General features: G+C 49.2%; 5 protein-coding genes and 1 non-coding gene across 15 annotated transcripts; 4 read left to right on the top strand and 2 right to left on the bottom strand.

Moving 5' to 3' along the window:
* The first annotated feature begins 11,530 nt into the window (after window positions 1-11,530).
* On the top strand, window positions 11,531-35,776 carry GNL2 (G protein nucleolar 2). Its single transcript, XM_028513143.2, has 16 exons — window positions 11,531-11,722; window positions 13,368-13,452; window positions 14,775-14,869; window positions 16,623-16,762; window positions 19,468-19,652; window positions 21,593-21,659; window positions 22,508-22,666; window positions 23,205-23,318; window positions 26,936-27,064; window positions 28,015-28,119; window positions 28,896-29,054; window positions 29,262-29,375; window positions 33,080-33,537; window positions 33,904-33,986; window positions 34,859-34,944; window positions 35,577-35,776. The coding sequence occupies exons 1-16, from the start codon at window positions 11,659-11,661 to the stop codon at window positions 35,733-35,735; spliced, it is 2,202 nt and encodes a 733-aa protein (XP_028368944.1). The 5' UTR covers window positions 11,531-11,658; the 3' UTR covers window positions 35,736-35,776.
* On the bottom strand, window positions 35,744-44,006 carry DNALI1 (dynein axonemal light intermediate chain 1). 2 transcript variants are annotated; one of them, XM_028513144.2, is made up of 6 exons: window positions 43,859-44,006; window positions 43,193-43,338; window positions 41,306-41,475; window positions 40,119-40,297; window positions 39,620-39,784; window positions 35,744-37,478 (listed from the first exon to the last, which is right to left on the bottom strand). In XM_028513144.2, exons 1-6 carry the CDS (start codon window positions 43,997-43,999, stop codon window positions 37,443-37,445), a joined length of 837 nt encoding a protein of 278 aa, XP_028368945.2. In that variant the 5' UTR covers window positions 44,000-44,006; the 3' UTR covers window positions 35,744-37,442. The 2 variants fall into 2 exon arrangements, with proteins under 2 accessions (XP_028368945.2, XP_035881686.1); XM_036025793.1 differs by lacking the exon at window positions 39,620-39,784 and having other exon boundaries at window positions 37,346-37,478.
* Window positions 44,007-45,269: 1,263 nt separating this feature from the next.
* On the top strand, window positions 45,270-51,388 carry SNIP1 (Smad nuclear interacting protein 1). Its single transcript, XM_028513268.2, has 4 exons — window positions 45,270-45,586; window positions 46,876-46,975; window positions 47,734-48,335; window positions 49,959-51,388. The coding sequence occupies exons 1-4, from the start codon at window positions 45,363-45,365 to the stop codon at window positions 50,221-50,223; spliced, it is 1,191 nt and encodes a 396-aa protein (XP_028369069.1). The 5' UTR covers window positions 45,270-45,362; the 3' UTR covers window positions 50,224-51,388.
* Window positions 51,389-58,419: 7,031 nt separating this feature from the next.
* MEAF6 (MYST/Esa1 associated factor 6) lies at window positions 58,420-82,223 on the top strand. 9 transcript variants are annotated; one of them, XR_004903144.1, is made up of 9 exons: window positions 58,438-58,588; window positions 59,687-59,802; window positions 62,728-62,815; window positions 62,968-63,013; window positions 75,546-75,792; window positions 79,323-79,352; window positions 79,458-79,515; window positions 80,137-80,170; window positions 80,676-82,223. XR_004903144.1 is itself a non-coding variant. In XM_028513830.2 (8 exons), the coding sequence occupies exons 1-8, from the start codon at window positions 58,499-58,501 to the stop codon at window positions 80,682-80,684; spliced, it is 606 nt and encodes a 201-aa protein (XP_028369631.1). In that variant the 5' UTR covers window positions 58,423-58,498; the 3' UTR covers window positions 80,685-82,223. The 9 variants fall into 9 exon arrangements, 4 of the variants coding, with proteins under 4 accessions (XP_028369632.1, XP_028369631.1, XP_035881682.1 ...); XM_028513830.2 differs by lacking the exon at window positions 79,458-79,515 and having other exon boundaries at window positions 58,423-58,588; window positions 75,600-75,792; XR_004903146.1 differs by lacking the exon at window positions 79,323-79,352 and having other exon boundaries at window positions 75,600-75,792.
* On the top strand, window positions 68,549-68,652 carry LOC114498247. Its single transcript, XR_003684691.1, has one exon. It is a non-coding gene; the product is annotated as a U6 spliceosomal RNA (small nuclear RNA).
* Window positions 82,224-90,209: 7,986 nt separating the features above from the next.
* Window positions 90,210-99,768, bottom strand: ZC3H12A (zinc finger CCCH-type containing 12A). Its single transcript, XM_028513890.2, has 6 exons — window positions 99,618-99,768; window positions 98,348-98,811; window positions 93,938-94,077; window positions 92,685-92,919; window positions 91,968-92,074; window positions 90,210-91,804 (listed from the first exon to the last, which is right to left on the bottom strand). Exons 2-6 carry the CDS (start codon window positions 98,734-98,736, stop codon window positions 90,924-90,926), a joined length of 1,752 nt encoding a protein of 583 aa, XP_028369691.1. The 5' UTR covers window positions 98,737-98,811; window positions 99,618-99,768; the 3' UTR covers window positions 90,210-90,923.
* Between the last annotated feature and the right edge of the window lie 32,776 nt (window positions 99,769-132,544).

Here is a 132,544-nt window from a genome sequence, read left to right as displayed (position 1 = left end):
TTTAAATCTTTTTAAAAAGATTTTATTTATTTATTTTTAGAGAGGGAAGGGAGGGAGGGAGGAGAGAGAGAGAGAGGGGTCAATGTGCGGTTGCTGGGTGTTATGGCCTGCAACCCAGGCTTGTACCCTGTCGGGGAATCGAACCTGCGACACTTTGGTTCACAGCCCGCGCTCAATCCACTGAGCTACGCCAGTGAGGGTGAAATAAAATCTTCTTTAAAAACAGAATAAGAATATTTTTTGAGCAAGAGTTGCGGTGTGGGTTTCAAGATGGCGGAGAGTTACCCACTCACAGCCCTAGAAGCAGCCCACCTGAGGCCGGAGACCATAAGGATGGATCAGAAGTCATGCATGATTTTCAGAGTGAGTGGGGGTGCTAGAGAGAGGGAATCATGTCACAGTTCCTGCCCTGGCTGGGTAACTCAGTTGGTTAGAGCATCATCCCGATATGCCAAGGTTGCAGGTTTGATTCCCAGTCAGAGCACATACGAGAAGGAACCAGTGAATGTGTAAATAGGTGAAACAACAAATTGACGTTTCTCTTTCTCTCTCTCCCTTCCCCACCGCCTCTCTAAAATCAATCAATAAAAAAATTAAAAAAAAAATATTCCTAACGCTGTTCCCAAGGTTTAGGCAACAGCAGCACATGGTTTGTTTGCGACTGTTATCTGCCCATGTGTTCTTTCAGAAAATGTTAGCTTTTTCCTCTGCAGGGCCACAGACTCGTCCAGATTAACACACTTCTGACCACTTCGCCTGGTGCCAGCTCGGCATGTTTTAGACCAAGTCTCCGGAGAAAGTGTTTGTTTTCCATTTCAGTGTTCTGGGTGATCGGGTTGTGTTTCCTGGGTCTGTTTTCCTTTAAGTGTGTTCCCCCACTCTGGTTTGTTTGGTTTGGTTTGGTTCAGCAAGACTAGGAGGGAATTTAGGAAAAGGGTCAGCTTCCTGGGCCCTGAGTCAGGCCCCGGACACAGAGCCGCTGATCTAGGTGCTGGCTTCTTTGCCCCTGACCCTTCCAGTGGCGGGCCAGACTTGACCAAAGCCGAGAACGGGCGGAAACCTTGCTGAAAGGTGGGAGAGAAGGAAGAGAAGACAGAGAGGATGGGTTCCATTTTGAAGGGTTAAGTGTATTCGTCGGGAACAGCCCAGAGGCCTGTCCGGCTGGGGAGAGAGAGCAGAACAAAAGCCTAGTGTGGGGAGGAGAGGAGGTCTGGAGATCAGATGCCTCAGGGGCTGCCGAGACCGAGCATACCAGAGCCGGGCGCACCTGTTTGGGGTAGTCAACCTCCTGGCTCTCCTGAGAGAGAGCCGACACAGAGCAAAGAATAAACAGGCTTTGGCTGGAGGCTTCGTTGCGGCTCCTTCAGCACCACAGAGACTCGGATGAGCGGCCGACGAAGGAGGTGGTGGGACAGCTGCTAACGCGGGCCCCCTTTGTCTGGCACCTCCAGCCTGCCAGGTGGGTGGTGGGGAGGAGAAGAGACCCAAGTCAGTGGCTGGAGAAGGTGGCTTGGGTCCTACCCTAGAGCCTTCCAGAACTTAAGTAGGAAATTGCGAAACAGGGCTACATTTTAAAAGAGAAAGTATGTGAAATATGGTTCCTCCCTCGCCTGTCCGCTCTCCCGGAGCTTGGTGCGGGGAGGTGGGTGAGATGGGTTCCTGGCTGGACTCAGGCTGGCGTGAGCAAGAGGGCAGAGCCAGGCCCCCAAAGGTCCCTCAAGCCATGCCGCAGCAGCCGTCAGCCTTTGGTTATTGATTATTGTTAATGGGATGTACTTTTTCCATCTGGTGAGCATCAGCCTAGCCCATGGATAAAGCGGGCTCCTTCCTCTGGCTGAGTTTTGTCTCCTGAAAGGGCTGGCTTCTGAGGGCTCCCTCTGCAACCCAATATGTACCATGGGCTGCTGATTAAATACTTGGAATGTCTTCAGGTCGAGCCAGGCCCGTCCATAAAATGGGAGGCATTTTGGCAGTTCCAAGGCCCCTGGCACCCAGTCTTGGCACTGGACCGTCTGTCTTCTTCAAGGAGCTGCGGCGGGCCTCCCGCCAGCATGCTTCCCTGGGAAACATCGAAGTGAGTTAAAGTCAACAATGAGTTCATCTCCAAAAGGAATAAGCCGGCAGCCTTCGGGGCAGAGAAATGGGAGGAGGGGGGAATAGGGAATTGGGGGCAGTGGAGGGGGTTAAGTGATGCTGGAACAGCCAGACCAGGTCCAAAGCCTGTCAAACAAGCTGGCAGCTCAAGGAACAAAGAAAAGTGCTTTCCCAGGCCAGCCCTGGAACGCTCACTTGGCAAAGTTGGTGACAACGAGGGTGTCACAATCCCAGGGACCATGGGAAGCATCCTCCCAAGGATTGGCAGCTGTAGCAAAACATTGACAAGGCAAGAGACTGGGGCAGTTGGGTTGGTGCATCGATGAGCTCTGGTTCTGCTGGCCCCTGGCTTGCCTGCTGGACATGTATGTGAGGATGGCCACCTGGGCAGGTGAACTTCACTGTCTCATTTTCAAGGTTCAAAGAGGGAGGACTCAGGTGTCAAGGCCAAGCGAAGAGTAGGCTCATGATCGCAGAACCCAGCATTTTAATCCGAGCATCTTGATCATTAGATTTATCTCTGAGGGCTTTGCATGTGGATAGCTGTTCCTGATTGGAGCCAGAGTCTCACTCCTGTGCCCTTTACTGCCTGGAGCACCTCCTAAAGGGCATCAGAGGGCTCTCAACTCACTGCATCTGACGCCCTGGGGGCTGAGGCACTGGCAGCAGAGCAAAGCCCAAGTGAGCCGCACTCTGGGGCCGGCCCGCACACCAGGTGGAGGGAGGGAACCAGCACCTTCTCACTTTGGACGGAAGAGCCTGATGATGGCCCAGCAGCTGCTTGGTGCCAGCTGAGATACACGTACCCCATCTGGTCCAGACTCTGCATCTGCCCCGGGGGCGGGGAGACTGGCAACAACTGCTTCGAATATACACTTGGCCTTTCTGCCAGGGGCAGGACCATTACCGATAGACTGTGTTTGATTTCTCTCAAGCCCTCACATCCACCCTCACGGGCATTTTATTGGATGAGGTATTTGACTACCCTGCAAAGTTACAGTTCTTTTCCCACCTCCAGACCAACGAAATGTCCACAGACGCTGCATCTTGGTTTCTCACAAACACGTTCTCGTCGCATTCCCACGGTTTTACCCTTTTCCTGTCCGCCCCTTCCACCCATTTTTTTTTGTTGTTCAACCTGCTTCACCCTCCTGGTCCTTCTGATTCCTCTCCATGCCGGCCAACTTCGGCATTTCCACTCCACTCAAGAGAACTTCCTCACCTCCCCCACCACCATCCTTTGTCTTCCTGTCTGATGTGCGACCCCACATTCTTAATGACCACGCCTTGCCAGGTCCATATTCCCCCTGTGTATCTGACTAATTGCATTCATCTTTTGTTATTATAGGCCAAGGGTTTGTTGAATGAATGAAAAAATGTGAATGACTGGAAAAGACCCACAGGAATGAGTTTATTCCCATATGATTCCTGGAGATCATAGTTACTGATAGTGCCTATTCCTTTTTCCTCCTGGGAGGTAAAACAAGGCCAGCCTCAAAGTTCATTAGGGCAGTAGATCAAAAGCAACTTGACTTTGATCTTTCTGTCATGGGTTCAAAGTGTGGGTTATGACCACCCAGCTTTCCAGAATCATCCCCTGCCACTCCCACCCCTCCTCCCATCTACTCTTCTACCTGGAACTGCTCGATGGTGCCCACTATACATGAATTTCCAAATTTCAGTGACTTCGTACAGGCTGTTTCCTCCCCCTGATACTCGTAGTTCATACCCAGATCAAATTGTTATGTGAAGGGGCGTGCCTCTCTGGCGGTTGCTCCCTGCTCTGTGTTCCTAGGGACAGTGCACTTGCATTACAGCTAAGTCTCTGCCCCCAGCCCGATGCCCGCTCCTGACACCAGGGACTGCGGGAGTCATCATTGTGTTCCCTGTCCTTCCCAAGTCTCGAGAAGCTGTGTCTGCCTTGGAGCCATCACTTACTATACCAATGACAAACATATTGCACTTACACTGTGAAGCCATTTACTGTCATTGCCTCACTTCTGAATTCTCAACCTGAGAGGTGGATACTGTTACTATGCCCACTTTACAAAAGAGTACACTGAGGCACAAAGAAGTGAAGGGCTGTGACCCAGGGCACACAGCTAACAAATGGTGGAGCCAGGATCTGCACTCAGCCAGTTTCTCTGCCGCACTACTGCCTCACTGTGTGGAATGTTGCATTTTGCATGTCCTTCCCCCACCTGCATGCGGTGATGCCCAGCCTGTCCAGTTTCACTTGTTTATTGGGAAGAAAAGGGGGGCCAGGGATGGAGCACATGTGCTCACAAATAATGATTCATGGGCATCCAGGAGGCCCTGCCTCTTCACCCCAGCCCCTCCCCAACACCCATCGCCCATGAAGCTGCTCGGAACGACCTCACCAGGGCACGGCTGCCAGCATGTGGTGCCAGTGTCAGGCCTTCGAGCCACCAGGAGTACCATGGGACAAGCCAGAAGCTGTCCACCCTGGGTGCAGCTCCTGAACACTCCAATGCGCCAGAACCATGCCGAGCGAAGCCAAGAGTGTCTTTTCTACCTGTGTCATGCTTTGCCTCCATGTCACCAAAGCCTGTCTCACAAAGACTCTGAACCAAGGAGCTCCTTGGGTTTCCGCCTGAAGCCCCCTTTCTCTTTGGGCTCAGAAAGAAATCCAGGGGACTTCTTTGGGCCAGGGGACTGACAGACCAGTGATGCTCCTCCCTGGCCCCTTTTTCTTCTCTTCCAAGTCTCCCTGTATCTCTTCCCCATGAAATTTCAAATTTGGCAGAGCGCCCCCTGCCGGTCCACTGACGTAGCATCAACTGCACTCAGATGTGTGTAGTGGACCCCTGGCTTGAATCCCCAGAGCACAAAAAAATTAAAGAACTGTACCTCCACACTGGGACAGGCAGCATTCACTCTCAGGGACAATGGCAACTAGAGGGTCTGCTGATAGCTAACATGCCTATTCTGTGCGCAGAACACACACCAGAGCCCTAGGGCAGAGTTGTGAGCAAGCTTTTCCTGTAAGGGGCCAGGTAGGAAATATTCCAGGCTTTGCAGGGCAGCTACTCATCTCTGCCACTGTAGTTCAAAAGCAGCCACAGACCATCTGTAAACAAATGGCGTGACTGTGTTCCAATAAAACTTTATGTATAAACACAGAAATTTGTATTTCATAGCATCTTCACATGTCATAAACTATTCTTATTTTAAAAGCATAGAGACCGGCCCTCTATGGTTTGGCTCAGTGGATTGAGTGCTGGCCTATGAACCAAAAGGTCACCGGTTCGATTCCCAGTCAGGGCACATGCCTGGGTTGTGGGCCAGGTCCTCAGTCAGGGGCATGCCAGATCCAACTGATGGATATACCTCTCACACATCGATGTTTCTCTCCCTCTCTTTTTCCCCTCTTCCCCTCTCTTTAAAAATAAATAAATATTAAAAAAAAAAACAAAGACCATTCTAAGCTCACAGGCCACACAAAAACAGATAGCTGGTATTTCATGTTTTGGGGGGGCCTTTTGTTTGACTACCACTGCCCTTGGAGGTAAACGACTTGGTTTGTGTCTGGTGCATGGGGAGGTGGGGGAGGGGAGAGCGCAGCACAACCTGAGTCCCCAGGTCCTGGGCACTGTGGCCAGGCATCCTGGGGGATATGCCCCGCCCTGGGCTGGAAGCAAAACTGACATCTCTAAAGTTGCTCAAATAGATGTTGAAAGCCCCTAGAAGATTCCTCCAACCTGGTTACACTGAGTTGGAAGAATTGCTTTACTTGTCTTTTGTCCTTTTCTTCCCCAAGATTTTATTTCTTTTTACAGAGAGGGTAAGGGAGGGAGAGAGGGACACTTCAAGACGTGCAGATCAGTTGCCTCTTGCACACACTTATTGGGGGACCTGGCCCACAACCCAGGCAAGGACCCTGACTGGGAATCGAACCAGCAAGTTTTTGGTTCACAGGCCAGCGCTCAGTCCACTGAGCCACACCCCCCAGGCCTGACTTGTCTTTTTCTAATCAAGGCTCTAGAGACGCACATGTAGGTTTTGACCACTTCTTCCCCTGCTGCTTGAGAAGGTATTCGTTCTACACTTCGGCCACACCTCAGTCTGAGTCTCTACTTGGGAAATAAGATTTTGTTCTCAGGCTAGACTAGACCGGACAACAGAGCAAGGACACAGGAGGCCAAGGAACACCTCAGTGTCTTGCTGGGCAGAAGCTGCGTCTCGGGCAAGACTGACCTGCTGACAGGCAGAGGTCCCCCTGACACACCGGTTTGGGGAGTTGACTTTTCAGGTTCTTTAACATGACATTATTCTCCTGGAGACAACCCACGGGACCTGGTTAACATTTTAGAAAGTGTTTTCCTAGGGAAAAAGGGGGGTAGGCAGGAGACAAGGGGGTAAAGAATTACACAAAGGTTTAGTCTAACGGCTTAAAGATCAAAAGGATCATTGGACAGATAGGTATCAAGTGTAATAGGAAACATACTGATCCCGGGGAGATGGCTTAATACAGCCCCCAGCCACCTCGGGGCTTAAACAGTTACCTACGATTTGGAATTATACTTTAAATTCCCACATCGGTGTGTGTTCTGGATCCATTTCTCGGAATGCAGCCAGCAATCTTGAGTTATCTAAACCAGGCTGAAAATTAGAGGCCGTTAATAGCATCTCATAAAATGGCTTCTCAGGTTTTCTTACGGGGAATATGCTGAGGACCAGGGGGATTCAATGACAGGAAGGAGCAAAAACGCTGCTAGTTATTTTTCCACAGCTTAATCTAGAGATCTTTTTGAAGAGCTCCTTACCCAGCAATGCAATGAATGCCAAGACCAATACAGACTAAGTTTCTCCCACTTAAAAGTGGTGACCAGATACACCATCCCTAAAGAGAAGTTTCTTGGGGTTCCCAGAGGTAAGTCTCTCAGCCACTTTTCAGAGCCATCCAGTCCACCAGTTTGCTGCATCCTCGTCCCCAAACTTCCCAGGCATCCTGGATGGAAAACGGAAGGCCACTTGGCCTGCCAAGCTTCCATGGAAGGCACCTTACTTTTCTTACATTCCTTTGCAAACTTTTGAGGCTGTATGACCAAGGATTCTCTTCTTTCGTTTTCTACAAACAAAACACAACCACCAAACCCTGAAAGCCTATTCCAAGTGCTTCCCTGTTCTTCTTGGGTCCCAGAGCCTCTAACTGGGGGCTATAACTCTTCCACATTGAGCAGTAGCCATGCCAGGGGCCAACTCCTGGCCCCAGCCGGCAGGGGGCGGGTCTTCGTGGACTTGCCGGAGCCGAGACCCAGGAGGCTGACTAGAGAAGCCTCTGCTCTCAGTTCAACCAGGAAGGAAAAACCAACAAGCTGGCACTAATTAAGAGCTAATGGCCTTACAATGGAGCATTGCCAAAGGATAACGACCCTCCAGCTGCAGCATAAATATCAAGGCATTTGGGGCAGAGCCAAGACATGTATTTTCAGAGTGCGTCAGACGCTGCTGCTGCAGCCGCCCCGGCCCGGCCCTGCTGAGGAAACGAGAGGGGTTAAGATAGGTGGGACAGGAGCTGGGTCTTACTAGGGCTGCCTTCTGGTTGCTGGTCGGAAAGCCTCAGGGAGACTTTTAGGAAAGACTTTGCTTTTCAGATCTCACACTTGTGTGTATGCAAGAAGCATGTGAGGAGCTCCTTCAAATGTATGTTCTCTGGACCCCACTTTCAGAGGGTCTGATTTCAGGAGCTCTGGGGTGAAGCCCAGGAGTCCACCTTTTTAACCAGTTTTCCCAAGTGATTCTGATGCTGGTGGTCCCCAGGCCTCACTTTGAGAAATGCGACTTCTGAGGCTGCTGCTCCTTGCCCATTAGATCCTAATAAAAAAGTTTTTACAGAATGATGAAGCAGGTGAGGTCAAGATCTTCTGCTTCCTGTGGAAACGCCAGCCCGTTCTTTCCTATCAGATCATGGCAGGAGGTGGTTTCAGAGAAGTGGCGTTTGCAGGCAGTTTCTGCTGGGGTCTTCCCATTCATACCGGCCTGCGGTTCCTGGGAGCAGGAGTCCAGGGAATGAGGTGCTAACCATGAGTCTGGAGGAAGGGAGAAGGCAGCCCATCTGTACCATGTCTACAATGCTTTCATGTGCCGTACTTCCTATAATCACACAGCTATCTTTCAGGGTGGTTACTGTGTCTGTTTGAAAGCTGGAGCAGTTATAGGTGTGTCTTGCCTCCTCTGGTTACGACGACATCAAGAAGGGGAGTGAAAAAATAGTGTATCTCAGTTGCGGTAAGCAGGGCAGGCAAAGCAAACCAATACCGTTCGCTCAGCCCACCTCGATCAAGCTTTACTTTGGCTGGTAGAACTGAGGTTGGTTGTCAGGATCAGCAAAAACCGTTGTAAAAAGGATTGATGGATCAGGTTATAAAAATAGATGGAAAGTTTATATGATAAACGCAGCTGAGTATGAGAACAGGAGAGAAACAACCCACCATATCATCTGGGAAAATGAAACTCCTTGGCAAGACTTCACAACAGCTTGATTCAAAATTTCATAATGAAATTATGTCTCTGATCAAAGTCTGAATGAGCTCATGGGCTGATTTTTGCCATTCGTGTTTATTCTGGTCTGAACCAAACTGAGGCATCAGAAACGCATTATCCTGGTCTTTGCTCTGGGAGTGGGCTGTTGCACCTTCGTTTGGGGGACCACAGAGACAGTGTGAGGCGGAGGGGGATGTCTTTGGATCCTCACCAGCCATGGAGTTGTTTCTGATCAGCTCTCCAAGACTCCCTGGGACCCCAGGTCAGGGTCAGGCCTTTGTAGCTAAATTGCATTCAAGCTCCTGATACTTGCCCTGGGGGCAACGAAAGTGAGTCTTGAGAGAGAGAAGGTATTTCCCCTGCTCTTGCCTAGGACATGGCCTTCTTTTGTTCTAGAAAGAATGTTTCTGGGTTTGTTTGTTTCAGACTCAGAGAAATAAAGACTCAATCATTCCTTCCACAATTACAGTACCTCTTTTTATACTAAATTGTTTGTTTTTACGGATTGAGCTTCATCACCGGCTGCAATCCACCTTCCTCCTGCCTAACCACCTCTTCTCTGGCCTATCCTGAAACCACAGTGCTGGGCATTTCCTGGCAACTTGAAATACAAAAAAAAAAAAAAAATGCAGGAGGGATTTTTGGTTGAGACACTGGGATCTGGAGACTTCATATTGACTAGTAGAAACAGAAACTGTTCCGTCTTACCCCCTCAGGGCGAGAGACACTCCCTTCTGCTATTAACTGTCCCTTTGCAGTTCACAGGTTGGAGTTTCTAATCCCTCGTGTGGCATTACTTGAGTGAGGGACTTAAGGAGGTAATTAGATTTAGATGAGGTCAGGACGGGATTCATTCCCTGATGAGAAGAGGAAGAGACTGGAGCCTTCCCTGTCTCTCCCGCCTGTGAGGGCGCAGGGAGCAGACAGCTGTCTGCAAGCCCGGAAGAGAGTTCTCACCAGGAACCCAACCAGACTGGCACCCTGACGTGGGGCTTTCTAGACTCCAGAACTGTCGAAAATAAACGTCTGTTGTTTCAGCCACCCAGTCTATGTGATACGTTCTTCCAGCAGGATAAGCTAAAACACCATCTATTTGTTCCTTCCTTTGGTGAATAGTTCCTGAGTCCTTACTAAGTTTCAAGAGCTGTTCCAAATCTTGGAGATACCACAGTGAAGAAACGTATAAGGTCCCTGCTTTCAAGAAGCTTACATTCTAGTTTTGGGGAAGCAGCAGATAAACTTGTAAAAAACGTAATTTCAGCTACTAATAAATGCCATGAAATGAATACAACGGAATACTGTAACAGAATAACTGCAGAAGGGTGGAAGGTGGCTGATGTAGAAAGCTTAGTGTTAAGAAAATTTAACCAAGTACATTTGAAGTTCTAATTTACTTTTTTTAATATAGTCTTTTTTTAAAAAAGATTTTATTTATTTATTTTTAGAGAGGGAAGGGAGGGAGATAGAGAGAGAGAGAGAAACATTAATGTGTGGTTGTTGGGGGTCATGGCCTGCAACCCAGGCATGTACCCTGACTGGGAATCGAACCTGCAACACTTCTAATTTACTTCTTAAGTTATGAATCAGGCAGTATCCCATCTAGCAACTGGAAGGGCACTCCAAGGATTTGTACAAAATGGAAGGTTGTTTTTTTAAATCTTTGCCTGATACGTTTATTGATTTTAGGGAAAGAGGAAGGGAGAGGGAGAGAGAGAGCAACATCCCTGTGAGAGACAAACATCGATGAGTTGTCTCCCGTGTATCCTGTATGCACCCTGACGCTCTAGGGATCAAATCAAACCAGCAACCTAGGTATGTGCCTTGATGGAGGCAGCAGGGCCTGCAGGCTATGAAACCTGTGACCTTTTTGTGTATGGGATGATGCTCGGTTGCAAACCGAGTAACCTGGCCAGGGCCCAAATAGAAGGTGTTTATAGGCAGAAAGAGAATGGAACTAAGAAATTAAAAGAGCAAATTATTTCGGGCCAGGGTCCAGTTATGCAGATTACGTCACTAGTGTTGATCAAGACACTCTAGACTCATTGATTTAAAATCCCATTCCTGAGAGAGGCTGAAACTACAGTTAGGTCAGTTCTTAAGTTCTGGTTTGGTGATGCAGCTTAGCAAAAGTGATTCCATTTTGACCTTAAAACAAACAAACAAACAAAAAAACCAGAAAGACCTCTTCCAGCAGGAAGGATTGCCAGATAAATTACAGGATGCCTACGTACATTTGGATTTAAGACAATGAATTTCTTTTAATATAAGTATATCCAAAATACTGCAAGGAGCATACTTATCCTAAAAACTATTCATTGTTTATCTGAAATTCACATTTAACTGTGCATATTTTTATTTGCCAAACCCTGCAACCCTACTACCAGTAGGTGACATTTGAGCTGAGAACTGAACCACCAGGAGAAATTCAGGAAGAGGGAACATCCCGTGTAAATGTCAGAATAACCAGATGGAGGGAGGTACTGATGAAGTCAGATAAACAGGCAAAGGCCAGATCACGCAGAATTCTGCAGGGATGATAAGGAATTTGAAGTTCTGTCCGTCTCTCTTATCTACTTACCATTGGAGTTTTAAGAGGAAGGTGACAAAATCCGATTGATATCTGGCTTCTGTGTGGTCAATCACTTTTAGGACAAATTCAGATAATTAAACTTGAGCTTATGCCATTGACCTAGGACGAGGCTTCTTTGTTTGGGGGTGGACACTACTAGCAGCTCTGAGCCCTTCCTAGGGTAGCTAGGCGGTTGCTACGGAGGGGCAGCTTGGCGGTTGCTAGGGAGAGAGAGGGGCGCGGCCTTGGGGCGGGGCCCCGTCCGAGTAGCCCGGGCGGGGGTGGGGCCAGAGGTGCGGCGGCGCGCTCCGCGCGTTCCCAGGAAGTCGCGCGGGGAAAAAGACGGGACGCGAGCGGAAGTGACGTGACCCTTCCACACGTGGTCTAGCGTAGTTCACGCGGGTCAGTTCGGCAGGGTTTGGGAAGTTACGAGCTCGTTTACCTGCAGTAGGCCGAAACTAGCACTCGGTCATCGACCCGTCGGCAAGATGGTGAAGCCCAAGTTCAAAGGACGGAGTACCATCAACCCGTCTAAGGCCAGCACAAACCCCGGTTGGTCCCGGCCGCGGGGCGCGCGGAGGGTGGAGCTTGGAGGATGCTGGGGGGGAGGGCTCCGAGGAGACAGAGGGGGCGGGGGGGGGGGGATACCTTGGTGGCGTTGCTTGGAATGACTTTGAGCTGAGTGGCTACTGGGGGATAAGAAGGTGGTTTTTACTTTCGGAGGCACAGTGGAGAGCTGACATCTTGCACACCTGTCAGGGTGTGTGTCAGGCCCCAGGTCTAAAGTCAGGAAAGGGAACGCTCAGGCCTGGCAGCCGTGGGACAACTCCAGATGTGAGATGAAGACACCGGGAAGCTCGCATTTGGAAGGGCAGTTAAACTTGACCTCTTTTCGTGTACCAGTGTGGATCAGGTGTTGAAGCCCCTCCCCCAGTACATTTCAGTCTTAAAAGATTCCACCTTTCCAGCTCAAGGAATTTCCAGAAGTAAATTAGATAAAGTCAGACTAAAAATGGTATAGGCCAACCTGGCTGGCCTTTTCTACTTGACCACATTTGCCTGTCACCTCTTCTTGGACCACTGAAATGAGAAAGGGATTGCAGATTTGGCTGTTAGTCTCACCCCATGTAGGAAAGCTCAGAGGAAACCCTACAGATGAATACATGAGGATGTTTTGGGAGATGGCATTTGAGTCTGGATGAGGGTCCACCTATATAGGATGAACAAGAGAGACTTTGGGAGACCCTCTTTCATTCAGATGTAGTTAATTAGACTTTGTTTCCATATATGATTTAAAGTTTTTGATGACTTTGGTTCATGTTGAATGTTTTCTCCAGATTGTTGATAAATTATTCAGTTTGTGTATCCTGACCCAGAAAGGCCCTAAGAGGTCATGATGTTACAGGTGACACTGAGCCAAACCAGGGGAAGTGGTTTGTTAGAATTGGTACAGTTAATGAGCAGTAGGGCACCAGTCCTGTGGTTTTTAGCCTGTTTCCTAGTACATCATGTCAAGAGTAGACAGGTGATTTGAAGGGACCCTGAAATGAGAAATGAGGTTATTACCATGGTTTGTCTTTCTGAGACGTGAAGCAAGAATTACTAGCTGTTGCTCAGACTGAAATCAAATATTGGAAAGCGAGGAAACTGGTACATTAGGAGTACGTATCAAAATCATAGTCTCCATGGCACCTCGTATGTAGCAGACACTCGATTTTTGTTAAACTGAGACCCAGAGGTAGGTATCTTAGAAGTTAAAAGCTTTTGTTCAGGTTGTGGCTTTGCCATTTAGTACCTGTGTGACCTCAGACAAGGTATCTGACCACTGTGTGCATCAGTTTCTTAGCCGGAAGAAGGGGGATAATGTGTCCATTTTTACAGGATTATTGTATGGATTACACCAGACAGTGCCTGTGATGTGGATAGCACAGTGCCATAATTAATGCTTAAAAATATTAGCCAAGATCATTGTCAAGTACAATCCTATTGAGGATCAAAGATGAGATCAGCTTTGTCATACCATTGTAACTTCCAGGGATAATAACTTTGTTGGGGCAACACGTGGAGAAAGTAGAGATTTTGCAGCCAGGTGTCAGCCCGCCTACTCTGAGGGAACTAATTGGTGTGTGTAACGCAATGTTCATACTTAGACTTACTGATTCGAAAAGAGTGTGCAGCCTACTTCTGTGTTTCCTAGATCGAGTACAGGGAGCTGGAGGCCAGAACATGAGGGACCGGGCCACGATTCGGCGCCTGAATATGTACAGGCAGAAGGAGCGCAGGTGAGCATCCGGCAGTGTCGTTCTTCCCTTTCCCTCCATGTCCCGGATTTGTTGCTGAGACCCATTTGGTAGTCCCACCCCCGCTTTCCCCAAATAGGAGTAGTGTGTTTCAGTTTTTAAAATCCTCATCCTAGGATACAGTTACAGATTTGAGAGGGAGGGAGATGGAGAGAGAAACATCGTTTGGTTGCCTCCCTTATGCACCTTTTGGTGCACAGGACTCCATACGCTCCGACCACCTGGGCCAGTCAGGGCAGGAGTAGCGTGTTTTCAGATATTTTTAAATGGGTGTTGTTGGGATAAGTTGTGATGTTTTGGTTCAAGGTGAGGATAGTGGAAGGTGACATTGCGATTGTCTAACAAGACAGTTAGACGTCTTGTTCCTCAGCCTCCATGAGTAGCATATTAAATCTCCAGTGAAATCTGTCAGATAGAAATCTGGTTTTTAACAAAGCATATAGGACTGTAGGCATGAAAGCAGCCAGAAACTTGTTTGTTTGTTTTTTAAGGTTTTATTTAATTATTTTTGGAGAGAGGGGAAGGAAGGGAGAAAGAGAGGGAGAGAAACATCAATGTATGGTTGCCTCTCAGGTGGTCCCCACTGGGACCTGGCCCACAACTCAGGCATGTGCCCTGACTGGGAATCGAACCAGTGACCCCTTGGTTCACAGCACTGAGCCACACCAGCCAGGGCAGAAAACTTGGTTTTTAGTGCCGAACTGTAGATCACAACATTGTGGCACTTGAAAATTCATCACAACTCTGAGTTCTGCTGAGGCAGCCTCTACCACAGGGACTTGCTGAGTGTGGCATTTTGCTTGCTGGTCTTAATTTGTTTGATAATTAGATTCTTCATCCATTCCAAAAGATGTCTGTAAAATACAAATGTCAGTGAACTTAATCTGCCTTAGTCACCTACTCTGTAGTTTGTTTTAGACTTTTGAGTTCCAGCATAAATCACCCTCTACTTAAAATTCATTTAAAGCAGCCTTTAAATAATTACCCAAAAAACCCAAGTATGTGGAGTTTTTTTTTTTTTAAGCAAGAAGCAGTAAACAGATTTTAAAACATTGGCATTATTTGTTATTCATCTAGCAGAAATCATTACGTGCTCTGTTGCAAGAGGTTAAATGGCTTTTGGACAATCTGTTTCAAATGTAGAAGTGCTTTTTGTTTACTGAAAGCTGTGTTTCATGATCATTTAAAACCAAAACAGAAAAAATGGAAAAGGTCCTTTTGATGGAAAGGGTATTCTGTAAACCAAACTGCGCTGTTGCCTTTCTTCCGTCCTCAACCAAAATCTGTTAATTTCCCCAATTCAGGAACAGCCGTGGTAAAGTGGTTAAGCCTCTGCAGTATCAATCAACGGTGGCTTCTGGCACAGTGGCGAGAGTGGAGCCAAATATTAAATGGTTTGGTGAGTATTGTGCTCTGTGACTTTTGCTCTGCAAGATGTGCAGTGTGTGGAAAAGGATAGGACGTTCAGGTGTCTAACAGGTAGGAGTGTTCAAGAATTACCTGAGGAAGGAATGAGATCAGAAGTACCCGTGGAGGGAAAACAGAAAAGTAGAGGTGGTAGATTTCGTAATTAACTTCTTTTTGAAAAGAGCTATTATTGTTAGTTGCAAGGGATCCTCTTAAACAGGTAAGACCACCCTTAATGACCAGCATTCATAGACCTTAAAACTCTCGTTTCATCATTTCTTGTAACCTGGAGAGTTCCCGTTTGGAGATGGCTTGCAGGTGTGTGTGGGCTCGTGCCTGAAGAGGGAGTGCATTGGCCTGAAGTGCCTCTGAAGTGGGTTGCATTTGACCTGAGTGACAGCGCAAGGATCCCATTGTTGGCCCTCCCCAGCGCTTCCTTTGGAAAGTCCACCTTCCTTTCCATATGGGCTGTTGGGCCTTCCCTTAGCCACTGCTAGATGTGGGGGGCATGTCAGGTGTTGGACCCCTTTGTTTGTCTGGCCTTTGACCTCTCTGCTTAGGGGCACGTGGCAGCTACCTTTGACTATCTCTTACATCTTTCGATGGGATGCTCCCTAGGAAACTGCAACACAGAAAAACATCAAAGAAAACTCCATAGGGAGGCCTTCAGTGTGTTCGCCCGGTACTGCCTGATCCCCTAGATTCTGCCATTTCTGTGACCTTGGGCACATTATTAAGTCTGTCTGCTCACCAGTTTCCTCATCTCTGAAGGGAAGATAAAGATAATACCTATCTCATGGAACTGTTGTGTAACTAAGTGAGTGAACCCATACAAAGTGCTGACTGGAGTGCTTAGCCAATAACAGTGAGTACAAGAGAGGCGTTGCCACTGCCGTTGTCGGCATCTCTGCTGCCACGGTCTCCAGCATCTGAGTTGTGTTTGTGCTGCAGCACGCTGCCTGATGGGACATCCTCTTCGCGATCTCTCGTTTTCCAGGTGTTTTCTCTCCAGCTAGTGTCGTACACCTTGACTTGTCCCCTTACCTGGATTTCTTGGTTCCTTTGATAGTCCCTTCAAATCCTTGTATCCCTAAAAGCAGCAGCTGACTTTTAGGTCCTGTGCTTTGGGATTCTCTGTGTATAACAACTGATCAGTTGTGATTGGCTTTACATTTCTTTTCCACGTCTAACAGGAAGTAGGACATTCGTCAAATCTGAGTTCCATTCAGTGATGTTTATTTTTTCAGTTTCATCCAGTCAGGAAGTTGGGCTTGGGAAACCGTGGAAGAACCCCTGTGTGTCTGGGCTGGTGGGTGAGTTCCCAGTGTAGTCAGTACAGGAGAGGCAGTTTTTCTTGTTTTTGTCCCTCCGCCCCTTTAAGTTTGAAAGTGGCTTCATGGATGGATGGATCAGGTGGTGGGTGAGCAAGGGTAATTTAAACATTTGTCTTTAGAGAGAGGGGAAGGGAGGGAGAAAGAGGGAGAGAAACATCTATGTGAGAGATAAATCAATCAGTTGCCTCTTGCGTGCTGCTAACCAGGGACCTGGCCTGCAACCCAGGCATGTGTCCTGACTGGGAATCAAACCGGCGACCTCTTGGTTCACAGGTCTGCACTCAAGCCACTGAGCCATGCCGGCCAGGGCAGCTCGGGTAATTTAAAATCTTACCTTTCACAGTGTCATTGGGAAAATGGATGTGGAAGCAAAAAGGAGTTATTAAATGGCAACATTCTTTTGTAAAACAGGAAACACACGTGTGATTAAGCAGTCATCATTACAAAAATTTCAAGAGGAAATGGATACAGTTATGAAGGACCCATACAAAGTTGTTATGAAGCAAAGCAAGTTACCCATGTCTCTTCTCCACGATCAAATCCGGCCTCACGTAAGACAGAGACATCCCTGACAGTGGGGTTTCATTAGCAAACGCCTTGCAGGTCCTCTCTATGGTACTTGCCTCTCGTTTTCCCGCAGAGGATAGTGGCATTAATGCAGCACTGATGAGCCTTCCAAGACTCCTCTCTTCACCTTTGTTGGGGGGGGGGGGGGGTCTCCCCTTTTGTATGAACTGCATTCTGTTAGCGAGGTTCGGTAGTATGCTGACCAAAGCGCCGGCTTAGGAGTAAGACCCGGATTTTAATCTTTGCCCTGCCCCTTTCTCTGGCCTTCTTCCATTCCCCCCAGCTTTCACTTCCCCAGCTGTAGAGTCGAGATAACCCATCTCCTCACGTGGCTGGGTGCAGATGAAATGTTGGTAAAACTCTTGGCACATAGTGAGCACACAGCCCCCGCCCCCAGTCAGAGCTGAGCAGATAGATCATAGCTATTACTAATACTGTTTTTAATTTTTTTTTTGGTAGGCAAACTTGTTTAACAGTAATTCCATAAAACTTTGTAGAATTAGGATTGGTTTGGTAGGAGGGAGGCCTTTGGTGGTGCGTGCTTGCAGCTTCTGTGAGACCCTCGGAGATTGTTCTTTCGAGCCAGAGGAAAGGGTGCTGGTCAGATCGGTTATTAATCACTGCAGTTCAAAGTACAGTAAGGACTGAATCTGGCTTGAGTAGAATGAGTTTCGCACAGAACTGAAAAAATGGCCTAATGTTTTCCTGCACGTTTTTACTTGCATTGAATAATAATTCCCAGAAACGGAGCCAGTGCATAAGCTCCAGTTCCAGTATAAGGAGGAGAAGAAACATTGACATGCATACATGGATTAACAGTTCAAAGAAAAGTGTTTACTTGCAAAACAAAATAAAAACCAAGGCCTGGTTATTGCCTCAGGTTTTATCAATTATGCTTTGTTTCATGACAGACTGGAAGAATGGCACCTATTAGTGGAATGACTGTTTTCTTTCAGAGAAACACATGAGTGTAATTCATGAACCACAGACAAGTTGCTCATTTCCCTTGTTCTCTTTGTCTCCTCTCCCTGAAGCCATCTTTCAACAAACTATTGAATCCTGTTTATGAGAAGAACAGAGAGGTTCTATTAGGGATTTATTGATTTGTTGCCTGTTCCAGTTCCCTGTTTCCAAAACCCAGTGCCTGATGCTCTGATGTGTAGAATGAGGGCTCTGCGGCTGCAGCGTTAGCTTGCACTTGGTTGCAGAGAGGTGCTCAGAGTAGCTGATGAGTTTGCTGCTTTGGCCTCGAGAAACCTTACCTATTTTATTCTAGCATGATAACCTACTAATTAAAAAATCTAATTTGGAGGATTGCTTCAGAGTGGGGTCAAATCAGATAAAGTTTTAACTTTTGCACGTTCAGTTAAATGTACATTATAATTATATTTCTATAGCAGCACATTAAAAACACTAGCTTATTTTGTATGTGTGCTTCATGAGGTATTGCACATTACTGCATTTTACTTGCTAACGTATAGATTTATATACACAAATCCATGGGTACTGTACCTTAGGTTATTTAGAAGGTTTTCAAGGATAATTGTAATCATAATTTGACATTAGAAGCTAGTCCCGTGTAAACACATCTGTGCTTGGGAATGTTCCTTTGTTGGAAGGTAGCAAGTGAAGCCGAACTAAGAGATGGGTTAAGGATTTGAGAAAATGGTAACAGCTTAAGGGTCTTTAGGAGTTGGAGGGGGATCTGTGCAGAAGCCACTGGGCTCTTCCATGATCCGTGTTTAGTAGCTGGTGCTTACAGAGGAGCTCGTGCAGAGGGGCAGAGAGTGGTTTTTTGTTTTATATATATATATTTTTTTATTATTATTATTATTTATTTATTTATTTTACTTTTTTTTTTTTTTTTTTTTTTTTTGAGGATATTCTCTGCCGGCTGTTAACTTTCTGTTACGTGATAGATCCTAACTCAAACTTTGACTTTTATCTGGTTTCAAAAATTCCTATGCCCATAACTCCTTTACAGTCACATCTAGTTCTAGTTAGTATCAAGTTCCTTTTATCACATCTAACCTATTATTTTGGACTTTTGCTAGATGTTTTTCATCTGAAGACATTCCATGTGCATTTAATAAAAACATTACCTAAATTAGGGAAAATGTTATCTGAAACTAAAATGTATCTTACAAAACAAGCAATTCCTTTTAGCCGTGAAAGAAATGAACTTCCAAGAAAAAGTTGGCATTTACAGTTGGTTTAAAAAAAGACACAAATTTGGGTATGATTGTCCTTGACAAAAATCTGTGAATTTGACAAATTTTATGCATTTATTGGAAAGCCCTCCCCCCCAAGGAAAAACTGGGCAGAAAAGATAAGTTTTCAGCATTGTAGCCTTAATTAAATTTGACTGAAATTTATGATATAAAGTAGAGTTTGTGGCAACTATTCACATTTGTTTTGACTATTTGTATTACTTTTATATTTCTCCAAAGAAGCTTACAGAACTTCAGGATATAGGAACGAGTGCTTTTGTTATTTATTTATTTATTTATTTATTTATTTTTGCTGTTTACATAAGCGTTTCTGGTTTGAAGTCAGGATGCATCCATGTAAGTTTTCATGTGGCTTGGGCTTTGGAAGAATAAAAGAAAGCCTTTCCTAGGTGGGTTTGTAATTTTTTTTGCATTTTCTCAGTCTTTCCGTAGTTTTACCAGTAATTCTTTCTCTTTAGAACTCAAAGGTGCACATTCTTGATACCGAAAGCTTCGAAACTACATTTGGCCCCAAATCTCAGAGGAAGCGACCAAATTTATTTGCAAGTGACATGCAGTCTCTTGTAGAAAATGCAGAAATGTCTACCGAGAGCTATGACCAGGACAAGGACCGTGACTTGGTGACTGAAGACACAGGTGTGAGGTATAGTCTGCAGTTTGCGCGGGTCTTGTCGTTGCTCTCCTGCAGCGTTTTCTCTGCACTTGTGTTGCCCACGTGAAGCTCAGCGATTTAACTCCGAGGTGGAGAGTTGTCCCCTTCCCTTAGAGCAGAAAAATCAGTGAAATGGGGGCCAGGCTGAATAATTTAAGGTGACTCGTTTACTGTAGGTCTCTTTCTTTCTTCATCCCCAAAGTAAAAATAAATAACATTTTCTTCTTCATTGCAAGGGCAGTATATTCTGTCTTGGGCAAATTAGGAAATAGAGTTAAAGTTGAAATGCAACAAAAAATAAGAACTCGTAATCCCAACCCACGCCAAGCACTGTATAGGTGAGGACCAACGAGGGGTTCGAGGGTGGCCTTTGAGGCTTCCGTGACCCTTTGAAGATGTGTGTGTGTGTGTGTGTGTGTGTGTGCGCGTGCACAGCTATTGGGATTTTGTTGTGTTCAGTGTTTGGAGGAGGAGGGTGGGGACAAAGGGCGCATACATTCATCATATTCTCCAAGAAGGTTAAGGATCAGTCACCAATATGTATATTATTCTAAATCTGTCTTACGCTTCATTTTTATTTACAAATATAATACCTTAAGACTATTTTAACTTGCCTTTTTTTTTTTAAGATTTTATTTTCATACCTTTTTCTAAATGTATTAACAGTAACACAATATCTAATGTCAGAGCAGTGTTTTGTTATGGCCAGTTCCCTCCTGGACATCTACACTGTTTATAATTTTCCCTGTGGCAGACACGGGTAGCGTAAGCCACCAGTGTGACCAAACCTTTCTCATCCCTAATTATCACCCAGAGATAAACTCTCGGGGTGAGGGGGAGGGGCTCGCCACATCAGAGACTTTACCTGCATTGGGAGCAGCTGTACCTTACCCTCCATTTCCGGGGTTGCTGGTTCAGTTTTCCCGGGCAGCTCCGGCCAGTCCCTGTACTTTCTTTCGTGTCTCCTGAGTGCCTTGGCGCAGAGCCACTGTCCCTCGACTACAGCGAGGCCCCCCCCCCCCCCCCCCCCCGGCGCCGCCATCAGCCCACGTCGTGCTCTGGGCCTCCCAGAGGGGATGTCAGGCTGTTGGGGGGCCTCCAGCCAGAGAGGCAGCTGGGTCACTTACTCTTAGATTACTTGGGCTTTTCAGTTGGCTCTGAGTCGAAGTTTTTCTTCCTCCGAAAGGAACGGTAGGTAACGGGGGAAACAAAACTATTTTTGTTTCAGAGATACTGGCTAAATGTCTTTGAGGCTTGTAGTAGATTCTCAACCTGGTCAGAAAACACACCTTCCATGGGAGCAGCAGGGCATCGGCGATGGTTCAAGTCCCGCCAGTTACTTTCCGTAGCTCTCTGGCCTGTTGCCTCATCGCACTTGCCTTTTCAAAAACAAATTTTGCTATGGTAAAATACACATACCATAAAATTTACCATTTTACCCTTTTTAAAGCATACAATTCGGTGGCATTAAGTACGTTCATGTGGTCAGGAAACCATCACCACATTCCATCCCGAGCTGGAAGTCTGCGCCATTAAACAGCAGCGCCCCCGCTCCCTCCCCACGGCCTGGCAGCGCCATGCATTCCGCCTCCTGCCTCTCCCGGGCTCAGCGGCTGTTACAAGCAGCACCTCATGTGAGGGCGGCCATGCAGGGGTTGGGTAATGTCTCAGGGTCACCTGTGTTGTGGCACTAATCAGAGCTTGACTCTTCTTTATTAGTGAATAGCGGGCACTTTTTTTTTTTTTTACCAATTCATCTGTTTGTGGGCATTTGGATAGAGTCACTTTTAAAATTAAGCTTGTTTTTGGTCCATCTGCAACTAGGTTTGATCCCCTTTTGCTTTGGTAGATGGTTGGCCCTCCCCTAAAACGTCTCCCAAGTCTGAGTAGACGGTGCCTCCACTGCTCACTGTGGGTGCTTTCTTCTTCAGAAACGAAGCCCAGGAGGAGATATATAAAAAGGGACAATCCAGACGAATATGGGGTGAGCTCTACAAGGTAAGGCTTTCAGTTCTTCGGCTTCCACCGTCTTCCTCCAGAAAACGGGCCCTGATACGTTGGAGCTCTGTCAGAGAAGTGCAGGCTCTGCTGCCCACTCCCTCCTCCCCCACAGAGAAACCAGGGTCGGGGGCTGGGGGCGTGCCCCCTCGCACTCTGCGACTGCATCTTTTACTCCTCGCGAGATAGTGACAGCGGCCTTCGTACAGGCGGCAGTCTTGGGGTCGCGTGCTAACATGATGATCCTGTTCAGGTTTACCATCCGTGGTTGGAGCTGCATGAGAATTGTCAGGTTACTCAGGGCAGGCCTTTCGTTTCATAGAGAGAACCCGAGTCTAGAAAGGCCGACGCCCTCACCCAGCTGGTTAGTCCTCGTGCGTCCTGAGTGCCGGCCCCGCGCTCGTCGGCTGGCTGAGGTTCGTAACCACGCGCTGCTGAAACTCTCAGTAACGGAACTGCGAGCTTAGCTGCGTGATTAAACAGCAGCACAGGAGGAAACTGGTGCCATGAAAGCAAACCGAATTTCTTAGTTTTTGGTAAAATACACAAAACCTGTAACAGGAGGAACTTTTAGAAGTCTTCAGAAGTAAGTGATTCCATTCAGTAGCAAGTGGTCCTGACATGAGGTGAGTTTCACCTAAGCTAGTTTTCCAATCCGACAGGTTTCAGGGATGATAAAAAGTTTCTAATTCTGACCCCTGGGCACGGAGACTGTCTGCCTCCCGCTCTCATACGCCTGCCATGAGGCTGTCGCTGTTGTTTCACTGTCTCGGGTCCCGTTAAACACCAGCCCTCGCTCGTGTCCCCCGAGTCCGTCACAGACCGTTTCTGCCTCTCTGCACTTGCAGGTGATAGACTCGTCAGACGTCGTTGTCCAAGTCCTCGACGCCCGAGACCCGGTGGGCACCCGCTCCCCTCACATTGAGGCCTACTTGAAAAAGGAAAAGCCCTGGAAACACCTCATTTTTGTCCTTAACAAATGCGACCTAGTTCCAACCTGGGCGACAGTAAGTACAGCTGCTAATGCAGAACAGACTCGCAAGGCCATGCCACTCCTGTGAGCTTTGAGTGCCCGCAAGTTAATTAGTTTCATGGCTCTAGGCCTTGGGACATGAGTTAAAGCATTGCGCTCTTGCGAGTGCAGTCACTGAAATGTTCTCATTGGAAACACAGCTGAAATGTGCTTCACCGACTGGGCAGCGTTTGTCCCCTGCTGGTGGGGAACCAGGCAGCTTCGGCGCCCACAGGATGACCTGTGCCCCTTGGAGGGAGGCCGCTGCCACAGCCCCTGGCCTGTTCCACATCATGTTACACTAATCATGTTACATTAATGAAGGCATTGGGGGAATATTGTTTTGTATTTGGAAGACAAAAGACAAAGCATTAACTGTCATACTTGAAAAAAAGTTTCAAAGAATTATAGCTAACATTTTCCGTAGACAGCTGTATTTTTGAAGCACAATCCTGTAACACAGGCTCTGATTCTTCCTGTATTGTAAATAAACAAATTACAATTTACCAGTGTCTTTTCTTTTCCCTCTTTAGAAACGATGGGTTGCTGTCCTCTCCCAGGATTATCCAACACTCGCTTTCCATGCAAGCCTTACGAACCCTTTCGGCAAAGGAGCGTTTATTCAGCTTCTGCGGCAGTTTGGAAAGGTATTCAAACCTGGTCTGTTTCTCCAGTTGTGTAGCTGTGGGTTTACATAACTAATTTCTCATGCCAGTATGTCAGAGAGCTACAAACCCCACTTCCCACACCTCAATAGGAGAAACGTGTTCTACAGATGTAAAAACCTATAGAATCCCAGGATTGTAAGGGATTCGGAGATATCTTCTAGGTCAGCCTTGACTCCGATCCCTGACCAACATTGCTGCCTTTCCGCCATATCCCCAGCATCTCATGGCCCTACTGCTCCTTTATGACTGACGCCCCCCCCCGTACACACTCTGTTTCCTGCCCTGGGCTTTTGAGGTCTCTCCGTACCCCGCCACCCCCCACCCCCCGCCCTCGGGCTGGCAGATTCTGTCCCCCCTGCCCAACTCCAGCTTCAGACCCTGTCAGCTGTCAGTTCCTCCCGGAAACCAGATCGCCCGAGCAGATGTTCTCAAAGCCCCGAGTTCTGCACCTGTAACTTCATGCATTTCATTAGTTCTACCTGGCTAGTAACAAAAGACCCATATTCCCTGTCTCACCCTTCCCAGCTTCCCAGGGGCAAACAGTTGCCACTTTTAGCTGTTTACTTCTGTTATTTTCTTCCTTATTTTTAATACATGCTTATGAGTTTATTTCTTAATTCCCTCCCTGTCCTGTTCCCTGCTCCTCCAGTCTCCCCATGTTACTTTTATTCCTACGGATGGAAAATGGGGGTCAGGTTTCTTACAACCACCCTCCCTCCACACATCCTTCCTTCCCTCTGTTCTCCCTGTATCGTCACGTGTTTGGTTAAATTCAGTGTTTACATCATTGTGGCCGTAAAACATCAGTTGCAGCTGAACCACACAGTGCTGTGATTCTAATTGCTTTCTAATAAAACCTTCTGTTTTCCCTGGTGTTAATTTGCTCCATTTTATTTGTCACTAATGGCCCACCAAATCCCCTAGTGGAATGGGACATTCCAGAATGTGCCGGCGCCTCCCTTCCGCTGGGCCCGGCTGCTCCCAGGCCAGCTGCAGGGTCTTCCTCCCGGCACTCCCCCCACCATCGTCCAGAGAATTCTCGAGGCTGTGTTCCGTTGGATCCCTGGTTCATTTGGGTTTCTTTTCTTTTTTTGGAATTACTCCCTTTTGATGGAAATATATTTTTTGAAAGCTTCCTGAGAAGGAGTGAGGACATTTTTTGAGACCTTGCATTCTGGAATATCTTTTTTTTTTTAGATTTTATTTATTTATTTTTAGAGAGGGAAGGGAGGGAGATAGAGCAACATCAGTGTGCGGTTGCTGGGGGTCACGGCCTGCAACCCAGGCATGTACCCTGACTGGGAATCAAACCTGTGACACTTTTGGTTCACAGCCCGTGCTCAATCCACTGAGCTACGCCAGCCAGGGCTGCATTCTGGAATATCTTTACCGCATGCCATTTCTCCTCAGAGTGTTGAGGGCATTGTCTTCTGCTATTTCTGTTGAGAAATCAGAGGCCATTGTGGCTCCTAATCCTCTGTGGCTGGGATCTTTGAAATTCCTGTTCTAAAATTTCGTAGCAATGTGCTTTAAGATGGGTCTTTTATAATTCAGCGGGCTAGACACTGGATGGGACTTTCGGTCTCATATTGCCCTGTGCTGTGTTGTTTCTTGGAAATTCCTCCCTCCCCACGGGTGTTCCTTGTTGAGGAATTCGGTTTTACCTCCTGGCTTAATTCTCAAGGGTTTTTTTACCTTTTTTAAAAATATTAAAAAATTTTTTTTTATTTCAGCAGTACATTCATGACATTTTGCTGTTTTCTAGGCAGTTTCTTGATCATCTAGCTGTTTCATTGCAAAATTTATTTTGTCTCTCACTTTTGATTTTTAATTCTTGAGAGCTCTTACTTAACTCTGAATTGCTCTGCCCCCGTTTACAGCCGCCTCTTTCTCTCAGGTGGAATGTCATCTCAGGATGACAGCGGGGGGTTGAAGCCTCCTCTCCCTGCGTTGACTGTGTTCTCCCCGTTTCTTTGTGTGTGTTTGTCTTTTCTCCCAAACCCGAGTGTGGTGCACACTGCACACGGGGTCATTGTGTCCATGGTGTGCAGTCATTGTACCCACATGCAATGTGCGCCCTTGTTTTTCCCTCAAAATTTGGGCAAAAAGGTGTACAGTATATACAGCAAAATATGGTTCATTTAAGAGCCACTAAAAAAAAAAGCTGATAGTCTTATTGGGGGTTATTGAATGGTAGACTTTATTGTAGGGGGATTGGATAGACACCCAGTATTTTTCTGAAGGACACCCCAGATGTCAGTGTCTGTAGGTCTTCACCCATGGGCCTGTGAGTTTGACCAGAGAGAAGTTTTCCAGTCTCCAGCTCAGGGGTGGATAGATCGCCCTGGTGGGAGTTCTGGAAACTCGGAGCAAGGGCCCGAGGGTCTCACTGTTCCATATTTAGGCTTTCATTAATCACTTCGCTTTTAGCCACTATTAACTCTAAATCTAGGGTTCCTTTCAGGTTTGAAAAGTAGAGATCTTTTCAGAAATGCATGGTTTCAAAACAGTCATTATCTCTGAAGGCTCAGGGCTGGATAGATTGTGTGTCTGAGATAACGGGGGGCGGGGGCAGGGTGGAGAATTGGCTGTTTCTACACACTTTCCACTGGTCTCCTGAAATTCTGTCCAGCCTTAGAGCTATCTATATTGCTGAGATCTTTTGTGATTCATTGACACTATTTTTGCTGGATTTTCCATTTTTCTTTTTTAGCCACTAAGGTTTTCATGTTTAAAGATTTATTTATTTAGAGGGGAAGGGAGGGAGAAAGAGAGGGAGAGAAATATTAGTGTAAGAGAGAAACATCGATTGCTTACCTTCACAACCCAGGCATGTGATGTGCCCTGACTGGGAATTGAACTGGCAGCCTTTTAGTTCACAGGCCAGTGCTTAATCCGCTGAGCCACACCAACCAGGGCAGATACTACTTTTTAACTGCTAGAGTTTTGTTACTATCACATGTTAGTTTTTATTGGCTCTTCTCCAGCTCATTCTTTGGTTTTATGTGTTTGGTTCTGTGGGTTTACATGTGTTCATTCCCAGTGCTGCCATTCTAGTAGAGTTTGGGGCAGGAGCGAGGCAGATGGGGATGTTCACTCCACCGTCTTTAATCACAAGTCCCCATCCACTTGCGGACCCTCTCCCGGAGCTCGGCCTCCTCCACTTCTTTGCGGCAATGAGAATGCAAAGTGTGTTGTGCAGAGAGGGAAGGAGGGCGAGGGTGTGGGATTGACAGTTGCAGCATCTGCTAAGGTCCTCTTCCCTAAAGACATTTTATCAGTGGTTGGTGTTCTTCTAAATTGATGACTAACAAACTGTTTCTTCCTTTGTTTCTTGACCTACATATTTTCAACCTTAAAACATTCGAGAATAATTTCACATGGAGGACTGAGGAAATGACTCACCTCTGACTTATTAATAAGTACATGTGTCCAGCTGGCTCAGGCGACATAGGTGATGTGCGTCTATGCTTTAAATCAAGTTCTAGTGACCGTTTTGCACTGCGTCCTTTATATCATCGAAGTAATACAGCCTGTTTGTCCAAAGGCATTTTCTTGACCGCGTGTATGTAGTGTGTGTTCTTTTCTGTGAACAGTTGCACACCGACAAGAAACAGATCAGCGTGGGGTTCATCGGCTATCCGAACGTTGGCAAGAGCTCCGTGATAAACACCCTGCGCTCCAAGAAGGTCTGCAGCGTGGCCCCCATTGCAGGGGAAACAAAGGTGCGTCTGGTTTGAGGGCTCGTGCCCACTTCCGAGTATTTGATTTTTATGGAGGGTGATTATTTAGGAAGGGGCGATTTCTGTCAGCTTCTCCTTTCTTTTTTTTTTTTTTTTTTTTTTAAGATTTTACTTATTTTTAGAGAGGGGGGAAGGGAAGGAGAAAGAAGGGAGAGAAACATCGATATGTGAGAGATGTATCAGTCAGTTGCCTCTCGCTCATCCCCAACTGGGGACCTGGCCTGCAACCCAGGCATGTGCCCTGACTGGGAATCAAACCAGCGGCCTTTCGCGTCGTGGGCTGGCACTCTGTCCACAGAGCTACACCAGCCAGGACTCTGTCGGCCTCTCTTGAATGAAGACTGCCATTGGAGGGTTAGTCCCAGCATAATGGTTTGGAATGTACCAGAGTGGTTTCTGCCCATTTTGATAAGCCCAAGAGTACTTTGTAAGCCACTGTGTGGCTTTGGCATGATTTGGTAAGTGCCATTCATAGTTAAGTCTGTTTCAAATTGTCACTGCAGCCTTTGCTTTCATCAGCAAAGCTAACTTAAGAATATCTGATGGGTCAAGAAAGAAATTTCAACATTGGGGCAGATTCTGGCAGTTGAGGGTCATACCCTCAACACAGAATATCTGGGGAGCCAAACAGCATTAAGCTCCCAAGAGCACTTTCAGAAATCGGGAGAAGGCTCACTGGGTACTACCGCACAGCACTGGCTGGGGTCCTGCGTCTGCATCATCTTTAGACTCCTGGCTGGGGGGAACTGGAGTTTATCCTTAGTGAAGCGCCGTGTGCGTGGGGCAGGTGGAGGAGAGGCTTCGTAGCTTCACACCTCAGCAGGTGCTTCTCTCTGACTCCTCCCGCCGCCTTTTCTGCCGTGAGCACCGGGGGTTTGCGGAATTAGATTCTGAGTGTTTGACCCAAAGTCTGTGGCTCTTCCCTGTCTCAGGTCTGGCAGTACATCACCCTGATGCGGCGGATATTCCTCATCGACTGTCCGGGGGTGGTGTACCCCTCCGAGGACTCGGAGACCGACATTGTGCTGAAAGGAGTCGTGAGTGCCCTGGTCCCCGCGGGCTCTCGGTGTGCCTTCCGGGGGAAGCGTTCCGTGGGGACACCGGAGCCCTTCGCTTTCCACTCCTTCCAGGGACAGCTCGCGGCCCGCCTGTCTGAGCGAGCTTTAGGGATGGGGCACTGAGCAGGGGCCTCTTCGTTCCCCGCAGCCTGTCTGGGCAGTCGGTGGGACCCCGGGCGGATCTGGTCACTGTCACCCCACAGAAGAGTTGGTCGTGTACACGCAGGACCCAAGGGGAAGCAGGGCCTGTTTATGTTGAGTGACAATTCATCTTCGTGGGTTTATGGGTTGAGTCGCTTTGGAACTCAGTCGTTTCCTCACTTGTTTCTGAATATGACCGAAAACTTTCAACTGGTCCCACTCAACCGTAACCAGTGCTGCTGGTTTTATACATCCTGTGCGCATTCCTCCCCTCCCATTCCCTCGTGTCCTGGGATTGGCAGGCTTTTAACCATTTCTGCCAGGGAGTAGTAGCACGAAGCGTTCCGGGTTGGAACTGCTTGCGGAAGCCACTCAGTTAGTTTGTGGTGAATGGGGATTAGGGGTGAGTCCTGGGCGCCGCGGCTGCAGCCGGCTCCCAGTGGCGCTCCTTCCAGCCGACCACATCCATCCCCCTCGGAAACGGGCCCTGCCAGGCCCCGCCGCTGTGTGGTTTTGAAGTCTTTTTTTTTTTAGGTGTTGTTACAAACAACACTGAGAACTTCCCTGCTTCCATAGTAAGGTTTGTAAGCAAGAGCTTTCCTGTTAACGTCCAGGTTCAGGTTGAAAAAATTAAGAGTCCTGAAGACCACATTGGTGCTGTACTCGAACGAGCAAAACCAGAATACATCAGCAAGACATACAAGATTGATTCTTGGGAGAATGCCGAGGACTTTCTTGAGAAGCTAGCATTCCGGACTGGGAAGTTACTGAAGGTGAGCCAGGGGCGTGGGACTGAGGACTGGGTTGTCCCGCAGCGCGTGGGGACGTGCCCGGGCCGGAGCTTGTCCGTGGCGTGGGTAGTGTGGAACCCGACAGCGAGTCGGTGGTGACGAACAGCTGGGAGAGCTGCCGGGCCTCCAAACTGGGGGGTGGTTTTGCTCCCTGAATTTAACTGGGAGTCTCTCTCTGTGATGTTCCAGGGCGGCGAGCCCGACTTGCAGACTGTGGGCAAGATGGTTCTCAACGACTGGCAGAGGGGCCGCATCCCTTTCTTCGTCAAGCCGCCCAATGCAGAGCCCCCTGCAGCCCCCCAGGTAAGGACGGGCGGACCCACCTGTTGGAGAGCATGGTTACCAAGCTAGTGCGGGGTCTCGATTACCCCGTGTGGGGAAGGTAGTTCTGCTGCAGCGTCTCTCGGTCCGGAGTGCCATCACCATGCCCTCGTGGGCGGGGGGCATTTGGAGACCAGAGAGGAGATGTGTGACAGAAGACCAATTTTAAATACCCGTCTTTAGGGCCTTGAAAAAAGAAAGCTCGTTAAATATAAGTGCTTTTCTGGTACTTGTGTCTTTTCTTACGCTTGAGGAACAGGCATTTGCAAGATTCATTTCTTGAACAGGCATTTGTGGGACCCAGCCATGCCCAGGCACAGGGGATGAGGGAATAAGTGGCATAGCCCTTGCCGTGAAGCAGCTCCAGTCAGGTGGGAAAGGACAGTGGCACAGGCCACACTCAGGAAGAGAAGCCTTAGATTTGGGGCCTCGGGGCTGGATGGAGACACTTTCCTCCTGCTGCATTTCCAAGTCTACCTTGGCTGTGGACTTCTGTGGGCTCCAGCTTTAGCACCTTTGTTTTCTCTTTATAGGGTCATTCTCAGAGCTCGGCGAACTCTCTTGAAGAGGGGACTTTGAGTTTCGCTTCCATGCTGAGCTTGGGAGTCCACGGAGCTCTGGTTTCCTCCTACCTGAGCTCATTCCTAGAGTTTCCGTTGTCAGCTAGAAACTTCTGGTTGAATATTTTCTCCAGTATTTTATTTTATTTTTTAAAAGATTTTATTTTTAGAGAAAGGGAAAGGGAGGGAGAAAGAGAGAGAGAAACATCAGTGTGCGCTTGCCTCTCGTGCGCCCCCAACTGGGGACCTGGCCCGCAACCCAGTCTTGTGCCCTGACTGGGAATCGAAGCAGTGACCATTTGGTTTGCAGGCCAGCACTCAGTCCACTGAGCCACACCAGTGAGGGTTTTCTCCAGTATTTTAAAATCAACATACCTGAAAATGATGTTAATCAACTTTCTCCCACTAGTCCTAACAAACAAAACAAACCAAACAAAATAATTTCTCTCCCATCTTTGCACATTAAGTTGTTTATTCATTGATTCATTCATTCAGCAAAAAGGTGTTGCCTGTGTCCTGTGTGCCAGGCACTCCTCTGGGTACTAGAGGGGCTGCATTGAGAAGCAGACGAGGCCCGGGCCTCCTGCACATTATGTGCATGCACATATGACACTTGCATATGGATATCCGGGGTGGGCAACGGTAGGTGTACCGTTGTGATGACGTTCTTTTGAGTTAACAAAGCTATCGTAATAACATGACCTGCATGTCTTTTTCCATACCAACAGCTGTAAACCTACTTTTGCCTACCCCATATATGCCAGTGGAGAAGTGTGTGTTTTTTTCTGGTACCAAATACATTTTGTTCTTCCATATGAATTCCGCAGTTCTCTGACACTAACTCCCAGAGGCGGACCCCACAGGGTAAGGTCTCAGTCCCACATGACTGCTCCCACTGCAGATCCCAGCTGCAGGCGTGGTTCTCAGGCTGTCCTGCACTTCTGCCCAGCCGACTACAGATCTGAGGGTCCCCGGCCGGACTGGTGTGGCTCAGTTGGTTGGGCGTCATAATGCAAAGCGGAGGGTCTCCGGTTTGATTCCTTGTCTGGGCACATGCCTGGGTTGTGGGTTCAGTGCCCTGTTGGGGCATGTAGGAGCAGCGACCAATTCATACTTCTCACATCAATGTTTCTCTCCCTCTCTTTGTGCCTCCTTTCCTGTGTCTGAATAAGTAAATGGTTCCCAGGTCTGTAATTTGCTAAAACAACTCAATGGAACTCAGAAAAAGTGCTTTACTTATGACTACCCGTCGTCATAAAGCATACAACCCAGGAAGAGCCAAGTGAAAGAGAGGCATGGGACAAGAAATGGGGTGGGGGTGGCACAGGGTTTCATGCTGTTCCCCGGGCACGCTGCCCTCCTGGCACACCAGTATGCCCACCAGCCCAGAAGCTCCCATGCCCTGTTCTTCAGGAGGTTGAGGGAGGTTTCATCACATTGACGTAGTTGATCTAATCATTGGCCCTTGGTCGTTGAGTTTGATCTCCAGCCCCCTAATCAGTTGCTTGGGCTTCCTGGTGAGCAGCCGTCATGCCAAGGAGTCCCTGCCATGACATGGCATCTTCGTAGCATAAACTCTGGTGCGGGGGAAAGGAGCTTTTATTTTTATTTTTTGAACATTTTATTTTTGAGAGGGGAAGGGAGGGAGAAAGAAGGAAAAAAACATCAGTGTGTGGTTGCTTTTCGCACACCCCCTACTGGGGGCCTGGCCCGCAACCCAGGCACGTGCCCTGACTGGGACTTGAACCAGCAACCCTTTGATTCACAGGCCGGCACTCAACCACTGAGCCACACCAGTCTGGGCCCGAAAGGAGCTTTTATGAGCAACAAAAGAAACCCTTGTCTTTACTCAGAAATTTCCAAGGATTTTTGCCAGGACCTAGCTAGGGTCAAAGACCAAATAGGTATTTTTATTATGTAAAACATACACACCTGTCAGAAGTATTGATTGCAGTGAGGAGAACTGACCCCAGGTGAGGGGTCTGTGGTAGACAGGAGTGCTTGTGTACGTGTGGTGATCTGAGGCGATGGCGTCTTAGCGGAGACTGTGTTGATGTGAGGCAGGCGCTATATGGATGTCTTAGGAGGAGAACATTCTGGGCTCGGGGAGCAGAGCACCCAGAGCACCTGAGGGAGAAGAAGGCTTGATGTGTTCACAGTCCTGACGGAAGTCGTGGGGCTGGGACATGTTGGGCAAGGGGGCGGGGTGGGAAAGCCACAGACGTCCGGAATCAGGGAGCCACGGGGTCAGAGGGAGTCCATCCCTGCTGTCTGTGATCCTACGTGGAAGCAGTGGAGTACCGTGAATCCTTCATATCCCGTCACTAAGTTTAGATAATTAGTTCCTCCCACTCTGTGAGTCTTGTCTTTTGTGTGTGTGTGTGGTGATGGTGGTAGATACTGCCTTGAGATTCCAAAAGCTGGGAAAAAATCATGTTGCTAGAAAAATGTACACAAATGTGTATATACATTTTATATGTAGTTCCCTGAATTTCATGGATTCCTGATTTATTTAGCACTTTTTTTAAATCATTAAGTTCTGTGAATTTCATTTGCAAGACTAAAATGCTACATCTGTGAAGCATCAGTATAAAGTCTGGCACGTACTTGTCTTTGCACCATTACATAAAAGACAATAGTCATTTCCATGTTTTTGCTGCTTCTGAACTCACACCCTTCCTTCTAGATGTCTCCCCAGGGCTGCTCCTCAGTACTTGACACTTTCTAAACTAAGAAAACTGTTTTCCTTATGTAGATGTGGGTGTGAATCTTGAATGTATTTACTCCACAGCCCCCATCCTTACAATCCTCAGGACGGTGTAGCGAATCTTACCTGTCTCAGTAAATCGGTGACTGGTTACAGTGATTAAATACTCGTGGTGGTTTCCTCCTTTGGAACCGCAGGCGTAGTCCGTTTGATCTTTATTGCTGGCTGTGTTCTGGGTTTAATGCACATTGGCTTACAACAGATTAGTGATGTGACTCCAGTGTGGGTGTTTTCAGTACTCCCCCTAGTCCTGAGAAGAGGATTGCCTCACTTGAGAGCAAGGTATAAATTCAGAAATTCAGCTTTTATTTTCTGATTCCATTTCTCTCCCCCACCCCCACCCCTTTGGGCCTGAACAGACTGCACCCTCGCCATCTTTGGAAGCTGCCACAGAAACAACCCAGAACCACCCAGAGGAGGAAAGCACAGAAGCCATCGGTGAAGAGTTGGACTCCGTCACCGAGAAGAAGGAAGGAGGGGAGAGCAGTCACTGTGACACCAGCTCAGAGATGCAGCAGATCCTCGCGCGGGTTCGGCAGAACTTCGGCAAAATCAACGTCGTGCCTGAGTTTTCGGGGGATGACCTGGTTCCCCTGGAGATGTCAGATGTCGACGATGAGCTTGAGAGCTCTTCTGCGGAGGAGGAGGAGGAGCAGGGGCAGCGGGGTGACAGTGAGGAAGAGCATTCCCCGGAGGAGTCCCAGGAAGAGCACGTGGAGCATGACACCAAGGCAGTAATTAAGGCCCTGGATGAAAAGATCGCCAAATATCAGAAGTTCTTAAACAAAGCCAAAGCGAAAAAGTTTTCGGCAGTCAGGTATTGCGTTTATCTCCTCGTGAATTGCACTTTGCTCCTTTCTTTCCAGGAAACTTGCCGTATCGGCGTGATACATTTACTGGGGCAGCGGAGAGGTAGGGGCCTGGGGGTATTGCCCACATTTTTAAAAAGTGATGTTATATTTTAAAACATTCAGCTCCGTAAAACATGAGAAGCTTCATTGTTGTCTTTTAGAAATGCCCAGAGAGCTGCAAAAACCGCTGGGTGACGCCTTCTCCCAGCGGAGGTGGCTGTGTGAAGAAGAGTGGGCCATCTTTTGTCTGCCAGGCTGTCCTCAGTCCGCACGCGACCTGGGCAGTGGAGGGGAGTGTGGGATGGCTTCGTGACGTCACTTCTCTGTTTCAGGATATCCAAGGGACTAAGTGAAAAGATTTTTGCAAAATCTGAAGAGCAGAGGAGAACAGCTGAAGAAGATGTGGAAGATGCAGGTAGAGTTAAATTATTAAATCATTTAGATGTGATTTGCATCTTTGGGAAATTCAAGCTGACTTTCCAAATTATCTTGCACTGTCATTATCCACACAGTTATTTACACCCAGCAGATTTCTGAGGTTCCACAATCCATTTACTATACAAATTGGATTATCCACTTTTTTTTTTTTTTTAGAGTCTCTTTCCCAAATGATGTAACTGGCAATTTTGGGAAGGGGCCAAGTATCTTATGGACTTGAAGTTCCTTGGAACATTTTTTTTTTTTAACATTTTATTTATTTATTTATTTTTAGAGAGGGAAGGGAGGGAGAAAGAGAGAGAGAAACATCAATGTGCGGTTGCTGGGGGCTGTGGCCTACAACCCAGGCATGTGCCCTGACTGGGAATCAAACCTGTGATGCTTTGGTTCGCAGCCCACGCTCAATCCACTGAGCTACACCAGCCAGGGCTGATTATCCACTTTTTATTCTGCACATTTCTTAGGATTAAATTGGTAATTCAGGAAACTTCCTCTTAAACAGGGTGCATTGTTGATCTTATAATTTAAGATCTTCAGGCAGATTTTATCTTTTGCAGTGGGCTGGTGGTTCGTGCATTTATTTATTTATTTTTACTCCATTGGACTAACAGCTTTTAAATCAAGGAGGTGTTTTCAGGACGCAGCTGCCTGCACTGCCGTGGCCCAGGGGACCCCCCGGCCTGGCACCCTTCCAGCTCTGCTTCACTGTGTGCTTTGCTCGCCGGGTTCCATGCTCTCTGGCCTTCTTCCTTCTTCTAGCACATCCCACTCATTCCCACTTTAGGACTCTTAGACACATTTTGAATAAAAAATTCCTGTTTGTTTTCTGTGTGTGTTCAATGTCTCTAGCGCCTGCCAAAAAGGGAAAGAAGAGGAAGGCACACAGGGAAGAGGAGCGCTCGAATAAAGCTCGCAAGACGCTTACATCTAAGGAAGTACGTGCTTTTGGCCTTCAGTATCATCGGGTGTGGAGAGGAGAGAGGAGGAGCCCCGTCCTTAAGCTGCGCTCTTTCTGAAACTTGTGGTCTAGCGCTGAGTTCAAGGGACCCAGTAGAGGGCAGTTACATAGGGTCAGGAGTTGACCCAGTGGAGAAAGGTCTTGAGTTTGTGTCTTATGGTTTAGGGGGTCCTGATCACTGTCCTCAAATGTGGCCTGTCAGGTGGAAGAGTTGTTTGGTTTTATGTGGCCCCAAGGAGATGACAGGCGAGGAGCAGAGCTGCTCCTAGGCAGGCAGATCGCTGCTCCCTGGAACGCTGGTGTTGTAACTGGGCTCTCAGAGCTACAGTGGGCCGACTGCAGAGGGGAAGAGCTTGTCATTGCAAGTGTTCGGCCCCTGGCCAGGGGACTGCACGTCAGGAGTGCGGTAGAAAGGGTCCAGGCCTTGGACGAGGGCTCGGCCAGCCGAGTCTGGAACACGGCGTTGTCACGAACCACCGTGGGAGGTGAGCCCTCCCTCAGGGTCCGCACCGACTGCTCCCTGTGGTTGGGGGAGCACAGGAGTGGGGCTCAGAAGTGGGGACCTGCTTGGTGATTTTTAGAGTTTGAACAGCTCGCCTTTTTTTACAGCGGAGGCGAGCAGAACGGCAGCAAAAATCCAAAAAAGTTGGTGTCCGCTACTATGAAACACACAACGTGAAGAACAGGAACAGGAACAAGAAGAAGACCAGTGACTCGGAGGGACAGACACACAAACACAAAAAATGCAAGCATAAGCAGTGGCAGTAACATTTTAAAGGCTGTTTATTAAATTATACAAAAATATGCCATTAGAAACTGCGTTCATTTTCTTCCTGCCCGGTTGGCATTTCTGAGGCCACAGTGCCTTTGTTTCGAGGCCAACAGCTGAAACCATTCACCGGTGCCAGTGAGGGCACAGCGTCCCCGCCCCTCGGGTTTCCCCAGTGGGGTCCGTTGGCGCCTCGAGCCTGGAATCGGCCTCCTGGTTCCTCCAGAGTGAAACCCTGCCACGTAAATGTCTGACAGAAGCGGGGATGAGTAAAATGGAGAGTGCGGTAGTATTTCTTTTGTACTGGCATTAGCAGTGTTTGGATGGAACAGTAAAAAGAACACAGTGTCATGGATGTAATGTATGTGGCCTAGGCTTTAAAATACAAAGAAAAAAAAAGCGACAGCAGTTTCTGTTGTCCCTCGTTGTGCCTGGTAGGTGGATCCAGTCGGGACATGCGTGCCCCACTGTGCAGGGGTCCTGGCAGGAGTCCATCTCCGACCAGCATTCTTGAGCAGACAGGTCCCAGGGAGTCTTAGAATTCCTCGGGACCTGGGATGAGGGTGGAGGCTGTGACTTCAAGTTTGCGAGTGGGGCGCAGCTGCAGGACCGCCGCTCTTCAGGGAGCCTCCGAGCCCCAACCCGCAGGCCGCGGCTCTGCTGCGGACAGCCCCTCTTCACACCTCTCGGGGCCACACTGAGCACTGGAGAAGCACTCCCACTGGAGAGGGAACGTTCATTCCTTAGGTGGGTTGCTTGGGAAATGTGAAGGATGTCAGTCCCGCGGCCTGCTGCCCTAGCCCACCCTGGTCTGTCCTGAATTAAAGATTTGTGTCACTCACGGAGTCTTCTAGGTCTACAAAGTCAGCCGAGACCCAAGCCTCCAAACTTTAACTTAAGAAGAACAGTAAAATGCAGTTGCCTGCAGCCCGTCGCCTGGTCATTAACAATCAGAGCTGCATGTGAGGTTTGGGCACCTCTCCCGTCATTAGACGTAGCTAGTTAGAGGGGTGTTGGCCAAGGGTTCAGTGTCCTGTAGACTGAAACGAACAAACTGGTGCTGGGGGAGGAGCTGAGGTACAAGCAGCTGCCACTGGACACTGGGACTTGTCGCACTTTCCAGGAAACATTTACTTAAAAGCCACGGGTTTGCTGCCGTTGCCCCCTTGCCTGGGCTGTCTGAAATGGGAGGAAGGGGTCAGATGGTCCAGTGCAAACCCCATCCTCCAAAGTGAGTTACTAGCACTGAGCTAGAGCAGGGCTGATGAAAAGCCGTCAGAGAAGGGAACGACTGAGGCCAGAGGAGCCCAAATTAATGTACAGAGTGAAGTGTGGGCCAGAAATGGGGGGACAGGAGCAACTGCATTCGGCCAGAAGTGTTAGTATGGGCTGGTGAGCAAGCAGTTGCTTCACCTGAGAGGGATGCAGCAGAAGGGGGTGGATTCTGAGGTTTACTATTTGAGCCGGCAGATCCCAAGGCTGGCCACGTACGGAGACCATCCAGCCTGCACCACCTTCCACTGCCCGGCCAGGAGCCTGGCTGCCAGACCGAGGTGTTTCCTGACACTGGGGCAGTGACGTGACTTCCGACAAGGACATAGATGGTGATCGGGGGAGGGTATGGCATGTTCCTTCAGGAAACCAGCTTTTTATTACAAAGGTCTTAGGATGGGGTAGTAGCGCTTGTGAGACCCATATGGAAATTATCACTTCTTTGGTGCAATAATGCCTTCCAGTTGGGCCTGAAAAACAAAAACAAACTCCATTAATATTTGAAACTTGCAGCCTAACACAAATAGCTGAGAGGTGATAAAAGTCTCTGGGAAGGATTATCCCATTGCTGCCACTCCAAGCTATTTTTTCCCTTCATTCCCAACTCCATATTTTCTAGATTAGCTGGTTTCTGACTTGGCACAGAGTCGTGCTACATGAGGAGAAACCAGAGCTGTCCTGGTTTCCATACAATAACGGCTCGGCGCATAACACAAAGCATTGAAAAGGAAATTGAATAAAAGTTGTTGAAATAGTGGTTTCTCATGGCTCAGATTTCAGACCTAAGTATGTCTGTGGAGTTGAACTTTGGGATCCTGGGAGCTCTGTGCTGGGACAAGAGGTTTGGGAAACAGCAAATTTTCAGCCACTAAGACAACTTGACACCCAATTAGAGAAAATTGCTACCAGTGAGGAAGGAGCTGTCCGTCTTGTACGTAAAGCCGAAGACACTTGGGAGTTGTTTGCTCTGCTCCTCTGGCAGCCAGTAACACAGTTCACTACCACGGTATGTGGACAGATCTGTAAGTAGGTCTATCCCGGGGACTGCAAGCACTTTTATTTGCAGAGCAGTTCTGAGCCAATACAAATAACTCACTTCTAAAGAGTCCTTCACTCTGGGGATTACAAGGTTGCTTGTAAATGTGAGAAAGATGCCAAGGTATTCCGCTTTGCTCTTGCTGCCAGTGCCCTGCTACGGGAGGAACCGGGCTTATGATAAAGGGATGCAGCAGATAAGGGGGGAGGCTTCAGAGGCTGCTAAGTAAACAGATGCACATCTGGCGGTGAATGTTTCTAGCTTTTCTTTGTTTTTGTTAAGCTCAGCATCGAGAAAATCTCTCATCCCGCACTAGCTGTTAACACACGCCCTTTATCTCAAGTGCTTCTCTTTCTTGGTCTGTAGTGCCAACAAGCCTGCCAATCGCCTGAATGTAAGCTTCTATGAGACCAGGGAGGAGAGGGAGAAAAGTCCAGGGGCCCTTTCCAGCCAGGACCATGGGAGGCAGCCACAAAACATTGATAGACCATACATGTATCCAGAACAGTGATTCTCAAACTTGAGCAAACGTTGGAATCACCTGGAGACCTTATTAGGCCAGACTGTTAGACCCCCCACCCAGAAATTTCTGATTCAGTAGATCTGGGGCAGGGCCAGTCAGCTGCATTCCTAACAGTTGCCAGGTGATGAGGATGATGCGGGTCTGGACCCCAACCTTTGAGAACCTCTGGACCAGACAGCCTGGAGGGCTAGAGGCCTGGCCCCTGCCCAGCCCTTTCCCCCCCACCGCCTTCCTTGCCTTTCCTTCAGCTTGGCTGGATCAAAGTATACACCCACAAGAGGGCTTTCAGGAAAAACACCTACAACCCAGCTCCTCTGAGCACACAGCCAGGGAAGGTCCCTGATTTTAAAAGGTTCTCTCTCCAAGGGCCTTTGCTGCCCGCCCCAATGCAGTGCCTGGGGGGGGGGGGGGGGGTTGACTGCAGGAGGGCCAGCACTCCCGTGCTGCAGAGCTCCCGCCACTCTAGTTGGGCTCCCGATCACCAGCTGCCGAGGGAAGAGAAGTTCCTTGTCTTGTCATAGCCCCCTCTCCCAAGGATGAGCAGCTTTTTTTCCAAGGGGGGAAAACCTCCACTGGCAAGCCAGGCTGAGGCATCATGGGGCTTCGGAGTTGAGAATAGAGCCCCCCTCCAGAACCAGATGGAAGGAGAAGCTGGGTAATGAACCTTCCTCTCCCACCCACCTTGAAAGTCAGCTTCCTTTACCCCTGGGCAGTGCAGGTGGGCAAGTATTTAAACTTGCAAGGGTGTCAAACTCATTTTCACTGGGGGCCACATCAGCCCCAAAGTTGCCTTCAAAGGGCTGAATGTCACTTTAGGACTGTATCAATGTAACTACTCTTTAACAGTTAAGTGAGAGCTCAGCACTGCCGCTGGGTAGAAACAAGGTGCCGGGCTGGATAAAACAAGGTGGAGAGCTGGATTCAGCCCGCGGGCCTTGTGTTTGCCACCTGTGATTTAAAGTCACCCGGAGGAAGAGGAACCCGATGGGTGGCCTGTGTGCCTGGGAGGGCAGGTGGGCCAGCGCCTCCACCTGAGCTCGCGTGATGATTACCTTCAGCTGCTGATTCGTGCGCTTCAGGAACTGAATCTCCTCGTTGTGCTTCTTCTCCTCCACCTGCCTCCTCTCGCTCTCCCTCTTCTCCGTGGCCTCACATTTTGCCTTCTGCTCATTCACTTGTCTCTCCAAGTCTCTCTTTTCCGCTTCTAATTCTGCAATCTAAGGGCAGAAACCCTAGTCATGCCGGGATGTTACCAACGGGATGGGGTGGCTTGAACGCCTGGGTGGAGGGGACCTGGAACACAGCTGCCCAACCCGACATTGCCAGGATCTGCACTGCCACCCAGTGGGAGGTCAGTGCCTGGCATGCACGTCCAAGAGGAAGGAGACAACCCTGCCATGACCAGACTGGTGCTGACACTCTGACCCAAGGGTCCTCACTCAGGTGATGGAGAGCACCCTAGGGGCCAGAATTCAGGGCCAGAATGACAACCATGTGGGCCTGAGACAGAGGAGTCAGAGAGGGCCAAAGGCTCGTGTAAACCCCACTCACTTTCCTCTCCATGTCTGACTTCCCCTGTTCAGCCTGAAGCGCCTTCCTCATGCCAAACGCCACGCTGCTCTCATACAGGGTCTGGTAGGCAGCGATGGTCATGCGGATCTCGTCCCGGACTCGCAGCAGCAGCAGCCCCCTCTCCGCACAGTTGATGGTCACCTGACGAATCAGCTCATCTTCCGGCGCGCGCGCACACACAGGGGGGTCAGAAAAGGCCGGGAGAGAGAATGCACCACGTCTGCTGCAAACCACACTTCCTACTGGGAAGGGTGCTAGGGTGTGTCCCCCTCACTTGGAGACAGATCTCAGGGAGGGGCCCTCAGTGGTCCCAGGGGCCTAGCCTTGCAGCCATGGCTCTGAACCTGGCACTTGGGAGTAGAGGCAGTTGGCCAGCCCGGGGCAGAGGGAGACGGGAGCCCCAGGTTTGTTTGCAGCACGAGGCTCCTGTCCTCCATCCTCAGCCAAGAACTGGATACTGTTCAAAGAAATCTGACTTTTCAATTTGAAAATGGTGGCTGCTTTAAAGCAGCTGGGAAATCCTATGTGTCTCCTTGGCTGGACTGCTTTGGGGCTGAACAGCCCCATCTAGAGCTTGCCCGCCCATCTCCTCCGTGAATGCTGACCTGGAAGGCAAACACAATCACGCTCAGACCACAGTGTTCCCAGGGCTTGGGGGCAGTTTGCATGTCAGAGCCCACGTGGGACGTGCCCCTGGGCTGGAGGACAGCCACTGTACACCAGCACTCGAGGAGCGAGAGCTGGAGTCCCTGTGTCTGTCAGCTAACAGCACATCACCCTGAGACAGTTTCTGACCAAGGGCTGAATGTTGATGGGTAGATATAAATACGGAACATACATTTTTCTGATTAAAAAACCGACACATGCTTATTACTGGAATCTTGGAAAAAACAAAGATTTAAAAGGAATGTTCTCGTTTACTGCAAGCATCTGCTAAGGGGTGAGGAACCAGGTTGCCAGGCTGACCTGCAACAAACAGGAGAGGCAGGGCTGGGAGGAGGAAGAGGATGCATTTAGCAGACTCCAGGTGAGACAGGTGCGGGGAGACAGATGATTCCAGATGGGGTGGGCTTCAGCTCAAGCATCCTCAGAGCTTGGGGCTGTGCTGAAGGGGAAGAGAAAGAGGCAGCAGAGTGTACTGCCGCCCCACCCGGCAGGCCACTCACCGAAACACTGCGAGTAGAGCTCCCTGCGGACAGGGCAGATGCCAGTCTCCCTGGCCTGCCGCTGCTGCAGCTTCAGGTCCAGCTGCTCCTGGAGGTGCACCACATCCATCCTGGTGCTGGGGGTGCTGGACACCTGCTGGATCCATAGCTGCGTGTCTTCCACCCACTCCCTGCGGCACAGACACAGCCAGGCTGAGCAAAACCCATTACCAGAGAGAGTGGGGGCTCAGGACGTGAGTAGAGATGGCCCTTTGAGCTCTCTCCTGAGCAGGAGGGAGGGGCAGCTCAGTCCCCAACCCACCAGAATCCTCTATGCTCCCTCTTCCTTGGGGAGTGTGCAGCTCCAAAGTCACACCCATTGAGCTGCCTCCTCACGACCCCTGTCTTGGGGCAGGGCAACCTCTGCTTTCCTATGACCCTCTGGGAAATCGTCACCCATGTTCCGATCTTTCCCTCCTAATGTGTTCAGGACAAATTTATGGTTGTTGCTTGATCTGAACAGAAGGCCCAGTGGGAACTGCCCACTGACTTGTGGGGCGGGAGACACAGGGCACCAGAAACCTTGTGCCAGTCAGAAAGAGACAAATGTGTGAGTTGGGGGGTGGGGAGGCTCTTGAAGGTGTGTAGGCCCTCAGAGCAAACCTTGTGTCAGGGGAATGGCCATGATCTGGAATCATGGGGAGGGAGCCTAAGGGCAGACACAGCCTGGGGGGGAGGACTTTCATGCATTGGTGGGAGGTAATCAACAGAAAAATCACTCCCCCCTGTCTTTGATGTCCATCTCCAGTCGAAAAGGCATGTCAGGCAGTGGTAAGGGGGCTACAGAAGAGAGAAGCAGGGCAAGGGGATCATGAAGGGAGAAAGAAGGTGCTCTTTTCCAAGGATTCTCAAGGCCCCCTTGAGGGCATGGCATTTAAGCAAGACCTGCGTGAAGAAAAGAAGGGAACCAGGTGGGTATCGGGGGAGGAGCATCCTTGGCAGTAAGAACAGCAGCTGTCCAAGCCCTGAGGTGAAAAGAATGAGGTGTTTCAGAAACAGCAAGCAGAGTGAATAAGAAAGAGAATAACAGGGGATAAGATCACGGGGATATTAGGGCCAGATCATGCCAGGTCTTCCAGATCGCTGTATGGACTTGGGATTTTCATCTGGGTAAGATAGGAAGTCATTAGAGTTTCTGGCAGAAGCTGGTGTGACCTGACTTATGGTTTTGGGGGCTGTGTGGAGGAGAAAAGATTGTCAGGGCAAAGAGTGGGAGCCAGGTTTTCAGGTGGGAGGCCACTGAAGGAGTACAGGTGCCAGACAGGGACTAGGAACGAGATGGTGGAAGCAGAGGCGGTGAACGTGGTCAGATCTGGGATGTAATTTGCAGGTGGGGACAACAGAAATTGGTCAAGGCTAGAACGTGTGGTGTGAAATGCCAAAAAGGATGAAAAGTGGCCTGCACCCCTAGTAGAAAGAGAAGACTGGGGATAAGCAGGTTGGTGAAAGGAAGAAACATCTGTGAGTTAGTTTGGACATGTTGAGTTTGAGATGTCTATTAGCCTCTTCATGAAAGTAATGAGGAAGTAGTGGAATGTATGGGAGTTTAGGGGAGAGGACAGGGCTGGAAATATACACATGGGAGCCATCAGCCTACAGATGGTATTTAAAGCTGTAAGCCTTGGTGAGAGGACTCTGGACACAAGGGTGGACAGAGGACAAGGGAGATCCACCTTCCCGGGACCCAGCCATCTGTAAGTTCCAGGAGCACTGAGGTGCTGGGAGGAAGGAAATCCCAGGCAGCATCAGAGGCAGTATGCCTCTCTCCATGTTCCCGAGTTCTGGGATGCAAAAGTCTGGGCCTTCTTGTCACTACACCTGCTTTGCCTTTTTTTTTTTTTTTTTTACCTTGGGGGTAGGATGGCATTCAAGATTTCTTCTGCCTGCTTTGTAGGGTCTGGGACACTAGCAGTTGAGGGAAGCTTGCTCTTTGGTGGCTGTGGGACTGGACCTGAGGGTCCAGGTTGCTGAGGGCTGATTTTCAATGGCCGAGCCTGCGAAGAGGGGGTAAATCAGGGCAGGAGGTGACCAGACACTAAGCTCCACACATCCTGGCCATTGCTCCAGGTCTCCCACACACCCCTCCCTTATTCCCAGCTCACTTTCCCCACCTGTCTTCTCAGCAGAAGACAGAGCTAAAGGAGGCCACGAAGGGTCTCTGGTCCCACCCCAAACCAATGATTGTGGCAACCTGAACCGATGTTTTTGGCCCAGGTGCTCAGGCCTGTACTTTCAGTACCAGATCTATTCTTGGACGCGGCTGCCGTGAAAAACAGTTGAGCCGCATTCATCTCCCAGTGATTCCCTGCCCCGTCCTAAATCTGCCCTCTAGAGTCGCCCAACAGTTGGGCTTCTTGTTTGTACTTCTCTCCCATCTTCCTTTCCACATCCTAGTTCCCTCTGTTCCCATTTGCTTCAGCCTCCATCCCTCGGGACTCTGCATCCTCAGCGCAGGCATTTGTCTTTCCCCATTGGGGCTTCTGGGCTCCTTTGTCCCCTGTGACCCGTCCTTACTTTGGGACTCCGTTTCTCCGTGTTCCGGCTCACCAGCACCGGGGTGTCATACTTGAGCAGAGAGTCCGAGGGGGGGATCATGGCGACGGCGAGTAGCTCAGCAGCAGCCCCTCCAGGCAGGGCCCTGTTTACCGTCACCATGGAAACCGCTGGGCCTCGGGTCCTGGGCGGGGCCAGCAGCACTGGATTTTATTTTCGCGCAGCTTTGGGGAGAAGTTCTTCAGCGTTTAGTTTGTCATGCTTCCTGCTCACCAGGTCGCTCCTGTACTGTTGGAAGAAGGGAGGACGGGTTGAGCCCATGAGACGCGCCTAGCTCGCGATTTTAATGAGGTGGCAGATCACCTTCTCAGACCCCCGATTCTGTAATCTGCAAAGTGGGAGTCATAGAGGGAGTTCCCAGGTTTTAAAAAGCATTTGTTTTTAATCAAATGGATAAGTGACAAAGTAACAGAAAATTCAAGAATACGGGGGAACCTAGGCTGGATAGCTCAGTTGGTTAGAGCGTGGTTCCCATAGGCCACGGTGGCAGGTTCCATCTGGTCAGGGCACATACAAGAATCAACCAGTGAATGTATAAATAAGTGGAATAACAAATTGATGTTTCTCTCTCTCTCAAAAAATAATCAATAAATATTTTTTAAATAAAGGGGGAGTACTAAGGATTTGCCCATGATAGACCATCTATGATTGCATTTCCTTCTTTCATTCCTTTGAATATCCCAACGTAAATGTAAGCCCAATTTGAGTGCAATTTTGTATTCTGCTTCTTCCTTTAATGTCAGGTTTTGTGGGTTTTTTCGTCGTATAGAGTTTGTAGGTAGCACTGCGAATGACTATATAACATCCATCGATTGCCTAAACAAGTAACTGCTGGGCATTTACCGTATTTTGCCATGTATAATACCCTCCTGTGTATAATGCATACCCACGTTTTTGGCCCAAATTTTCAGAGGAAAAAATCTTTCACTTTAATTTTTAAGTTCAGTTATTTATTTATTTATTTATTTATTTATATTTAGATACGTTTTTTGTATTATAAAGGAATTTTAATATTTATTTTTGAATATATTATAGTACAAGAAATTTCATGCCACAAATAATTACAAAATACAAGAACAGATACAAAGTATTTCAGGTACTACCCACGTGTAATGCACATCCATGTTTTTCCCTCGAAAATGTGGGCAAAAAGGTGTGCGTTATACAGGGCAAAGTACCGTAGACTGTCTCGGTGTTTGGGAATTACTAATGACGTAGCAATAGCCTTGAGCACAGCTGCTTTGCAGAGTTCACTTTTGAAACTTAAAACTCCCGCCACCCGAGCAGCGCCACTACGACCCCGCCCATAACAGAGTCGTAGTCACGTGTCTAGCCTCTGCATCGCGAGGCTTTCTGGGAGAGCGAGCAACCCAGAAGCGGAAGTCCAGGGGCCTAACACGTCATTTCCTTTCTACGAGAGGAGCGCAACGGTTGTGTTTTTCCTTTGCTCCGTGGCTGTATCAGCATGAAGGAGGTGAAGAGCGAGCGGGAGCGGGGGAGCCGGAGAAGGCACCGGGACGAGGACATAGTGGCCACGGCGGCGGTGGTGGTTAAGCAAGAGCGCCTCAGCCCGGAGGCCTCGCCCCCGGTTCACCGCCGCCCGGACTGCTCCCGCAGTAGCGCGTCCCCGCCAGCCGGCGAGCCAGGCCGCCCTAGTCACCGCGGGACCCGAGCCCGAGGACACAGTCGGTAAGTGGGAAGCAGCCGGGGTGAACCTTCAGCCCGGCTCATTGAGAAAGGAGGGCAAGGCTAGCTTTGGAAACACACCTTGAATGCCGAACGCGGCGGCTTGGACTGCATCCTAAGGCGGTGGGAAGTGGTGCTTGTGTTATTGTTAACCTGTCACTGGCGTTGTAGATGGGCGTTAGTGGACAGGATCCCGCTCATTCATCTCTGTGTGCCTACCACTTCAAGGGGTAAGGCCCGGCGGATAGCACTGATCATTCAAATGGAAATGAAAGGTTTTTCCCCATCTGCCTGCAAAACGAGGGCGGGCGTTGTCCTTCCAATGATCTGCCCCAAAAGGTTTCCACATGGAGGGCCTAGGACATCTACCTGACAGAACTAGGAAAAAAAATCGTCTCTTGCTAGACTCGTTCATTTATTCATTCAGCATAGCTTTGATGAGTACCCATTATGTGCTCAAGACTGCCCCAGGCACTGGGGCCAAAGGGGTGAGCGAGATAGATGGTCATTACCCTCTCAAATTGGTGTCCCCTAGACCTGAGAAAATAACTAGCAAATAAGGGAAGTAGTTTCCGTTAGTAACAAGCGTTAGGGGTAGGTTAAAGCAGTAATGGGATAGAGATTGGCGGGAAGTGGGAGACCTCTGTGAAAAGGTGCCCTGGGAGCTGAGGCCTGAAGGATAAGACAAATCCAGCCTTGTAAGGGTCTAGGCAGGGGAAACGACACAGACAAAGAACCTGGAGTGGAATTAATTGTGGTTGTTTTAGAAATAGAAAAAAATCCAGTGTGGTGATCAAGGATGGTGGCTGGAGTGAGGTGGAGAGGGAGGAGACAGAGTGAGCAGATAAAGCTAGAGGCCTTGCTGATGGATTTAACCCCTTTGCTAATGGATTTAACGTGATTGTGGGGGAGGGGTGTGGAGGGCTGTTGGTGGTGAGGCCAAATAGAAGAGAGGATGACTTTTAGTGTTTTTCTTAGCTTGAGAACAGGGGAGATGGTGGTGCCACTTACTGAGATGACAAAGGCTGTGAGAAGAAAGGTTTTGGTGGGTTGAGAAAAGAGGGTTCTGTTACCTTAAGTAGGAGAAGGTTTGGTAGGCAGCTGTGTCTGTAGGTCTGGAACGTAGGGGAGCCCTTAGGCCAAGAAGATGCAGCTTCCCGCTCCTATAGTGTGAAAAGCAGAGACCTTCACAAATGTGGTATTTGTGTGGTAGATAGGCCTGACATTTCAAGGTAATTACACAGGGGAAGGGAAATGGAAGTAAAATCCTGTTTATACCATTCTCTTCACAGGTCCCCAGCCAAAAAGAAAAAGTCCTCAGGGAGAAGAAGCAAGTCTCCTCGGAGTAACAGAAGCCGAAGTCCTCACCATTCAACAGTCAAAGTGAAGCAGGTAGGCGGGTTAGGTTTGATGTTGGGTCCAGACCCAGAGCCCGTTACCATCACAGCTGAAGTGTTGTGGTGTGTTCACCTGTCCCTACAATGGGCTGTTCTTAAAACTGGATAGGCTTTTCTCCTGCTTGTTTTGCTAAATGAAACTTTTTATTTTGAGATAATTGTCGATTCACCTGCAGGTGTAAAAATAATACGGGTATATACACCTTACCCTGTCTCTCCCAATGGTGACATCTGTATAGTTGAGATATAAAACGCTTCCGTCGCCACAAGGGTCCCTCGAGTTGTCCTTTTATAGTCACATTCCTCCCGCCCTCACCCCTGGCAACTGCTAATCTGTTCTGCATTTCTATAATTTTGTCACTTCAGAACATAAATTTCTTAAATGTGTTTCTAGGTAATGAATAATGTTATTCTTGAATTGAGATATTTTAAAATTACTATTACATTTTCATTTTGGCACAAGAGAAAGCTAGCTTTTTCTTTTTACATATTTATTTTGTATATGACTAGTTAATTCTCTTTGTTAGTTCTCTTTTCTGTATATGATCCCCTTTAGGTGTGCCTGCAGGTACTCTTGTTTCTAGGGCTCTGAACACGGGCTTGCACCGTGAGAGCCGTGGTGCGGCAGTGGCATGGGACACACAGTCAGCGGGACCTCGCACAGAAACATAACCATCGCAGATGACTTTTCGAATGCAGCTTGTTCATAGATTGTGGATTGCCTTGAATTGACCGAATCTGTTCAAATTTCAGGAACGTGAGGATCATCCCCCCCGGAGAGACCGGGAGGATCGGCAGCACCGGGAAGCGTCAGGACAGGAGCACAGGCGATCTAGGAACAGTGACCGAGACAGGCACAGGGGCCACTCCCACCAGAGGAGAACCTCTGGCGAGAGACCCGGGAGTGGGCAGGCTCAGGGACGGGATCGAGACCTCCAGAACCTGCAGGCTCAGGAAGCGGAGCGGGAGTTTTATAATGCCCGACGGCGGGAGCACCGTCAGAAGAATGAAGTTAGTGCCAGCGGTAATGAGTCTCAGGAGTTGCCTCCTCCACCTGCTGGCAAAAACAAAGACAAAGAGGTGCCCGTTAAGGAAAAGCCGAGCTTTGAACTTTCTGGGGCACTTCTAGAGGACACCAACACCTACCGGGGTGTAGTCATTAAATATAGCGAGCCCCCTGAAGCACGTATCCCTAAAAAACGGTGGCGTCTCTACCCCTTTAAAAATGATGAGGTTCTTCCAGTCATGTACATCCACCGACAGAGTGCTTACCTCCTGGGGCGACACCGTCGTATTGCGGACATTCCGATTGATCATCCCTCTTGTTCAAAGCAGCATGCGGTTTTTCAGTACCGGTAAGTACATTTGCAGAAAGGAACTTAAGTGTGAGCAGGTGCTAGTCTCAGTTAGTTAGGGTTACTAAAATTTGGGCTTTTTTTTTTTTTCTAATCTTCACCTGAGGACATTTTTTCATTGCTTTTAGAAAGGAAAGGAGATATAGAAACCTCAATGAGAGAGAGAAGCATTGATTGATTACCTCCTGTAGACACCTGGACTGGGGGTTGAACCCGTAGCCTAGGTATGTGCCCTGACTGGGAATTAAACCTACAACCTTTGTGTTATGGACAAAGCTCCAACCAACTGAGCCACATCAGCCAGGTCAGGATTACTAAGGTTTTTGTGCATGTATGTGCAGAAGAGTCCATACCTGGCATATCTGAGATTAGTCTTGAGTATTGATCTAACTGCCCTTTGAATAAACATGTATTTGTATAAGAGCATTGAACTTGGTATTGGGAATCTTGCCATTGCTTCTTACCAGGTATTTGACCTGGGATAAGCCACTCTCTGGCCTTTGGCTTCTACCTACCTCACAGGGTTATTATGAGGGTTAAATGGAAGTACAATTGAGAATGCCTGGCTTATGTGTTGGCTTTGTCTGTGTCTTGACAGTTTGCATAGTACACCTGTTACTGTTTGGTCCTCACCACAGTCCTGTGTGGGTGGCATAGGTCTTAAATTCCCATCTGACAGGTGAGAAGACTAAAGTTCAGCAAAGCCAAGTGACTTGCCTAACAAATGAGCCACAGTAGAACTCTGGCTCAAATCTAGCTCCCTTAACTCTGAGATCCAATCTGCTTCATTTCCCTGCCCTGGCTGGGCAGCTCAGTTGCTTAGACCATCGTCTTGATTTGCCAAGGTTGTGGGTTCAATCTCTGTGCAGGACACATGCAAGAAACAACTAATGAATGCATAAGTCAGTGGGACAACAGATCAATGCCTCTCTCTCTCTCTCAAAATCAGTAAACTAGAAAAATCTTTATTCACATTGGGACAGGAGATAAAATAAGTTGCAATATAGGTGAAAGAAGTATTTCTTTCACCAAAAGTAAAAAAAGTATTTTTTTTTTCCCAAAAAAAAGTATTTTCTTAACTATGGCAAGAGGCTTTGGATTTGCATTTCAAGCTTCTGATCTACTGTGGATTTCCTGTCCTGCAGTGACCAGGTCTCACCTTTCTAATAAGTATTATTGAACTTGCTCCTACTTTCTAGATTCAAGGCCATACCTTCCCCTTGATTTCTCAGCGTTTGAACTTGAACTGTGTTAAAGCCATGTTATTTACATCATCTAGGCTATATTAGCAAAAAGCTGGATGATCCGAGGCAGGATTTGGCCTACAGGTTTCTCTTTTTTTTTCTTTTACATTGAATTTACTGGGGTGATATTGGTTAATAAAACTATATAGGTTGCAGGTGTACAGTTCTATAATACACCTGTATATTGTGTGTTCACCGCCACAGGTCAAGTCTCCTTCCATCACCATTTATCCCCCCTGTACCCTCTTCCCCACATCCCCCTTAGGTTTCCCACACTTCCCCACATCCCCCTTAGGTTTCCCACACTTCCCCACATCCCCCTTAGGTTTCCCACACTTCCCCACATCCCCCTTAGGTTTCTCTCTCTCATCTCTTCTAGGCTTGTGGAATATACCCGTGCTGATGGGACAGTTGGCCGCAGGGTGAAGCCCTACATCATTGACCTTGGCTCGGGCAATGGAACATTCTTGAACAACAAGCGCATTGAGCCACAGAGATACTATGAACTGAAGGAAAAAGATGTGCTCAAGTTTGGGTTCAGCAGCAGAGAATATGTTCTGCTTCACGAGTCCTCTGATACTTCCGAAGTAGACAGGAAAGAAGATGAGGATGACGAGGAGGAGGAGGAAGTATCCGACAGCTAGCGAACTAAGAAACAAAGTCTTGAGAGACCTTTCTTTTCTGCGAAGGCTTTGCGATGGACTCTGGAGCACGGAGGTGCTCTTTGTAATGCCTCTTATTGCCTTAAGTCTTTATGTTCGGTTGGACTTTTTTCTGTGACATGTCAGCCACTTGCCTGTGGGCATATGTTTTCAGAACAGTCTCACCAACACATCGTGTTTCGTAGAAGCATCGTGGCTTTTAGTTGGTGCTTTCAGAACTGCTGCCTAGGAAACTAAACCCTTGGCTAAAGGGAAATTGTGGCTTGTTCTCTTTGTACAGATACTTTATTTATAGGCTTTGTGAACTGGGTTTGTTTTGTTTTTGTTTCTGGGGCAAATCCCTTAACAGAATCTTTCTAAGCTTTGGTTATCACCAAAACAGCCTCCAGTATATACCAAAGCTTTGAACTGGTTGAGCTCTTGAGTCACAGAAGTTGATTTTGCACTTCTCTTTTGGGGGGTGGGGGGTGGGAGTTTACCACATGACCTCATTGTTGACTGCTGGACTTAAACGGATGCTTTGTGGAGTCTGGTGAAGCATGTGACTGTGCAGGAAGATCATGACGACTGCCCGCGGGTGCTGATTTCACGTCACAGGAGGCTGGGATGCGCTGTGGAGCGGCTTCCTGTGCGAGAATTCTGATTTCTCCGTGCAGCATGTACATAACACTTTTGATCACCTTATCTTTTCTTCAACTTCATATTTTTATTCAAACGTTATCTCTTTTATTTTTTTTCTTTTTTGAGGAACACTGTCATTATGTGGCAGGGCGCTCGCTTGATTCTAAACAACGTGTACATGTCTAAACAAGGTTGTGTAGTTTACGTTTCATCTTTTTAAAAAACATTTAGAGAGGTGGTATTGACCTTCCCAAAGCTGGAAAGCCTGGGAATTGCCCAACTTCCTAATTTTCCACTAAAGGGATCTGTGTAAGTAGAAAATGCGTAACAACTTCCATATATATTGTGTTGTGTATATATAATTGTGTGTGAAAGAGCTGCACACTGATTTTCATATGAGAATGTTTTGTGATGTAAATGTAATACTACATTATAGGCAAAGGCCTCCCTGCATTTGAAGAGCAGGTTTTCATTTATATGTATTTTTGGGATGCAAAATAATAAAATTTGTAAATATAGCCCCATATCTTGGCAGGTGAGTATTGGTCCTGTTGAAGCACCAGTGTTTTCTGAATTGGCAGCGAAGGGGTTTTCCTTCCCAGGATGGTCAGAGTTGGGGCAGGTTATACGTAGCGGGCCCCACTGATTCACCCTCAGGTGGGATGGAGAGAAGAGAGAGGATGCAACTCAGTCATTGCTGCTGGGAAGTCATTGCTCTCCTATTCCTCTTGGGTTGACACAATACTATTAGATTATCTTCTTTATATTGTTTTTCCATTAAGGTCTCACATACCCTTGTGTACTCAGGGGAGTGGCTGACTAATCTTTATTCAAAAGAAATAAAACCCTCTTTGAAGAGTGAACACTTAATAAGATTAGTTAGATGTAAGGTTAGATGAAGGGAAGCTATAACCATGTAAGAGTGATGACCGACCCCCGCACCGTGTTGGACATGGGCTATTGTAACAACTATTTGTTGAATTTTGATACGTCGCATAGATCACAGATTGCATATGTGCATGGGTCTTTTTAAGAAACGGGGTTAAAGCAAAGACACTACCCATGTCCAAAGCCAGATATCACCAGCAGAGTTCTCATTTGAAGCTGATATAATCCTAAAGCTTTCTCCTGAGTTAATTCATTGCTTAGAAACTAATGTTCATCTAAGCTTTTTTGCAAATCCTTTATTCCCTACATTTTCTCCACCCTGGTTGGCTTGTCTATAAATCATTGTCAAAATCAAGTTATCTCCAGAACAGCCCTTTGCTTCTGGGAGCTTCCCTCAAATCCTCTGTGGTGGTCTACATGTCTGCTGAGGTGTGGGACTGAATCTAAAGATTTCCCCATCAAGCCTTTTCCTAGTCATCTGGTTCCCTCATTCAAACACTGACCAAGGACAGCTCATTAAGCGCAGCTGGTGATGCAGCTTTCAGATACTTGATTGTGTCCTGGTGATAAGTGAAAGCAGAGTAATCAATGCAGTTAACTGAAAAAAATGTTTAAGTTGTTTTATTGAGTATGTTTGATATGGTGTCCAAATGGTTATATTTTTTAACATTTTTCCCTTTGGGGAAATTGTGGATGTGAAGAATGAAATGATACAATGTTAATCAAAGCCTAAGAGGGACATGCACAACATGCCCGCAGTGTTCCTGGGTATGTGAGTTTATATCAACCGAAAAGGCTACTTGATCTACATTAAAGCTTCGGAACTGAAAGCTTCCCTGGGTCTCTCGGGTGAAGCTTCCAGTATATTTATCAAATGGGAAACCATTTTAAGACCATCAATGGGTTCACTGCACTCTAAAGTGGATTAACTCACTAGAGCAACAGTTGCATTAGCTTACTGTGCTAGCGTTTGCTCCCAGAAGCAGGGAGCAATAAGATGGAAGGAGGCTGCACCGGGACAAGGGGTGGCACTTAAGGCATTCCTTAGAGACCAAGTGGATTTCCAGCCAGTTGTGAGGAGGGTATTGTTCTAGACGGAGCAGCCCAGCACACAGTGGGGCTGCAGTGGGTGCAGTGGAGAGGGTCCTGCAAAGCTGGTGAGTGGTGGAGCCGGGAACTGTAGGCTCAGGGGACATTCCTCTGGACTGTGGCTTCCCACCTCCCTGGCAGTGCTTAGTGGGGCGATGTGAGAGAAACAGGCTGTCCTGTTCATAGAGGGTTCGAGGAAATCGCAGTGGGTAGGGTTCTTAGGGGTAGAGAGTGGCTCGGGCAAATCCTCGCCTCACCCCACCAAGTCAAAGCCAGAGCTGCTTGGAAATCATCATAGTGGCTCATAAAAATAGACAAGTTTTTAATAATTGGATGCCTAAGAAGTGCTATGAACCCGGACCTCAATAATAAAATTGGCAATACTGAGGAGCACTTTCTCTGTGTGAAGCACAGTTCTAAGCATTTTACATGTATACTACTGACACCTTAATTCATTTCTTCCTCATAAGCCAGGCTCCTTTCATCATTCCACTTTGCGGATGGGTACACTGAAGAACAAGAGAGGTAAGCTCACACAGGGTAGGTAGGACTGGAATTCAAACCCAGTCACTCTGGTTACAGATGCCACATTCTTAACCACTGTCTCTCACAGCCATGGGATGGACAAGGTCTGGCTCTGGCAGAGTGACACCATCAGGAGCCGCAAACACTGCTGGACAGGAAAAGCACTGGGGGACTGCAGAAGCTCAGAGGGACCATGTTCAAGAAGCCTCCATAGTCAGGGAAGAATGAGCAGTTAGAAAAGGCCGGGGTGGGAGGATGAGGAAAGAAAGGAAAACATATTTCTAGACAGAGAGACGAGCAGTCAGAAATACCTGAGTTGAGCCCTGACTGGTGTGGCTGTGTTGGTTGGGCATTGTCCCTCGAAGAGAAAGGTCACAGTGGGCAGGGTACATGCTGGGGTTGCAGGTTCGGTCCCCAGATGGGGCATGTGTGAGAGGCAGCCGATCAATGTTTCTCTCTTTCTTCCTCCTTTCCCCTCAGTCGAAAAATAAATAATCTTTTTTGAAAAAGAGAAAGAAATAGCTGAGGTGATAAATTAGGCTTTGGAAACAAAGTTCAATAGGGAGAAGAGGCTGAGTGAGACCTGGATTCTGATAATGATGGCTAAGTTATTTTTCTGAAATCTGAAAACAGTCAAAATTTCTGGATAAAATATAAGCAAAAAAAAAAAAAAAAGTATCCAAGAACTGACAAAATAGAAAAAAAGTGATCAGTTCAAAAGTGAAGATAAATAAGAATCCAGAGAGAAATGGAGCCCAGATACCTGGAAAGCACATTTGATCTAAAGACCAACTATATTTGATTCTAGCAAATCAGACCTTACCCTAGGCTGCGCGAGATAGAAGCCAAAACCCAAAGCCTACATACAATGGGCAGTATACTATTATATGTGTGTGTTTCTCACATACACATACAAAAGCTGGTGTGTCAAAGGGCTACAATTTTAAGAATAAAGGAGTGGATCAGAAATCGAATCCTCTCAGGTATTTGTAGCCTGGGAATTCAGGAAACCTCCAGCCTTGAACTCCATTTAAGATGACCTTGTACTATTAGTACTTTCAGGTGTCTGATAGAAATAGATGAGCCCTGGCTGTGTGGCTCAGAGGACTGAGCACTGGCCTGTGAACTGAAAGGTCACCAGTTGGATTCCCAGTTAGGGCACATGTGTGGGTTGCGGGCTGGGTCCCCAGTAGGGGGTGCACAAGAGACAACCACACATTGATGTTTCTCTCCCTCTCTTTCTCCCTCCCTTCCCCTCTGTCTAAAGATAAATAAGTAAAGATCTTTAAAAAATAGGTGAAATTACTCTTTGGAGGGACTTTTTAATTCCTCTCCAGTTATTTCCAAATTTCCCCCAAATACACAGTTTCTTTAAAGCACACAATAAAAGGCACTGTAGCTGAAAACCAACAGAAATAACATAACAGAAACTGATTCTCAAAGAGCTTCAGGTACTTGAATTACAAAATAACTATAAAATGTTCATGATCGGTGGGAATTGACTGTGGGAGTGGGGGGGTGGGATGAGTGAAGGAGGGCAAGGGGTGGGGGAAATTGGGACAACTGTAAAAAAATAACAAAAAAAAATCCTTAAAGAATATACCTCTAAATGAAGAAAAAAACATAAAATGTTGACCATAGCTATTTTCTAAGAAATAAATGACAAGCTTGAAAATACAAGGAACAAGAAACAGCAACAACTGAAATGGGAGTTATTTAAAAGACCAACTAGACTTGAGAAATGAAACATACAGTAACTATACAAAAATCCATCAATGGGCAGCTTTAAGAGAAGCTTCAGTGAAAATTAATGAACTGGAATATAGGCCAAAGAAAACTATCCATGCACATAAATTTATTTTTTTAAAGATTTTATTTAATTAGCCCTGGCTAGTGTGGCTCAGTGGATTGAGCACTGGCTTGCAAACCAAAGTGTCATTGGTTCGATTCCCAGTCAGGGCACATGCCTGGGTTGCAGGCTGGATCCCCAGCAGGGGGCCACACGAGAGGCAACCACACATTGACGTTTCTCTCCCTCTTTCTCCCTCCCTTCCCCTCTCTAAAAGTAAATAAATAAAATATATATGTATATATATTTATAAATATTTTATTTATTTATTTATTTCTAGAGAGACAGGGAGGGATGAGAGAGATGTGAGAGATGCATCAATTGGCCATCTCTCACACACCCCCAGCCGGGATTCGGGCCGACAACCCAGGCTTGTGCCCTGACAGAGAATTGAACCAGTGAGCCTTCAGTTTGTAGTTTGTTGCTCAATCCACTGAGCCACTCCAGTCAGGGCATGCATATAAATTTAACAACTTAGATGAAATGGACCAATTCTTCAAAAACTATGTTACCCAAATTCACTCTGTGAAATAAATCATCTGAATAGTCCTATAAATATTAAATAAATGAAACTTATTTACAAGCTGCCAAAAAGAGCCCTGGCTGGGTGGCTTGGCTGATTGGAGCATTGTCCTGTGCACCAGGGGGTTGTGGGTTTGGTACTCAGTTGGGGCACTTGCCTGGGTTGCGGGTTTGACCCCTGGTCAGGGTGAATACAGAAACCAGTCGATAGATGTTTCTCTCTCTCTCCCTCTCTCTCTCCCTTCATCTCTCTCTAGCACCAACAGACATGGACTCAGGTGAGGGTTAGGAAAAAATATGTTTTAAAAAAAGCTTCTGGCCCTGGCTGGCATAGCTCAGTGGATTGAGTGCGGGCTGTGAACCACGCATCGCAGGTTCGATTCCCAGTCAGGGCACATGCCTAGGTTGCAGGCCATGGCCCCCAGCAACCGCACATTCATGTTTCTCTCTCTCTCTCTCCCTTCCCTCTCTAAAAATAAATAAATAAAATCTTTTAAAAAATCACATAAAAAAAGCTTCTGAAAAGAAATATTGAGACACAGATGATGACGGTTTCACTGGAGAATTCTATCAAATATTTCAAGAATTAGCACCATTCTATACCACCTCTTCTTGAAATTAGAAGAGCAAGGAACACCTCCCAATTCATTTTATAAGGTCATAATTATTTTGGTACCAAAGCCAGAAAGGAAAGTACAATGAAAAAAAAGCTTATAGTACAACATCCAATGAATTTAGCCATAAAAAGTCTCAATAAAATATTAGCAAATGGAATCTAGCAATATATAAGAAGAATTATACCATGGCCAAGTGGGGTTTATTCCAGATATGCAAGGCTGGTTCGACACTTGGAAATGATTCTATGTGGAGCACTATACCAAGAGACTGGAGAATTAATTGACACAACCATATCAATTATGTAGGAAAAGTATAGGACAAAACTCAATACCCATTCATGATAAAAATTGTCAGTAAACTAGAAATAGAAGGGAACTTCCTCAACTTGATAAAAAAAAAATCTGCTAAAACCCTGTAGCTAACATCACACTTGATGGTGAAGAACAATACTTTCCTCCTAAGGTAGAGAACAAGTCAAGGTTGTCCACTCTGACCACTCTCATTCAACATGGAACTGGAAGTCCTAACCAGCACAGTAAAGAAAGAAAAGGAAATAAAAAGCATACAGGTTGGAAAAACCCCTCCTGGAATTAATAAGGGAGTTCAGCAAGGTCCCAGGTTACAACAAAAGCAACACAAAAGAAATTACCCAGAATGCAGCAGAGAGCAACAAAAAGATGACAAAAAGACAGTGACTGGGGGGAGGGAGGTATAAGGGGACTAAATGGTAATGGGAAAAAGGTGCAATAAAGATTAAATGTTTAAAAAAGACAGTGGGTAAAAAGAATAAAGGATTATTATATTTAAGTTCCAGAAGGAGAGAGAAAATGAGTCAGAGGCGTATCTAAAGAAAGATAGCTAAGACTTTCCCAGAACTGGTGAATTTCCACAGACTGTAGAAGCCCAAAGAAAGGGAGAAACAAGGGAGGGAAGGGAGGAAGGAAGGAAGGAAAGGGAATCGTACCTAGATTCATGAAAGTGAAATTTGCAGAACCTTGAAAAATGGAAAGAGCTGAGGCTGGAGAGATAAGGGGCCAAGTGAAAACAAAGTTATAAGAAGACTGGACTTAATGAAAAAAGCTGAGTTAGGCAGTGTTATTACTGGCCAAGCCCAGATAGACCTGCAGTGATTTACTCCTGGCAGCAATTGTATTAAGTACTATTATTACCTCCATTTTACAGATGAGAAAGTTGAGATGGAGAAAAGTTTGGTTACTTGCTCAAGGCGGCACAGCTTTCAGTGGCTGAAGTAGGATTTTTTAAAAAGTTCTTTTTTTTTAATCCTCGTCCAAGAATATGCTTATTGATTGGGGGCGGGGGAGAGAGGGGGGGCGTGGATCTGTTGCCTCCCATACACACCCCAACCCAGGTCAAACCGGCAACCTAATGGCAACCTACACATTGTGCCCTGACCAAACCCCCAACATCTCTGAGTACAGGAAGATGCTCCAACCAACCGAGCCCCGGGGCCAGGCTCTAGAAGTAGGATTTTGAACAAGGTAGTTCTGGCTCCAGTTTACGTCCCCAACCACAACACAAACCGTACCTAGTACCTGACTCTATAGAGGGCATGAGAAGCCGTTGAAAGGTTAAAACCAAGGGAAAGACATTACATTTGTTTTCCGGACAAATTATCTTGGCACCACTGTGGATCATGGATTAACTGCAGCAAAGTGTGGAAACAGGAGTCTATTGGAATAATGTAGTCCCAAATAGGGAGGGCCTGGATGAACGAGGGAGGTGGTAGAAGCAAATGGATTTGCGGGGTCTACCAGGCCAGGGAACTTGGTTTTGGACGGGATCAAGGGCTGAAGGTGAGTTTTCTCACTTGGGCGATTAGGTGGACAGTGAAAGTCATTCACTGAAGGGACTTAGGAGTCTGGTTTGGGCACTGTCAGTTTGAGAAGCCTGTAATGGTCAGCCATCCACGAAGAGCTGAAACGCCTGTAGTACTAAAACCCGAGAGTCCCACTACCAGGGCACCCCAAGCAGCGCGCGCGGGAGCAGGAGGCCCAGAGCGCCGCGCGGCCAGCGTCTCCGGTAGCCACGTGCGCAGGCGCAGTGCGGCCCAGGCGCCCCCTGGCGGGCTGTGGCGCGCAGGGACCGCCCCCTGTCCGGCGCTGCAGCTGCCCGCCTGTGCCCAACATGGCGATGCATAACAAGGCTGCGCCGCCGCAGATCCCGGACACCCGGCGGGAGCTGGCGGAGCTCGTGAAGCGGAAGCAGGAGCTGGCGGTGAGGGGCTAGCACCAAGGGAGTCCGGGTGGGGGCCCTGCGCCTGCCCTCGCCTCCAGGCCCCAGCTCCACCGCACCAGGCCGTTACTTCGCGGGCGCTGCGCTGCGCTGCGGCGGGGAATCCGGCGGCCTGAGGTTGGGCTGCGCATTCTGCGGCCCGCCGGCGCCTTGGCTTCCCGGGTGTGCTGGAGCCGGGGTCAGGGGCTGGGCGCCTAGCCGGAGGGTGGGGGGAGGGGGAAGGGATGGCGCCTAGGGCTGTGGGGCTTCAGTGTGGCAGCGCTGCAAAGGCGAGTGCCGGTGAGCTTTGGGGTGGGTGAGGGCGTGTGTGTCGGTAGGCTGTAGGAGATTGGTTCGGACGTGCGGGTGGGCTTCGGTGGGGTGGGGCAGGAGGCGCCTGTGGGAGAGGGACTCAGTCATCCACTCTGGTCCTTGGAGGATAGAGGGGCGCATGTTCTTTTGGGGACTAGGAGTAGATTCATTGAATGGGATAACCAATGGGCAGGGATGCGATGTGTTTGGGAACGTCTAGAAGGTGACAGGCGAGGGGAGCTGACTCCGTCTAGGGAATTAGGAATTGACAGGCATCCAGGACCTCATGCATCCTGGTGGCTAAGCCCTCTTCGCCTCCCGCGGCTTGGTTGGGCACCTGGGAGCCCATCTAACCTGAAGCCCTTCCAGGTTTCCATAGCAACTGGCTGTCCAGCGCAGGCGGCCTTTCTGAGCGGAGGGGAGTGAGTTGGCTAGCAATAGAAGGCTGCTCACTCTACCTTTATGCGTGGGAGTGGAGTCTGCATGAGCCAGGGTTCTTCGCAATTGGGTTTACATGAACCCTCTGAAGTAGATACAAAATTCTGTATATATATGCACTTTTCAGGGGACAAGCTCTCTGTGTTGCATTGTATTCTCAAAGGGATCCAGCAGGACAATTCTAGACTGTCTTAATCTGCTTGTCCCTCCCTGTATCATCCATTTCTCCACAATGTTGGTTTAGTGTATTTGGGCTTGAGTTTGTAAGTCTAATAGCAAGATTTCAGTTTGGTCAGACCCGACGCTTGCGTTTAAGAGGCAGCATCTATTTCCTTGTTTTTCATCTCTCAGGAAACGCTGGCAAACTTGGAGAGACAGATCTATGCTTTTGAAGGAAGCTACCTGGAAGATACTCAGATGTACGGCAATATTATTCGTGGCTGGGATAGGTATCTGACCAACCAAAAGTGAGTGTCAGAAGCCTGTGGTGTTTGTATTGTGACCTACTGATACTTGTTTTTAGGACAGTGTTCGTTTTTCATAGCAACTTTGCAGGGAGGTGGTGTATAGTAAGTGGTAGTTTGAAAAGAGGTTTGGGCTTGAACTTGGACCCTGGCTCAGCCTTAGCCTCACGGAGTAATCCTAAGCAAATCCTACATCTGTAGAACATGAAACACAGTGTATAATACCTTACACGACAGCGGCCTTTTAGTGTTTTTCACATTTGAATCAGTCGTGATGAGTTCTGCTCTCACAGTTTGCCATACCTAGTGCCAGCTGCACCCTCATTTATTTATTTCAAAGATTTTATTTATTATTTTTAGAGAGAGAACAGTGGGAGAGAGGGAGAGAGACTTTGACCTGCGATTGGTTGTCTCTCACACACCCCCAGCTGGGGACTGGACCTGCATGTACCCTGAATAGGAATTGAACCTGTGACCTTTTTTTTTTTTTTTAAAGATTTTATTTATTTATTTTTAGGGAGGGAAGGGAGAGAGATAGAGAGAGAGAGAGAAGCATCAATGTGCGGTTGCTGGGGGTTATGGCCTGCAACCCAGGAATGTACCCTGGCTGGGAATCGAACCTGGGACACTTTGGTTCCCAGCCCACGCTCAATCCACTGAGCTACGCCAGCCAGGGGCTGAACCTGTGACCTTTTGATTCACAGGCCAAGGCTCAATCCACTGAGCCACAACAGCTAGGGCACAATTTGTTAGTAATAATATTCTTGAAATCTTTCCAAACTTTTTGAAATGTTTTAAATCTATAGAAAATGGAATGAATAGTATATGAACACCTGATACCCTCCACTGGAATTCATCTGTTGTTAACTTGTTGCCACATTTGTTTCTCTTTTCTCTTTCTTCTTTCTCTATTATATAGATAAACACACACAGCTATATCTATATTAAGATTTAAAGAAATTTTTGAAATAATTATAGATACATAGGAAGTTACAAAAGTAGTACAGAGAGGTCCCATGACTCTTCACCCAGTTTTCCCCATTGGGTTTTATGTAACTATAATATCAAAACCAAGAAATTGCCATTAGTATTGTGTGTATGTACTTCTGCCACTTTTGTCGTGTGTGTAGATTCCTGTAATCACTGCTGCAGTCAGGATACAGAACTGTGCTATCACCACAGAGGTCTCTGTTAGGCTACCCCTGTGTGGTTTTATCTCCTCGTTCTCCCTAGATTTCCTTGGGGTTTTTCTTGCTATCCCTATAAACATTAGAAGGAGATTTCATGGCACATTGCCTCTAAGTATGTCAGCAGTTATGTCCTCTCCGAATAAGTACATTTTTCTTACCTAGCCACAATTATGCCGAGAAAAGTAGCACGACATTAATAGTATTATCTAATATACAGCCTTTATGAAAATTTCCCTAATTGTCCCAACATGCTGGCTACCTTATTTTGATCTCCTCAGAATTGTTCATTGCGTTAGCTATGCTGTCTTTTTAGTACCTTAATTTAGAAGAGTCTCCCACCCTTTTTGGCAGTGAAGTTGTTGTTTATGACATTATCTTGTAGAATGTCCCAATTCCACATTTTTCTTACTGTGACCTCACAAGAGACCCTTTAAGCATTTTTGACAGAAATGTTGCATTAGTGGTTTGTGTACCTCCTGTTCATTGCTATTTTATCAGGAGGCACATAATGGGAGATTGTGCCATTATGGGTATTGCTGAGTTTGACCACGTGATTTCTCCATTGTAAAGTTTATTTCTTTTCTTTTAAATTAACATGGAAGTTTGGAGTTTATACTTTTAGACAGTAGGAATATACTGCTCCCCCTGCCCCCCATTTGTATTCCATGGTTTTAGTCTACATTGTTGATTCCTATCAGAATAAGTTATTATACTGGAAGTTGCAAAATGGTGATTTAATTTTACTATTTTTTTTTTTACATTTATTACTGGTATTCTGAAAGAAGAGCCTTCCCTTTTTATCTCTTCCCTTTCTTTTTTTTTTTTTTTTAAGACTTTATTATTTTTCAGAGAGAGGGGAAGGGAGGGAGAAAGAGAGGGAGAGAAACATCAGTGTGTGGTTGCCTCTTGTGCACCCCCTACTGGGGACCTGGCCCACAACACAGGCCTGTGCCCTGACTGGGAACCAAACCCGCAACCTTTTGGTTCACAGGCCGGCACTCAGTCCACTGAGCCACACCAGCCAGGACTTATCTCTTCCCTTTCATCTTCTCTATCTCTGTCTCTCATTAATATCACTATAGACTCATGGATTTTTTAAAAAATTAGTGTTGCAATCTAGCACTGTCACTTTTTTATTATAGAGGTTTATTTTCAGTATAAATTAATTTATTGACATGTAGACAGAAAACTATACAAATTGTAAATATACAGCTCAGTGACTTTTCACAAAGCTGACACACCCATCATCCTTTTTGATGCTCAGTCTATCATCCCAAACTTGGCAGGAAGGAGTCTCCTTATGATGATTCCCTTGTCCTTTTAACAGAATTCTATTAGTCTGAGCACATTGTCCCCCTTTCTGTCACCTTTTTCTTGTCCCCAACCATTTTTCTAAAGAACCCTGGTTTTTTCCTTTAGATCTTTAAAATAAAAAAAAATTAAGTTTATTTAACAGAGATACTTCATATCACTGGTCTATACTAGTTGTTTTTTAAGTCATTAAAGTATACACGTATTAAAATGAGAATGACCATGAACCAACTGAAGCAGCCTCATGCACCGCAGTGAAGGCATTGCTGTTTACACAGCCACTCAAGCACAAAGGTCCTTTTGGTCAGCCCAAGTGGTGTGGAGGGAAGAAAAACAAAACGAATTCCATGCCTATTCCCTGGGACATCCTCAGCTTGAGCCATAGACAGAGCTTGGCGCTTATAATGAATCTCCGTGTGTGTTTTAGGAACTCCAACAGCAAAAACGATCGAAGGAACCGGAAGTTTAAGGAGGCCGAGCGGCTCTTCAGTAAATCCTCGGTTACTTCGGCAGCTGTAAGTGAGGTGGGGGGAGCTCTACGTGGCCCATTGTTGAGGGAGACCGCAGTTAAATTTCTGTGACTTTTCTCCACCCCTTCTGTCTGTCTGTAAGAGCTCGTCTGAGGTCTGTGATAATTTTCCTAGTAACTAGCGTTTTTGTCTTTTAGGCAGTAAGCGCACTGGCAGGAGTTCAGGACCAGCTCATTGAGAAGAGTAAGTTTATGTTGTTACTTTTTCATCAGTTTATTTTGAAGCTACCATGGTTTCTGCCTTTACTTCTTTTCCAACTGCATATCTGAAGACTGCATCTCTTAATGCTCTTCTGTCTTCTTTCTAGAAGTCCTTCCTTCTGCCACTTCTGTCACAGGAAGGGTGATGCGAGCCACTCAAAACCAGAAAGATACGTCTTCACTCCTGATAAATCTTAGGGAATTTTTTTAAAGTTAAAAAAAAAACCCCACTTTTATCATGAAAAATTTCAGACATACCCAATAAATCCCCATAGACTCAATTTAATTTTCAGGAAATTCTGACCCTGCAAACAAAATGTACCTGTGTGTTCTCAAATATAAAATGGGGAGTGGACAGTATTTACTTTGCAATGAACTGTGTCACTCCTTGAGCCGTGCAGTGTCATTCTGTTGTGATTCCTAATGATGGGATGTGGGCCCGCCCCCTTTCTGAGTCAGACCCTGCGTGGCTGTGTGGAGTGTTCTCCCTGCGCCCTGGGTCATTTGGAACGCACCCTCCTCTTTGTACTGTGGCCGTGAACTTCTTTCAGAAGGCATGTCTCGTTGTGGGGTCCAGTGTTTTGCTTTGGGGCAGTGGTTTGAGGAAAAGGGGTTTTGGTAGTCTGCGAATTACTCAGCTACTTCCATTATTATCTCTGTACAGATTTCTAAATTTGTAACTCTATCCTTATTCCCTTTCCTGAGCTTTAGTGATACTAAAAAACTTCAAAAATTTAGTGAATTTTTCTAGAAAATGTCTTCTGTACATTTCCATTCAGATATTCAAATGCAAACATTTTGTCTAAAGCTGAGCTGTTTCCTTCAAAACATGCCTACCCAGTTTTTCTGTTATAGTACTTCTCCATCATTCAAAACTTTGTAGACATTTTTACTCCTTTTTCTGCCAGCCTAATCAGTTGTACCAAGTCCATTTGATTTTTCTTTTGCTATGACTATCAGTTAAATCTTGTTTCTTCTCAATTAATGCCACTTGTAGAATGTAAGGCCATTTCATCTGCTTTGTAGAGCAGTAAGACTGGTTAAGGAAGATGCTCGATCTCACCCTGTGAATTGAGATGGAATGATGTCTAACTCCTTAGTTTTGTGTTTATAAGAGTCTCCCATCCTGCCCCTGGCTTAGTAGAGAGTTCAGTATATGGCTCTGCACCTAATTATTTGCACAGAGTAGCGGTGCCTCGATACTTCCTTTTAGGAGCTCGACTGAACAGGTACTTAGGTATTCAAGATTTTCTGAAGCATACGTAGACCATCCGTCACCCTAAGGTCTTCCTCCCGGACTGAGCTTCAGCTCTGCAATACATCATAGCAGCATTCTTTGGTCTTCCCTATAAAGTTACATTTGGTATTATAAAATGTGTTTCTATATATTGTAAGAGGATGTTGCAAATGTTGTTTATTATCGTTCCTTTCTTTTTTAAAAGATTTTATTTATTTATTTTTAGAGAGGGGAAGGGAGGGAGAAAGGGAGAGAAACGTCAATGTGAGTTGCCTCTCACACATCCCCTACTGGGGACCTGGCCCACAACCCAGGCATGTGCCCTGACTGGGAATTGAACTAGCAACACTTTGGTTTGCAGGCCAGTGCTCAATCCACTGAGCTACACCAGCCAGGGCTATTTATTTATTGTTTTTATTTTATTTATTTATTATTATTTTTTAAAGATTTTATTTATTTTTAGGGAGGGGAGGAAGGGGGGGAGGGAGAGAGGGAGAGAGAGAGAGGGAGAGAGAGAGAGAGAGAGAGAGAGAGAGAGAGATCAATGTGCGGTTGCTGGGGGTTATGGCCTGCAACCCAGGAATGTACCCTGGCTGGGAATCGAACCTGGGACACTTTGGTTCCCAGCCCGCGCTCAATCCACTCAGCTACGCCAGCCAGGGCTTATTTATTGTTTTTAGAGAGAGGGGCAGGGAGGGAGAGAGAGGGACAGAAACATTGATTGGTTGCGTCTTCTATGCCTCCCATCAGGGGACTGAACCCGCAGCCTAGGCATGTGTCCTGACAGGGAATCAAACCTGCAGCCTTTCAGTTTATAGGATGATGCTCTAACCAACTGAGCCATGAGGTCAGGGCTTATCATTCTAATTATTATCACCTTCAGGAATAGTTGTTTTCCCTGAGGGACTAGTTGTTTTTTACTGCAAATAATGTAATTGACTGTTTCCCATTTTGCATGGGTGCTAAATGCTTAGAGCCAGATTTGTGGTACCCCTCTAAAAAGCAAACATGAATTTATAACATGCGTTGTGGGACTGAATCTTAGTACTGTATCCAGCTTATTTTCCTCTTTTATTCCTCTTTGCCTTATCTCATTTTAAATTTATTTTATTGGATTTCATTATGTAAGCCTTGGCAAGCTGCCTTGAATTCTTTTTGGAATAAAGCAGAGTATAGAGAATTACATAAATACTGGAGTTCAATAATTCAAATGGTCAGAGACCCTTTAAAGTAATCCTATTGTGCCCTGGCAGGTGTGGCTCAGTAGACTGAGTGCCAGCCTGAGAACTGAGGCTGCCGGACACCGGTTTGATTCCCAGTCAGTACACATGCCTGGGTTGTGGGCTAGGTCCCTGGTTGGGGGCGAGCAAGAGGCAACTAACTGATCAATGTATCTCTCACAAATCGATGTTTCTCTCACTCTCTTCCTCCCTTCCTGTCTCTAAAATAAATAAATACATAATTTAAAAAACAAAAAAATTGGTGAATTTTTGTGTAGCTGTTTTAATATTGAAGATGAAAGAAAATGTGCAACATTTTTGGCATATTATGCTTTATTATTCAAGAAAGGTAAAAATGCAACTGAAATACACATGAAAAGGTTTGTGCAGTGCACGGAGAAGGTGCTGTGACTGATTGAACATGTCGAAAATTATTCACGAAGTTTTGAGCTGGAGATTTTTTGCTGGACGGGGAGACCAGTTGAAGTTGGTAGCCATCAAATTGAGACATTAATTGAGAGCAGTCAACGTTCTGCCATGTGGAAAATAGCTGACACGCTCAAATCATCCAAATCAGTAGTTACTGGTGAAAACAAAAATGTCTTTTATCTGACAGAAAAAAACTAAATGGACTTTTTGGCCACTCCAATATCTTCTTGTCTCTGTACTGCAGTATGAGTAATTTTTTTCTGATCTACCAGTTCCTAGAATTCTTTTCAATTAAATCAAATTTGTTGTTAAATCTTCCCTTGATTTTAATTCTTTTGTTATTGCAATTTTATTTCCATAAGTTCCACTTAATTATTTTTAAAATCTGCTGTGTAGCCTTGGCTGGTGTGGCTCAGTTGGTTGGAGTGTCATCCTGTAAACCGAAAGGTAGCAGGTTCAATTCCCGGTCAGGGCACATGCCTAGGTTGCAGGCTTGGTCCCCAGTCAGGGCGTGTGGGAGAGGCAACTGATCGATGATTCTCTCCCTCTCTCCCTCCCTGCCCCTCTCTCTAAAAATCATTAAGCATGTCATCACGTGAGGATAAAATAAATAAAAATCTGCTGTGTAACTTTTTCAATAGCTTTCTCTGCAGTTATTTTCAAACTTGTCTATTACTTCTTTAAGTGTAGTAAACACAGTTATTCTGTAGTCTGTATTTAATTTCACTTTCTGAAGTCCTCGATGGCCTGTTTTTGTTCGTTGTTTCTGCAGGTCATTACTCGTGCAATCTGGTCTCCCTGTGTGCCTGATTATCTTTGAGCACTGCTCCTATTATTAAAAGTATTCGTAGAATAATTTGAGGGCTGGGATGAAGGTGCTGTGCTGTCTTCCAGAGAAGACTTAATGTTTGCTTCCACAGGGTGCGTGTGCCTCTTTAAGCCAAGTTCAAGGCTCAAGTGTCCCTGAATGACTCAGGTGGTTCAAACTAAGCTTTAATTCCATGAGAGGTGTGGTCTGCTTTGCCTTTCATATCCTTTTCTTTGTACAGAATCTCACCAATATCTCAGAATTTCTATGTAGCACATCTTGTGGAATGATTTCTCTATTTTTGATCTTTGGCGGCAATGAAGGGAACATCCTTTTTTTTCTTAGAATTCTGACATGCAAGTTCTTGGATCGCAAGGATTTTAGAGTTTTATGCTTTTGGCATTTTATTTTTAAACTTTTGAAAATTTTCCTCAGAAATTCATTACATTCTGCTTCCTTTGGCCTCAGATGTACCCAAACTAGAATAACCAAGTGGGTTAGCATGGCTGTAAAGGGGGCTTTTATGCAGGTCAGTGAAGCATTGTTTTTTGTTTGTTTGTTTGTTTTTTTAAGAATAAGAGAAAAACAAAATAGGCAGATTTTACCCAGTTTCCTTTAAAGAATCAGCACGGTTTCTGCTGTTCGTTCTCCTGGACTACTATGGCGCTTGCAGCCAACTGCACACCCCCTCCGCTCTCACGTCCTCCCGGTGGGCGACCCTGCTGCTGCTGCTGCTGCTGCTGCTGCTGCTGCTGCTGCTGCTGCTGCATCCTCCTGCAGAGAGGCGCGTGCTTTCCTCTTTTCCCTCTTTAGACGTTTAGTGCCATCGCAAGTCACTGCCTTGACACAATAGCTGTTCCTTTCTTTTCATGAGTAGAGTGTCTCCTTTGTAGATTTATTAATCAAAATCTGATGTCCTTTGCTCCAGAAATGGGTTGCTCACTGTTACGGACCCGCGTGTCTTTCCAGGGTGGCAGCGCCCTCCGGTGGGCGGACTCGCTGCTGCGCTCTGAGATGTTGCCACCCAGCCCTTCTGCCCTCAGTCCCCTCCTGCTTCCCTGAGCCCAGGAAGAAAATTACTCTTACTTTGTGGTCTCATTTGTATTTTGACAGTGTTTAATCTAGTCTCCCGGGCTCAAGTTCCGCTTATAAACCACTTCAAGCCTAATAATCATAAAACACGGATTTGTACAGAGAACTCCATAAATATTCATTGTTGGAGGTAACTTCTCTGTTCAGAGGTCCTTTTGTCTTGGCCAGGTCATGTCCTGCTAACAACTGTTTTACTGCAAATGGTCTTTGCTGTTCGTTGAGAATATGACTTTCGTGCTTGTAGATCTCAGGGATATTGAGATTTGAACAATTACTGTGTTGTTGATACTAAGAAAACACTTTACTTTCATTATCTCATTTAATCCTTAAAGCTACTTCTTGAAAACAGGGAACACTGCGGTAGCCCTGGTGTTTAGCCCAGTGCCTCATCCTAGGAGATACTCAACACAGGAAAGAAAGGATTCTTACTTTACAGGTGGGGAAACAGGCTGAGGAAGGTTAAGCCACAGTCAGTTCTCTTAAACCTCGCCTTATACTGTCTCCCTAGATAAAATCCTTTACTTACTGTGATGTTTATGAGTTCTCTTAACCTGTTATTCCGTTTCACCTCATTTCTCAAGTTCTCTGTTTAAATAATGTTTGATTCCCTGGTTCCAAATATACCTGTGTTCTCGCCCCTCTACACTTTTGCTTGCACAGTTTTTGGTACTTATTTTAGCTTCTCATTTTTTAAGGTCCATTTTAAATTCTACCCCTTAAACATGGCTTTTCCTGCTCACTTTGGCAGCACATATTCTAAAATTGGAACAATACAGAGATTAGTGTGGCCCCTATGCTAGGATGACACGCAAACTCATGAAGCATTCCGCTTTTTAAAAAATATTTTTTATTGATTATGCTATTACAGTTGTCCTATTACCCCCCTTCATTTCCATCTACCCTGCACACTCTCTCCCACCCACATTCCACCCCTTTAGTTCATGTCCATGTGTCATAAGTTCTTAGCTTCTACATTTCCCATACTATTCTTGCCCTCCCCCTGTCTATTTTCTACCTACCATCTATGCTGCTTATTCTCCATACCTTTTCCCCCTCTCTCCTCCACCCACTGCCCTGTTGCTAACCCTCCATTGTGATCTCTATTTTTGTGGATCTGTTCCTGTTCTAGTTGTTTGCATAGATGGTTTTTGTTTTTGTTTTATGTGTGGTTGTTTGTTTTGTGGGTTTGCTGTCATTTTACTATACATGTTTTTTTTATCTTCTTTTTCTTAGATAAGTCCCTTTAACATTTCATATAATGTCATATAGGGCTTGGTGATGATGAACTCCTTTAACTTGACCTTATCTGAGAAGCACTTTATTTGCCCTTCCATTCTAAATGAAAGCTTTGCTGGATAGAGCAATCTGGGATATAGGTCCTTGCCTTTCATGACTTGGAATACTTCTTTCCAGCCCCTTCTTGCCTGTAAAGTCTCTTTTGAGAAACCAGCTGACAGTCTGATGGGAACTCCTTTGTAGGTTACTGTCTCCTTATCTCTTGCTGCTTCTAGGATTCTCTCCTTCATTTTTACCTTGGCTAATGTAATTATGATGTGCCTTGGTGTGTTTCTTCTTGGGTCCAACTTCTTTGGGACTCTCTGAGCTTCCTGGACTTCCTGGAAGTCTATTTCCTTTGCCAGAATGGAGAAGTTCTCCTTTATTATTTGTTCAAATAAGTTTTCCACTTGTTGCTCTTTCTCTTCTCCTTCTGGTACCCCCATAATTTGGATGTTGGACCATTTCAAGATGTCCTGGAGGTTCCTAAGCCTCTCCTCATTTTTTTTGAATTCTTATTTCTTCATTCTTTTCTGATTGTATGTTCTTTTCTTCCTTCTGGTCCACTCCATTGATGTGAGACCCAGCTTTCATTCCTTCACTATTGGTTCCCTGTGCATTTTTCTTCATTTCACTTATTGTAGCCTTCATTTTTTCATCTAATTTGTGACCAAAAATCAACTAATTCTGTGAGCATCCTGATCACCAGTGCTTTAAACTGTGCATCTGATAGGTTGGCTATTTCTCGGTCGCTTAAAAGTACTGGTTGTGGGGCTTTCAGTTCTGTTTGAGCCATCTTTTTTTTTTCCCCCCCGTTGGTCTGGTTGCGCCTGTTACGTGTTAGGGGCGGAGCCTTAGGTGTTCACCAGGGCGGGGCACCCCAGTCGCTGGGTTGTGACGCTGTGTGTGGGGGCGGGGTCCAAGAGGGAACTTTGGTGCTTGCTCTGCTTTCCATCAGACCTCAGGCCCTTCCACCACTTCCCCTGAGCAAACTGGGCCTCTCTCGTGCCGATTCCCATGTGGGTGGGCTTGTGTACCCCGTGGGACTTTGCAGCAACCTCTCCTGTGAGGCTGGGAGTCTTTCCCTGGGCCTCAACCCCCCACAGGTGTTTTCAATCAGTGTCCTGAGTCTCTATTTCCCAGCACTGGGATCCTGGGTTGCCCGCACTGCCTTGCTTCACGATTACCACCTCGCTGGGTCTGCTAGTTGCCTCCCCTTGGCCGGGGTCTGCCAGCTGCCGCTTGGGCGCTCAGGGTCCACCCGCTGTGGTCTTGTGTGCCTCAGATGCCTTTTGTGCCCGGTCCCAACGCTCTCAGGTCTCCCTGCGGCAACCCTCGCCTGGCTGCCTGACTCTGCCCCTCCTACTGGCCTGGATGAACGTGTCTATTTTAACTCCTCGGTTGTGCGACTTCCATACAGTTCAGTTTTCTGTCAGTTCTGGTTGTTGTTCTGTTTCTAAATTGTTGTTGTCCCTATCTTGGTTGTGTGAGGAGGCACAGTGTGTCTACCTACACCTCCATCTTGGCTGGAAGTCTCTCCACTTTGCTTTTAAAGGGAAAAAAATGAAGCTTTTTCCTGAATAATTCACTCTTTTTCTCTGGAACATCGGTTACTACCTGGTACGTTACTGTCAGCACTCACAGGGCTTTGATTCTATGCATGCCGTTTCAGCTTATAGAAGGTGACCGCCACATCTGCTCATGCAGAGCTCCCGCGGCATCCGGCCCACGGGGGACAAATAGTGCGTTGCTCACCAGTGCCCTTTAATTGAATTGCCCGTCAAATGCAGAAGGGCCAGATGAGTCAATATTCCTTTGTTGGAAATCAATCGATCATAAATGTTAAAGGTTTATAAGGTCTGTCCAGAAGGTATCCAGCCATGTACTATGAAAAATGGAGACATTTATTGAACAAGATACAAGGTACAAGAAACATTGTACATAGAACAGTGACACCTTAGTCCCCTTCAAAGTAGGCATCTTGGGCTCTCACATAGTTCTCCCAGTCACCGTCAGCTGCCTCATCATATTTTCTTCAGTCTCATTGATGGTCTGAAATCTCTTCCCTTTCAAAAGTGATTGTAGTTTTGGGAAAAGCCAGAAGTCACAAGGCACCAAATCTGGGCTGTAGGGGTGCTGGGTTACCTGGATGATTTCACGTTTCACCAAAAAACTCTGTATGAGACATGATGTATGAGTGGGTGTGTTGTGATAAAACTGCCAATCACCAGCTGCCCATAACTGCAGCCTTCTGAATCATCCGAATAGTTTCTGTGGAGGAATGTTCAAGCTTAACACAAAATTGGATGCAGATTTGTCAGTCTACTCACTCAGTCATTTTAATGACACAGCCACACAGTACACATGCTCATTCGATGGTGTCTACCATCCTCAGTGACTAGTACAGTGAAGTCATCATTGTTCACACATGTGCATTCCAGTCCACTCTCCTTGGCTGCCGGGTTACATCGATGTCACACAAACTGTTCTCATTATATTAATAATGGCTGGACTTTTTCTGGGCAGACCTCCTATATCTGGCCTCTGAATTCCCTTCTCTGGTTCTGTATGTCTGTTCTTATGCCAGTGCCATGTGGTCTTGGTTACTGTAGTTTTATGTGGTAAGTATTAAAGTCCTTTTGCTAAATTTTGTATGAAATCTATTTTCCTGAACTGTAGAAAGGCCAAATTGTTTAATACACCTTTTCTAGCCCTGGTTGGTGTGGCTTAGTGGATTGAGTGCCCACCTGAGAATCAAAGAGTCACCAGTTCGATTCCCAGTCAGGGCACAAGCCTGGGTTGTGGGCTAGGTCCCTGGTTGGGGGTGCACGAGAGGGAACCACACATTGATGTTTCTCTCCCACTCTTTCTCCCTCCTTTCCCCTCTCTAAAAATAAATTTAAAAAGTCTTTAAAAATTTTTTATAAATGTATACTTTTTCTACCTTCATAGTCCTAGAGCTCCCTCTTCTGTTGCTTTCATGAAGTGTTCAAAAATAGGATTTCATTAAAAAATAGGATTTCGTGATTTCTGGAATCGGATTGTTTCTCTTTTGATTTTGAGGGACCATCTCTTCCTTTTACTTCTTGTGTCCATGTGCTACTGAATTTGAAATCTCTTCCCAGCAGCTTATAATACAGACATAAAAAGAAAACTAGCCCCTGGTCCTACTGTCTACATAACCCCTTTTGACAAGTTTTAGAAACAGAAAATGTACATATATATATTTAGGATCCTCCAACAGTTAAGTAAAGTGAAAGTCTTTGCCCATTCTTGCAGGAAAAAAAATAATACATTTACCAAAATTTTATTTATTTATTTTTTCTTCTATTTTTTTCAATATAGTTTATTGATTATGCTATTACAGTTGTCCCATTTTCCCCCTTCACTCCCCTCCACCCTGTACAGCCTCTCCCACCCACATTCCCCCCCTTTAGTTCATGTCCATGTGTCATAAGTTCTTTAGCTTCTACATTTCCCATACTATTCTTGCCCTCCCCCTGTCTATTTTCTACCTACCATCTATGCTACCTATTCCTGTACCTTTTCCCCCTCTCTCCTCCTCCCACTCCTCTGTTGCTAACCTTCCATGTGATCTCCATTTCTGTGGTTCTGTTCCTGTTCTGGTTGTTTGCTTAGTTTGTTTTTGTTTTTGTTCTTGTTTTAGGTGTGGTTGTTAATAATTGTGAGTTTGCTGTCATTTTACTGTACATATTTTTTATCTTCTTTTTCTTAGATAAGTCCCTTTAACATTTCATATAATAAGGGCTTGGTGATGATGAACTCCTTTAACTTAACCTTATCTGAGAAGCACTTTATTTGCCCTTCCATTCTAAATGAAAGCTTTGCTGGATAGAGCAATCTGGGATGTAGGTCCTTGCCTTTCATGACTTGGAATACTTCTTTCCAGCCCCTTCTTGCCTATAAGGTCTCTTTTGAGAAATCACCTGATAGTCTGATGGGAACTCCTTTGTAGGTAACTGTCTCCTTATCTCTTGCTGCTTCTAGGATTCTCTCCTTAATTTTAATCTTGGCTAATGTAATTATGATGTGCCTTGGTGTGTTTGTCCTTGGGCCCAACTTCTTTGGGACTCTCTGAGCTTCCTGGACTTCCTGGAAGTCTATTTCCTTTGCCAGAATGGGGAAGTTCCCCTTTATTATTTGTTCAAATAAGTTTTCCACTTGTTGCTCTTCCTCTTCCCCTTCTGGTACCCCTATAATTTGGATGTTGGAACGTTTCAAGCTGTCCTGGAGGTTCTTAGCCTCTCCTTATTTTTTAGAATTCTTGTTTCTTTGTTCTTTTCTGTTTGGTTGTTTTTCTTTCTTCTGTTCCAATCCATTGATTTGAGTCTGTTTCCTTCCCATCGCTATTGTTCCCTGTGCATTTTCCTTTATTTCACTTAGCATAGCCTTCATTTTTTCATCTAATTTGCGACCAGATTCAACCAATTCTGTGAGCATCCTGATCACCAGTGCTTTGAACTGTGCATCTGGTAGGTTGGCTATCTCTTTGTCGCTTAGTTGTATTTGTTCTGGAGCTTTGATCTGTTCTTCCATTTGGGCCTTTTTTTTTTTTTTGGTCTTGTCGTGCCTGTTACATCATGAGGGGCGGAGCCTTAGGTGTTCACCAGAGTGGGGCACCCCAGTCGCTGGGTTGTGACGCTGTATGTGGGGGTGAGGTCCGAGAGGGAACAATGGCGCTTGCTCCACTCTCTGCTGGATTTCAGTCACTTCTGCTGCTTCCCACAAGCAAATTGGGCCCTTCTGGTGCTGATTCCTGGGGGGGGGGGGGGGGGGTATGTTCCAGGACCCTGTGGGTCTCTCCAACGAACTCTCCTGTGGGGCTGGGAGTTTCTCCCAGCACCTCAATCCCCACAGGTGTTTTCAATCAGTGTTTTGAGGTGTTGGATTTCCTGGTGCTGGGATCCTGGGTTGCACTGTCTGTCTCACTCCCCAGTTTTGCCTGGTTTATTTGCACGTGAATGTGGGACCACCCAGTCCTTCAGCCACCTTGTGCGCCGTGCCCCTCCACAATCCTCCTGGGGTCTGCCAGCCGCTGCTTTGCCTCAAGTTCTCTCCGCCCGGCCACCCAACTCCGCCCCTCCTACCTGTCTGGATGATCTAGATGAATGTTTCTTTAATTCCTCGTGGACTTGCATACAGTTCAATTTTCTGTCAGTATTGGTTGTTTTTTTGTTTCTAAATTTTTGTTGTCCTTTGGTTGTGCGAGGAGGCACAGTGTGTCAACCTGTGCCTCCATCTTGGCTGGAAGTCAATTTTATTAGAGAGCGGGGGAGGGAGGGAGAAATAGAAAGATTGATGTGTGAGAGATACATTGATTGGTTGCCTCTCACATGCCTCCAAGGCCCCCAAGTGGGGACCTGGCTTGTGTCCTGACAGAGTCGAACCAAATCGAACCAAACTGGTGATCAGCTTGCAGGCCAACCTTTCTGACCAGTTCATAGGTTGGCACTCCACTGAGCCACACTATATTTTTAGAGAGAGGGGGAGGGGAAGGGGGAGAGAGAGAGACGGAGAGGGAGAGAAACATCGAGGCCATTGATTGATTGCCTGTAGTATGTTCCCTGGCCTGGGATCGAACCCGCAACCTAGGTATGTACCCTGACTGCCTGACTGGGAATCGAATCCATGACCTTTTGGTTTATGGGATGCTGCTCCAACCAACTGCACTACACCTCCTGCCAGAGCTCACTGGTGCTTCTTATATATGCCCTGACCAGGGATGGAACCTGCAGCTTTGCTGTGTCAGGACAGTGCTCTAAGTTACTGAGCTATCTGGCTGGGGCCAAATAACCTTTATGCAGTGAGGTTACCCTGGTTATGTCCCCGTTTCCCAGCTGTCCTTTGATCTGTTGCCTCTAGTTACACTGTTTCCAATTATGTATCAGGAACTCTGGTAACTGATACTTGGATTCTATGTATCTTTTTGTCATTTAGATGGTATGATCCATGAGGATAGGAGTATAGTTTGCTTGTTTGTTGTTTTCCTGAACGGGTTTCATTACACAGAGGGCCTGGGGCTCCGTCCTTGGCTGCTGCCTTCCTCATGGCTGGCTGCAAGGACATTGCTCAGCTCCTCTCCCTTCCTCTTGGCACGGATGCGCGTCCCCACCCTGTCCTTGATGAACTCCAGGGCCCTCTTGTCCTTAGAGACCTTGAGCAGCTCCATGGCACGCTGCTCGTAGGGGACAAAGCCACACGCCTCTGAGATCAGGTCCCGCAGGAGCTTGGTGTGTGGGTGAGGCGCCCGAAGCAGCGGCTGTACCTTGGCTTGCTCGCGGTCTTTGTCACTCCACGGTCCTTGTCGAGGCCCAGGGCTGTGGGGCAGCGGAGACCCCCTGGCTGCTGCTCCTCAGTGGCTGCTACGGGGGAAGCCAGTTGGTTTGTTTTTTTAAATATATGGTAGTTCTCAAAAAATCTCTCCTGCTGACAGATGGCCTGAGGACTACTGACGGTGCCGCTGGGGATTTGTGTTTGTTCCCTCCAGGGGAGCCAGGAAGTGGGACGGAAAGTGACACTTCTCCAGACTTCCACAATCAGGAGAATGAGCCCAACCAGGAGGACCCTGAGGATCTGGATGGATCTGTGCAGGGCGTGAAACCTCAGAAGGCTGCTTCGTCCACTTCCTCAGGGAGTCATCACAGCAGCCATAAAAAACGAAAGAATAAAAACCGGCACAGGTCAGTGGTAGGGAGCTCCTCCCGCACCCCCCATTCCCCGCCCCCCGCCGCCTGCCCGTCCTGCCCCCGCCGCCCCCCCAGAGTTTCTGTGACCGCAGCCACGCGGGGGCTCCACTAGAGCAAAAACTCTTCAGGGTTGGCTTGGTCCTTCTGTTGCTGCTGCGAAGCAGTTCTGTTCGTCCCAGTGAAACAGACGAGCTGAGGAGTCGGTCGGTGGGCCTGTGCAGCCCATGTGGAAGGGCCGCCTTTTCCCTGCCCCTAGTGCAGAAGAATTTTATTTCACAAAAAATTGGTTTCATGCAGTGGATTTGGAGTCCTTTTCGAGGTGGAAAAGGGAACTAGAAATGGAGCCTGTGTAACAGTGTTTGAAAAGGGTCCCTAGTCCACGTTGGGAGGCTGCAGAGTGGGTTCGAGTCCTTTGCTCTTAATGCCGATCCCTGCCTACCTGTGTTTGCTCACGCATGGAGAGAACTGATCTGACGTGCGTTATTTTCTTTCTAAACACGCTTTTTTAATTGCATGTGGTATCTCTGTTTTTGTGTGTCTCTGCAAAATGCTGATTTCAGATATCAGAGGAACAATGTCCAGTCTGAGCTGCGAGAGCGCCTTCCTAGATAACGTGTGTCGCTGTGCTTTTTTGCAGTGGGCAGTGAGATAGGAATGACATCAGTGGACAGAGAGGTCAGGAGTCGCCCAGAGAGGGTTTTAGCATTCACTCCGCTTGGGGTTTGTACGATCATGCGAGGCCACTTAATCTCAGGTCACCGGAAATTACGCAGCTGCCTTCAGAGAGGGGAACGCCGTTTCCAGCGTGACGGGGCTGGGCCTGGCCGCAGACACTCTGGGAGGCCTGGAAGCCAGGCGTGCCTGTGTGGGCACTTCTCCGGCTCCCTCAGGAGCCTGCGTGTGAGGAGATGCATGGAGACCTGCAGGGGGTGGGTGGTGCTCCCTGCCATCCAGTCTGCTTCTGGATCAGGTCGCTTTGCACACTGGTAGGCTTTTCCTTCCTGCACCCAAGGTGCTACATTGTTCTGTACAAGGTGCTCTGTGGGTGCGGCACAAGGGAATAATGCAGAATTAATGCTACTGGTTTAAGCCTCTTTGGAATCCGTTGATTCTTTCCTTCTGTTAAGAGTTTTTCTTGTTGGTGGCGGTGGTGGTTTTAGACTGCAGAAATAGTATTTCCTCCAAGTGGTGGCTGAGGACTGCCAGCTTAGCGTTTTTCTGCAAACCACAGATCACCAGGCCGATCTCACGAGTGCAGTAAGAAATAGCACAAATGACTTATCTGTTCTTTTTGTGAGGCTGCTTGTCTGATCGCTGGGACAGGGCTGATGCTGGCTTATCACAAAGAGCAGCAGAGAGCCACGCTCTTAAAAATATTTTTCAAAATTGTCAAGATAATTAAATGTCATGCCCTGTGTTGCTTTTATTAAATGCGCTCCAGTATCATTTTGTAATAGTAATGATGCTTTTCCTATTTCAGCCCAGAGTAGGGGAAATTCCTCTAACGTTTCTGGGACATGTTTTTGAATTACTGATGGCCAACAGACACTCTCTAGGTAGCTCTTGTTTATTTCAGGTAGTACCTCATTTCCCTTTGTGACACGGTTACTGATGATAAAATGGGACTAGGCGTTGAATTTGACTTCTTGCGGGTTCCTAGTAGATTTCTGTAGGGACTGCACTCCTTTCTACCCTTTTTTCTCCTGGCCCTGGAAGCTAACTCCTTCCAGAAAAATACTAGGATTTATGAAGATCTTTGTATTGTTTTTACAAATTGTATTTTCACAAATAGTGTTTTCTTTTTGGGAAGCAGGATCCTGTGACCACTCCCCTGGTGTAATCTGGCTGAGCCTGCCCCAGGGCAGCGGAGCAGAGCTGATCTACCTCCTTTCTGGGGAAAGCAGGTGGGGTGTGCCCAGCTGGCAGCCCAGTGGCCAGTCAAGGCTCTCAGACCCCTGCCCTGTTTGGTCAGGAAGTGCATCTGGCCCAGCCCCCGCCCCGGACGGCTGTCTGAGTGAGGGTGGCAGCGTGGGGCCGGGGTGCAGCACTCCGTATGTGTGTTTGAGCTTGCAACCACCTGACGCTGTTCCTCCTGCAGCGGCCACACCCCATGTGGCCGGATGAAGTCAGCAGTGAATTACTCCCACAGGTGTCTGAGCACCTGCTGTGTGCCTGGCATGGTTTAGTGGGGGGTGGGGCAAAATGGAAATAAATGTGGTATCGTAGCAAAAAGGAATAACTTTTGAATTTGTCCTTTTCAGGAATATGAAAATTTATCAGATAATTTTTATCATTCATAAATGATCACACTGTTCAGAATTTTTATTTTTTACATGCTGTCTGAACAAGTTTCAGTATCTTTAAAGAGAAAACATTGAAATAACAACTTACAGCCGCTCTTTTAGGTTTTTATTACCGTGTCAAACTCCAGGACTCCTCTGGGTTGTTTGTGAAGTTGTCATGAGGTGGCTGCTGTCTGCTTTGTGAACAAAGTTACGTGATGCTGAGAGCTAAGTTTTTGATAGTTCCTGGTTTGTACACTTACTTTATACTCTCTCCCAAGTGGCCTGGGCGCAGCTGTGCATCAGGGGTGTGGAGGCGCGGCTCTCTTCCCTCTCTGCTCTCGCACACGTTGGCTGGGAGGGAAAGACAGCCGTTGGCATGTTGTGCTACCACCCGTGTGCAGTCGCAGAGGCTGGAGCCAGCTGGGAGCCGGGGTCATGCGTGGGGCTGGCGTGGGCCCTGGAGGCCTCTGCCCAGACCCTGGTCTGTGAGCCTGGCGGCCCCATGTGGCTCTCTCCTCGGATGGCTGCCCTCCGGGTCCCTGAGCCCTGGGTGCTTGTGGGTGTCAACTTCCCTTTGCTTTCATAGGGGTGCAGCCGACGTGGGTGTCCCCTAACTGCAGCCCTGGCGTAAACAGCTAACCGCCGTCACCAGTTCAGGCTCCGCAGTTTCTGGAACAAGACTCACCTATCGCTGCGGTGCATTCATTCGACTCCTGGCTTCTAGAGTGAATGCTGTAGAAAAGGAGGACCACATTTAGAACATATAACTTGTTTAGAACATATAACTTGAGTTAAAAGTTGCAAAATGTTTTTTTAATGTATGTTTTTATCTTTTGTTTTGCCGAGTTGTTAGTACTGTCTTCAAAGCACCTTTCATCGTATGACTAAACCCTTCTTTCTCTGTTTCTCCTAATGCTCTAATTATATTTGTCATCACCATTAAATGTTTCCCAAGCTCTAACTCGGGGTCTGGCAGCTGGTGGAGGCCTGCAGGTACCTAGTTTTCTAATGAAGTAACTCTTCCTTTCATAATCTGTTCTTCTGATATGAAAACCATTGAGGGAAGGGAGTCTCCCAACCACAGAACCTTTGATGCTTTGATGTTTGAAAACTTTATGGCTTAAGATTCTTAAAGCTGATTTTGTTTCTACAAATCTTGCTACGGTGGCTAATTGACTAATTTATTCAATTAGTATATTAATTTCTATTGCTTTCTTCCTTTCAAATGCTGCCCCTCAGCCCGTCTGGCATGTTTGATTATGACTTTGAGTAAGTTTGATTTGAATTAGTATTTGTGCTGTGTTGTTTAGTGTGTAGAGACCAATATGCCTTTTTGAGACCTTTCTAACCCATAGTTTATCTGTTTAATTGTAGGTATGTATATTAGGTTAGGCTGGGAAGTTTTTTTTAAAAACAGAAAAACGTGATGGAGGTAACATTTTATTTAATAACTTCAGCAAAATTAAGTAAACTTCACTTTTATGCACTTTAATTGCTTTTAAAATAGATAACTTTTACTTTAATTCATATTTAAATTGATTTTCTGGCTTTGCTTCATAAGGAGGTTGATAGTTTAAGATCTTATTTTGCTTTGGAAAGATTTAAAAACTGAAATTTGTGTAATTTCTGCTGTGTTTCACGCCCAGAAATGCAAACTCCTAGTCTCCTTCCTGTCCCGAGTTGCTGTGTGGCCAGTGCTCACCAGCGACGCAGCTGCAGAGCTAACACAGTAACACAGAGCATGCCCTCCCAGTTCAGTCTCTTTAACGCGCAATTTTGGAATGATTTTAAAAAGTTGTATGGCTTTCATAACTGCTCTGTATTTCTTTTTGAGTCATCTAAGTTTGCCTTATGGCAAGAGTATCTGCTCATGTTTTTAAATACTTGCTTAATAATATCTGGATAAACACCTAAGTATGACATAGTCTAATGAAGAATGTGGATTTTACTTAACCAAATAGTCTTTGTTATAGCTTGTGCCCTATTCAGTAGCTGATTCTTGGATTCTTTTTCTGTAAATTAAAAGGCAAATGTTTTTGTTTTTCCCGCACAGGATTGATCTGAAGTTAAACAAAAAACCACGAGCTGTAAGTATCAGCCAGACCGTTTCAGAGAGGCTGGGAGTTTTGTGGATGATGAAAGAGTGACGAGAAAACCGTCTTCAGAACCTGAGTGTCCCTCATCTGGGATCACAGCTCAGGTTTCAAAATCTGGGATGTCAGTCTGTGTACACTTCCACTGTTAGGTGTTATTTAGTTTTTTTATATTGGAGAGAGGAAGGGGTCCCACATTTTTACTGAAGAAAACTTCCCTTCAATTAACTAATGAATTGTTGTTAATATTAGCTTTCTGTTCCTGACTGGTGAGCTTAGGATGTCTAATGATTAGGGCAGACTTGGTGTTTCAGTCCCTTTGTGGACTCATAGGACAGGCCATTTTCAGATGTGGAACACTGTGCATTACATTTGAAATAGAATCTTTGGCTACAGGATAATCAATCCCCTAACATAGTTGTTCGTGAGATTTTTTTTTTAAAGATTCCAACCAGTATTCTGCTGAGCATGAATTGGGACTTCATTTTTCTCTCTCTAGGACTATTAGAAGACTCACTAGTGCAGAAGCTTCCAGGCTGTAAGCCCCGCCTCCCTGCTCCGACCTCGCAGAGACACACCTCCCCTGCCCACGTGCGTGCGTGCGTGCGTGCACGTGGCCGTCCCGCTCTGCTCTCCCGGACCCAGCGCCTGTGACTCTGAGTCGTTCGTCCTGAAACGTGGTGACAAGTCCTGTCCGTAAGGCCACATTGCATCATTCACTTTGTGTCATTTTCAGTAACAGAACTGCAGGAAGACCGTGACGTGGTTATGGTCCCGGCCAGTTGCTAACTGAGTCTCTCCCTTCTCGGAGCGAACGTCTGCCCCCGAGATCGATCCGCCGGCCGCAGCTCCCTTCGCGGTCCCCGCCGGGAAACTGCCTCTGCTTTGGTTTTACGCTGGAAGTAGGGACGCGGTCACGGCTCAGACGGAGGCTATAAACACCGGGCATTTTCTTATTTCGTTTGTGTTTTATCATTTTTCTATTGTTGTTTTTACCATTTCACTTTCTTTTGGGACTTTTTGTAATGACTTTGTACAGCTCATACCTTCCTGCTGACATATCTAACAGTCTGTTTCGCAGAGTTGCCAGTGTCCTTGGACTGAAAGTAGTCTGGTTTGCCAAAAATAAAATGGGGAACTCGGCTCTTTGGGTTTGCGCAGGGGAAAGGTAAAATGTTTATTTAACAATCACCTCCCTTAAACCTTTCTGAATTGGAAGCAGTTTCCATGTTGAAAGAATAGAAAAAACTGAAAAACATAAGTTTTAATCAGTCCTTTTAAAATATTTTTATTCTTTTATATAAATAAAGTATCACAGGGTTTGATTTCTCATGCTTTACTTTTAAACCTGAGGGGTTTTTTTCACTTATTTATTCGCATCATGCCTTATGGAAATTTTTTCCCATCTTATCTCTCTTTGCTCGTATTGCCTGATTAAATAGTGCTTAAAAATCACTAAGGCATATGGAAAGGCTGGAAGTTGCACCCACAGCTGATAACACGCGGAGTTCTTGAACAGAGGGAAAGACAGGATCAGTGAGAGCCAGCAGCACCCACTGCCCCTGGTCACGTGGAGGAGCCGGGGAACTTGCTGATAATTGCTACCAGCCTCTGGAGCGGCGGTGCTCTGCCGCGGCTGCACATTGGAATCACCCGGGAAGCTTAAAAAAATACTGATGCCTGGGCCCCACCCCCAGAGACTCTGGGCCAGGGTACAGCCTGGTGATGGGGATTTCCTTTCAAAGACTCCCTGGAATTCTGATAGGAAGCCAAGTCAGGAATTACTGCGCTGGGAGGCTGGCCAGTGCGGTTTGAACCCCGTGTTGTGAATCAGTGTAAGGGATGAGATTTGGGGGCCTTGCTTTTCCTCTGACTCTATTTAGTCATAGTCCTTATGCCTATATCTCTGTTAGAGAAACATGTTCCATTTGTGATAATATTGGTAGAGCTGAATGTGGGTGGCGTTGATTATCAAAACAATTCTACCTTGTCTGTGCAAAAGCTTTCACTCTTGTTCTTAAATAAACCTTTTCTTTTTCTTTTCTTTTCTTTTTTTTTAATTTTTTGGACTCTGTGGCTATTTAGATGTCTTTGGCTATATCTTTAGTAGCAGAACTCTCATGTCAGGGTTTTTAAGGAAATAGTTTCTTATGTGTAGGCTGTTCCTTTACAAAATGACAAACTAAAACAGTGGAAACCAGAAGCATTCTGCACCCTTTGTCAGTGCGTCTTCTTTCCGGCACGGTTGGGGGAAGGCCGCAGGTTCTGGAACTCCGAGGAAAGCACACGGCACACCCGAAAAACCTCTGTCTCATAGTTTGATGCTGGCTGGAGGTACAGTAGGACTGCGCTTAAAAAGCTGTGTCCCTCAGGGGCACGTCTGTGTGTGTGGATGCGCCCGTGTGTGTACGATCACACAGCCAGGCTGCTTGCTGTGTGCTTGCTTTGTCCATGAAGGTTTACTATCGAGTAGGGGAACCTCCCAGCATGTCTGTAAATTGGCTGGGCGTACTAGAGATTTTCAAGTCCTAAGAGGTTGCATAGGTTCCCTACCTTGGGGTGGTTTAGAAAAAGGCACCACGGGTTACCGGTGTACCATGCTTGCGATACTCGTAACCTCAGTTATAGACTCCTGTATTTTGCCATGTGCAGTGCACTCCCATGTGTAATATACACCCATGTTTTTGGCCCAAACTTTCAGGGTAAAAAACTTTTGTTTTCATTTTTTTAAAAGATTTTACTTATTTATTTTTTAGAGGGAGGGGAAGGGAAGGAAACAGAGAGGGAAAGAAATATCAATGTGTTTGATGTTTGTGGTTGCCCTTCACATGCCCCTAACCGGGGACCTGGCCCGAAACCCAGGCATGTGCCCTGACTGGGAATCAAACCAGCGACCCTTTGGTTCACAGGCCTGGGCTCAATCCACTGAGCTACACCAGCCAGGGCCCTTGTTTTATTTTTGTAATTCGGTTATTTATTTATTTATAGTCAGGTACTTGTTTTTTGTATTATAAGGGAATTTTATATATTTTTTATATTATAAAGGCATAAATAAAAATTAAAAGCATTTATATAAATACAGAATTAGTACAACCCACATATAATGTGCACCTTAATTTTTCCCTCAGAAATTTGGGCAAAAAAGTACATGTTATACACGGCAAAATAAGGTACATTTGCCTGACTTTAAAGATAAAGTAATGACTTTGATCAAGTCACTGCTCCAAAGAACAAAGGTGTGAACACGGGAGCGTTTGTTTAGGTGGCAAATGCCTGCGTGTCACAGTTGGTGGAGGCGGTCTGCTGGGCGGCGGCCTGTTCTGTCCCATCTTAGCAGTCCCCTGGAGTGACTGGCTGCCGGGACCACCAAGAAGGTGCTTCCTTCCCAGCCTGCCTTCAGGTTACTAGGGTTGGAACAGGACTTGGCTGCAGGTTTTAGGGACAGAAAATGAATTGGTTTAAAGAGCTAAAAGGGGAATGGGAGGGCCAAGGTCAGTCACACTAGTTGATTTCTGCCATCTGGGTAAATTCGGTTTTCTGTCCTTTAGCCTTCTCATCTCTAAGACGGGAGTAGGTGGTCCTTTGCTCCTTTTGGTAGTTTTAAGACATTTTCAAAAGCCAGGTGCTTTGTAGTTACATCTCATGTCTTGTTCTGGTAGGGCGGTGTTTGCACAGAGCTTCCTGGGGACTTGCAAGTATCATCTTCCAGGGAGTGGAGGAAATAGCTTATTGAAAGTCAAAACCAAACACCCTCAGACCCTCCAAGTTGTCCACAGCAACTTTGCAGGAACAGCCCACAAAAATAAAAGGTTGGAAGCTTCCCTGGCTGGTGTGGCTCAGTGGATTGAGCACTGGCCTGTGAACCACAGGGTCACTGGTTTGATTCCCAGTCAGGGCACATGCCTGGGTTATGGACCAGGTCAGGTCCCCAGTAGGGGGCGTGGGAGAGGCAACCACACCGATATTTCCCTTTCTTTCTCCCTTCCCCTCTGTTATGTGTGGGGCTAGGGGAGGGACGGAAAGGAAGCATCTTGAATTTAGACAGGACCCAGTGTGAACTTCTGAAAGCTGGTATACATATTTTGGGGCTCTCGGGGCTTTCCAGAGTGCTTTAAGGAAGCACTACACTGAAAACTCACACCCGAAGCCCCACTGCGTGGAGAGCGGAACACGTGGTTTACACACATTTCCTTCTCCCTGGTCGTGTGTTCGGTGCCTGAGAAGGTGCCGTGCACAGAAGATGCAGAGGTAATGGGAAGAAGGGATTGGGCCCTTTTCCTCTGTTGATCGAAATGAATGCTGTCGTGTCTGAATCTTACAAGCCCTAAGCTTCATGCTTTGCCAAGTGTTCTCTTTGAAAACCTGCTCCTGTGGAGGAACGGTTCTCATCGCTGAGACGGGCTGTGGCGGAGGTGGTTCTGGTCCTCACAGGGAATGGCAGTCGTCCCCACGGGGCAGGGTGTGGAGGCGGCTGTTGAGGTGGGGGGCGGACATATCAGACCTTTGATGTACATTTAATTTCTCTGTGTTACAAGATATACTCAAATCTTAGTTCATTAGTACAGGTAGATGATTTATTTATAAATAAACTTTAGGTCGAACCACAGGCAACTGCTGATGTTCAACCATTTTGATCTTCAAAAATGGTACTTGTCACAGATTAACAACATTCAGGGGTGCCAACCTTTTGGCGTCTCTGGGCCACACTGGAAGAAGAAGAGTTCTTGGGCCACACGTTAAATGCATTGCAACACATAGTCACAAAAGAACCCCGTAATGTTTTAAGTAAATTTAAAGTTTTGTGTTGGGCCACATACACAGCCATCCTGGGGCGTGTGTGGCCGGTGAGCTGCAGGTCGGACCACCCCCCAGGGTGGGAGTGCGTGCTCTGCAAGTTTGTGCTGTCTGTGCACAAGAGTGCACTTCGGAGACCCTGCCCCATGCAGCCCTCCCCACACCCCCACCCCACACTCATGACTTAATTCTGTACTGCAAGGGGACTTTAAAATATTTAATCCGAATAAGTAACACATGCAAATGGCATATTCAAATGATACTCAAGTGAGGTCAATGCAAAGTCAGTCTACCTGCCCCTCTGCTACGCACTGTCCTCCCCAGAGACAGTTTCTTGCGCCCCCAACAGAGGGACTCTGCACACACACATGTGAGACGTATGTGTCTCTTACAAAGTGTTAGCGCACGACACACTGTCGTGTCCTTGCTTTTCCCTGTGGTCTGCCTCGCTGAGAAAGTGTTCTATCTGCAGCCGCCTCATTTCTATTGGCTCTTTCCTATTGCACTGTGCATAGAATACCAGAATTTATTTAACCAGTCCTCTGTTGGTGGTGGTAAAGTTGTTTCCCATCTTTTTTGCAAGTAAAATGCCTGCAGGATAGGGTCTTAGCAGTGAGATTGCTGAGCCAAAGGGTAAGTCAGCACATGTGGATCTCATTGTGTCTTTACCTTCCAGATTGCTGAAACAGAATGAATACTTGTATTTTTTTTCTCCTTGTATTTTCTTTCTTATTCCTCTAGTTCCTGAGAATTTGACTTGAGGAATTTGTTACCCAGAACTGTTGGGAGATTCTGGAACTTTAAACTTTGTAGGGGGCACGACTGTGGTCTCTGGTGTTGCTTTCCAGGCTGTAGTTGCAGATGCCATTAAGAATTCCCTGCTTGCCCTGGCTGGTGTGGCTCAGTGGATTGAGTGCTGGCCTGTGAATCAGAGTCACCCGTTTGATTCCTGATCAGGGCACATGCCTGGGTTGTGGGGCCAGGTGGCTGGCTCTGGGGGCGTGCCAGAGGCAACTAGTTGATGTTTCTGTCAGATATTGATGTTTCTTTCTCCCTTCCCCTCTCTCTACATAAATTTAAAAAACTCTTAAAAAAAGTAAAAAAAAAAAAATCCTTGCTGAAGATCCTGTCTGGAGGCCCTTTGCTCAGGTGTTGAGGTGGTGCTGGTGGCTTAGGCAGTCAAGCCGGCCGCCTGCTCCACAGGCAGTCATACCAGGAGGCGCCGGCAGGTGGCAGGCAGAGCACCACCAGTGGCCTTGGCCTCCGTGAGCCTCCTCTCTGGAGCCCAGCCAGAATCGGAGCCTTCTGACCCTTTCCCGGTGACCTGCCCTCCCAGCAACGTGCCCACTCAGCAGGGGTGGGGTGGGGTTGCCTGCTGCTTTTCTCCCACCTAGTTTTGTAGTCATCTCCTAAATGAGTGAGCAGTTTAAAATCGCAGCAGCTGCCTTGAGATGAGCTTCAGGAGGCCACACCCCAGGGTGACAGCCTGGTGCCTACTCCCCCTCCGGGAACTTGCTAGAAGGATTTACATACCACGGCCTGGGATAGCTTGGGTGTTCTTAATTGTAGGGCCCTACTTCCTGTCTCTTTCAGCCAAATCTCCCACACCCTTCCCATGAATTGAGAGGTCCTCAGAAGAGGCTCTTACTCACCACCCTCTACTCCACCCACTCTGCTGTGCTCTAGGGGGGAAAAAGAGCCAGGGATTTGAGACGCCCTGGGACAAAAGTGCTAATCCTTGGCCTGCCTTCTTTGGGGGCATTAGCCCCCCTGGGGACCAGCTGGGCCCAGGGTTCAGACTTAGGGCAACCCCCCACCCCCACCATCGAATCCCAGTTTCTCCTGCTTACTCACTCTGTCTTAGACAGAGATGGCCCAGCACCTCCTCCATGCAGGGGTCTTTCCCTTCTGTGACCAGCTCCGGCTTTGCCAGGAGACGTGGGAGAGAGCTGGGAGGACACACAACTTGGCCAGTGGGAGAAGGGAGGAAGTGTCAGCTGCATTGGTGAGTGGTGGCCTTTTCCCAGCTACTCCCCCCCCACCCACAGGAGACTAGCCATATTTGGGGTGTTAGCAGCATTGGGGGGCCCTGGGAGAAGTGCTCCCCTGGAGCCCCAGAGCTTCCCCACTCCTAGTTTAGGTCCCCAAATCTTTAGGGACAGCTGGGTCTTTTTTCACGCTGGTGAAGTGATACGGAGACAGAGTGGGTGGGGGTATTCAGGGCAGGGAGTTTTCATCCAGTTGAAGGCCAGTTCACTTTCTGCCGGGTCTCTGCAGTCCTCCTGCACCCCAAGTGGGGTTAACCTGTGTGAGAGACAGAACTTGCAAGGAGACTCAGGCTCAGTACCCCGCCGGTGACAGCCCTAGGGTGGGGTGCGGGGGACTGGTGGGGGTTCAGAGAAGGGCTGGCAGGAGGCCATCCTCTGTGAGCTCCCCAGGATCATTTCCCAACAGGGCAGGAATTTGCATACTCACTGGTTTCCCCACCAGCTCCTCAGCTCCTGGAACCAGGAAAAGGAGGAGGAAAAAGCACGGGGCAGCTGCCTGGCTTTGATGCCCTCCAGCGCCTGAGTACCTGAGCTTCTGTCCCGGATCACAGCCAGGCCCTGCCACCCTCTTTTTCACACGAGCCTCTGAGAACTTTACAGCTGTCTAGTGAGTCAGGCCAGGGAGCTGTGGCTCCAGGACAGGAGGGGAGGGAAGGGAAGGGGAGGGAAGGGAAGGGGAGGGAAGGGAAGGGGAGGGAAGGGAAGGGGAGGGGAGTTGCTCAGGGCCACTCAGCCAGTGAGGGGGACTTGAACCCAGGCCTTCTTCCTCTCATGCTGCTGCTAGCAAACAGCTATCATCATGTCAAATCCAGAGAGATGCAGGGATCTGTGTCCCTGGTACAGGAGGGGACACTGAGGCCCCATTCATAAAGGTGCTTCAGAGGGTGGGGCAAAAGATGGTGGGGGGAACTTCATGGGAGAGACATCCTGGGCATTAGCCTGGCAGCCTCTGAATGGCTCAGCCCGGAAGTCAGATTGGGAAAGGCTACAAACCCTGGAAGGGCCAGCCCAGCCAGGCTGGGGCTGCCGGGAAAGCACAGGATACAAACGCAGGCCAACAGGGCACTGAACTGACTCAGTCCTCCCTAGAGCCCAGCCCCAGCTGGCACCTGCCACATGGGCTCTGCTTCCCTTGCCGGTGCCTGTCAACAAGCCAGCAGGGACAGACACGGCCTGTAGACATTAGTCACAGCCAGCCTGGACCTGCCACCTCCTGCCCACTTCTGTAGGATCTGCCTCCACCCCCCCACCCCCATCCCCCACACACATCCCAAAGCAGAAGCAGCAAATGACCCAGAGTTCAGCTCTAGTCAAGGACAAGTATGAGCCCTCAGTCCAGCTGGTCTGGCTGGTGGGGCGGAAGAGGGGCGAAGGCACCCCATTCTGCTTCCTGGCCACTCCTGAGGCTCCACTGTGGGGCGCAGACAGAGGTGGCTTAGTGGGTGGGGCTGCTGGGTACCCGTCACTGAGCAGACGGGTGGGGTGGTCACATCACTGTCATGCTGGAAGGATTCCTGTGTGAATGTCCTAAACGTAAGAGGGTTGTGAGGTGCGAGGCGGGGGACACGGCCTCCACCCCGTCAGGAGCCCAGAACGTGCGGCCCTGCCCCGTCCATCCCTCTCCGTGGGACCTTGGGCAAGTCGCTCCGCATTGCCAGTGACTGATAATGAACAGGACGGGCCGGTATTTTAGCTTCCTGTCCCATAATAACAAACAAAGGCCCATAAATAGCCTTTTAACCTAGAGTACACTTGTTGATTGGAAAAAAATTTTTTATAAATAAGGCAATGACATTTCTTCGTGCAGATAAACTTCCCGAGGCCAGAAGCAGCAGCAGCGCAGGCATCTGCACGAGCTCGCGGCGGCCTGTGTGCGGATCCTGCCGCCAGCGCGGGCGTGTGCAGGAGCTTCGGGGAGGAATGGGGCACGGGCCTAGTGTGCGCCTCACTGGCGTGGCCTTTCCTTTAGCGTGCTGCACAGCTGTTCTGTGGCAAAGTGGGGGTTTTTAAGAAAGATTTCATTTGTTGTTTTTTAGAGATAGGAAGGGAGGGAGAAAGGAGAGAAACATCGATGTGTGAGAGATACATGGGTCAGTTGCCTCTCACATGTCCCCAAGCTGGGGACCCAGCCCACAACCCAGGCACGTGCCCCCACTGGGATTCGAACCAACGACCTTTTGGTTCTCAGGCTGGCACCCAGTCCACTAAGCCACATCAGTAAGGCCACAAAGAGTTTCTTAAAAACAAACAAACAAAAAAACAGATGCTATAATAATAGCTTCACAAACAGTAAGTACAAATTAGGTTGACATGTTCAAAAATATAATTAAAACTATTTTTTCCATTTTCTCCTGCTGATGGTGTTTAAGGGTCATCTGACAGCCTAGCTTTTCACTTAAATATTTAACATTTATACCTCATTTATTATTCTGCAGAGAGAGAGAGGGAGAGAGAGAGGTGTACATTCCTGCCTGGCCTCTTTCCTTCTAGTGGCAGATGAGACGGTGGATGGAGGTGAACACAGCCCACCCGGGGCAACACCGCAGGCTCTTTAATGAGCACTTACTATGCGCCAGGCCCTGGGTCACACGCCCAACGCGCGACCTCATGTACTCCTTACAACAACCCTGCAGGGTAGGCACCATTATTATCCCCACTTCACGAACGAGGAAACTGAGACCTAGAGAGGAGGAGTCACTTGTCCCAGGTGACATCATCAGTGGCAGAGCCAGTTCTTGAGTTTGGGACCAGGACCTCTAACATGCCACGTGGAGGTTGCCGTGGCACTGTGCACCCCCCCCCCCGCCCCGCCCCTGCGCCGCCTGCTCTGCTCTTCCACTGGGACACAGGCTCTGGGAGGACCAGGCCAGAGCCGGAGGGCTCCCCTGGAAGCCGTCTTCTCAGTCAGGTGGTTCCTCATCCCGAGTTCTGGCCACAGGACAGCGAAGGGGAACAGCCTCCCCCACTCCCTCCCACGTCTGCCGCCCACACAGTCTCAGGAGCTCTTTCCCACTTCTGCTTCTCACCTCCCCCTCCTGCTGCCCGTGCCCGCGGCCTCAGCAAGGATGCCTCTGCCCCAGAGGGGCTGCGCTTTCTCGATGCAGCTGGGCAGGGCCGTGCGCACACCTCTGGCCTTCCGCCGCCCAAAGGCCAGCTCAGCCCCTGAGCACAACAAAGACCATCACCACTGAAAGGGGCTCACATTGTCCTTTATTGACATGTTAAGGGAGACAAGGCCTTCCCACTTAAAATATTAACATGACACACGTCTCACCCTTTGGTGAGATGGTTCCGAGTGCGGAGGAAGGGGGAGGAAGAGAGGGGAGGGGCAGAGGGTTCTTGACCCCTGGCAGGAGCCCTGGGACAGGGGAACTGAGTAGGCAGAAGGTGGGTGATTAAGAAGCATCTTGCTTACTAACATGAAGCCTTGTGCCCGAGAGCACGGGTGAGGCCTCATTGGCTTAGAGGAGGGGCCCTTGAAGGGCAGGCACATGGTGCCCAACTAGCCAGCTCAGGCTGGCATCCCAGGGACAGGGCGGAGGTGGGGGGCTGTACCCAGGGCCCCCAGCCCAGGCCTCTGCTCCCCCAGCCTCCCTCCCTGCCCTCTGAGAGAAAGGAAGGTTTGGGCTTCAGCCACGGACCGACAGCCGTTACCGGCAGCGTCTCCTTAAACTACAGAGATACAATGTGTATCAACAGGGTGATCGCTCCTGACCCACCCGGGCAGACAGCCAGAGGTGCCGTGTGGGTCAGAACCAATCCTACAGTATCTTTGTTTTGTGGGTTCCCTTCCCTACTTTAATCCTCCCTCTGTCCAGCCTCCAGGGCCGGCCTCAGGGCTGGGAATGGGCTGCTCAATGTCCCACAGCCCAGCCCGACAGAGTTTGGAGGGTGGCCAGGACTGCCTACTCGCTGAGGTGCTGGGACTTGTAGGAGAGGATCTCAGCAGCCAGCTGCTGGGGATCCAGGAGCTGTGGGAAGCGCCTCATCACGGCATCCACCAGGTGTGGGGGGAAGACGCCACACAGCTTGGTGTACACGCTGGCCCGCTCCTTGGCCAGGCTGCCTGCCCCACCCCATGGGCCCCTGTCGGCCCCTGGGCCTGGCACCTGTGGCTCCTGCAGGACGGGGGTGGGTGGGGGCAGCTGGTACGGCTCAGACCAGTACTCTCGAGGTGGAAAGGCAGCCGGCGAGGGTGCGTAGTCGGCAGGGACACTGAAGTGGCCCGCACCCATAGCCCGTCCAAAGGCCGGGAAGGCTGGAGTGGCTGGGAGCTCAGCCCCGTAGGGGTTGTAGCCAGCATAAGGGCCACGCGGTGGGCCCTGCTCACCGGAGCCCCCTCCTCGAACCCCCCACAGTTCTGACATCTGGCTCTCCAGGGAGCCAATGCCCGAGTCCAGGCAGCCCTGCGAGGAGTATGGGAGTGAATCTGGAGTCTGCGGGAACCAGTCTGTGGGCCCGAAGCTGCCACCACTGCCCCCACTGGGTGGGAGGCTCCTGCCCGTGGTCGCTGGGGTGAAGGTCTGGGTCAGACCCTCTCGGGGGGGCCCCGGGGGAGCCTGGGCTGCCAGCTTCTTCCTTTCCAGGCTGCACTGCTCATGCTCAGTGGACAGAGAGCCAGACTGAGATGGCGGTAAAGGCCGTTGGCCGCTTTTGTCCTTGCCCGGGGCCCTGGGGGGCGAGAGGAGGGCGTTGGCACGGAGCTCGTCGGCCACGGAGCGCTGGGGGCGGCTGGGCCGCTCGGGGTGGAAGAAGCGGCACTTGATCCCGTAGGTGCACTTCCTCCCTGCAGAGGAGGAAGGGGGCTCTGAGCAGGGGCTCTCGGCCCAGGGTGGCCCGGGAAATGGGTGGGGTGGTTCCGAAGAGGGAGGGCTTTGGTGCAGGCCCCCTTAGGTGAGGGGAAGGGGAAGGAGTGAGGAGGGCTTAGAGGGTGAAGCTGGGTCTCTTACCGTAGGGACACGGCTGCTTCCTGTGCTCAGCTGTGAGCGGCTTCTTACGCAGGAAGTTGTCCAGGCTTGGCCCGTGACGGCCCAAGGGGTCATCAGGCGGCATGAACCTGCGGAGCAGGTGGGAGACGTGAGGGCGGCTCTTAAAGCTGGTGCCTGTCCAGCGGGACCACCCCAGGCAACACTCAAGCTAAGAGCTCTCTGAGGCCATTGTGAGGCCGGCAACTGGAAAATCTAAATCTAGCCCTGGCCAGTATGGCTCGGCTGGTTGGAGCATCAAACTGAAAGGTCACGGGTTTGATTCCTGGTCAGGGCACATGCCCAGGTTGCAGGTCTGGTCTCCAGTCAGAGCTCGTACAGGAGAAGCAACTGACTGATGTTTCTCTCTCACATTGGTATGTCTCTCCCTCTTTCTTCCCCACTCTCTAAAATCAATAAGCATGTCTGAGTGAGGATAAAAAAACCCTGTCTGGTCTAAGGCTGAGTCCTTTGGTCAGATTCAGCACTGGGACCTGGAAGGCTCTCTTGGAACCATGGACCATACCCCATCACAAATGCTACTGCTCTGCCCCCCAAATCAAAATCCCCCTGCCCCAGCCTGACCCTTCTGATTCCCGGCCTAGTCTCTCTCGGCCTAGTCTGTCTCGCTCTGAAAGCTGCCTGGAGCCGAGGCCACGCCCCTAGCGGAGCCCTGCTCCCGGGGGAGGGGCCGGAACGCACTTGTCATTGACGAAGGAGTACATGAGCAGCCGCTCCTCGATGAAGCGCTTCCACTCCTGCCGCTCGCTCTGGAGGTCCCGGTACGTGTCGTTGGAGACCACCACCCCGTCAGACTCGAAGGCCAGCTTGACGATGAAGCGGTCATCGTAGCACACCACCCGCTTGCCACCCACGCGCCGCGACGGTGTGAACACCAGGATCTTCTTCTTCTCCAGTTCTAGCAGGATGTGCCGGTCTGCAAGGTGGCACGGGTGCTGGTCAGGGCCCTGCCTGGATCTGAGCCAGGCCCACTAGGTTCCCTAACCTCCTGGTGGCCAGCGCGAGGGCTCCTGGCTCTGGGGCAGGGAGCGGCTCTGCCCAGGCCACTGCCACACCTCAGCCCCTCGCCTGGACCTTGCACACAGTTTGCTGCCTAAAAATCAAGAACACCTGAGAACAGGCCTGTAGGTCGGCTCTGCAAAGGCTCCGGAGCACAGAGCTGGGCTCTGTCCTTTCCGCTTCTGGACAACAGGCCTGTTCCTGCCACAGCGGGGTTTGGCTTCGGTGCTCCCCCAGCCAGTCCCGTAAGGGTCGGTGAATGAGAGAGCCCCAGCTTGAGTTTGGGCAGGAGATGTGTCCCGGCTCTGTCTCCTGCGTCCCCGGGACAAGGCTACAAGAGCCCATCCAGGGAGGGCCACTTTCCCTAGCGCCGGCGGCCCCAGCCTGCCTTCCCCCAGATCTCAAGGCTTCTAGGGAAATAAACTCAGGCCATACTCCCAAAGGCTGGGGTGCTTGCTGTGAGAACAGCGGCGAACAGCTAGCAATCGTCAGGCACTCACTGCCTGCCAGGCGCTCTCCGAAGCACTCACCGCGCACACCACCCTCACAGCTCCGTGAGGTCACCAACCCCCACCCGGCCTCATACCGGGAGCAAGTGGCTTGAAGCACGGTGCCCAGAAGCGACAGAGCCAGGACCCTGGAGCCCACGGGCTCACCCCCCAAGGCGCTGCCCCTGGGCCACTGGGGACGTGGAGAGCGCCCCACCGTTAGCTGAGGGAGGTGCCCAGTCCTCAGGGACAGAGGTTGCACAGAGTGACCTCCAGTGATCACCATTCACAGCAGGGATGCTGAGGACAGCACAAGCCAGGAAAAGAGATGCCAGTCCCTGCTTGAGGCCTAGGAGTCGTTGGTCACATCCGAAGGGTCTGTCCTGGGGAGAACCAGGGCTCCCGGGGCAGCAAGGCCACCCACCCGCCTCCAGAAGTGCCACTCACCTGTGGTGGGCATATCGGGCCGGGGCTGCTCCTTTCTCCAGGATGGTACAAACACCGTGATGTCTGTGTGGCCCCGCTCCAGAAACCAGTTCACGGCCAGCAGGATGCCCCGGCAGGAGAAGACCTCCTTGTTCCCGTGGCTGCAGGGGAGAGGAGGGCGGGGGTCAGCCCACGAGGGTGGCTCACCCTCTCTCCTCTAGGCCTGGGAAGGAGGGAGGCGGGTCACACCGCAGCCCCAGCCCCAGCTCGGCCCACAGCCCTCAGGCTGGGGGCCCAAGGCCTGCCTTCCCCGCTGGTTCCCACAGAGCCCAGGATGACCAGACCCGGGACTTTCCCTGAGCTTCCATCTCCAACTGTGAGGAAACACCCAGGAATCTGGCAGCACTCGCTCCCCACGTGGGGGAGGGTCAGGCTACTTGCAACACACCTGGGGGTGGGGGAAAGGCGCTGGAGACTTCTGGTTCCTGCCCCACCCGGGGGTGCTGGGACCAAGGGGACACAGAGGTATACAGCAGACTGAGTCACCACCCCTCCCTCATCCGGGGGTGGGGGGAGGGGAGGCACCCGCCTGGCTAACAGAAGAGAAACCAGATTGTTCTGGATTAAAGTTGGATTAAAGTTCAGTCCTGCACTCACCCCAGGGGCTGGGACTGAGGAGGGCAAAGGGGAAGGAGCCACATCCCAACCTCCCAGGCAGGTGGGCGGGCCTGGCAGGCTGGGACAGACTGACGGACAGAGGAGGCTGCCAAAGGGCCTTTCGGTTTGAAAGTGAAAGGATATTGCTTTCCTCCCAAGACGGCCAATTCCCCCAAATGCCTGGACTGCCTGTCTTCTTTCCACTCCTCTCAGGAAGGCCTGACCTGGGGCAGAAGGGCTGTCGGGGCGGGGGGGGGGGGGGGGGGGGGAGGTGAGCTGGGACACGGGACATGCCCCTGCCGCCGTCTCAGGACCAGCCCCACTCTGTCCTGAAGAAAGCCCTGAGGTGCTGCTGGGTTGCTCTGACTCAATTTCTCTATCTGAAAAATGGGCCCGGTCACCTGAGCCCACAGCAGTGGGCCAGCTTTCCTGTTTGCTTGGGGCCAAATTCAGTCCCGAAAAGTGGAGGGTCTCCCTGGATTCCTGGGAGGGTGGGAAGGGAGGGGGGAGCTCCCAGATAATAAGTGGAGGGTCTCACTGGACTCCTGGGTGTGGTGGAAGGGCTTGGGACCAGGCTGAGGGGCTTGGAGGACAGCTGGGGACCCCTCCCAACACCGCTGCCCCTCACTAATCCCTAGCGAACAACTCAGACACTCCTATTTGGCAAATAGAACAGAATAAACGTTACACAAGAGAGGCAAGTCCATGGTCGACCACATCCTGTGGGTGGCTCTTGGGGGCGGTGTTGAGAGCTGAAGCCCCAAGAGAAGGTAGAGAGGGAGGCAGGGCAGCCGGGGGGCACAGGAGCTGCCTGCGGCACAGGAGCTGGGTCTGAAGTCTCCGTAAACTGTAGGGGAGGCAAAGTCCAGCCAGGAGGCCGTGCTCATCCCCACCAGGTGGGGCCCCACGGCCAGGTGCATTCGCCAGTCTGCTTACGATAAAAGTTAACGTTTACTGAGCTCCTTCAGCCAGGCCCTGATCTCCGTGCTTAGCACTGAATCACCAGCCAGCCTCAGAAGCAGGGTCCCCTCCCTTTATTCAGATGAGAAAGCCATGGTCCACAAAGGGCAACTGCCTGCCAGCATCACACAGCAGCACTGCGGAGCGGAGATGCCATCCCAGAGCCTGTGCTCCTAACAAGTGTGGGTGTTACCCTCATGAGGGGAAATGGGAGGTGGTTCGGGGGGATTAGTGGGTACCCAGCTTCTATTAGGGGCCTGTTGCATCCTCGCTCCTCGCTGCGGAGAAGGAAACCAAAGCTCTGAAACTCGTCTGAGTCTCCCTGACGAGCGGTAAGAGGCAGATCTTGAACCCATGTCTGGGGCCGCTGGATTGCGCTTCTGTCCCCAACAGCAAGGAAGCAGGGGCCTCGTAATGTTAACGGCGTATCTGGCCAACTTCTGCCCCTCCATCAGGGCCCATGCGATGTGCTACCACCTCTGGGGAGCCTTCCCCGACCTTCCAGGATGGGTCAGGTGCTTGGTCTGCCCTCATCACGCCCACTGCAGTGAGAGGGACTAACATTAGCTGTGGGGAGCCACTCCGGGCCTGGGAGGGCGGTACCTGCTGTCCTGCTTCCCCCGTCACATCACTCCCGTCCCTGGGTCTTCTGCTGTCTCCCCGAGATCGTGAGGGTGTAATCATCTCTGGCTTGGCTTCCTCTTCCAGGTGTGCAGTCTGCACATGCATCCACCCCCCTCCACCTATGCACACGTGTGTACGTGCATATGCCCCAACCTAGGCCAGCATCTTCCAGCCCTGTGACTAATGAGGTGCCAGGGCTTCCAGGACAGCGTACTGCCTTCGGGCATCCCAAACCTTGGCTGGGGGCAAGTCTGTTCTCAGCAGCCCCAGCCTTCACAATAGACCCTCTGCGGGTCGGGTCGTCAGAGCCTCGCTCCTGGCCGAAGGAGAATATTAGTCTGCCCTTCCAGGGGAGTGAGTGCTCCCCTCAGCTAACTTCAGTCGCTCTCACTGCAATGGAGCAAGCTCTGCTGGCAAAGAAAAACCAGGCATCCTCCCACCCCACCACAGTCCCGTCTGCCCAGAAGGTCAGGGCCCCTCTGCCTGGCTAACTAGACACAGGTAAGATGGGTAAGAGACCCCAGCTCAGCAGCTCCTGTGGCAGGACAGAGGGCAGGGCCAGGCTACCCAGGTGAAAAGATCTGCCAGGGCTGGGCCCAGCTAGAGAAAAATTCCCTTAGAAGGAAACAGAGGTGAATTTCCCCACGATTTGCATACGGTGGGGGCTGGCCCGCCTGCCCCTGTGGGGGAGGGGGCGGCAGGGCAGGAACCCAGAAACAGCTGAGACAGGAAGTTTGAGGCTGGAATTCCCCTCCAGATACAGCCTTAGCTCAGAAACCCCCAGCGGCTCTGCCTCTCCAGCCAGCTCCTCTGGCCAACCCCCTCCAGGACCTGCCCCTCCTCCTTCCCAGGCCCCTCCTTCTTCTGCCAGGATACAAACACACACTGCACATGGCTGCTCGGGGCTCAGCACTCTGGCCCACGCCCCCAGCGAAAGGAGTCACAGACCCACCCCAGCCACAAACTGCTGGAGCCTGAGAGGGGACACCCTAACTTTCCAAGCACATACTGTGACCAGCTGCCACTGGCATGTGGGAGCCAGCTTCACCCGACCTTCCACCCAGGCTTAGCCCATTTCAGAGATGGGAAGACTAACCTAAGAGGGCTAAGCTGTCCTGGAAGTGGGAGGGGCTGAGGGGCCAAGGGCATCAAGGCCTCAGGCAGCCCACCTGGGAGAGCCCGGAGGGCAGCCGGTGAGGGAGCCCTGCCCATACCCCACCCTGTGCCCGGGGTCTCCCTGTCCACACCCACAGGAACTCTTCCTTGTGAACAATCTGTCTGCCAGACCTGACTCACCGGCCTTCACTGGCGGGGTTGGAAGAAAGCAGGGCCAGGGACAATCCTGGCCTCATCCGACCCCATTCCCTGTTAAAGCCTGCACTGGGGGGAAGGGGTAGTGGGGTTGAGTCCTGGCTCTGGCCCCAGGGAGCCCAGTCCAGCCCAGGTGGCTCCAGCTGAATCAGAATGGACCCCAGTCACAGCTCACCTGAAGTCAAAGCATCAGGTCACAGGCCCACACCTGCCTCGTAGAGCCAGATCCTCGAAGTCACCCTTGGTCATAGCTACAAAGGCCTCAGGAGCTGGGCCTGCTTCCATGGGAGCTCCGGCCTGAGACAACAAGACCTCACAGGTCCCAGACCCTGAATAATTATAATAATACCAGCTGCTGCTGTTCCCTGAGGAGTGACTCGCTCTAGGTGTTGCATTGACGCCTCACAACTGCCACGTCAGGGGCTGGGTCCGACCTCTCTTATAGGTCGGGAAAGGGGTCTCAGGTAAGGTATGTGATTACTCTCTAATGTGTGAGCTGGTGCCCCTGTGTGATCCCTTCCACGGTCCTGCCTTGTGTCGCAGGAGAGGAACTGAGAGTGCTGGCTCTTGGGAAGAGACAAAGAGCTCGAGGTGGGCTCTGGGGACAGAGGGTGCAAGTATGAACCTTTGCTCTGCGGCTTCCCAGCAGCGTGGCCCCGAGCAAGTCTTTGAGCCCCCGTTCTCCCTGCTGAAGCATTCCTCGCAAACCCACTTCCAAGGAGCCACGAGAGTTACGGGAGCCTCCTGGCACAAAGTGGGGCCTCAGTAGTGGGCTTTCCCTTTCTCTAGACTAGTGTGTGGGAAGAGGCCCCTCCACCAGAGGTGCAGAGACAGGGCCACCATTCCTGGTCACATTTTGGCTGCAAAAGTAACACGTACCTCATGGCCACGTTGCTCCCATCGATCACCACGGGCCTCAGGTCGCTGCCGTCCTTGTCCTCCTCTAGGGGTGAGGGCTCCAGGCTGGGAGCCTTGGGCGTGCCCCCACCTCGGGGGACCAGAGGAGGCTGAGGGTCTGGTGAGGCCTGGCGCTCCCGCTCAGCTGCTGACCCATGTTTCACCAGCTCGCCCAGCACTGTGTTGGTGTCTGCATGGACCCCCAGCTTCTGCAGGACACTGTGGATCTCAGCTGATGAGTAGCCCAGCTTTCGGAAGAAGTCCACCTTCATCTGCAGCTCTGCAGCTGATGCCTCCTCAGTGGGGGGATCCAGGACTGGCCTGGTGTTAAGGTGGCAGCTTCGGCTGTCTTCAAGTTCCCACAGACTCATGGTGGGGGGCTGGCTTCCTGCGTGGGCCTCTCTCCACTCACCGGTCAGACTGGTGGAAGGCACCTGTCATAGCTCCTTGTAGGAAAACCACAAGGGTTAGGGATGGGGAATGGCTCTCTTCCATCCCTCTCCTGCCCTGCCCCACCCAACAGGATGAGGCAACGCTCTCGTGGCACTATGCAAATCCATCTTCAGGTTTCCTCTGTTAGGCCTCTCAAAAGCTCTCCCAGCTAGGGATCATCATTCCCAAGCATGAAACTGAGCCACAAACGTTAAGAACTTGCTCAAGGTCATCCAGCTGTTGGGTGGTATCGCAAGGATTTGAATTTAAGCAGTCTGACTCCACCTCTTACCCCAAGCTCAGCCCCACACCGCCCCAGGGGACCCAGATGTCCTAGGGGGCCTTAGAAGACCAGCCGCGCCCCCACAGCTGCGGGGCGGTGCGCTGAAATGGAAACCCTGGGTTGGAAGGGCGCTGTAGGAAGGCCGGGGGCTTCCCCGCTGAGGCCTTCGCCCCCACCCGCCTGCCCCGCGCTCGTAGTCAGGCTCAGGGGACTCAGAGCCCGTAGCGAACTCCTGGGCCGGGGGAGGAGAACTTTCCGGGAAGACCCACCAGCGAGAAAAGTTGCTGGGAAACTCTGGTTGGCCAAGAGCTCGGTGACGCACAATCTGTCCCGGCCCCAAGCTCCCTAGGCTGCCCCTCGGGAGCTCGATCTCCCTTTCCCCAGGTTCCCCCAACTTGGGCTAAGTTGAAGGGGGTCCCTAGAACCGCCGAGGCCGTAGGGGACCAACCCTACGTCCCTCCTCCTCCGGTTAGTTCAACGGAGACCACCCCCACCCCTCTCCTACCCACAGCCCACGACCCTCCGAGCGCAACTCACCTCACCGTGCGCCCCGAGGCGGCCGGCGGCCTCTCCATGGGGCCGAGTCCCAGGGGGCAAGGCCGGCGGCGCCTTTATACGGGGCAGTGGGCGGGCAGGTTGCCTTGAGGACTGATACGCGGAAGCCCCGTAGGAGAAGAGCTAGTCGGCCACCGCCCCTTCCTGCTCCGCCCCGCGACGCCCCGCCCCGCCCCGCAGTTGGCCCCGCCCCACCCCGCCCCCGACCTTGGCTGCGCTGCTGCGACTGAGGGAGGACTCCTGGCAGGCCCTGGAGTTGGGACTGGGGGCCCCGGGACGCCGCCCACTTCGCGGGCTTCCAGGTCCAGACGGTGAGGGGATCCAGAGGACGGGAGTGCACCATCCCCGTGCGGGAGAACAGGCTGGACTAGGTAGGCGCACCGAGTCAGGCACTACTGACCGAGGTGCATGCAGAGTTGCAGGGACAGGTACAGCCAAGTACACCCAGACGCTTGACAAGTACGGCCTCCAACTGATGAAGGAGCAGTCAGGGAGGCATTGAGTGAATCAGGTAGAGTTTGGTCCACGCATCATTGGAGGTAGGGTCATAGTTATAAAGACAGGTACACCCAGACAGACACTTTTCACATCCAGACAGGAAGACTCAACATGCACCTTCTGACTGGAGCAGGTCCACAGAGGTGGGGCCACACTCGGGGCCAGGCACGTGTTTTCTGAAATAAGGACCTCACCAGGAGAGAAAGGCAGGTACAACTAGCAGATACACCGTGATGGAGGCGGAAAACCAGGCAATGGAGGTGCATTTACAGCAGCCACCCCCGGAATGTTCACAGAATTCTCTTACACAGCTGGGAAGCTCACTGGGGCCACCCAGTCCTCCACAGGAATGCGTTGGGGTTCCCAGGTCAGCCAGTCATGACCCCACAGCACAGCACTTTACAGCATCTACCTATGGGCTGAGCTGAGGAAGACAACGGTTACTGTGCCCATTTTACCCTAGAGAAGTTCAGAAAAGGCTTAGTTGCTCTAGCTGGAAACACTGGGAACCAGGCCCAGGAGCTTCCTTCCCAGGGCATCAGGTGCCACCTTTGCCACTTTTGAAACCAGCAGCGACCTAGGGCAGAGGGGAAACTCTTGTGGGGGAAGAGTGAGGCCTGGAACCTGCTTTCAAATGTGTGTGTGCGTGTGGGTGTGCGAACATAGGGAACAGGGAACCCACCGGGTAGAAGACCAGTCCTTGGCAGCGCCTCCAGCTCACTCTGCAGATGGGGAAACTGAGTCCCAGGGAGCCAAAGCACTCAATGCCAAGTGCTTCCTGCGTGTGCCAATACTTCAGTCACATTTTTTCTGCCTTACCATAGGCTGGTATCCAGTAAGGTTGCATGCTGTTAGTGTCATAACCAACAATTGTTTGTTGTAGAAGACACTGTATCCTCTATACATGTGCAACTGAATGGATAAAGATAATAAAACATCCAGCTCGCTATCATCTAACTTAAAAAAAACAGATCTGTGCCAGTACCTCTGAGGCCCTCCGTGTGCATCCATGGCGACCCCTGCCCCTCATCGGAACGGCCACTGTCTGGAATGCTGTCCTAATTGTGCTAATCATCTCTCTGATTTTTAAAGTGTTAGCACCTTTGTACGAATCCCCAAATAATATATTGTTTAGTTAGTTTTGCTTTTTTTGTTTTACTTTGTGCAAATGGAATCATTCTATATGTTTATGTGACTTCCTTTTCACCCTGCATTGTTTGCTTTAAATCCGTTTCTATTGGCTCTGTTCCTATAATTTATTTATTTCACTATGGAGTAATGTTCCATTGTAGAATGTACCACTGGTTATTTACCCATTCTCGAGTTATAAGATGTTGTTCATAGGATTTCTTTTTTTTACAGTTGCAAAGAGCGTGCTTTTGATATCCTTGTGCTTGTCTTCATGCAGTCACAGAGCTGAGGGACCGGGGATTTAGAAAGGTGAAGTCCCTTGCCCAGTCTCCTGCAGCAGGTGGAGTGGAAGCCACACAGCTCTCCCCAAGGCACCCATCTCCGCATCACCACCTGCTGGACCCTGGGGGCCACTGACCACCCCAGGGAGGAGGAAGCATGCCTTTCTGATTTGGTTTGGAAATTGTTTCCCTTCTCCAAGCCCCCCGGGGAGCACGGCAACCTTGTGGCGTGCTCATAGCCACTCCCACTGAGCGCTCCCACTGAACGCTGTGTATGCTGCACCCCTCATCTTTCCAACAGCCCCTTTTAAAGTTGAGGAGAACTTAGCGATGCTCGGCGTTTATTCATTGTAGTAACTACATTTAAGATAGGATAAATAGCAAGTAACGAGTTCAGGTTAATCATCATAACGAGAGGTCAAACATGCCACTGCAATAATGCCGCGCATTTGTACTCACCGGGCGGTGGGCACTGTGCCAGCACCTTGCAGACATTTCCAGGCCTTTCCATCGGCTTCTTCCTCAGCCTGGGAGTGTCCTTCCCTGCGCCACCCCCCCTCCACTGCCACCTGGCCAATTCCATTCATCTTGTTAATGATGTCACCTCCTCTGTGAGGCCTGCCAGGACTCCTTAGAAGCTGTGTTGCTTCCTCCTCTGTGCTCCCCACTGTGTCCTAACTGCTGGATTGTGATTGCATGATTGGGACCTCCTCTGGGGCCAGGACTGGGCTGGGACTCCACCCGTGCTCCCAGGCTCCATGCTGCCCAGCATGGGGGGCCACTGGGAGCTGGCAGGACTGGGTGATGAGTCACACGGCTCTGGGTCCTCCCAGAGAGAGCGAAGTCTAGCTCTCTTCCGGCTCCTAAAGGCTACTGTTTCCTGAGAAGTCCACTCTCTTCTGTAGAAACCAAGGCTGTTCCTGGGAACTCCTGCTCCACTTACAGCTGAATTTTGCAAACCTTGGCCCCAATACCCAGGAGGCCTCTGGACCTGGTGCCCAGCCACACACCCCTCTACCTTTTGCATGCATGATGCAGTAGCTGGGCTTGCCAACTTCCTTCCTGGAACTTTCATGCTGTCCTGACATCTGCCTGTACCTGCACAGCCTGGATGAGGTCTGCAGAGCTCCAAGGCTGGCCACCCCCTGGGTGGGAGGAGTGGGGCGGGGCGGGATTCCCAGAAAGGGAAACGTCCCAGGAATTAATTCCCTTGCCCTTTGGTAGTCCCACTGGGCAACTGAGACTCTGGTGGACACAGGACCTAGGCCACCTCTGTAGGAAGGGTAGGCAGGCTGCCCCCAACCTTTAGCAGAGTGGCTGCAGAGGTTAAATTCAACAAACTTGAGTGAGACTTCTGGTACATTTAAAAAAGACTCGTCACAATAGAGATATAAAAATTGAAGTATGTTTTAAACTGTAATTGAACACATTAACATTTTTCATCACGTATTCAAGTACAGTGCAATATATTTGGACTATTAGCAAGGTAACAGGAGGATTTGTTTGGAAAATATATTACTTCCTTGGGGAAATGGCCGACTCTAGGGGTGGGGGCAGGGAAAAGGTGGGCCGGGAAGGTCTGGTGGTGCCAGAGTAGCAAGTGCTCTGAACACAAAAAGGTGGGGTGTGCCACAGGGCCCCAGCAGCCACAAGCTCCCAATGCCAAAGCTGCAACAGTTAGAGCGATACAGTAAATAACAGTATTAGATTATAACCCAAAGCATCAAATCCCTATGTGGTAGAAATAAATAATTGACTAACAACATACTGGAGGAGACAGGTTTCCCCCATAATGTATGTAGGTTCCCCCCCTCCCCCAGCTCCGTTATCTCCTCATCTAGTGCCTGGCACTGACTTCACAGTGGAGACTCGGACAGACGCCACCTTGACCGAGAGATCCAGGTTCACCTCGCCAGTGGCGGGTAAGTCCAGTGGATTCCGTGTACCCCCAACATTGGGTGATGAAGAGGGCACTTCACTTCGGTGGTATTCTTCCCCCAAACTCATAGCCCCAGAGAAAAACATCAGACAAAACCCAGCTGAAGGATATTCTACAAAATACTTGACCAGGATTATGAGAACCAGAAGGGGCAGGAGAAACGGGGAGAGACAGAAGCAGCCACAGGCCAGAGCACACCAGGGGACTGGCAGACGGGAGGTGGTGTGGTCTCCTGGGTTGGACCCTGGACCAGAAAGAGCGTCGACGGGAAAGCTGGTTCCATTCAAATAAGGTCTGCACTTCGGTGAATGGAGCTGTACTAATGGTGCTTTTATGTTGGGGTTTGGCAACGCAGCGCCATGGTGTGAGACAGCATTAGGGGAAACTGAAACCGAGTGAGAAATCTATGGGAACTCTCTGTACTGCCTTTGCAGGCTGTTTGTAAATCTACAGTGATTCCTGAAATTAAAAAGTTCATTTAAAAGTATAATTTCATGGGCCTTGCAGGTAGGATGTTTGGGTAATAAGGCCACGTGTCTTTGTTCATTTCTACTGGTATGTGGAAACGGCTAAGTATTGCTATTTGGAGACAGTGTCCAAAGTCTACACTTGGGGACTTTTTGTCTTCAGAGCCCTTCCCAGCTGGCCCTCCTGCTCCCCTTTTCTCCTTCAGTTCCCTGTTCCCTCTTTTCTGAACTTGAAAGCCCACATTCTTCACCATGAGGGTGGGGAAGCCCCAAAGAGATTGATCAGCCTTGATAAGCCCGAAACCTGTGTTTTACAGCCAGCGAGACTGAAACGGGAAAGGGACTTGCCCCAGGTCATGTGGCAAGTTAATGTAGGCAAAGCTGAGAATGGGACCAGCCACGCCTTCTCCATTCCTAGCGTTCCTGGCCCTGTTTGCTGCAGTTTCTGGCCCTGTTTGCTGCAGACATGGGGATCAGAGATGCCCACGGGGGCTCAGAAGTGCCGCTGGCTGCCTTTTGGACCTGATAAAGACGAACCCACCTGGTAGGCTCTCAGGTGTCTGTTGGAGAGCCCGGACGTAGAGAAGGCTTCCCTTGGGCTCACAGTGCACTCCCTTAGCCAGTGAGTCCCACCTGGTTTGGAAGATCCCGGAAAAGATGGGGTGTAAGGAAGGCAAAGGGATGAGGTTGCCTGGCTCCTCCCCCACTCCGGAGCCACTGCAGTGAGGAGTCAGAGGGATTCTGCAAAGCCCCGAGAGTGTACAGAGGGCTGGGTTCCAGTCTGGAGGTTGGACACTTCCTAACCTGTACTAGGGGACACAACTTTGGTGGTGTGGGAAGTTGTCAGAGAGGGCCCTGGCTTTCCCTGGAGCCCAGAGACTATGGGGCAGGTCTGAGGTGGTCCTGCCCCTTGGTGTGCTGTGCAGGCATGGACATTCTTGTCCTCTAGCCTGGGAGGGGGAGGGGGCTGCCGCTGTCCCAGTGCCTCCATTCTTGCCCCCTCACTATATTGTCAAACTGAACCGTCATGGTCTGGGGCACACTGTGTCCCTACCTGCCTGCCTCCTTGAAGATGCATCTCTGGGACAGGACATGGCACAGGTGCTTACTGAGTCAATGCAAGAGTGGGCCTGAGCAGCTCCAGGAATGTTTTGCTATGGACATCGCTGTTGCATCCCCTTTTCCAAGTCCAGCTCATGGATGTCTCCTAGTGTATAAAAAGGGTGAGCATAGGCCTAAGAACTGCGGAGCTCAAGACTTACCCGCTGTCTCCAACTGAGGCACCGGTGAACGGTCAGATGGGAGTGGAGAGCTAGAAGCTGGACGTGGATGAACTAGGCCAGGCCTAACCAGAGTCAGGAGCCTGCTGCCTCTTGGGCTGATGTCAGCTCTTGTGGGCAGAGTGGCCACCCACAGACGCGGTTGTCATTGTGACCAGATCACAAGATCCTGGAGGTCACTAGTGTGCAGCTCACATGCTGGTCAGAAGTTCAGACAGGCTGCAGGAACCATCACTAGCTAGTGAGCCTGCCATAGGGAACGTGCTGGCTGTTTGTACAGCACCGTCGGCCCGATTCCCCCTTCCTAACGGTCCTGGGAATTTCCCAGCCTTGTGATCTGGCCAGAAATGACCCCATTCTAAGAGTGGGGCCTAACTGGCTTAAGCAAATGAGAATATCACATCTTCTCAGCTGTAGTAATTGGTTGGGAAAAGGCACATGACCCCAGTCAGGCCAACCTGAGTCTCAACTGTAGGCTTTTTTTTTTAATACCTAACTGGGCAGGCTGTCTGTTTTTTGCCAATCACAAATGAGAAAAGCAAGCAGTGCCAGGAGCTTCTGGAAGCCACCTTGTGACACAGCATAAGAGAAAGAGTCAAGAGACTGAAGGACATAGGGCCTTGGGAATAGCTACTGGATCAAACCTTGCCTGAAGCAATGTCTAGATTTTGATTTTTTGGCTTTGTATTTTAAATCCGTGAATCCTGTCACTCGCAACCAAAGATATCCTTTATAATGGTAATAATGATTAGTAATTTTTAAATATGTAATAATCACCTAAACATAGCTTAGGGGATACGATCTTACAAAATATGAGGTCTGTGGGGATGGATTGGAAATAATAAAACAGACTCTTCGAGATGAAAGGTCAGCAGATTGCTGATCCAGTTCAAGCTTTACTGTTTGGCACGTGGTAAAACTAAGGCCCAGAAAGGTCAGGTTTTATAGCTGCTCAGTAGGGCCTCCTGACTTGGGTCATTAACTCTTGATGTTTAACGATACTAATTGAAGTGCTCCAATGTCTAAGCATTCCTTGTGAAATCACAACATGTTTTTCTCTTATATCTGTTTTTCCAACAGACAGAGAAAGAATGGCAACAATCCTCTTCATTTTGCAAATAGGAAAGCAGAGCCCAGCGAGCCTTAAAGATTTGCCAAAAGTCACACGGAAAGGCAGTGGTAGGGCTGGCTCTGGAGGCCAGATGTCCTGGGTGTCACTTAAGGTTCAGCCCTCTCTATCTCGCCCCTTGTGCCAGCCGCTTCTGCTTCCACTAGGGGAGGAGTAAAGATTAGGAGTGTGGTATGGGCCCTTCCCCTGGCCTTCCTTTTCAGCTGCCTGGGGATTAAAGGGGACTTGAATTGTACGGGCCAAGAAAGTGATTGTGGGCCCTGGCAGATGGGTCTGTTCCCTTACCCTTAGGAAAACCAAGGCACTGAGGATGTTTTTGTTGCCAGAGTCTCCCCAAAAGGGAGGCCGACCTACAGTGATGAGAGGCAGCTTCAGAATCCATGTGACCTCAGCTCTGACACCTTCCCTGCCCCGCCCAAAGCCTCCCGCGGTTCCTCAACATTTTCAGTAGCCACAGGGATGATATGTACAGCTAGATAGTTGATGCACGAAGATAGTTTGCAAGAAGATTATTTTGAGAAAATTTAAAGATTTTATTTATTTAATTTTAGGGAGAGGAAGGGAGGGAGAAAGAGAGGGAGAGAAACATCAATATGTGAGAAATACATTGATCAGTTGCCTCTCATACACTCCCAACTGGGGACCTGGCCTGCAACCCGGGCATGTGCCCTGACTGGGAATTGAACCGGTGACATTTTGGTTTGAAGACCAGCACTCAGTCCACTGAGTCACACCAGCTGGGGTGAGAACATTTATTTGAAATCAGTCTGATTCCAAAGATTATATTAAAAGTTTATAATTAAGAAGATTTACTATTTTTTAAAAAGATTTTTAAAAATTAGCCCTGGCTGGTGTGGATCAGTGGGTTGAATGCAGGTCTGTGAACCACAGGGTCGCTGGTTTGAGTTCTACTCTAGGGTAGGTGCCTCAGTTGCGGGCGGGGCTCCAGTGAGGGGCGTGTGGGAGGCGGCCACACATTGATGTTTTTTTCCTTTTCTCCCTCCCTTCCTCTTTCTACAAACAAATAAAAAAAAAATTAAAAATCTTTAAAATTTACTTGAGACAGAGGGAAAGGGAGGGACAGAGGGAGAGAAACATCAATGTGTGGTTGCCTCTTGTGCGCCCCTACTGGGGACCTGGCTGGCAACCCAAGCATGTGCCCTGACTGGGAATCGAACTGGCAACTCTTGGTTCACAGGCTGACACTCAATCCACTGAGTCACACCAGTGAGGGCAAGTGTATGTTTACTATTTTTAAAGGCTGCTTTTGACTCCCTCCTATTTTATAATGAAGCTTACTGTTTAATAGAATTTAAATACTTTTGTGAGGAAAAATCAAGATTTATAGACAAATAAATTAAAAGTATTTCATCAGGCTTGGTTTGGGGACTGAATGTATGCTGAAATTATCTTTATAGATTGAAATTTAACTACATGCTATGAATTAGAAAAATAGATATAATTGCTTTCAGTACATGGGAGTTTAGAATTTTCGCATCTTATGCTTTATTTTTGTGATTTACCTAGTTATTCTGAAAACAAATTTTGTACTTTGTTCCTAAACGAGGAGATAAGAGAGAAGATATCACCTCTTCAAATAACCCATTTCAGGTATGAATAGCTGTTATTTCCAAAAGATGAAAAGCTAAAATGGCTGTATTTTCTCTTTCTAGTATTGGGTTTTGAAGTACTAGAGACATCTTGATGTTCTACACGAGATTTTTTTTTTGCACAGGTGATACATAAACAATGTAAAATATTCAAAAAGTACAGGTGTGTTTATAGTAGAACCAAAATCTTTTTTCCATGGTCCTTAAAGTGATTTTGCTTTCCAGGAAAAACTGAAGTTAGCAGTTTCTAATGTATCTTTCCGGATTGAATCTATGCTGCTACAACAAATATTTGCATATATATATATTCTGCTTTGTTTCTCTTTATTTTTATACAAACTAGCCGCTCTATACAACCATTTGCACCTTGCTTTTCTCAATTCATAATAAACCTCTGAGACAATTCCAATCAGTACACATGTTACATGGCTTCATTATTGGAAAGATACTCAGCTGAAAACTATCCCACGGTCAGGCTTATTTAGGCCGTTTTGGACGGAGAGACATTTAGGCTGTTTCCAATCTTTCACTGTTGCAAACAGTACTGCAGCGCAGACCCTGACTTTTCGCCACCTGACAGTTGTGCAAATGCATGCACAGTAGGCTAAGCTCGTCTAGCTGGGCCAAAGGGCTCGTTAGTTTGCTACAGCTGCCCTAACACAGCACCACCAACTGGGGAGTTAAGCAACCGAAATTTATTATTTCCCAGGTCTGGAGGCTGGAAGTCCAGGATCAAGGTGTGGGCAGGGCTAGTTCCTTCTGAGAGCTGGGAGGGAGTATCCATTCCAAGCTTCCCCCACGGATCCCGGCAGCTTTGCTGGCAATGTTTGGTGTGCCTTGGTGCATCACCCCTCCTCTGCCTTGATGTTCACGTGGTGTTCTCCCTCCGTGTGTGGGTGTGTGTATCCTAATTTCCCCTTTTCATAAGGACACTAGTTGTATTGCATTAGGGCCCACTGTACTCCAGGATGACCTCATCTTCAGTAATGACATCTGCAATGACCCTATTTCCAAATAAGGTCACATTCTGAGGTACTGAGGGTTAGGACTTCAACACAGGAATTTTGGGGATGGGGGGGGGCGGCGACACAACCCATAACAGAGAGTATGTGAGTATTCGCCTTTAGAAAAATATTGCTAAGTTGCTCTAAATATTTTCTAAATATTTAGAAAAATATTACCTTCCCACCAGCAATGGTGAAAAAGCCTATGTTACTATATCCTTGCCAGCACACCAGACATTTTTTAAAAAATATTTTATTTATTTATTTTTAGATAGAGGAGATGGGGGGAGAAAGAGAGGGAGGGAAACATCAAGGTGTGGCTGCCTCTCCCACGTCTCCCACGTCTCCCAGTGGGGACCTGGACTGCAACCCAGGCACGTACCCTGACTAGGAATCGAACTGGCAACCCTGTGGTTTGCAGACTGGTGCTCCATCCACTGAGCTACACAAGCCAGGGCACACCAGACATTTTGATCCTTGCCATTCCAGTAGATGAAAAATGGTATCTCATTTTTCTGGTATTTCACTTTTCTCATATATTTAAGACTGATTTATTTATATTGTTTTTTGTGATCAGTTGTTTACATTTTTTGCCTGTTTATTTTTCCTATTGAATTATTGGTCTTTTATCCTTATTGATTTGAGATTTGTGGGTCCTTAAAGATGATATATTTCAAATATTTTCTTTTCCTGTTAGTTTTTTTTGACTTTGCATATGAATTTCTTTTCTTTTTTACTTAGGAAAAAGTTTCAATTTTATGTAGATCAACAGATCATTCTGTTTATGGCTTGGGTTTTTTTGGTGCTACTTATAGTCTTCTCTAACTCTAAAATTCTGACACAAATTCTCCCATTGTTTTCTAGCACATTTATGGTTTCATTTTTACGTATTTTTTTGTATGTATCAGAATAAATTTTGGCACAGGTGTAAAGTAGAGACCCAATTAAGTTGTCCTGGTGGATACACAGTGGTTCAACAGCATTTATCGAATACATGTGAGACCGTGACCAGGGGGAGCAGTATGTAGATGTGGGGAGTTTGTGGAGATATTTTCCTTAAAAATTGTTTCCTATTAACTTGTATTTCAGCATCAATTTTTTTAAAAGAATTTGTGATTTTAGCTTTCAATCCATTGTGTGTATAAACTTCTTATTAAAATAAAAACAACTGAAAACTGTTCAATAGGCAAAGCTGCCCCCGGGAAGTAATAAAAGGACTAGTTGTGAACCACCATTTGATTAGCGCTCAGAGTCTCTCAAGAAGTTCCCCTTAAAAAAGTAAATAAATTTGGCCTTGGCTGGTGTGGCTCAGTGGATTGAGCACCAGCCTGAGAAGCAAACAGTCTCTGTTCAATTCCTAGTCAGGGCACACGCCTGGGTTGCAGTCCTGGTCAGGTCCCCAATAGGGGGCGCACGAGAGGCAACCACACATTGATGTTTCTCTCCCTTTCTCCCTCCCTTCCCCTGTCTAAAATAAGTAAATAAAATCTTTAAAAATAAATAAATAAATTCATATTCATTAAAATATATAAGTAGAAAAAGAGGCTAGTATTGCATTTAAAGACATGAACTCCCCTGAAAAACTCCTTGAACCCTTAGGGTTCACTTGGAGGGGTGAAGAGTTTGAATCCTGACCTCACTACCTTCTGGCTCTGCCTCCTTGGCTAACTTGCTTGCCTTCCCTGTACCACATTTTGAGCCCTAAACTAATGCCACCTTAGGTCGCATCTGTAGGGATATAAGATTGAGGATGAGGGAGGTGATAGCTGGTGGGTTGTGTTCAATTCCGGCGGCCATACTTTTGTGGGGACAGAGAGAGACCACAGTCCAACTCGTGAGGAGAGTGAGGACTTGCAGACGCTGACCTTGGAGAAGACATACTCAGAGGGGCCGAGGTGGGAGCAACAGCACAAACCCTGCCTGCCTCCAAAGGCCAAAGTGTACCCTCGGGGATAACAAGGGGCTGAGCACTGACTCTGACGACCAGAACTGTCCCACAAGGAAAAGGCATCCTGCTTCAGGCTCTCACTGTCGACAGAAAGATTAGAGTGATAAAAATCTTTGTTGGCCATATATACACATATGATAGTCAACAAATATGGATTTCATATTTCCCCTGTTTAAAAGTATACTTTAGCCCTGGCTTGTGTGGCTCAATGGATGGATTGCTGGCCTGCAAACTGAAAGGTCGCTGGTTCCATTCCCAGTCAGGGCACATGCCTGGGTTGTGGGCCAGGTTCCCAGCTGGGGGTGTGTGAGAGGCAACCAATCTTTCTCACATGTGGATGTTTCTCTCCCTCTCTTCCTAGAAATAAATAAAATGTTTTAAAAATGTATACTTTAAAAATGAATATTACTGAAATTGGGATTTTCTTACAATCAATGTGTGCATTTAATGCATCCTTCTTTCTGAAAAGTTGTTATTCAAGCATTTTAAAAATTTTTATTTAATTTTAGAGAGAGGGGAAGGGAGGGAGAAAGAGAGGGAGATAAACATCAATGTGTGAGGGAAACATTGATTAGTTGCTTCTCACATACTCCAACTGGAGACCTGGCCCACAACCCAGGCATGTGCCCTGCCTGGGAATCAAACCAGTGACCCCCTGATTCACAGGCTGGCGCTCAGTCCACTGAGCCACACCAGCCAGGGTGTTATTCCAGCATTTTTGAATTAGCAAGATGAAATGTGTGATTCGGAAAGGTTTTTTTTTTTTTTTTGACACTCTATTTCATCTTCTCCTTGTCCCATTACAATATCTGCCTTGAATGAAAAGAAATCTATCTAAATAAATAACATATTTAAAAAAATCCAACATTCTTTTCTTGGTGAAGCCATCCTCAATCTACTGAACCCATCAGCGGGTGACATTCTATCTTGTCACTGCTGTCCTTGCTGCATCTGAAATGGAATGGAGACAGGCTATTAAACCGTTTTTAATAAATTCAGAGCAGCAGGTTCTTGGCTTGGGGATAAAACATTCCACTTACCAAGAGATGTTATTCCTTCAATGGATGAGAAGCTACTTTTCCATAAAGAGAATGCGGAGAGAGCTCTTTGTTCTGAGGGGACAACATGTGGATTCGAGCGCGTCCATTCTCAAAAGGAGACTTCTTGTAATGGACTGAAGTCAAAACACTCAGACCACAAGAACCGGTGAGTTTTCAAAAGCAGACGGTTCCCCCGACGCGGAGAGCCCTCGCGTCCGCGCCAGCCTCGGCTCTGGAGGTGGGTGGAGGGCCTGCCGTCCTCGCCTCTAACGTTCACAGTGAAAGGACGACCATCACCTTCCCTCTCCTCACCCCACTCTGGGAATTTGGGACCCGAATTCATGAAAAAACATTTGTGGTTTCAGGAGCCTCTTTTTTATTGTAAAGCTGCCAAGGAGCTCTTACCACTTTAGAGATGAGAAAAAGGGAAGCTAGGCCAAGGCCGGTGGTGGTGCTCTCACTGTGGTTTTGTGAAGGGCGGGACCAGGAGCCCGGCCACCTGCGGACGGCGGGCACTGGGCCCATGCGCCGGGCGCCCACGCACCTGGGTTCGAACCCCCCTCGCCTGCCCCTCTCTTCCACCCTGATCTTGGGGAAGTTGTGTGACCTCTGGCCCCGCTACGCCCCTTCCTGGAGCCCGGAGCTGGAAAGAAGCCCCTTGAAGCCCTGACATCAGAGGTGACGCGAATCTTCGCAGGCGATGACTAGGCAGAACGCGGTGCCACTCCTTTTCCCGTGCGGGGGCTGGCGCGGGTGTGTCGCTTGCCATCTGCAGCACCCCCTGCTGCCGGCACCCCAAGGCTCCCAGGGCCCTCCAGACCCTCCCTCACTGGATCGCACAACCTGTGGGCTGGCCTGTGGCGCCCCCTCCTGGTGACCGCAGAGAGGCAGGGTACCCGGGACACCGTTGGCACTTTTCTGAACAAAAGGAAGTGTTTTGCAGGGGCAGTGTGGGGGGTGGGGGCGGTCCTGATCTCAACCCTTGGGGCCATTTGAAGCGTGAAAATCAGGTCAGGTGGAGTCCAAGCAGTCCTTTTTCTAGGCTGGGCTGGGCTGGGCTATCTTGAGCCCAGCGGAAGGGACTACCTAGAGTGGGGCCCATGCAGGGTTTCTGTGCTGACAGGGCCCGTTGGGGAGTAAGGCTGCAGTGCAGGTGGGGCACTTGAGTGGGGCTTTTATCTGAGCGCGCGAAGGGCAGAGGGGCCCTCGAAGAAAGGATGGTAGATTAGGGTTTCAGAGAAAAAATGACAGGGGAGAGGGGAGAGGGCCTCTGCCCAAGGGGCGGGGTTGGTGCAGCCCCCACCTCATCGACCTGGTCGTTGCCGCTGCCCCCTCAACCCGTCCCGTTCTCTCGCACAGATTTGATCACTGTTTCAGCTGTGCTGGTGAAGGGCCTCAGCCACTTCTCTCTCTTTCTCTTTTTAAAAATAATTTTTATTTTTCTTTCTAAAAGATTAATCTCATCAGAGGATATATTCATTGATTTTAGAAAGAGAAGGGGAGAGGGAGAGAAAGAGAGAGAGGGATTGGTTGCCTCCCTAATGCACCCTGACCAGGGACAAAACCCGCAGTCTAGGCACGTGTCCTGACCGGGAGGGAGTCAGACCAGTGGCCTTTCCGGCTGCCCAGGCTCCACCCGACTGAGCAAGGTGGCTAGGGCTAGGCATTTCTCTCAGGAACAGAGAAAACAAGAGGGATCCGAGGTAAACACCAGGCAGAATTTCTCAATTAAGATGGATGTAGGACCTCAGAAAGGAAAGCGGAAGGGGGACCTCCCCATTCAGGTGTGTCCCCAGCTGAGTGTGGTCTGGACAAAGCAGTGAGACAGCCCCCTGGAGCCCCCTGCTGGGACTAGAGCTAGTCCCTGGGGTTTCAGGATGGAAGGGCCTCCTGTGAGGTTCTTGGCGGCTCTGGCCTTTGGGTTGGGACGAACCTGGGTAGGTGAGGATGGGCAGGGGGAGAAAAAGGTCCAGAGTCATTGCCACCCCCATCCTGCCCCACTTGGCTAACATCTTCCTTCATTTCTCAGCCAGCCTCTTCTCTGACCACCCCCAACCGCCCAACCCCCCAGATGTGCTGCTCCCCCCTGTGCCCCCATGTGCTCCAAGCACTCACAATCTATAACGGAGTCTCCATGTCCATCCTCCCCGCTGGGCTGTCTGTTGTGTATGTTCCTGTTCTTCCCCGGCGCCGAGCCCGCTGCCCAGCACGTCTCTGGTGCTCAGGGAGTGCGTGATGTCAGTTGACTCGGGAAGGTGCTCCAGGTCTTTGGCTTTAGGAAGGATTTGAGCAGGCGGAGAAGGAGGCAGAGCCTGAGGCTTGATTGATGGACAATCTGGGCAGTCCCTCCTCTTTCGGCACCTCCCCCTCTCACGCTGTGACTGCCCAGGCAGGATTGGTCATCCTTTCCCTTCGTTTAGATGCCTTTCTCACTCGTAGGCCCTGACTCCCTCTCCCAGATGAACCCTCTTCGCCCAGCTGGGCCTCTGAGTTCCCAGGCTGGGCCCACCCCCTGCCCTGGCCCTCCCAGGTCCGCCCACCCCCATGCCGATGTCTCCCTTCCTTTGCTGCACCTGAAGGATTTAGGAGGGGAGGACGGAGGAGAAGAGGATCCACAAAACAGTGTTTTTGAAAACAATTTTTTTAGAGATGGAAATTTTTGTGCAAGCAAAATCTTGCAAGAGATATATAAAATAGAGCTGCTCTGGCTGGCAAGAGAGACATTGGAGAGAAAGAGAGATAGATAGAGGGGAGAGAGGGGAGAGGCGAGAGAAAGGAGAGATGAAGAGAGTGGAAAGGAGAGAGACAGAGTGAAAAAAGAGAAAGAGAGAAGGAGAGACAGAGAGAGAGGAGTTAGGGAGCCCCGCCCACTTGCTTCCAGGCTCAGACGGGTCACCAAGTCCTGGCATACAGTTTTGTGAGCACTGGGAAAGAATTTTACCTAAAATTGAAAAGGTGCTGATTTTCAGCCCCTAAGATGTCTTGTCTGAGCTTTTCTGAGGAGCAGCCCACGGGGCAGCTTGCTCACTTTCCATTCTGAAGTGGGGTGAAGCCTGGGGCACCGGGTGCTCCTGCCTGGAGGAAGGGTCTCTGAGGAGGGCCCTGGGGAGGTGTTGAGAAGTGGGCCAGTGTCTGCAGGACACAGGCTATGAGTTATAGGACCTCCATGAGCCAAGGAGTTGAGCAGACCACCCCTTCCCACTTTGTGCCTCCATCTTTGTGGCCCTTTATGTCCCCATCTATGGTCACCTCCAGGAACAGGAGCTGGAAATTCTGCTCCGGGGGCTGAAGCAGATGTCATTGACCTAAGGATACTCATCAGACTGTGAGCAACACTTGACAGTTTCCAACCACATTCACGTCCATGCGCTGGTTCCATGTGATCTTGGCACCCTTTGGTAAGATAGAACTGTTACTAATTTCCTCCGGGAGAGAAGAGGAAGTTAAGGATCAGGAGTTGCGTAAATCCCCACTGTGAGCCACAAGTTGCTCTGAGCCACACAGAGGAGGACAGGAATCCCAGATGCCAACCCCAGTACCCACGACTTTCCCCCAGGCCTCTCCCCCCACCCCTGTCTCTTTATCAAGCTAAGTGAGGCAAGGAGCTTCATTAGCCTGAGCCACATGTGAGCTCAGGGCTCCAGGTTAGCATTCAGCAGTCATTCCGAAAACAGTCCAAGGGTCAGGACCCTTTCCCCAGACCCGGGGGCAAGCTCAGAGGCCTCTTACTGGGGTGGGGGATTTGGAGGAGGATGACCATAGAGTTAGTCAGTCACCCAGAGTAGGGCACTTTGGAAAATGAAAGGGAGCGCCATGAATAATTTCCCCATGGCCACAACCAGGAAGTGGGAGGTGAGGTCACTCTATTAGGGAACCACTCGTCCTGCCCCTTCTCCACCCTCACAGCCTCAGACCCCCAGACCTGATGCACTGCAGTGGCCACTCACTGTGGACTCAGCTGTGCCGGGCATGCTACAGAGCTTGTTTGATGGGATCTTCATGAGGACGCGTGGCCGGTCAGTTATTGTTCCTGTTTTGTTATTGGAGAGGCTGAGGCCCAGAAGACTCTTGCCCAAGAATGCACAGCTGGTAAATGGCGGAGCTGAGATTTGAACCTAGGGAATCTGACTTTCCTTGGAACGATGATAATACATATAGTTTTAATGAATTGGTTTGGGCCACAAGAATTGTGCTATAGAAGGGGGGTTCCCAAGCTTCTCAGATCGTCTCCCAACCTCTTAGCTGTCTTTAGCTCAGGGGTATCATTAGGAAGACCTTTGAGCAGTGAGGAAATGTGTAGATTTGTCAGGCAGTTGGGCTCAGCTGAGGGGTTAGGAGCACAGAGTGGAAGGGTAACAGCAGGGTTGGATCATGAAAGCTGACATTTATTAAGCATTGACTGAATACCAGGCTCTGTTTTAAGTGTTTTCAAGGTATGTCCTACTTATTCCTCCTCTAAACGAAGTAACATTATTACTCCCATTTTACAGATGAGATAACGGAGGCCGCTTGCCCTCCACCTCACAACTGGTAAGAGCTAGATCCAGAATCACCCGTTTGGTTTAAACACCATGCAGGCTGTCCTCGAGGAAGAGGGTGCTGCTGGCTCTGGGGTGGAGTCCCTTTCGCCTGTTTCTTCCAGGATGCCCAGTGTGCCAGTTTTCGGAGAGGAGCGAGTCCGCGGTCCAGCCTTCTCCCGGCGCCAGCCTAAAGGCTCCACCGACGCCCCTTCCTGCTCCGGCGTCCCGCTGCAGGGGGCGCTGGCAGGTAGCGGTGGGCGGCGGGTTATCTCTGCTGCCCTCCGCGGCAGCTCATTTTCATTCATGTTCTTTAAATGCTCCTCGCTCTGTTTTTAAATGTAATTCCTCAGCTTTTTGTAAAAAAAAAAAAAAAACCCACAAAAAACCAAGTTTTACTCAAGTTGCTTTAATGAATCGAAAATGTGTCTGTTTTCTCTGCTGGAGCTGCCTGGGAAATTTCAATATAAAACAAACAAGTCAGCTTTCAAAATTAAATTTTTATGGGTGGCATTTCCTCATTTAATGGGAGGTACAAAAGGCCGAAGTAAAACCAATTAACACGGGGTTGGGACTGGGTGTTCAGCGAAATTAAACAACAGCAGAACTGTGTGCCGGGAGCTGGGGGAAGTGAGCAGCCACGGCAGCCGCGGAGGGTGGTGGCTGCGTGGTGGCTGCGAGGTGCCTGAGTGCATTGGGGGCTGGGCGCTGGCGCGTGTGTCGCGCAGGCCTCGCCCCCGCCGCTGCCCCAGGACCCTGTGCGGGTGTGCACGCCAGCGCTGCGCGTTCAGATGGCAGGCGGGGGGGGGGGGGGGGGGGGGGGGGGGGGGGGGAGGAGCAAACAGGGGGAGGGTTGCTTTGGGTTCCCGGGGTCCTGCATCCTGGAGTTCAGAGAGTGGCGACACCAGCTGGCTGCAAGCTATGGGCCTGACTGTGCTGAGGACAGAGGAAGTACACTTCACACTGACAGTTACAACTGGACCCTGTAAATTCTGGCTCATGGCGCCACAGCCCGCAGGTAGCTCCCGGGAAAACGGTTTCAGAGAAAGGGCCTGGGCCACCTTTTCTGCTCCTATCATCCCCTCCTCCCCTCACTGACTCTTTCTGTCCCCCACTGAGGCAGCTTTCTCCCAATCCTTTCTGCCCTCTGGCCCCTGATTCTATGGAGAGGGCCACTCTGGTTACCAGAACCCCCAATCGGTGGGGGAAGATGAGTGTCCCACCTGTTCTGAGTCGGGAAATCCGGCTAGTTGCCATGGCCTCCCCAGCACCCTCAGTCCTCCCCAGTAAGGCCTTTGAACACACAAAGGCACTCCTGGGCAGTTCTGCTGGCTGGAGACAGATCTCCAGCAGGGGTGCAGAAGGTGGGGGCCGGGGCCTGGCCCTGGCCCTGGTGTCTTTGAGGGAACATCTGAGGTGGGAGGAAAGGGCTCCTTCTGAGGTCACAGGAGAGGGGCACATGCAGGGTGGTATGGCCACAGATGCTGGCAGGACGGAGCTTCCTGATGCAGGTCTGTGCTCTGATCCATGACCTCCAAGGGTCCTGCCGACACCTGTCTGGGGATCCAGGTGAGGGTCTCTTTGAAACCAACCTGAGAACTCCTAGGTTTATTTGTAAGCCTCTTCGAGACCTGTCTGAAGACCAGAAGACTGGTTGGCCCCAGGACCAGTAGCATAAAAGCAGTACAAATGGCCCAAGGCCAAGGCTAACATTGACCCTTCTCCCTCTGTGCAACAAAGAATAAATCTGGCCAAGCTGAAAGTGGATTTTTTTAAAAATATATTTTATTGATTATGCTATTACAGTTGTCCCATTTCCCCCCTTCTCTCCCCTCCACCCTGTACCCCCCTCCCACCCACATTTCCCCCTTTAGTTCATGTCCATGTGTCATACTTATGAGCTCTTTAGCTTCTACATTTCCCGTACTATTCTTGCCCTCCCCCTATCTATTTTCAACCTACATTCTATGCTACTTATTCTCTATACCTTTTCCCCCTCTCTCCTCCTCCCACCCCCCTGCTGCTAACCCTCCATGTGCCCTCCATTTCTGTGGTTCTGTTCCTGTTCTAATTGTTTACTTAGTTGCTTTGGTTTTGCTTTAGGTGTGGTTGTTAATATTTGTGAGTTTGCTGTCCTTTTACTATACATGTCTTTTCTTTATCTTCTTTTCTTAGATAAGTCCTTTTAGCATTTCATAAAATAAGGGCTTGGTGATGATGAACTCCTTTAACTTGACCTTATCTGAGAAGCACTTTATCTGCCCTTCCATTCTAAATGAGAGCTTTGCTGGATAGAGCAATCTGGGATGTAGGTCCTTGTCTTTCATGACTTGGAATATTTCTTTCCAGCCCCTTCTTGCCTGTAAGGTCTCTTTGGAGAAATCAGCTGACAGTCTGATGGGAACTCCTTTGTAGGTGACTGTCCCCTTACCTCTTGCTGCTTCTAGGATTCTCTCCTTCGTTTTTACCTTGGCTAATGTAATTATGATGTGCCTTGGTGTGTTTCTTCTTGGGTCCAACTTCTTTGGGGCTCTCTGAGCTTCTTGGATTTCTTGGAAGACTGTTCCCTTTGCCAGATTGGGGAAGTTCTCCTTTATTATTTGTTCAAATATGTGCTCAATCTGTTGCTTTTCCCCTTCTGATTCTGGTACCCCTATAATTAGGGTATTGGAACGTTTAAAGGTGTCTTGGATGCTCTTAATCTTTTCCTCAATTTTTTGAATTCTTACTTCATCATGCTTTCCTGCTTGGTTGATTCTATCTTCCTTCTGGTCCACTGTATTGTTTTGAGACTCATATTCCTTCCTTTCACTATTGGCTCTCCTCCGCGTGTCTTCCTGCATCTGTTTTATGGTAATCTGCATTCTTTCATCTAAATTTCGTCCAAAACCAACCAGTTCCGTGAGCTTTCTGATCACCAGTGTTTTGAACTGCGCATCTGATAGATTGGCTAATTCTTGGTCGCTCAAAAGGATGAGTCCCGGGGGACTGATCTGCTCTGTTGAAAACATATTTTTTTTCCCCCCTGCCTCTCCTTTTTTTTTCTGGTCTGGTTGCTCTTGTTACGGTGGGGGGCGGAGCCTTAGGTGTTCACCGCGGCTGGGCACCCCCCCCCCCCCCCCCCCCGTCACTAGATTGTGACGTTATATGTGGGGGCGGGAGCGGGAGTGGGGCGGGAGAAAACAATGGCGGTAGTTCCGTTCCCCTGGACTCAGACCCTTGTCTGGGCTTCCGGGCCGCGAGTTCTGCCCTGGTCCACAATCGCTGCCCCTCTGGGTCTGCCAGCCGCAGCTTGCGTACTCAGGGATCACCGCTGCCTTCTTGCGCGCCGGATGGCTTTTGCGCCGATTTCGCGCCAAACCTTCCCCGACCTGCGCGCGCCGCCAACCTGAGCCAGCCCCGCGCCCGCCCGGCTGGTCTTCTCCTACCTGTCCGGATGAACGCGTCTACTTCAACTTCTTGGCTGCCCGACTTCCATTCAGATAAATCCTCTGCCGGATCTGGGTGTTATTCTGATAGTAAATTATTGTTGTAAATTATTGGTTTTCTAATCTTGGTTGTAGGAGGAAGTACGGTGCGTCCACCTATTCCTCCATCTTGCCGGAAGTCTGAAAGTGGATTTTTATGGCCAGGGGCCTGGCAGAGTGACTGGTGTCTTTCCTTTGGTGACGTATGAAGTTGACTTCAAACCACAAAGCAGTTGACCAGAACACCCACTCTCTCCTGACAACCAGCAGGCTGACCTTGACAAATCTGGCAAAGATAACACCCATCCTGAGAACACACCACCTGCCCATATTCCTGTAGCGAGCAGCACAATTCACCCTACCTGAGATGGTTTTAAAGTATGAATAGGAGTTCACCTGGTGAGCGAGGTGGGAAGGACAGTACTGACTGAGCGGTGCCAGTGAAGACACAGAAATATGGAACATGCACTGGCTGGTGTAGCTCAGTGGATTGAGCGCAGGCTGCGAACCAAAGTGTCGTAGGTTCGATTCCCAGTCAGGGTACATGCCTGGGTTGCAGGCCATGACCCCCAGCAACTGCACATTGATGTTTCTCTCTCTCTCTCTTTCTCCTTCCCTTCCCTCTCTAAAAATAAATAAATAAAATCTTTAAAAAAATATATATATATATTAAAAAGAAAAGAAATGTGGAACAGTTCTCTGTGGGCCAAGGGGGCCAACTGTAACTGCATTGGTCTTCCTGGAACCAGAACTTGCAGGAACCAGGCACGGAAGGACCACGCGGAGTCAGGTAGGAGAGAGCGCCCGGCAAGCTGTGAAGTGCGGCCCAGAACGAGACAGGGCTGTCACCACCCACCTCTCTGTCTGTCGTGGGAGCCAGACGAGCCAGGATGTGTGCAGTTGCATTGTAGACTGGAAACGTGTTCATAGAAATGTTAATATGTTTAAAGAGTAGGTAGATCAAGTGTGAAAATATGGAGATGAAGTAGACAATTAAAATATCTGCAAATTTCTCTCTTGAATTCACATTTTAGGAAATGTTTACAAACTGAGGATTCTAATTACTCTTCTCCCTCACACCTCTTTTCGGATGAATACGCTGTAAGAGAGTGAGAGTAGCTATTAAAAATATTGTCAGTTTCCTGGTGTATCAGTTGGGACTCTTTAACAGGAAGTAATGAAAGACCCGGTGCAAAAGGGGTGTGTGGTGTGTGTGACGGAAAGGCCAAAGGTAGCATGAATTTCAACATCCATTTGCTCCATGGTGTGGCTTTCTGGGTGCTCAGGCCAGCGGCTCCATTCTGGTGCCAGTAGCTTCTTCCTCCAAATCCCGGGGGCGGGGGGGGGGGGGGGAGAGGAGCTTCCGATTGGCCAACCACCCAACAAAATCTCTGAACTGCCCTTCTGATTGGACCAGTTGGGTCACATGGGTGGGGAATACCAGGGCCTTCTGGCATAGATCTGGATCTAGTGCCCATCCCCGAAACAGTCACTGTGGTACAGGAGGTAGAATGGGCGCCCCCCATACCTGGTCACTCAGGTGGGCCGCTGGACTACAGGTGTGCAGACCTGGGTTCCTCTTTGGCCTCTGTCCTCACTGCTGATTCAGCATCTAAACTCCTTCCTTTGCAGGCATGATATTGGTCCAGGTCTCATCCCATCACCCCATACTCAAGCTACTGCAATTTTATTTTTTAGCTGCTTCCTCAGTCCCTCCTCTTTTTGTTCACCAAGGCATTTTTTGCAGTAGCTGCTCAAAAGCCCAACACATTTAATCATGGCAAAGAATGCATATTACAACTGATGTGATAAGACAGAAAACATAATTACAAAATTTAGCTGTGGGAAAATTATCATCATTTGCCAAAGACACAATTTTATCACTAGAAAACCCAATAAAATTAACTCAAAATAATTAATTATGGCAAATAATAGAGTTTAATAAGATGCTAGAAACAGAATAATAAAAAGAAGAAAAAAGGCTTTTTTATAACAACAATAATTAGTTTTAAAATATTGTAGTAGGTTATTTGGAGAAGGGGGTTTTACTTTTTTTTTTTTTAAACTTAATGAGGATACTCACTTGGGCGAAGTTGACTTCTGGAAACCATGTTGTTTTCTAGAAGTGGAGACACACATGACCTTGAATTAGGCCTCCTCCCCGCCCTTTGAAAGAAAATCACCAGGACAGATCTTTGATCAAATAAGACAAACACCACCTGTTTTTGTAAAAAGAGGCCTAGAAGAAGAAATCTAAGTGCAGGAGGCAGACTGAGATGGTAAATATTGTTTTGTGATGATAGCATTTAAGCAGTTTGCCATAGACATGACCTGGTTTTACTGGCTGGAGGAGGAACAAAAGAGATTAGGGATTTTCAGGTGTGTGTGTGCGTGGGGGTGGGGTGGGGAGGGAGGGAGGGAGGGAGAGAGAGAGAGAGCAGGAGAAGGAGCAGCAGGACAACGGGGTGACAAGCAGCCCCCCAGGACTGTGTGTGGAACACATGAATGCCTTTCGGAGTTCCCAGATACTCAGGTATAATTCTCAAAATGTTAAAAACATAATTCTCCTGCAATACGTAGTGAGCACAATCAAAACATCACTTAGCTCAATGAGAGAACCCTTAAACAAAGGTGATTCGAGGAACAATATGAGAAGCTCCTGTGAAAAGCAATGATGGAATAAGATTACTAAATTAGACACAAAATTGGCCAATATCTCAGAGGGCAATGAAACCATAGCCTCTGGGGTTATCTTCTCTACTGGATGGAAATCGCTTGTACCTTATCAGTTTTCTACAAGTGAACATCTAACTCTACAGAGCGCGGGCCCTAATCAATAGTAATTAGAATGTCAAACAGAGTCCCGTGCCCGGAGAGGCAGCTGACGCTGAACGGGCTTGGTGGCCGGTTTACGGGACCCGAAGAAGACTCCCAGCCGTCTTTGTGCCGCTTTCCAAGTTTTGAACAGGACTGAGGGGAAAGGAAGCTCATAGGGGGATGGGCTTGGTGCAGTCTGAGTTTTAGGGGCTCAGAGGCGTTACAGATGAACCCCAGAAAAGAAGTGCGAGCTGACCTTGAATTCCAGCCGGGTGGAGTGGGGCGGGGTTGGTCCGCGCGGGGGGGGGGGGGGGGGGTGGTGCCGTGCGGGTGGGAGACCGGCCCTGTGCCCACCCCTGTACTGTGCTTTGAAACACCCCTCCTTGGACTCAGAGGCACGCCAACCTTTTTATTTTCTGGGAGTTTCTCTCTGCCTTGTGTTTAATTCATTTCTTTATTGTGGTGAGATATATATAACATAAAAATGACCATTTCAAGCATTTTGAAGTGTACAGTTGAGTGGCATGAAGGCCATTCCCTCCCATGGCTGCGTGACCCTCCCCACCATCCCTCTCTGAAGCCTCTTTGCCACCCCCACCGCAGCTCTACAAGCACGAGACAGACTCCTCACTGCCCCACCCCCACTCCCCGCCACCACCGCTCTGCTTTCTGTGTCTGCGACTCTAGGCCTCCGTGCAAGTGGACCTGACAGTGTTCGTCTGCTGTGACCGGCTGACTTCACTTAGCACAACGTCCTCCAGGTTGATTCATGTTGTATTTTGTGTCGGGATCCCATTTCCTTTTAAGGTTGAGTAATATCTTATTGTGCGTCTATGCTACAGTTTGTTTACCCATCCGTCTACCAAGGAAACTTGGGTCACTTCCATCTGTTGGCTACTGTGAATAATATCGGTGCACAAATACCTGTTTAAATCCTTGCTTTCGGTTCTTTTGGGTATGCGAGGGGGGCTTGCTGGAACATGTGGGACAATAATTATGTTTGACTTTTTGAGGAACCACTATACTGTTGTCCACAGCAGCCGCACCATATTTATTTATTTTCAGAGAGAGGGGAAGGGAGGGAGAGAAACATCAATGGGTAGTTGCCTCTCACGTGGCGCCCACTGGGGACCTGGCCCACAACCCAGGCATGTGCCCTGACTGGGGATCGAACTCGCGACACTTTGGTTCGCAGCCCGCACTCAATCCACTGAGCCACACCACCTAGGGCTGTGGTGTTTTAAGTAATAGTCATCTTAATGGATGTGAAGTGAAAACTTTTAATTTTTAAATAATTGCTGAGGGCCACTAATTATTAGAAGAAAGCCTGATTGAGAATCTCTCCCCAGTGTCTCAAATGGCAGGAATCTCTGGCTGATGCCTCCTAACTGAGGTCAGCCAGCTTCCAGGACCCCTCCTAGAAGAAACCAGAAGGCCCACAACTGCTACTGCTCCTTCCTGCCACGTGGCATCGCTGTTGAAGACTCGTCCTGCACGGTCTGATGGACAGTGTTCCCGCATTGCTATGCCGATGTCTCTGTTGGTTCAGCTCCCTTTGGGAGAGCCAGTCAATCTCCCAGAGGAAACAATGTGTCTTGGCTAAGATTACAGTTCCTCATTTAATTAAGCAAATATTTACTGAGTGGGCTACTCTGTGCCAGGCATTGAGGTAGGTTCTGGGAAAGCACCAGGACAAAATAGACAATGATCTCAGCCTGTCTGGGGGCTAGACAATAAACAATGACCACAGTCAAAAAGTGGGTTATAAAGCACGTTAAAGGGTGTGAAGCGCAATGGGAGAGTGAAACAGTGAAACAGGGGAGAGGGCTTGGGGGAGCGCGGTGGGACACCGAGTGAGTGGCGTCGCAGGGAAGGCACTGAAGACGGCCTGGAAGCGGGGGAGCTGTGGCGTGTGGAGGGAGAGCTCCAGACCGATGGGTCAGTTCTGTGGCGGGAGGGGCCGTGCTGGCTGTGCTGGAGGTCAGAGTGAGCGAGGGGAGGGTGACGGGAGGGGAATGTGGCCTTGGGGACCTTCATGAGCACTGGGGCTTTTACTCTGCAGGATTCTGCACAGAGGAATGACATAGTCTGACCTTTAAAAACAATGAAGCATTTCTTTATTAGTTTTGAGGAGGCGATTAAAGACTGTATTTTTTTAGGACAGTTTTAGGTTCACAGCAGAAGCGAGAGGAAGGTGCAGAGATTCCCCACACACCCTCGACCCCCACTCGAGCGCAGCCCTCCCCCGCCGGCGGCGTCCCCCTCAGAGTGGGGCACTGGCTGTGGCTGCAGAGCTTACGGGGACACGTCGTTATCACCCTGGGTCCTTGGTTTACCTCTGGGTTCACCCTTGGTTGTACTTTCTGTGGGTTCAGACAAATGCGTAATGACATACGAGGTCTGTCTGGAAAATGCCCCGCTGTTGTTAATATAACGAGAGCAGTTTGCGTGACATTGAGTTAACCTGGCAGCCAAGGAGAGTGGACTGGAATGCACATGTGTGAACAGTGATGACTTCACTGTAGTAGTCTGTGGGGGCGGTAGACGCCATTGACAGAGCATGTGTACTGTGTGGCTGTCGCATTCAAAATGACTGAGTGAGTAGAACAATGAATCTGCATCAGATTTTGTGTTAAGCTTGAACATTTCTCTACAGAAACTATTTGGGTGATTCAGAAGGCTGAAGCCGTGGACAACTGGTGATTGGCAGCGTCATCATGACAACACACCTGCTCTTGTATTGCATCTCCTGCAGAGTTTTTCTGTGAGACATTCAAATCACCCAGGGGACGCAGCCTCCTACAACCCAGATTTGGCGCCTTGTGACTTCTGGCTTTTCCCAAAATTAAAATCCCCTTTGAAAGGGAGGAGATTTCAGACTGTTGATGAGATTCAGGAAAATGTGACGGGGCAGCTGATGGTGACTGGGGAGAACCATGTGAGGTCCCAAGGTGCCTACTTTGAAGGGGACTGAGGCGTCATTGTCCTGTGTACAATGTTTCTTGTACCTTGTATCTTCTTCAATAAATGTCTTTATTTTTCATATTACATGGCTGGACACCTTCTGGACAGACCTCGTATATCCACATTATGGTATCATACAGAGTAGTTTCACTGCTCTAAAAATCCTCTGAGCTCTGTGACTTAGGTTTTAAAAGATTTGCTCTGGCTAACGTGCTGGGAGTAAATGGAAGGGCAGGGGCAGGCACAGGCACAGAAGCAGGGGCCGGTGGGGAGGCTCTTGCCATGATCCCGAGTCACAGGCATCAAGGCTCACAAATCATTGCAGCCCCGAGCCTGGCCCCCGCCCCAGCCTCCTCAGCAGACCCTCCTGCTTCACCCCAGGCATCCTCCGCATCAGGGGAGCATTGAAGAGAACCCCCGGTGATTGACCTCCTACTGTGTGCTGGGCCCTGCTTCAGGGGCTTGCTGCGCATTATTTCATTTAGTCTTCAAAGGCTGTCATGAGGAAGGGGTTGCCCCACAGGGATCTCAAAGCCAAAGCCCACGCTCTGGATGGAATTGAGTCGCCTCCTCCCAATTCACATGCTGAAGCCCTAACCCCCCAGTGGTGTGGCATTTAGAGGCGGGGCCTCTGGGGGTAATGAGGGTTAGATGAGGCCATGAGGATGGGGCTCCCACGATGGTCTTAGTGCCCTCAGAAGAGGAGACATCAGAGGGCTTGTCCGTCTTCTCCTCCCTCTCCTCCGCCCCTTCCCCGTGTGCAGGAACCAGCAGGTGAGCACCCAGTGAAGGCCTGTCTGCAAGCTCACCGGAACTGAACCTGTTGGCACCTTGGCCTTGGACATCCCAGTCTTCATAACTGTGAGATATAAATGTCTGTTGTTTAGGCCACCCAGTCTGTGGTGTTTGTTATAGCAGCCTGAGCTAAGACGGCTCCTTTTGCAGACAATGGAGCCGGAGCTCCAGGGTTTGGGTGCCTAGGTCACTTGGCTGGGGAGTGGTGGGGGGCTGGGTTGGGCTGTGGTGGGAGTTTGGGGAGCCAGAGAACAGCACTAGGGGGAGATCTGCCTGTGGGACTGGGGGCGCCTGACACTGGGGAGTGGCAAAGGGACAAGGCCAAGTCTTGAGGTGCCTGGGCCTGGTGGGCCTCTGCTCCCTGGGACTGTGGGCTGCAGAGCAGGGGCCGAGTCAGGGTCCTGGGGCAGCAGCCTCTCCGTGCAGTTTCCTAGAGGCCTGGCTCTGGCTTTTGCAAGGGTGCAGGGTCTGCCTGGGGCCCATAGCGACCCTTTCTTCTGGCCTCCTAGCCTTGCTGATGCCTTGAGCTGTCCAGGCTGGCACTCCTGGAGGTGGCAGGTGGTGGCCGTGGTGCTGGTGGGGGGCCCACTGAGTGGGGAGGAGAAGGCGCCAGGGTCCTAGCATGACTCCCCAGGGCCCGCTGGCTGCTCACTCTCGGAGCTGGTGATGAAGAGGGCAGAGAGTTAATGACAGTAATAGCTTTAATTATTTTTTTGGTTTGGAGAGTCATAAAATGCGACAGCTCGATCAGTGCTAATCATAGTAATTAGCAGGGGCTGGGGGCTGTGCTGGGACGGCAACTGTTAACTAAGGAGAAGCGCCAGCCTGCAGAGACAAAGAGAGAAACGAACAATCAGTTTCCCTTTCTCTCCTCCCCTCCCCTTTCTCTCCTCCCCTCCCCTTTCTCTCCTCCCCTCCCACTGCTCCAGCCTTTTATCTCCTCTTCCCCCCTCACTTCCCTCCTCCTCCCTCTGCCCCACCCCCTTTGCAGGGCAACCTCTCTGATGGTGACAGTGACTGCAGGAATGGGGGTGGCAGTGGTGGTCTGGCTGGCCTCAGTTGCAGGTCTGGAGGGAGCAGCTGTTCTGGGGATGGGGGTGGGAGGGGGTGAGGGGAGGGTGGAGTTGGCCAGCAGCAGAGGTCTGTGCCTGCTCCAGCAACCTCCTCCGGGCCCCCTCAGGTCTGGGTGGCTTCAGACAGTCTGCTTGTACCACACACCTTGACCCTTACAGATGAGTCAGGAGAAGGAGCAGAGTCGCATCTCTGAGTGAGGTGGGGGTTGGGGTGGGGAAGCCTCAGGGAATAGAAATCGGACTACCTCCCTGCTTCCCTTACCCCTAGTCAGCTAAGCATGGTACGCTCAGCCAGCATTTCCCCGAATACCTATTCTCTGGCAGGCTGGAGATTCGCTGGGGACCCAGGCTCCCTGTCAGATGGGGAACTAGCCGTGTAAGAAGTAATGACCACTGAGGGGGGCATCAGAGGAGCAGTGCTCAGGCCCAGTCAGGGACAGCTCTTGGACAGTCAGGGAAGGCTTCCTGGAGGAGGTGGCAAGGCCATCAGTGGAGACTTCCCAGAAAAAAGCAACGTTTGCTGAGTCTTGCAAGATGAGCAGTAGTTTCCTGGACATGAAAGATGGGGCAGGAGGAATCCAGACTGAAGAGGGGAGGATGGGAGACACAGAGAAAGAGATCGCTTTGGGCTAGACTGTGAGGGGCCTTGAAGACCACACCACGGATGTGGGCTAGACCTTGCCTCTGAGATTTCACATGTGGGGTCTGGGAGAGGGTTGGAGCCAGGAAGCTTTTTTTTTTTTTTTAATGGGGAATAAATGAAGACATGTCGGTAAGCACATGGAGCAAAGTGAGTGCTCAGCGGATGACAGCAGTGCTGGAACTGGTGGTGAGAACAAAGTGCCCAGCCGGGGACAGTGTTCCCGGGACACACGGACACACTTACACAGGTGCCCGGAGACACAGTTACACACAGACGTGTAAGCTGCAACCACACAAAGCAGAGACAAGCACAATCACTGCCCCCTTGTCCCCAGATGAGTACAGACAGAAAGACCCTCACAGCTGCAGCCGGGTGGCTTATTCGTTGGAGCATCATTCCAGTGCCAAAGGCTGTGGGTTTGATTCCCGGTCAGGGCATATGCCTGGGTTGTGGGTTTGATCCCTGGTTGGGCATATGTGGAAGGCAACTGATCAATGCTTCTCTCTGGCATTGATATTTCTCTTCCTCTCTCTCTCCATCCCTCTCTCCCTCTAAAAATCAATAAACATATCCTTGGGTGAGGAAAGAAAGGAAGAAAGAAAATAAAAAAGAAAAGAAAAGGAAAGAAAGAAAAGAATGCTCTGACACACAGCCCCTCCAGACACACTCACCGTGCCGGCCCCACAGAGGGGCCTGCTGAGGCCAGAGGTGTGCCCCCTCCTCCACCTTGGCATCCTGTCCCGGGGACTGTGGGCTGCAGGGCTGGGGAGAACGTCCTCCGCACATCAGCCCAGCAACCCCTCTGCTCTGCCAGGACGTGACCTTTGGCTCTGCAGCTGGAGAGCCTGAGGTCAGTCGTCAGGAAGAACCATCCAGCCGAGAAGGCAGGACTGCCCCCGAGCACCCCAGGCCTGCGAGCAGGGTGAGGCAGACAGACCTGGTTCGAACAGGAGGCCATTTCACCCTGGGCAGAGTTCTTCCCCTCTTCCAAGACCGGGGGCTTGGAGACACGGGGACCCTGCCCTGGCCGGCTCAGGCGGAGGAGATGTGAGCTCGGCCTGGAGCACGTCACGCGTGGTGCATGCATATCCCAGCTGTGGATGATAAACAGAGCCTTGCAACAGGAGGGGTGGTGGTTAGACCTCATGGGGCTCGTCTGGATTGTGACGGGGTGTGAGGGGCGACAGAGGGGCAGTGGGGCGTCCGGGGCTGGTGGGGAGCTACTGTTCCGGGATGCCGAGTGTGGGCAGAAGGGCTCACTGGGTGCCAGGCACTGTGCCAAAGCGTGTCACTCCAACACCTGATGAAGTGGGTGTCATTAGTGCCCCACTTTACAGATGTGAAACTTAAGGACCTTGTACAATTCAAATAGCTCTGATGGGGTGGAGGCTGAAGGGAACCCCATCAGCCTCCAGGTAGCTGGGCCTCAGAGTCCTGCTCCATCAAAGTGCTCCCCACGCCACATTTCATGGTCTGCCCCTGCCAGTTCCCCGTACTGTCCTCCTGGAGGACAACAGGGACTTTGTCCTTGTGTTCTCAGTAGCCAGCACGGGCCCAGCACAGGGCAGTTGTTCAGCAATTCTGGATGCAGGGAGGGAGTACGGGGAAGGGAGGGAGAGAGGGGAGGAGGGGTCAGAGGCAGGGGCTGGTCCCGAGGGTCTCGGGCATCTCAGAACTCCTGTTCCGTCTTTGCGCCCATTCCCCGCCTGTCGGCAGCTCTCCTGCTCCTGCCACCAGCGCCAGAGCCTCCAGGTCTTTCAAAGCTCAGCTGTCTGCTTGTCCAATTCTATTTTCTTACCAGACAAACGAGGGGCTGGATCCACCTTCCCGTTCACAACGACAGGCTGGTTGTCAGCTGCAGTGGCATCTGTTCTTGTCAGAAAAATTAAGGAAGTGAAAGAAGCCACAGCCCTAAGACTGCAGGCTGGAGAGAGGATCCGGGCCTGGCCTCTCCTGGGAAGGCCCTCTCAGGGTCCCCCAGGAGGCGCCGGGGCGGGGGGGCGCAGGCCTGGCCAGGGTGAGTCCAGCTTCTCCACCAACCATCTCTTAAGTCAAGAGTGTGGAGGACAGTGTGACCTCTGGAGCCCACCCTGGGCTGAGTCCCAGCTCCCAACCCCCTAGCTATGTGTTTGGGCAGGTTACTTACCCTCTCTGTGCCTTAGTCTTCCCATCTATAAAATGGGGATCACGTTGTGAGGGTTAACTGAATTGCTGGATGTAAAGCACTTGGAACTGAATACACCTGGCACTTGGTCAGTAAGTGTTTTGTTGGTGTTGGGATTCTTGTCTTTCTGTCCCTGCTCTAGAGCTCGCTCCTCTGACCGAGGGGCTCGGCCCGCCGGTGTGGTGGAACAGAGTGGGGAGAGCCCCCAGGGGACCAGCAGGTTGGAGAAAGCTTCATTCCATCCACAAAGCTTTATTGACCCCAGGCTCCTCGTCCCGGCCCACGTGGGTCCCTAGTCTGGTGTGGGGAGGCAGACGTGTTGCAGAGACTGGTGGGAGGGGGGTATGTAATGCTCAGGAAAAAGAGGGGGGCCCTGGCCTCATGGCTCAGTTGGTTGGAACGTCACCCTGCACGTCCAAATGTCGCGGGTTCACTCCCTGGTGGGGACACATACGGGAGGCGGCCGATCGATTTTTCTCTCTCCCATCCGTGTTTCTATCTTTCTGTTTGTCTGACTGCCTCTTTCTCCCTTTCTCTCTAAAACCGATACACATATCCTCAGGTGAGGATTGAAGAAAAAAAAGAGGAGGAAGCAATAGTAGATGGGAGTGGTGAAGCGAGGAGGTCAGGCCAGGCTTCCGGGGACAGGTGGTGTGAACAGAGGCGGAAGAGTAGGAGCTGCCAGGCAGCGCCAGGGCAGCAGGCCTTGGGCGGGGGTGCTGGGCATGGGAACCGGGGTGAGGGTCCTGCTCAGCTGTGTTCAGGAGCCTGGGCTTTATCCTAAGGTCAGTGGGGGAAGCAGGGGTGTGGAGTAGACAAGAATGCTGTCAGCTTGAGGGAGGTGGCATGGTCAGCTGCTGGAAAGTGGAGGAGCTCAGGAGAGGATTGGAGACACCTCCGTGGTGGGTGCCCTTCCCCATTCATCCCTGTAGCCCCAGACACCATGACCAGCCCAGGTCATTGGCATTACTGGCTACCACTGAGCGACTGAGCAAAGGAAAGGACCTCCGGGATCATCCAGGCCCGAGACGGGTGGGGCAGAGAGGTGGCTGGGCCGTCGAAGCAGGTGCAGACTGAGGGTCTGGGCCTCTTGGAGAGGGTGTGAACACTTCTCCTCAGCACCACGCTCTTTGGGCTTCCCCCACACCTCAGCCTGGAATCAGCCCTGGAGGGGAGAAGCCGGTCGCCCAGGCAGCTGTGCTCCGCCGGCTCCGTCCAGCAGGGGGCAGCCGCAGTGCGCGGATGGTCGCGCCCCACCTCCGCGGCTTGGCTCTGCACGAAGGGCTCTTAGAAAAGGGTATTCGGAGGGTATCAAGGGCTTCCTGGATGAGCTAAAGGGTAGGGCGAGACACACCATCTGCCTGAGAACTGGGACCTATCTGTAGGACCCTAGAAGCCAGATGAGTCGCTCCAGTAATTTCAACTCTGAAAGTACACTGGAATCACCAGGGGAGTGATAAAACATACCCATGCGCGGGGCCCAGCCCAGACCAATGGAATCAGAGTTTCTGGGGCCCAGGAGGTAATTTAAACTCCACCCCCTTGTGCTTCTTGTGCACACGGAGCTGCGTGGTGGCAGGTCCCTCCTTTCCCTCCTGGGGTAGGTCTGCCTTACTAACATCTCATGGCCATGACTGGAGCGGCGGGGTGGGGGGAGCAGTTTGAGGGCCCTTCAATCACGACCTCTCAAGGCTTCGAGAAGGTGGTGAGCAGGGCACACTGCGAGGAGACACCAGCTCCCACCTGGCCCAGGATGGGGATTTCAGAGTGGGCTGCAGCGCATGCGCACGCTACAAGCATGTCCGCGGGTGCACGGGCACATTCTCGTGTGAAGGTGCTGAGTGCCTGCGTGCACGGAAATGTGTCCCTCGGGGCACGTGCAGGTACTCCTGGGCTCGGTCTGTCCGCACGGACATGTGAACTTTAGGCTGCGTGCTACACGTATGTGTCAGTTAACACGAGCGTTGCTTCATGCCCGCCGCTGGGAACTGCCTCTGCGCCTGCATGGGTGTCCCTGCGTCCCCGTGTCTCACGCACGTGTGCGGCTGTCTGGGGCTGGCCTGCGTGTGCTCATGCTCTTGGGTCTTTAGGACCCGATGACGGATCTGAAGCTTGGCTATTTGAAGGTGTTTTTCCTCTTTC

The sequence above is a fragment of the Phyllostomus discolor genome, chromosome 5, assembly GCF_004126475.2.
Source record: "Phyllostomus discolor isolate MPI-MPIP mPhyDis1 chromosome 5, mPhyDis1.pri.v3, whole genome shotgun sequence".
NCBI classification, from domain to species: domain Eukaryota; kingdom Metazoa; phylum Chordata; class Mammalia; order Chiroptera; family Phyllostomidae; genus Phyllostomus; species Phyllostomus discolor.
Note: the sequence above shows the minus strand (reverse complement) of the source record. Positions and strands in the feature narration are given on the sequence as shown.

What these genes read in the sequence shown, in the direction of transcription:
- GNL2 (XM_028513143.2), top strand. Translation starts at nt 11,659, where the DNA reads ATGGTGAAGCCCAAGTTCAAAGGACGGAGTACCATCAACCCGTCTAAG. An exon ending in TTCTGCGGCAGTTTGGAAAG is followed by an intron (nt 23,319 to 26,935) that starts GTATTCAAACCT and finishes TTCTGTGAACAG; the next exon opens with TTGCACACCGACAAGAAACA. An exon ending in GGACTGGGAAGTTACTGAAG is followed by an intron (nt 29,055 to 29,261) that starts GTGAGCCAGGGG and finishes GTGATGTTCCAG; the next exon opens with GGCGGCGAGCCCGACTTGCA.
- DNALI1 (XM_028513144.2), bottom strand. Translation starts at nt 43,999, where the DNA reads ATGGTGACGGTAAACAGGGCCCTGCCTGGAGGGGCTGCTGCTGAGCTA. An exon ending in AATGCCATCCTACCCCCAAG is followed by an intron (nt 41,476 to 43,192) that starts GTAAAAAAAAAA and finishes TCTGTGCCGCAG; the next exon opens with GGAGTGGGTGGAAGACACGC. An exon ending in GCACGAATCAGCAGCTGAAG is followed by an intron (nt 37,479 to 39,619) that starts GTAATCATCACG and finishes TTTGTTTTTCAG; the next exon opens with GCCCAACTGGAAGGCATTAT.
- SNIP1 (XM_028513268.2), top strand. Translation starts at nt 45,363, where the DNA reads ATGAAGGAGGTGAAGAGCGAGCGGGAGCGGGGGAGCCGGAGAAGGCAC. An exon ending in CAACAGTCAAAGTGAAGCAG is followed by an intron (nt 46,976 to 47,733) that starts GTAGGCGGGTTA and finishes TTCAAATTTCAG; the next exon opens with GAACGTGAGGATCATCCCCC. An exon ending in CATGCGGTTTTTCAGTACCG is followed by an intron (nt 48,336 to 49,958) that starts GTAAGTACATTT and finishes CATCTCTTCTAG; the next exon opens with GCTTGTGGAATATACCCGTG.
- MEAF6 (XM_036025789.1), top strand. Translation starts at nt 58,499, where the DNA reads ATGGCGATGCATAACAAGGCTGCGCCGCCGCAGATCCCGGACACCCGG. An exon ending in CCTCGGTTACTTCGGCAGCT is followed by an intron (nt 62,816 to 62,967) that starts GTAAGTGAGGTG and finishes TTTGTCTTTTAG; the next exon opens with GCAGTAAGCGCACTGGCAGG. An exon ending in ATGTTTGATTATGACTTTGA is followed by an intron (nt 79,353 to 80,136) that starts GTAAGTTTGATT and finishes TTTCCCGCACAG; the next exon opens with GATTGATCTGAAGTTAAACA.
- ZC3H12A (XM_028513890.2), bottom strand. Translation starts at nt 98,736, where the DNA reads ATGAGTCTGTGGGAACTTGAAGACAGCCGAAGCTGCCACCTTAACACC. An exon ending in GCCCGATATGCCCACCACAG is followed by an intron (nt 92,920 to 93,937) that starts GTGAGTGGCACT and finishes GCCACCTTGCAG; the next exon opens with ACCGGCACATCCTGCTAGAA. An exon ending in GAAGCAGCCGTGTCCCTACG is followed by an intron (nt 91,805 to 91,967) that starts GTAAGAGACCCA and finishes CCTCCTCTGCAG; the next exon opens with GGAGGAAGTGCACCTACGGG.